At 59.6% G+C, this 135,492-nt stretch overlaps 8 protein-coding genes, 1 long non-coding RNA gene, 2 other non-coding genes and 1 pseudogene across 16 annotated transcripts; 10 read left to right on the forward strand and 2 right to left on the reverse strand.

Annotated features, from left to right (window-relative positions):
• Positions 1 to 8,028: 8,028 nt before the first annotated feature.
• LCN15 (lipocalin 15) lies at positions 8,029 to 12,384 on the forward strand. The gene is given in 6 exon segments (XM_060153663.1): positions 8,029 to 8,124; positions 8,517 to 8,656; positions 8,725 to 8,795; positions 9,108 to 9,161; positions 9,569 to 9,670; positions 12,245 to 12,384. Coding segments are annotated over 6 exon segments (603 nt in total).
• A 108-nt stretch (positions 12,385 to 12,492) lies between these two features.
• Positions 12,493 to 25,385, forward strand: LCN8 (lipocalin 8). Its single transcript, XM_060153664.1, is given in 7 exon segments — positions 12,493 to 12,602; positions 12,787 to 12,892; positions 13,854 to 13,984; positions 14,413 to 14,480; positions 24,526 to 24,633; positions 24,713 to 24,802; positions 25,267 to 25,385. Coding segments are annotated over 7 exon segments (720 nt in total). The 3' UTR covers positions 25,374 to 25,385.
• LOC132522701 (endogenous retrovirus group K member 13-1 Env polyprotein-like) lies at positions 21,340 to 23,036 on the forward strand. Its single transcript, XM_060153243.1, has 2 exons — positions 21,340 to 21,677; positions 22,222 to 23,036. Exons 1-2 carry the CDS (start codon positions 21,344 to 21,346, stop codon positions 23,034 to 23,036), a joined length of 1,149 nt encoding a protein of 382 aa, XP_060009226.1. The 5' UTR covers positions 21,340 to 21,343.
• An 8,735-nt stretch (positions 25,386 to 34,120) lies between the features above and the next one.
• LCN6 (lipocalin 6) lies at positions 34,121 to 39,172 on the forward strand. Its single transcript, XM_060153665.1, has 5 exons — positions 34,121 to 34,210; positions 34,389 to 34,528; positions 38,005 to 38,075; positions 38,586 to 38,696; positions 39,051 to 39,172. Exons 1-5 carry the CDS (start codon positions 34,121 to 34,123, stop codon positions 39,170 to 39,172), a joined length of 534 nt encoding a protein of 177 aa, XP_060009648.1.
• A 1,727-nt stretch (positions 39,173 to 40,899) lies between these two features.
• On the forward strand, positions 40,900 to 44,430 carry LCN10 (lipocalin 10). Its single transcript, XM_060153666.1, is given in 6 exon segments — positions 40,900 to 41,010; positions 41,766 to 41,905; positions 42,239 to 42,348; positions 42,634 to 42,741; positions 43,792 to 43,890; positions 44,198 to 44,430. Coding segments are annotated over 6 exon segments (597 nt in total). The 3' UTR covers positions 44,227 to 44,430.
• A 6,373-nt stretch (positions 44,431 to 50,803) lies between these two features.
• Positions 50,804 to 55,862, forward strand: LOC132523224 (uncharacterized). 2 transcript variants are annotated; one of them, XR_009541429.1, is made up of 4 exons: positions 50,804 to 50,942; positions 51,600 to 51,641; positions 51,993 to 52,080; positions 55,161 to 55,862. It is a non-coding gene; the product is annotated as an uncharacterized LOC132523224 (long non-coding RNA). The 2 variants fall into 2 exon arrangements; XR_009541430.1 differs by lacking the exon at positions 55,161 to 55,862 and adding an exon at positions 54,152 to 55,154.
• Positions 51,787 to 51,917, forward strand: LOC132523962 (small nucleolar RNA SNORA17). The gene has a single exon (XR_009541728.1). It is a non-coding gene; the product is annotated as a small nucleolar RNA SNORA17 (small nucleolar RNA).
• LOC132523960 (small nucleolar RNA SNORA43) lies at positions 53,168 to 53,301 on the forward strand. Its single transcript, XR_009541726.1, has one exon. It is a non-coding gene; the product is annotated as a small nucleolar RNA SNORA43 (small nucleolar RNA).
• Positions 55,863 to 56,283: 421 nt separating the features above from the next.
• DIPK1B (divergent protein kinase domain 1B) lies at positions 56,284 to 64,425 on the reverse strand. Of its 2 annotated transcripts, XM_060153856.1 has the most exons (6): positions 60,961 to 62,799; positions 60,696 to 60,830; positions 58,406 to 58,550; positions 58,093 to 58,200; positions 57,815 to 57,991; positions 56,284 to 57,414 (listed from the first exon to the last, which is right to left on the reverse strand). In XM_060153856.1, the coding sequence occupies exons 1-6, from the start codon at positions 61,005 to 61,007 to the stop codon at positions 56,602 to 56,604; spliced, it is 1,425 nt and encodes a 474-aa protein (XP_060009839.1). In that variant the 5' UTR covers positions 61,008 to 62,799; the 3' UTR covers positions 56,284 to 56,601. The 2 variants fall into 2 exon arrangements, with proteins under 2 accessions (XP_060009839.1, XP_060009840.1); XM_060153857.1 differs by lacking the exons at positions 58,406 to 58,550; positions 60,961 to 62,799 and adding an exon at positions 64,300 to 64,425.
• A 3,577-nt stretch (positions 64,426 to 68,002) lies between these two features.
• On the forward strand, positions 68,003 to 68,071 carry LOC132523955 (U4 spliceosomal RNA; annotated as a pseudogene).
• Positions 68,072 to 82,758: 14,687 nt separating this feature from the next.
• AGPAT2 (1-acylglycerol-3-phosphate O-acyltransferase 2) lies at positions 82,759 to 95,950 on the forward strand. Its single transcript, XM_060153892.1, has 6 exons — positions 82,759 to 83,101; positions 91,634 to 91,767; positions 92,193 to 92,368; positions 92,625 to 92,720; positions 94,368 to 94,440; positions 95,239 to 95,950. The coding sequence occupies exons 1-6, from the start codon at positions 82,920 to 82,922 to the stop codon at positions 95,412 to 95,414; spliced, it is 837 nt and encodes a 278-aa protein (XP_060009875.1). The 5' UTR covers positions 82,759 to 82,919; the 3' UTR covers positions 95,415 to 95,950.
• Positions 95,951 to 96,402: 452 nt separating this feature from the next.
• EGFL7 (EGF like domain multiple 7) lies at positions 96,403 to 105,983 on the reverse strand. Of its 4 annotated transcripts, XM_060153889.1 has the most exons (10): positions 105,922 to 105,983; positions 104,371 to 104,448; positions 100,404 to 100,525; positions 100,043 to 100,159; positions 98,957 to 99,072; positions 98,650 to 98,745; positions 98,352 to 98,516; positions 97,703 to 97,767; positions 96,967 to 97,129; positions 96,603 to 96,774 (listed from the first exon to the last, which is right to left on the reverse strand). In XM_060153889.1, exons 3-10 carry the CDS (start codon positions 100,481 to 100,483, stop codon positions 96,752 to 96,754), a joined length of 825 nt encoding a protein of 274 aa, XP_060009872.1. In that variant the 5' UTR covers positions 100,484 to 100,525; positions 104,371 to 104,448; positions 105,922 to 105,983; the 3' UTR covers positions 96,603 to 96,751. The 4 variants fall into 4 exon arrangements, with proteins under 4 accessions (XP_060009871.1, XP_060009870.1, XP_060009874.1 ...); XM_060153888.1 differs by lacking the exons at positions 96,967 to 97,129; positions 100,043 to 100,159 and having other exon boundaries at positions 96,403 to 96,774; XM_060153887.1 differs by lacking the exons at positions 96,967 to 97,129; positions 98,650 to 98,745 and having other exon boundaries at positions 96,403 to 96,774.
• Between the last annotated feature and the right edge of the window lie 29,509 nt (positions 105,984 to 135,492).

The following is a 135,492-nucleotide window of genomic DNA, read 5'->3' on the forward strand; positions in this document are numbered from 1 at the left end:
ATGTGTGAATTTGGAACCCAGTGGGGAGGTCAAGGTTGTAGTTAAAAATGCTTTCTCTAAAGAAAAATTTATTATTGCTTGTTAATGAAAATAGTGTATATTCCATATAAAAATGAAAGCTGTGCAGATGCTCCTAAAGTAAAATGCACGCCCCCCACCACCACCGTGGGCGCTGGCGGGGACGCTCCCGGTGCAAGTGGGTGATGGGGGGATGGGGGGTGATGAAGAGACACAGGGTGCAGCCGTTCCCAGCGCCTGCTCCTTCCCAGGGCTCTGGAGAGAAGTGCCCAGGGCGCCCTCAGGGCGGGCTGGAGGGGACAGGGCGACTTCACCAGGTGCAGTGTGATCCGAAGTCACCACTGCCTCTGTGACAAGGTGTGGCTGGTTCACTGCTACTCCAGTTAAACCCAAAGTCGCTACTTGTTAGTGGGTGTCTTTGGAAGTATCACCACGAAGTGAGTCAACAACTTACTGCTGAAGTCACTTGAGGAAACTGGCTTTCAAGCCTAAGCAGAGGGTGCAATGCTCTCTTAGTACAGAGTCATCAGGACTGACTGGCAGCCATTTCCCACCCTCGGCTGACGCTTTGATAATCTTAGTATTTAGTGTCTCAGACAAGCCACCTACAGACTCCTGTGGGTCAGCTTGGGAAGTCTAGAATACATGAACTCAGAGAGCCGTTTCATCTTCTCTTGTGTTGAAGAGACAGTGTGGAAATTCTACTGACATATGAAATATTCTTTTGCTTCAAAATCTATTGCCTTGGGACTTCCCTGGTGGGCAGTGGCAAGGAATCCACCTGCCAATGCAGGGGAAGTGGGTTCGAGCCCTGGTCGGGGAACTAAGATCCCACATGCCGCAGGACAACTAAGCCCCCGTGCCACAACTACAGAGCTCGCATGCCGCAAACTGCAGAGCCCATGGGCCACAACTAGAGAGAGAAAACCTGCACGCCACAGCTAGAGAGAAGCCCACGCGCCCCGACGAAGTGCCCACGCACCGCAACAAAAAAGATCCTGCATGCCTCAACAAAGATCCCGCGTGCCGCAACTAAGATCCCGCGTGCCGCAACTAAGATCCCGTGTGCCGCAACTAAGATCCCGCGTGCCGCAACTAAGACTCGACACAGCCAAAGAAACCAAAAACCAAAACACACACAAAAAACTATTGCCTTTCCCAAATTCCCTTTTTGTACCATTCATTTCTTCTTGGCTCCATAATCTGAAGATGGACTGAATTGTTGAAGTTTACCATTTTCTTCGAACAGCTCTTTTGACTTACAAATAGGTCAGCGGGCTGGGGCCTGGGCCTCTGCACTTCTCAGGGAAAGGGCACAACCGATACATTTCAGGCTGAACCTTGCAGAAGCGTTCCTGCCAAATGCTTCATCTTCAGGAAGAAGCCCCACCCAGGTATCGCTAACCTATCCATGTGCCACCAAGCTCCAAGGAACAGACACTTGGAGTCACGCGTCACATCTGAAAAAGCACCAACCCCTGACTGGAGCTGCATACCATCTGGTGACCTGAAAGTAAAGATTTCCAGGAATGAAAGCAGGTGACATCTGACCTGACAGCTTTCCCAAGATGTCTGGACCAGGCCTGTGCGCCCTTTTCTCACTGTTGCTGCTTCTCTCTCTCTTTCATGGGAAGACAACACCCTTGTCCACATTTCCCAAACCCTTGTGAAAGGGGGAGACCTCTTCTTTTGATTATGGCTTTTTGGAAACAGCCTTATCATGATCCCGTGACAAATTAATCTTTTACTTGCCTTTTGGGAAGCGTTAGACGGTTCAGGATTCAGTCTTTATTTCATCTGAACTATTAACGGACTCTGGTTCTTACCTACACTCTCTGAATTTGCAAACGTACAGGCTGTATTTTTCATAGTATAATTGGTTCCAAACAGTTCTTTTGAGATAACGATACTATTTTTAATAGATCTTTGAAGTTTTGCTCTTTTTGCAGAGCTCATCAGCTATTGCTTCACGTTTATTTCTGTGCTGTTTCTTCCCAACGTACTCAGGTAATTCTTTCAGTTTGAGTGTGCTCCTTCTGTATTTACTGTTCTGTATTTACTGTTCTATTTTCTCCTCATAACAAAACGGAAGCCTCCCATTGATCCACTTTACTAAACCTTCATGGATGCCTAAGTGGGAACTTCCAGGAGGCATATTTGACTCCAGATTTCCCTCCATGGGGAGAGCCTTTTTCCCTTGGGTCAGAGTAAGTACCAATGAAAAATGACCAGAAAAGTGGAAACTCGGGAATTCCCTGGTGGTCCAGTGGTTAGGATTCAGTGCTTTCACTGCCGGGGAGCCCAGGTTCAATCCCTAGTCAGGGAAATAAGATCCCACGAGACACGTGGCACGGCCAGAAAAAAAAAAAAAGTGGAAACTCAACTGCATAGAGTCAGGCATAGGTGCAAGTCTCACCTGCCTCTCTGTGGCCCTTTGATTTGTTCAGTTGGCCACCTTCAGGCATAAGGTCCATGTTTGGAACCATCACACAATTTAGAGTTGTCATGTTACTCTTAATTCTGTTTTGTATGAATATTTTAAATTCTGCATTTTGTTGCCTGTCAAACTTTTGTAAAAATGATGTGTCCTGGGACTTCCCTGGTGATCCAGTGGCTAAGACTTCACCTTCCAATGCAGGGGGTGCGGGTTCGATCTCTGGTCAGGGAGCTAAGATCCCACATGCCTCAGGGCCAAAAAACCAAAACATAAAACAGAAGTAATATTGTAACAAATTCAATAAAGACTTTAAAAATGGTTCATGTCGGGCTTCCCTGGTGGCGCAGTGGTTGAGAATCTGCCTGCCAGTGCAGGGGACACGGGTTCGAGCCTTGGTCTGGGAAGATCCCACATGCCGCGGAGCGACTAGGCCCGTGAGCCACAACTACTGAGCCTGCGTGTCTGGAGCCTGTGCTCCGCAACAAGAGAGGCCGCGATAGTGAGAGGCCCGCGCATTGCGATGAAGAGTGGCCCCCGCTTGCCACAACTAGAGAAAGCCCTCGCACAGAAACGAAGACCCAACACAGCCAAAAATAAAAAAAAAAAAATTTAAAAAAGAATAAACATTAGTTTAAATCATTACCAAAAATAATGGTTCATGTCAAAAAAAATTAAAAAAGAAAACAATGTAGCCAATAAAGTGATACTGGCTCAACATTTCAAAATAATCTCCCTTGGCCTTAATAAAACAGCAACATGGGTTTATTCGGGAACAGTAAAGAACTACAATTCAGGACAAGCAATCTAGGGCAAACCACAAGCAAGTGCAGAGAACAAAGAAGAGGAAACTGTTTTATAGAGGAGAAGGGGGAGTTGGGAGGGGCTGTTCTAAACAAAGTGTCCGTTGGAGGAAACTGGGAGTTCGCAGTGTGGTGACTTTTCATTGGCTGAACTGTGATGGTCTCTCATTGGCTGGGCTGTTGCTGGGCTGAGAGAAAATCTTCCTTCCTCCTGCTGGGCAGTAAGTAGTAACCTTCCCGTTGGGTCTGCAATTGAGGCTGCACGGTAGGGTGTGAGAGCCTCCCCCTTCTGGCCTCCTGACTGAGGGTTCCCTTTATTAATTTTCACATAAAGGAGAGGCCTGAGGGTCCAGAGGGAAACCACCCCATGCCTCCGAGAATGCTGCAGCTCCCTGGCTCCAGACCTGGACCTCCCACCCCCACCAAGGGACCCTGCTCACTAACGAGGTGCAGGGATGACCCCGCCCCTGCCTGGCTGGGCCTCCCATTCCTCACAGCTCAGCTTTTCTCCACAGAAATGGAACCCAAGTCATGTGCAAACACACCACTTCCCTGACCTTGGCTAGCTTCACTCATCTGTGCCCCTAGACCCTTCTCCAACAGGAGGGCAGGCACCTCGCCCGACCCCACCCAAGGTGCTTCCGAGAATCATGGGCAGCTGGACACATGCCCTGTGACAATTGGCCCAAATGGGCAGGACTTGAACGATAACGAACAATAATTTCTGTCCCCATCTTCAACTCAGGACCAACTGCAGAAAGACAAATATGCCCCCTGAACAACCACAGGGGATGCCCGCTTGTTCTCATTTGGGTGGTCTTCATTTATTTCCACTGTTGTAATCGGTCTTTTATGTTGTTCATCATTTTTGTTATTAAAAAAGAAATTCTAAATATGCCTATAGAAAACTGATTAATCTTTATCAGGTTTACCTTTTCTGGTTTTCGTAGACTTGGTCCATACCAAATTAAAAATTTTTTTCCTACAAGCACTGTTAAATTTCATTTTTATGTGGAAATCTGATCCGTCTGAAGTTTATTTTGATGTAAGGAGTGGGGTGGTGATCTAGCTTGTATGTATTTTCTAAATGGTCCCTAGTGGTGACAGTTTTGTTGACTGCGTATTCAAGTTTTCTCCACAGACGGAAACATGTCCTTCATCGTATGCTGAATTCCCCTGTCATTTGTGTCTCTTCCCATTGTTTCTAGATTCTTCTGTTATTCTATTTATAATCACGCTCTTACTGCTCATGATTTTATAACAGGTTTTCATGTCTTGTAGAACTAGTTGCCTGCGTTTATTTTTCCTTTGTAGGGGGGAGGGGAGGGGGAGGCGAGCGGCCGGGCAGCGGGGAGGCGCAGGGCAGCCAGGTCAATCCCAGCTCACCCCCTATGCCAGCACCAGGCTGACCATTGCCAGTGCCCTGAGTGCAGCTCCTGCCCTGAGGGGCCCTCCCTGGCCTGGCGTCCACCCTGTCAGTCCAACCTCCCCAGCGAAGAGTGCTGGGAGGGGCTCTGGTTCCTGCCTCCTAGGCAGTCGTCCTTCAGCCCCTGCCCTCTGGTGCCCTGGGCCTCTTCTATGGAGGGCGTGGGGAGCCACCCCTGCCCCTGGCGGGCTATCTGTGCCCGAGGCCCTGGCCCCTGGGTTTGTCCGCTTCGCGGGCCCTTGTGATCTGAGCTGGAACAGGGTGGGGTGGGGTGGAGGGCTTCATGTGTACTTTTTTTTTTTTTCCTGAAATTAAGTCTCTGGCACTGGCAGCATCACAACTTCTGTCCTTAATGAAAAGTGGAATAGTAGTTGGCAGTGGGCTTTATTTCCAGAAGCCTTATTGAGATTTAATTCAGGGACCGTATAGTTCACCCATATAAGTGTACAATTCAGTGGGTTTTAGTGCATTCATAGAGTTGTGCGACCATCACCACCATCAACTCTAGAACATTTCCCTGACCCCACAGGGAGAGCCTATGCCCATTAAACGGCTGCTCCCCACTGGCCCAGGACCTGGTAACCAGTAATCTCCTTTCTGTCTCCATGCACTTGCCTCTCTGCACGTTGCGTACAGGGGGGTTCCTACACCACGTGGCCTTTGGGGCCTGGTCTCTCACCCAGCACCCTGTCTTCACGGTTCATCCTGTTCCTTGTCATACGGACAACTTTCTGACGTGTGGATAGACCCTGTTTGTTTATCCATTCATTGGTAGCAGGTTTGAAGCTTGGAAACCCTGCAACGGACCCCACTTCAATATAAGGTGACCTTCCTGCTCGGGGACCCCTCCCCAGCCCCAGCGGGCGCGAAGCCCCACGTAAGCCCTCTGCCACCCCGGCAAGCAGGGTCCCTTTGCTGCCACCCTGTGGCCGTTGCTGGGACCACACCTGCTGTGCTTGGGTCCAGGGCCTTGCCAGCTCTGGCCTGCCCACTGCCCACACCTCTCCTGCCAGCGCCCCCGTCCACGTCCTGAGTGCCCGCAAGCCTCCTGTGCACTCTTCCTAGTCTCCTCCAGGGAGCTGAGGCCGGCAGGAAGCGATGGAGGCCCTGGCAGCGGCGCCCCTGCACTGCGGGGGGGGGCGGGGCCCCCACTGACCCGCTGCTATCTGGGCCTGCAGTGCCGGCTGCGCCCACGGACCGTGCAGGCCAGATGTGGCCACACAACCCTGCCCCGGCAGCAAATGTGTGCTGTGAAGATCCCAGTTTAGCAGACCTGCGGGTCAAAGCGGCTTGGCCCCTGTCCTTTATTCATTCACAAGCATTAACTAGCCCCTTCCACCGCCAGGCCCTGCGCTCCAGGCTGGGGAAACAGACACCAACAGGCTGCCAGCAGGCCGGTACAGCTCCTCTTGTCACGGGGTTTACAGTGTGTGCGGGAGAGCAGACAGAAAATAAACACAGCAGAGAATTCGGATGGTGCTAAAGCCGCCAGAAAACGACCGGCAGGTGCAGGCTGGGGTTTGAGGACGGCTGCTTGGAGGATGCAGAGGCTGAGAAGTAGCCTGGGGAGCAGGGGGCTCCGGTGAGGGGGCTGGAAGGGACCACCGGAGGGCCGCTGGGGGGGAGGGGGCAAGCAAGAGGCCTGGGGTGGGGCGGGGGCTGCTGGGCGGACCGCCGGGGAGCTGGGCTGGGCACAGGGGTGGGCTGGGTGCGGGTTTTGCGCTCAGGGCCACGATGACTCGGCAGCATCTCAAGCAGGGACGCGTCAGACGGATGCTTTACAAGCTTTGCTCCAACCACTCTGTGGAGAGGGAACTTGGGGGTGAGGGTGAATGGGGAGGCCAGGAGATGGCCGGGCATCGCAGACTCGCGACGGAGAGTCCCCAGACCACGGCTGGCGACACACCGGTGGCAGGTCCTCCACAGCTTGGCAGGCTGCCCTGCACCTCGGAGGCTCCGAGGGGTCCCCGGAGGGGTCTGCAGGTTGTTCATCTGGCCCCCCGCATGGCGCTTGGTCATTTCCACTTTCTAGGGATTGTCAGTAAAACCACATGACCAGCCGCCGGCAGATTCTGTGTGTGTCTCGTTTCTCTTGGGTAAATACAGCCGCCGGCAGATTCTGTGTGTGTCTCGTTTCTCTTGGGTAAACACCTAGGCGTGCGAGCGTCCTCGAACCGTGTGGTAATGAATGTTTACCTTCATAAGAATCTGCGAAACCATTTCCCAGGGTGTTGCTCCCTCTCGTTTTCTCCATCCCAGCGGTGACAGCCTTGATTTAGAAACAGAATCACCATCCTGCTGGTGTGTAGCTGCGTCTCCTTACGACAAGCGCCCGCGAGCCTCTCTGCGTGGGCTTGCTTTGCGTCTGGGAATCTTTTCAAACCTTTTGTCTGTTTTAAAAAAAAAAATTTATTTTTTAATTGAGTCTTGAGAGTTCCCTACAGGTTCAGGATTGAAGTCCTTTATCAGATAGATGTGTGTTTTTGTAAATATTTTCACGGGAAGGCTTTCACTGCATTCTGTCCAATGACTCTGGGACCTGACTGAGAGGCGTGGCCTGAAACCCAGTGGAGGCTGCGGGCGGAGCCCTCGGCTCTGCCCCTCCCTCCCTGCTGGCCGCTGGGTCTTTCTCTGACTCTGAACCCACTTCCACTCCAGAGCGCAGTGCTGGCTTTCCCTGGGCACCCCTGCCTCTGACCCGAGGCCTCGGGGTGGTGGGTCCCAGGTCACACGCTGTTCCTCGGAGTGTCTCTGGGGCCCTCTGAGTGGACGTCAGGTCGCCTGCAGAGGCCTCGGCAGCTCAAGCCCCCTCCAGCCCGCGGAGCCACCGGGAGACGCTCTGGTCCACACACTTATGCAACCAGGGATAAGGTGGCCGGACACCCTAACCCACCCTAAGTGGCAGCCCAGACCCACCCTCCTCTCGGGCTGCTGGAGGCCCAGCTGGGGGTCTGGAGTGAGGGGTGCCCAGGCTTCTGACGTCACCTCTGTCATCCCAAGACGAGGTCCGGGGGCCTGGCCAATGGTGGCTCCACTCCCGTGCGAGGAGTGGGGACTCTGGGGACTCGGAGGGGAGCTCACTGGTCGGGGCAACCCGACTGGCTGAGCCGCGGTCACGGAGGTGGCCGGGACACGAGCCAGGTGAGGGCCGGGCTCTCTGGAGCCTCCGGGAAACGACTCCCGGAGCAGGTGCGGACACTCGAGCGATTGTGCCAGACGGTGAGCAAAGAGGGCCTGGAGCTTCCGGAGCCGCTCATCGCCGAGCCCCGCTGCCGGGCCGGGCTGCAAAGCTGGGCCGGCGGCGCGCGGGCGGACTGGGCGCCAGGGGCCAGAGGACCGGCCTGGGGATGGAGGCCACCCTGCTGAGCTGCGTCCTGGCGCTGCTCTGAGCGTCCTCGGCGCAGGCTGAGGTTCTGGGGCAGCCAGATTTTGATGCCAAAGAGGTATCAGAGGCCTCTGAGCTATGCCACGCGGGTGGGGGTCTGGGCTGAGCCCTCGCTGGAAACAATAGCGACGACGTGATAACAGTACCTCCTGCCTTCCACCGAGCACTTGTTGGTGCCTTGGGCCGCGCACCCTTTACAGCCGCTCTCCACTTAATCCTGAAACAGCCACGTGTGTGGGTAATTACCGACCCACTTCACGGTTGGGAGAACTGAGGTTCACAGTGGCCATGAGGCCTGCCCCAGGTGAGTGGGACAGCAGGGACCCAGACCCAAGAGATGGACACTCCGGAGACCCCCGGCTGTGTGACTTCGGACAAACCTGTGGTCCTTGCGGCCCAGGGTCCCGGTGCCCGGAGGATCGGGCCTGAGGTCACTGAGCTGTCTTGCAGTTCTCAGGCCTCTGGTAGGGGGTGCCCATGGTCTCTGACTGCAAGGTCTTCAGGGACAAGAAGGGCCACCTGCTGACGTCCACCAGCAACATCAAGGCCGTGGCGGAGGGCAGCCTCTGCGTCCACATGCAGCTCCCCGGGTGAGCGCGGCGCTCGGGGAGCGGTCGGGTGGGCGGGGCCGAGAGTGAGCCCGGCTGTGCACCCCCAGGGCTGAAGGCTGTAACCAGATGGGTGCCGCGTAGCTGAGGGAGGGCTGCCAGGGGCACATCCGAGTCCCGAGTAGGTGTCCTCCCTCCCTTCTCCATGGGGTGACATGGGACCATCCTTCTACCCGGGACCCTCCCCCACGCCCCCCATCTCCTGCCCCTCCCCTCCCTCAGCCCCTCCCCTGCCTCGGCCCCCCCCTCCCCTCCCCACCTGGCTGCCTTTTCAGGCCCTGTCCCCATCTCTTCTCCTGCCCCCCTCCTCACACACTCCCAGGTCAAGGTGGGGGTGGTCGAACCCCACAGCACTTTGGTCGGGTAGGGGTCGACTGGAGGGGCCTCCGAGGGCTGGGCACTCAGGCCAAAGCTCATGCGTCCCTCCGGCTAGGGACCCGCGCTCGCCTGCTTGGCCCGCTGCCTCACACCCTGAGCGGGGGCCCAGGTACTATTTTGCTTTCATTTCTGGGGGGCTTGGTAGAGCGAACCGGGGGGGCTCCCCAAGGAGAGAGGCTGGGGTGAGGGCTGGAGGCTGGCATTGGGAGCTGCAGGTAAGGATGCCTGAAGGGGGCGGGCCCAGGGGAACCTGGTCCCGGAGGACAGCCAGGCCACCCCAACCTCCCAGGTGCGGCTGTGTGAATCAGGAAAGGGCGCTCCTCTGGGCAGCTGCCGTCCCCGCTGGTCCCTCGGCCAGGCAGGTACTTTCATGCAGTGCACAAGCGGCCCAGCCCCGGCTGGCGGCCCTGTTGTCAGCCTTCAAGAAAGTGCAGCGAGGCCAGGAGACCCTCATCTGCCCTTCTCTCACACCTCTGTGAGCCACAGGGGTTCACAGGGACCCCTGCTCTGCCCCAGGCCGGACCCAGGAAGTGAGCTCCCAGGCCTTGAAGGCCTTCCAGGACTTCTACCCGACGGTGGGGCTGCCGGAGGACACGGTGGTCACGCTGCGCAAGTCAGGTACCCGCCGAGCCCCGTCCTGTGGGAAACCCCGCCCACCAAGCCCAGCCCCGCCCCTTTCCGGAGTCCTGGGAGGCACAGGCAGGAGGTGGCCTTCTCTTCTAAGGATGGGTTGGCAGCCCCTCCAGCCACTCTTCTTCACACCCCGCCCTTCCCCTTAACACACATGAAGGAGATGTTTGGGACAGTCGGGGCCCAAGGGCCCCACGCTCTGTGGGGGGCTGTCCTGGGCAGGTCCCAGGAGCAAGTGGGCAGTCCCAGCCAACCCAGCCTCTCACAGACCCTCTGCCTTTCTACAGATGCGTACCCCTCGGGGGCAAGGAAGCACGCTGACAGCTCGGGAGACCCACCGTGGCCCTTCCTAGGTGGGGGCCAGGGTCACTCCCCCCTCCCGTCCTCCAGGGCCTGTGCGTGTGGGCTGCCCCTTCTCGCCATGCCTCCTGCCCGCTCACCTTCTGAGGGCTGCAGGTGCAGATCCCCGCCAACATCCATTGTTCTGCCTGGACACTCACCTGTGTGCTCCAGGCCTCAGCTTACACATCACCTCTTCCAGGGAGCCTCTCCTGATTACCTAGGGCTGCCATAACAAACTACCACAAACTGGGTGGCTTAAAACAACAGAAATTTACTCTCTCACAGTCTAGAGGCCAGAGGTCCAGAATCAAGTTGTGGGCAGGGCTGGTCCCGTCTGGAGGCTGTAGGGGAGAATCCCGGCCTCTTCCACCTTCTAGTGGTGCTGGTGAGCCTTGGTGTTCCTCGACCTGTAGACCATCACTCCCATCTCTGCGTCCGTTGTTGCCTGGCCAGATTTCCCTCTTCTTATAAGGACATCAGTCATTGGATGTAGGGCCCACCCTAAATCTAGGGTTATCTCATCTCGAGATCCTTAACTAATTACATCTGCAAAGACCTTATTTCCAAATAAGATCACTTTCAGAATTCCAAGTGGACTTGAATTTGGGGGGACACGGTCCAACCCAGTACATTCCGTGTCCCCGTAGCCCCTGGCTTACCCGTGGGACACTGGGTCCTGCCTTGGAATCCCCTGTCCTCGTTCGCTTCCTGAGGGTCCCACGAGGCAGTCTTCTGGGTTGCTGCCATCACAGGGCTGGGTCCACAGGAGCTCTTGGGACACGGATGCAGGTGGGCTCTTGGGGACACCTTCTCCCAAAGTGGACACCAGGAAACCATTGGGCCCCTCACCCGTGTTCATCGTGAAGAATTTGGGAACCTATGTAAAACGATAAATAATGGACACGACGTGACAGTCACCGGCATTGGGAGGTGCCCCTGCAGCCTCTCCTGGCAGGATTAGATGTCGCTCGGTGGGGGCTTCCTGAGTGGCCCGTGGGCAGTGTCCCTCCAGCCTTCACCGCATTCTGCTCTCCTGGCCGGGCTGGGTTTACCCAGTGCTGTGCTGGGGCCGCCGGGGCTGCCGAATCCTTCCATGGGTCTGAATGACACTGTCCAGGATCCCCGCCCTGTCTCCTGTCACGTGAGTGCTTGTTTCAGCAACGTTACTGGGTGGGAGAAGGGCGATCAGGGATCGCGTCACATCCCCCTCAGGAAGGTTCGAGCTGCGGAAAGTGTGAACCTGTCTTCCTGCTCTGTGCCCCACCCTCCAGGATTATCTTAGAAAAAAGCAGCTTTCGGAGTAAAGTGCCCCATGTGGACCCCCTCTCAGGTGCTGAGTCTGTGGGGTTCAGCATGGTTTAGTGGCCATTCTGGGGCTTTCTTGCCACGCCAGCCCCTCACTGCTAACCAGGGAGTGAGCGAGGCCCTGGGGAGAGTGGCTGGGTCCCCAGAAGCCCGGGGCAGGGGCGGCCTCCAGCCTGGGCCCCCGGGGGGTGGGGGCAGCACTGAGGGTGTGTTTCCACATTTGCAGAAGTTTGGGCGGCAGGATCCACTCGCACTGGCCTTTCTGGTGATGAGGAAATTGGGGGGCCCTGCTGCGTGAGGGGGGCAGCTTGGGGTGTTCCAGGAGTGACCAGATCTCTCCTGTCTATGCAGGGTGAGCCGGAACAGCAGGCCGTGTCACGCGGAGCCGTCTGGACCCAAGGCCCTCCTGGCCCCCGCACCTCCCCGTCCGCGGTGCTCTGCCGGCAGCTCCTTGGGCCTCCCCCTGGCACTCAATAAACAGATTCTGCAGTTTTGAGGCCCCTCGCCTCTCTGGAGAGACCATCAAGGAGGGCACAGCGGGCCAGGCCTTGACCCGGGCCCTGGGGCCACTGAGGCAGGGAGGCTCGGGGCTGAGGGCAGGAGGCGCCAGCCGAGGGTGGCACCTGTGGGGGCTGCCACCACAGGCAGTGTCCGGTGCCCCCTGCCCAGCCCCTGTGGGTTCATGGCACCTGTGGGGAAGCCGAGGTGCCCTGTGCCGCCCAGCCCTGTGGCTGGCTCTCCTCCAGGTGCACAGGTTCCCCTCCACAGGCCCGGAGGCAGAGCGGCTGCTGGCTCCCTGGCGTCTGTAGAGGCTCACGGGGCCTGGTGCGACCCCACTGCGCCCCACTGCCACCTCCCGTGGGCCCTCCCCTCCCACTGGGCCTCTGTGCCTTTCAGGCACTGCTCCCTCTGCAGGGAACGACCTTTCCCACGCAAGCTTCGCACCGCCCGCCGTCGTTTCCCCCACCCGGGGGAGGAACCCCCCACCCGGCTCTGCGGTCCAGGCCCGTGGAGCGTATGTCCACTTGTCCCAAGAGCCATCGGAAAGAGCCTGAAAACCACCGTGTGTCCTGGGAGGAGGGCCCGGGAGTGCGTGCGGAGCTCTGAGCCCCTGGGGGTCTGGGCTTGGTGTATCCATCCCATTAGTGCCCCCGGGGTGGGAGATGCCGTCCTGGGTCACCCCCATGCAGGTGGGGGGGGGCCTTGTCCTGCTCTCAGGCCCCCAGGCGGGCCCCGCCGCGGTGTCCACCATCATCCCCAGGCCAGGCAGCGGGTGGCGCCGGCATCTCTAGTCCAGGCCAGCCCCCCTCGGCCCCTCCCCAGGGCTGTGGGTGTCACGGGGCCCGGATGCACGCCCCGTGAGCATTTGGAGGCCAAGTTCGCCGAGGACACCCTTGGGTGATTGCGCCACCCGCCAGATCTCCCTCCCGATATAAACCCGGGTGCAGGGGGCACAGGTGCGGGGAGCACAGACCCTCCACGGAGGCCGGGCTGCTGAGCGCCGTCCTGGGCATTATCCTGGTGCAGGTGGAAATGACCACGCAGCACCTGGACCTGCAGAAGGTGGCTTTCTTTCTGGGCCCCGGGAGGAGGTGGGGTGGGGAGGGGCCTGCGTGTGCAGCTACTCCAGGCCCCGCCGCTGCCCCAGCTGGTGCTGGGCAGCTGCGTCGGGGACCCCAGGACTCACCCAGGCCAGCCCCATGAGGGCGGGTGGCGGAGTGTCTGAGCTCAGCCCTGCCTGGTCTCCCCTCTCCTAGTGAGTGGGTGTGAGGCAAGTGGCCAGGGCCGCGCAGGGGCGGCGCTCTCCCTCAGGGCCTCCTGTGGTCTCCAGGGCGTGGGGTCCCCGCTGTACCCTCTGACCCCGCACACTGTAGGAGCCAGAGGAGGAGGCTTTCCGGGTGTGGAGACCTGGGCTGCGGGCTCTGGTTTCCAGCCCGATGCTTCTTTGCCCGAGTTCCTTCTTCGCTGGCTCTGTGTCGGCTGTTGGGCCAGGAGCACATCAGCAGGCTCAGAAGTGACAGATGTCAGACACGGATGCGTTTCTCTTGCAAAAATGATCAGTTTTCAAAAGTTTCAGATGGAAGGTCTGGGCTCTGGGTGCCGTTTCTGTGGCAGGCGCTCGCTCCCCCAGCCTGGCTGGGCAGAGCCGGGCCTCTTCCGCGGGGGAGGGCTGCTGGCCACCGCTCCACAGCGGCTTTCACACTCGGCTGGCCCTCTCCAGCCCCCCTCTCTCAGGCTCTAACCACCTCCGCCCCTGGCGTCCCATCCCCAAGGACAGGCAGCAGCAAGGCTGGTTCTCCTTGGAGACAGATCCAGCCCTGTGGCAACTGCAGACAGGCCTGTGCGGGGAGGGCTCGCCCTGTCGCCCCCAAAGGGACCCCTCAGAAGGCCGACGGCTGCTGCTTCAGAGCCTGCCAGCTCCCTGCCTGGGAGTTCCGGGGAGAGGCGCCTGCCTCCTGGGGCCCAGGGGTGGGGTCTCTGTCCGTCTGCCCGAGACGGGCTTGGCCCCGGCCCCTTTCTCTAGATTGCAGGGTTCTGGCGGGAAGTTGGGGTGGCCTCCAGACAAAACCTGGCACTGCAGACCCCAAAGAGGCTGGCGGCCTTGTTCCTGACCTTGAGTGGGGAGGAGCTGACCGTCAAGGCTGCGTATAACAGGTAAGGGGCCTGGGCAGAGCCCGGCTGTACCGGCCGCAGCTGTGGATGTGGACTTTACCGTCACTTGGGTGGACCAGCCCTCCCTGCGTCTATCTTGACCCGCCCCTGAGACCAGACCCCCAGGCTCCTAGAGCTGCATCTTCTCCCAAATAAAAGCACAGGGTCTTAATGAAGCCGCATCAGTTTGCAAGAAAGGAAAATGGACTTAGGGGCAGGCGGCTCTCTGGAGGTCACAGAATCCTTGGGTGAGGCTGGCACCCCATCCCGTGCCTCTGCCGTCCTTGCCCTGCCCCAGGCTCGCCTGGGGGTGGACACACTGCCAGAGCCCTTCCTGAAGGCACGCACCCCCCCAACCCCCGCCCTGGGATGTGCCCAGCAGAAGGAATGCAGGCTGGCGTTTTCCTAATGAGTACTTTCCTGCCTCTCAGTTCAGGAAGCTGTGAGACTGAACAAATAGTGAGCTCAGAAATAAATGTTTCGGGGAAATTTGTTTTCCTGGTAAGAGCCGTTCCCTTGCTGCTGCAGACACAGCCCTCTGGCCCTGCGCACCAGCTCTGCTTGGCCTCGCTGTTCCCCGTCCTGCGCGCGCCCCAGACGCCCGTTCTCCCACCAAGACACTGGTCATCCTGCCAGGGCCGCTCTAGTCCTCCCCTACCCCACCCTGGCATCCCCAGAGGGTCCCGGCTGGGTGGGGAGAGGATGGAGTCAGGCCCTGCTGACCCTGGCCTCTGAGGTCCACCCACCCCTGCTGGGAGCCATATAGGAAGTGCCTTTGAGTCTCAGCACGGACGAGACCCATAGTGCCAAGCAAAGCTGGTACTGTCAGGTACAAATATGGAGAAGCAAAGCTCTCCTCTGCGTGGTTCCCTTGTTCTCCTCTACTCTTGCTTAAGGTGATTTTTATGGGATTGCTATTAGTATTGGGATATATTATTCATAATTTTGGTGGAGGGTTTAGGAAAAGACCCTGATTTAGGGTAAAACTAAAAAAGATTGTGATTACCCCGGCTCCCTTAAAGACTACACCTGAAATCCCCATTCCCAGGCCAGGGCATTGGGTTCAGGGAAATATATAGGAGCATTTGTGTGGTAAAAGCTTACTTTAGAAGACAAATTGAATGAGTTATGGCCCTCCGGGGGAGCTAGAGATATGTTAAAAAACACTTGGGTATGGTGGTGGGGAGGTTTTATGCTATAATGGGGTATAGCAAATTAGATAGAGTAGGCTATTTGGCAACCTTTAATAAGTTTAATTGTTTTTTGTATAAAAATAGATATAAAGCACAGATTATATTTTGTAAGTACTTTGCAAAGGAACTTGGTGACAGATTCAAGGTACAACGCCCTCCCCCAAGAGTTGTTAAAAGAATAATGTGCTTGAGTTTGTGCTTTGAATAACTGGCTGATTGAACAGAACATACAGGTACAAGAACATCTAATTTTTTTAAGAAAGATGATGAAACCGCAGACTGCGTTCCTGACATTTTTATGTGACCAAGAGATGTGTGACCAAGATGTACCTAACCACAGGGGACGAAAAAGACTATAAGCGATAAGAAGATTACTTAACCTGTTTAACCTGCTGATGTAATCTGCTAATGTAAATTACTTTTGTTTTATGGCTTATGTAAGGGATTTTTTTGGTATGGGAATAAGGTTACTAAGATTGAAAATGAGATTACTTTATAGTATAAGTACTTCGGAATCATGAAAATAAATTTGTCAGATCCTTGCATCCTTTGAGGTGTCTTGTGCTCTGTCCACGCCGACTCCGTCTCCCCTTTGGGTAAAACCTGTCCAGCTGGGGCTGGTCCCCGGCAAGTGGCGCCCGAACAGGGACCTGAAGGGGTAAGTATTATTTTATTTTATTTTATTTTTTTTTCTTTCTCAGACGGATAGGAGTCTCACCGTAGGGTGCTGCAGACCCCCAGTCAAGAATACTGGTTAGGAAGGTGAGTAAGGCGGTGTCAAGATGGGACACGCTGAGTCCAAAGAGAGGCTCTTATTTATTGATATAGTTAAACATATGATAAATGGAAGAGGAATTAAAGTAACTAATAAGCAACTAACTCAATTTTTTCAGTTTGTACAGGAACAATGCCCATGGTTTCCAGAACAGGGAACTGTTAATATAGATACCTGGCAAAAGGTGGGGCAAACTTTGCAAGTATATTACAGTCATTTTGGACCTGAGAAGATTCCGGTAGATACTTTTACTTTATGGAACCTTATTAGAGAGAGCATTGCTCCCTTGCCTGAAGGTCAAAAGAACCCATATAAATCTCCTGCAGAAGTAAAAGATGAATGTACTTCGTTACCTTCCCCAAAAACATCTAAAGAAATTGAGGTTTTGGCTGCAGCCTTAAAAGACTGTAACCTTAATGACAATGACTCAGAGGAGGAAAATGAGTCACCTAATAATGCTAAGTCTAATTTGTTAAAAAACCCTCCTTTTGACGATGAATTGCCTCCTACAGATCAGGATGATATAGATGCTGCTGCATATGACTATGAAAGAAGGAAATATGAACCCCATGGTGCTTTTTCATTACAAGAAACTAAGAAAAAGAGGCCTAATTTACAGGATATGTGCCCTTTGGGTCGTCTGCCGACCGCCCCACCAGCACCTTTAAGTTCTTTACTTTCCCCTTTAAAAAGGTCAGGACATTCAACTTTACATAGGGGCCCACCACCTCCACCACCTTTTAATAAAGGTCAAGGCGAATATAAAAGACATAGGAGAATAAATGGTGATGATGATGATTATGCTTTTGCAGCCTGCTTTCCAGTCATTTTTGAGGATGGTTTTGATGATGATGATGATGTATATTGGGATCCCTTGCCTCTAAAACTTTTAAAAGAACTTAAAAAGGCCTGTGTAGATTACGGACCGTTGGCGCCATATACTATGACTCTTATAGATGCCTTGGCAAATAGATGGATGACTCCATATGACTGGATTCAGGTTACAAAGGCCTGTTTATCTGGAGGACAATATTTACTTTGGAAAACAGAATATGAAGAACTGGTGGCTAAGCAACATGTTTTAAATAAGAAAAGGGATAAATTTAATATTACTAAAGATATGTTATTAGGCCAGGGAGAATATGATACAGCCCAACAGCAAATGCATATGGGAAAGGAGGCCTTATGGCAGGTAACTATGTGTGCAGTGAATGCCTGGAAGTCTTTGCCTTTGACTCCAGGAAAAGCCTCCACTTTAACAGATTTAAGACAAAAGCCTGAGGAGCCATATGAAGATTTTGTTTCTCGCTTACTAACAGAGATAAAAAGGGTGATAACTGATGAAGATGCAGCTAACATGTTAGCTAAACAATTAGCCTTCGAAAATGCCAATCCTGTTTGTCAGAACTTGATTCGACCAATTAGAAAAACTGGCAGCATTTCAGATTTTATTAAGCAATGTTCTGACGTGGGTCCCTCTTATATGCAAGGGATTGCTTTGGCAGCCGCCCTAAAGGGAGAAACACTTCCTCAATGCATGATGAATATGGTTCAAAAAACAAAAAACCCTAAGGGACCAAAAGAAAACAATTGTTTTGCTTGTGGAGGCTCAGGTCATTTTAGTAGAGAATGTCCTAATAAAAATATACATCCAGCAGGTCCTGTTAGAATGATATCTCCCAATAATGTTGGGGTCCCAAAGACTCCTTGCCAAAGATGTGGAAAAGGAAATCATTGGACTAAATTGTGTAGGAGTAAATATCACAAGGACGGACACATTCTTCCCCCTAATAGGGTTTCTGCGGTGCCTCAGGCTGGAGCTCAGATGCCAATGTTTCCTGCACCTGTTTTTCCAGATACACCTGCTGGAACTAATTCGGGAAACTTACTTCGGGCCCAACCCCGGGCCCAACAAACAATAGGGGCAATTCACCAGACGCTCAATCCTTTTCTTCCCTCAGGGGAATCGATGAATTGTTTAGGGCCACCCCAGGCAGCGCAGGATTGGACCTCTGTGCCACCTCCGCAACAATACTAACTCCTGACTCTCCAGTCATAAAAATACCAACTGGGATTAAAGGCCCATTGCCCCCAGGAGTAATGGGTTTAATTATTGGTAGGAGTTCAACTTCTTTATCTGGCTTAACAGTTTTGCCTGGAGTAATTGATTCTGATTATACAGGAGAAATTCAAATAATGGTGGCTCCCTCTAACAGGACGCAACAAATATATGTGGGACAAAGAATAGCACAATTGTTATTGCTACCATATTATAAGACAGGAAAGAATATGATTCAAGAAGCTAGGAATGAGAAAGGATTTGGCTCCAGTGATATGGCATTTTGGATTCAAGAGATTACCAGAAATAGACCGTTGAAAACCTTAAAAATTAATGGAAAAAATATTCAAGGTTTATTAGACACAGGTGCAGATGCTTCCTGCATAGCAGGAAAAGATTGGCCTAACAGCTGGCCCACCCAGCATGCTGACAATATGTTAACAGGTCTGGGAACTGCTCCAGCAGTAGCTAAGAGTGCCCAGATTTTAACTTGGGAAAATACTACTAATAAACAAGCAGGCTCCTTTTGTCCTTATGTAATACCTGGCCTGCCAATTTCCCTTTGGGGAAGAGATATACTTATGCAGATGGGTATGCTCCTGTATAGTCCAGATGACTGGGTCTCTTCACAAATGTTAAAAATGGGATATGACCCTGATAAAGGTTTAGGAAAAAAACAGGAGGGAAGATTATATCCTGTGGTTGCTGAGCCCAAAAATAATAAACATGGAGTGGGCTATCCAAATTTATAAAGGGGGCCATTGTTCTAAAAGCAGCTGACCCTATAGTGTGGCTTTCAGAGGAACCTGTGTGGGTGGAACAATGGCCCCTGACTTCTGAGAAATTAGCAGCTGCAGAAGAATTAGTAAAACAGCAATTATTGGCAGGACATATTGAACCCTCTAATAGTCCTTGGAATACTCCTATATTTGTTATAAAGAAAAAATCAGGAAAATGGAGACTATTACAAGATCTTAGAGCAATAAATAAAACCATGGAAACAATGGGAGCTTTACAGCCTGGACTTCCCTCTCCAGTAGCTATACCTAAAAATTATGCTATTATAGTCATCGACTTGCAGGATTGCTTTTTCACGATCCCCTTACATAAGGAGGACAGAAAGAGGTTTGCATTTAGTGTGCCCTCTTCTAATTTTACCAGACCATATCAACGGTATCAATGGAAAGTTTTACCACAAGGCATGAAAAATAGCCCTACCTTATGTCAGAAATATGTAGATCAAGCCATATATTATATTAGACAGAAACATAAAGAGATATATTTAATACATTATATGGATGATATATTATTGGCCCATAAGGATAAGGCCTATTTACATCAGGCATTGCAGGATATGATGGAAGCTTTACAGGAGTATGGATTAAAAGTTGCTCCAGAGAAAATTCAAACTGAGCCTCCTTATAATTATTTGGGCAGATTAATACAGGAATTTTCCATTCAGCATATACCTTTTCAGCTAAGAACTGATCACTTGGTTACTTTAAATGATTTTCAAAAGTTTTTAGGAGATATAAATTGGATAAGGCCTTTGTTAAAAATTACTACTGTGGAATTAAAACCTTTGTTTTTGATACTACAAGGAGATTCTAACCCCCTATCCCCTAGAGAGTTAACAGCAGAAGGAAAACAAGCCATAGAAAAAATAGAAAAAGCTTTAAAAAACGTTTTTATTAAAAGACTAGATTATACCAAACCTTGGGATTTAATTATTTTAAGGACTCCAGTTATTCCTACAGGATTGTTATGGCAAAATGGACCATTAGAATGGATACATTTGGCTGCTAGTCCAAAAAAGATTGTTGCCTCGTACCCTTTTATGGTTAGTTTATTAATTATTAAAGGTAGAAAGAGAAGTAGAGAGTTATTTGGAAGAGATATGGATAACATAATTATACCTTATAATAAAGATCAATTAGAGGCCTTGCTGTTGTTAGAAGATTCATTAGGAATAGCCCTGACCTCATTTGGAGGTCAGATTTTATTTCATTTGCCTAAAAGTATATTGCTACAGTTTTTTAAGGAACATATGGTGGTTTTTCCTACATATTACAAGATGAAACCTTTGGAAGAGGCCATATTAGTATTTACTGATGGATCCTCCTCAGGGAGGGCAGCCTATATTATTAATAATGATAAGAAAGTATTAGATACAAAAAATTGCTCAGCACAGCAATCAGAAATTATGGCAGTTATAGAAGTGATGAATTTAACTAGGGATAAAAAGATTAATTTATATACTGATTCCTTATATATAGTTAAATTATTTCCAGCAATAGAAACAGCAGCCTTTCCTGAGAATAAGAGTACAATAATTAAGTTACTTAAAAGACTACAGAATAGTATATGGGAAAGAACACAGCCTTATTATATAGGCCACATTAGAGCTCATTCTGGATTGCCAGGGCCTTTAGCAGAAGGCAATGCCTCTGCTGATGCCCTGACTAAAATTTTTATAGTAGATGAAAATAAAGTACAAGAAGCAATAAAATCTCATCAGCTGCATCATCAAAATGCTAATGCCTTAAGATATCAATTTAACCTAACCAGAGAAGCGGCAAGGGAAATAGTAAAAAATTGCTTCGTATGCCCTACACAAACTAATGTACCTCAGCAAGGGGTAAATCCTCGAGGTTTGCGAGCTAATGACTTATGGCAAATGGATGTGACTCATGTACCTAGTTTTGGAAGGCTATCCCATGTACATGTTTGTGTGGATACCTTTTCACATGTAATTGTAGCCTCAGCTAGGACCGGAGAGGCCTTCAAGGATGTGTACCAGCACTTGATGTTCTGTTTTAGCTATTTGGGAATTCCCCGAAAGTTAAAAACTGATAATGGCCCTGCTTATGTCTCTAAATCTTTTCAGCAATTATGCCAACAGTTTGGCATAGCCCATAGTACAGGAATTCCTTATAATCCACAAGGACAAGCTATAATTGAAAGAACCAATCAGGTATTAAAAAACATGATTTATAAATTGCAATATGGAGATTTAAAATATTTTTCTCCTCATCATTTACTTAACCATTCTATGTTTGTATTAAATTATTTAAATATGAATGATAAAGAGAAAACTCCTATGATGAGACATTGGGAGATAAACGAAGAAAATATAAAACCAAAGGTATTATGGAAGGATGTTTTAACAGGAAAATGGAATGGGCCAGATACATTATTAACTAGTGGCAGAGGATACGCTTGTATTTTTCCCCAGAATTTTGATTCACCAATTTGGATTCCTGATCGATTAATCAGACACCCTGAAGTGGGGAACTTATTGAAGCGTCTTTCAGAAAAGAAATTTCACTACCGAGATGGCGGAACCACATCCACAGAAAGTGAAACCAGATAGTCTTGTGGCTGCGATGTTAGTTCCCCAGATGAAACAACTGTCACTTGTATCATCCTGCGATAAAGAGGTACAAGCTTCTCCAGAACTTTCGGAGAAAAAGCCTTCATTGCCTTCTCGTTCACGAAAGAGAAGGTACGCTGTCTCTACCACTGAAGCGGCTCCGATAACCTGGGGGGCAATTAAAAGGCTTTGCCTGAATGCTGAAAATGCTGTGAATGCTCAAGGATTGCCTTTGACAACTGCTAATTTTTTTGTGGCTATGCTTAGCTTGCTTTCAGTTCAGGTAAGTGCCAACGGTACGTATTGGGCTTACTTTCCAGATCCTCCTATTCTACATGCATGTACTTGGACAGATTCCATTATTCCAGTAACCTCCTCATTTCCTGAATTGACCGATGGCATTCGAGGAGTACAAGGCTATAAACAATTTGTAATCAATTTTAACTACTCATTTACAGGTCAGACCGACTTTCCTCCAATATGTTTTTTTTCTTGGTTCAGGGTTAATAGAAAATAGTCATACAAAGAATGGGTGTTTGTCAGTAGTTGATGCAGGATTCTTGACAGACTCCCCTAAAAAACCAGTAGGAAAAGATAAGACCACAAGATATCTATGGTCATTGTTAGGGAAAGTTGTAGGACAAAATCAAGTTTACGTTAATAAATATCCAGCTAAAGATGTTCATCCTCCTAGATATGATGATTGTGATGAGGCTGCAGGGAAAGCTACAGATAAATGGGTTTGGATAGATATTAAAACTGGATATCCTTCATGGATATATTGTATGTACAATAAAGAGAATAAAATAACCATTCCTGGAACCAAATATTATATTTCAGATTGGAGTATTAATTTTCCTGAGGGAGATTATAGAACATATTTAGATAAAGGCTTGATATACCCATGGAATGATTCCTATATTCCCCGTCCATTGAAGGTAAACAGATGGAATAGTCATGGATGGGTGGCTCCTATTTATACCTTTGTTCATGAAAATAAAACTTATTATCAATCTCAGTTATGGAGGTTGCCCTTAACCACTCATAAAATAATGTTAGTTAGAGCTACTACCCATGTGGAACAGTACTATGTTCAAACCTGTGTGTCTTCTCCGTATTCCTTATTGCTTTCTAATGATAGTGAAAAATTGCAAATTGTACAAAATAATATGAGGTTTTATATTACCTGCCAGCAATGTATACTGACCACTTGCATTGTTCCTGAAATGAATGTGTCAACCATAATAGTGTTAAAAAGACCAGCTTATATTATGCTGCCAGTAGCGCTTAATGAATCTTGGTATACAGATATAGGGGCAGAAATTGTAAGACAGGTTGGAGAGCTCATGCGACCAAAAAGATTTGTGGCTACTTTGATTTTGGGAATTTCTGCCTTGATAGGAATACTGAGTTCTTTTTCTGTTGCAACATATGCTTTAGTAAAAGAAGTACAAACAGCACAATATGCTAATGATTTATCAAAAAATATATCCTTGGCTTTAGCAACTCAGGAAGCAATAGATAGAAAGTTAGAAGCTAAAGTTGATGCCCTTGAAGAAGCAGTTTTACATATTGGACAAGAACTTACTGCTTTAAAAATTCGCCTATCTTTACATGCCATAAAAAATATTCTTGGATATGTGTTACTCCCTTAAAAGTAAATCATTCTGAATACTCCTGGGAAAAAATTCAAATGCACATTTTGAATGTATGGAATTCTAGTGATTTAGGAATTGATTTGGAACATTTACATAAACAAATTCATGATATTGCAGCCTCTCAATATGATATGAATCCCTCTAAGGCTGCTGCAGAATTTTTACAAAACTTACAAAGCTATTTTAAGGGTAATTCCTTTATGCATATTTTAATAAATTATGGGGCTGCCGGAGTGGTTATAATTTTGCTCCTTATTTCTTTTCCAGTCATCATCCGATTAATTCAAGCTGCCCTCCGGAGTGTATATAAAACCAAAGTGGAATTGCATACTGCCTTTTTAAAAAATAAAAAAGGGGGAAATGCCGGGAGCCATATAGGAAGTGCCTTTGAGTCTCAGCACGGACGAGACCCATAGTGCCAAGCAAAGCTGGTACTGTCAGGTACAAATATGGAGAAGCAAAGCTCTCCTCTGCGTGGTTCCCTTGTTCTCCTCTACTCTTGCTTAAGGTGATTTTTATGGGATTGCTATTAGTATTGGGATATATTATTCATAATTTTGGTGGAGGGTTTAGGAAAAGACCCTGATTTAGGGTAAAACTAAAAAAGATTGTGATTACCCCGGCTCCCTTAAAGACTACACCTGAAATCCCCATTCCCAGGCCAGGGCATTGGGTTCAGGGAAATATATAGGAGCATTTGTGTGGTAAAAGCTTACTTTAGAAGACAAATTGAATGAGTTATGGCCCTCCGGGGGAGCTAGAGATATGTTAAAAAACACTTGGGTATGGTGGTGGGGAGGTTTTATGCTATAATGGGGTATAGCAAATTAGATAGAGTAGGCTATTTGGCAACCTTTAATAAGTTTAATTGTTTTTTGTATAAAAATAGATATAAAGCACAGATTATATTTTGTAAGTACTTTGCAAAGGAACTTGGTGGCAGATTCAAGGTACAACGCCCTCCCCCAAGAGTTGTTAAAAGAATAATGTGCTTGAGTTTGTGCTTTGAATAACTGGCTGATTGAACAGAACATACAGGTACAAGAACATCTAATTTTTTTAAGAAAGATGATGAAACCGCAGACTGCGTTCCTGACATTTTTATGTGACCAAGAGATGTGTGACCAAGATGTACCTAACCACAGGGGACGAAAAAGACTATAAGCGATAAGAAGATTACTTAACCTGTTTAACCTGCTGATGTAATCTGCTAATGTAAATTACTTTTGTTTTATGGCTTATGTAAGGGATTTTTTTGGTATGGGAATAAGGTTACTAAGATTGAAAATGAGATTACTTTATAGTATAAGTACTTCGGAATCATGAAAATAAATTTGTCAGATCCTTGCATCCTTTGAGGTGTCTTGTGCTCTGTCCACGCCGACTCCGTCTCCCCTTTGGGTAAAACCTGTCCAGCTGGGGCTGGTCCCCGGCACACCCCGAGGGTGCCCGGTCTGCCCATGCCTGTCTCTCCCACCTGCTTGCACAGGCCACAGGGAGATCCAGGTGACAGACACAGACTACGAATAGTACGCCATCCTGAGGGTGTCCCTCCACTGGCGGGACAAGGAATTCCACGTGCTCAAGTATTTCAGTAAGCTGCCCCTGGGGTGGGGCGGGGCCGCTGTGGTCCTCCTGGGGACCACCCAGCCCAGGCCCCTGTGCTCCCACAGTTCGGAGCCTTGAGGGCGAGTATGAACCAGGCTTCTGGAAGTTCCGGGAGTTGACCACAGACACGGGACTGTACGTGGTGGCCCGGCACGGTGAGCCCCAGACCTTGGGGTGGGTGCTGGGCTAGGGACCCCCCCGGGTGGGGTCCGGGCGCCTGTCCCGCAGCCCCTCACACTGTCCCGTCCCACAGGGAGGTGTGCCAAGCTCCTGAAGGAGGCGAGCCTTTGCCTGAGGGGAGCCCGAGGGGAGCCCCTGGGCCTCCAGGGTGGTGACACCAGGCTGCCAGGAGGGGACACTGGAGGCTGGGAGGGGAGGGCAGGGCTGGGCGGGGAGGGGAGGAGGCTGGCCCTCGTCCCCCATTTCCATCCAGCAGGGTCCTGCCGGGGGCGGTGGGGTAGGCGCAGGCCCTGTGGGCCCCTTCTCCGGCTCCCCGGGTCCCCCACTGGGCTAACACGTCAGCTGCACGACCCCCTCTGTCTCAACGGCCCCGAGAGGTTGGGACAATTACCCCGCTTTGCAGGTAGAGAAACTGAGGCCCTGGCCTTCTGTGTCACAGGAGCTGATCGAGGGGAGCCCCCGCCCCCATCCGGGATGCTGGGAGCCCCGTCCACCCGGGCTCCCCTGGCCGCCCAGCCCTGGGGGGCCCGCCTGCACCTGCTCTGAATAAACTTTACTGCCAAGCCCGCTGCCCGAGTCTTTCCTGGGGCCGAGGGGTGACAGTGGGGGTGGCGGGGTCAACAGAGGAGCTTCTGCCATGAGGAGGTGGGGTGAGTTGAGCACCTTGAGGCCCTGCTCCATCTGCAGGGGCACAACCGCTCAGCTCTCCTTGGAGCCGGGACCCCAAGAGTCGTTTCCGCATTCCGTGTGCCTCTCTCCCACCCTGCCCCCTTGTATTCTCTCTCGGTCTCTCTGTCTCGGCCTCTCTGTGTCTATCTCTCTCTCTGTCTCTCCCCCACCCCTCTGACTTGGCTGCTGTCTGCTGTGTGCTGGGAAGCCCTCACCCGGCCGGTCTACCTGTGAGGACGGCTGTGGCACTTGGAGGTGGGGTGGGGTCAAGGGCAAAGGAGGGCCGCGGCGTGTCTGCTGCGTGGACTCGGACAAGTGCCTTCCGCCCGCTGCTCAGGAAGCTCTTCACCCGTAAGATGGGGGACGCTGTCCCCGCCTGGGGGAACGATGCTGTGGGTGAAAAGCGAGTACCAGCAGGCGGGGCTGCCTCTGGCCGCCGTCTGGACGGCAGGATGCTGCTGGTTGGCCAATCGCTGAGCGTGGGGCTCCTTCAAAGGACTCAGTCGGCCAGCAGGGCTGGAGGCGTCAGGACGTCCCGGCCCGCTCCTCGCTGCCCGCAGCCCGGGGGGGCTGGGCTACACAGAGTCAACGTCGCGTGGGCACCCATGTCCCTGGTGCTGCCCCACTGAGCGGGCCCACGCCTACTCAGCTGGCAGGCCCCGGGGGGCACGCGCCCACGTCCTGAGCATGCCTGGGGCTCCCGGGTGGGCCGTGTACTGGGAGCTGCTCCGGGCTCCTGCTGGGGCCTTCCGGGCAGCTGCCGGGTCCTGGTGCTGTGAGGGGCCCTGCCCGCCGAACTCCCTCAGCACACATTCCCAAAGTGCTTCCCAGAGCACCTCGTGCCCTTTCATGTCCCCATCCCCTCACCCTGGAGCCTGGGGGCCCTGGAGGCCCCTCTGGCCACGGGACATGGTCTGAGCACCTGGGCGGCCTGGGGCCCAGCCTGCAGGCGAGCGGATCAGGCAAATGAACACAGGAGGGAACCTGGGCGACACCCGCGCCCCACGGGTGGGTCCCCCTCGGGTCTGGCCCCGCCGGCTGGTGGGCAGGCAGCCGCATGAGCTGCCGGACTGCATAATGAAGCCAGCCTGTGCCTTCCCCGATGCCCACAGGGAAGGGTATAAGCCTGGACTGGTGCCGAGGCCCGTGTCCTGCGGCTTTGGGGAGCTGGCCCCAGCCCCTGCCTGCCAGACATGAGGGGCGAGGTGATCGCAGCCCTGCTGGGGCTGTTTTTGGCGCTGGCGGACGGTGAGGAGGACTTGAGCTTGGAGGACTTCGACTTTGCCCAGGTGGCCGGGTCAGGGCGCCTGCCGTTGGGGACAGGCCCGTCCCGGCAAGCCTGGGAGACCCTGCAGGACCTGCTGCCCCTGGAGCCCCCTGCTAGCTCCACAGCGTGCGGGGCCCTGGAATTTCCCAGACCACTGCCCTGCTCTGTGGTCGGGGGGGTGGCCCTTGATCCCGGTTGCGGCTTCCCCGGGGCAGCCCCCCTCCAGCTCTCCATCCCCCCAGTTTTCAGGTATCTGGTACGAGATTGCCTTCGCTCCAACCTGGAGCCCCAGGGCTCGCCCCGGATGAAGAAGATGGGGGCCGTAATGGTGCAGCAGGAGGGGCCCCACCTGGCCCTGACCTCCGTGTCTGACCAGTGAGTGGCGCCTCTCTCCCCGTGCCACGCGGTCACCCTGCTGGGATGAGGGTGGGTTTTGGGCCGAAGGACACTGGGGGTACCACCCTTTCCAGATGAGGGGTCCGCAGAGCAGAGCAGGAGTGCGGGGGGCCGTCATTCTCTAAGACGGCGGAGGAGGTGACCCTCAGCCTCAGGGCCATTGCGGGCTGGGGCTCGGCCTCTGGCCCCACCGCCCGGGACCCCTCCCTGCTGGGTGTCGGGGCCTCCCTGCGAGGCTGCCCCAGCCCAGGCACTGTGGATGAGCCCATGCTGTCTGCAGGCTCGCACGCCCACGGCCTGGCCACCGCCCCTAGAACGTGTATGGGCTGGGGAGGTGTCTCTGGCCCCTCCGAGGACCCCGAGTCTGATCCTCAGAGGTGGGCACACTTTCACTGCAGGAGAAGTTTGCTCCCAGAGGGCGGTCTCCTCCTGCCTGGCCGGGAGGCTGGGGGCTCCTGGGTGGTCTCGGGGCTGCCCCTGGTCCAGAGCAATGGCGTGGCGGGGCTGGAGGCTGCTGGGCTGACAGGCGTCTGCTCCTTGCGGCACGAGCCGCTGTGTGGAGGAGAAGAGCCAGGCTGTGAAGGGCTCGCCCCCGGGAAGTTCAAGCTTCCTATGGAGTCTGGTAAGAGCCGCCTGCGGGGGCCCTGCGCTCCGCTCAGCCTGGAGGCCAACGTGGTGCCCGGTAGGCTGGGGCCCTCTAGCCATGCCTTCCCTGCGGACTGGACCAGGTGGGGACGCTGTGTCCCGCCACATGCGGCCCTTGCTCAGTCACACCGGGCACCGAGGGTCTTCCCGTGGGGACCCGGCCTCAGTGGGGTGCTACTGGTCACCCGGCCCAGAGCCCTCGGCGTGAGTCTCAGTGCAAAGCCCGTGCAGAAGCCCCCCAGCCACCGTCTCCAGCCCCCAGGCTCTGGCCTCAGCTGCCAGGACTTCCTCTCTGAAATCCTTGACAATGTCGATCAGACGTCTTCCTGTCCTGGTCAGCCGGGTTCCCTGCCCACCGTGTGTGTGTGTGTGTGTGTGTGTGTGTGTGTGTGTGTGTGTGTGTGTGTGTCCTTTACAAGGCGGGGGTGGGCCCAGGGGCGTGGCCTGGGGGAGGTCCCCACCCAGAGCCTGGGAGGCCTGTGTTTGGTTCATTTCCCAGGAGGCAAAGAGGTCACTGTGGTGGCCACGGACTACGAGACGTCCAGCATCATGAACGCTGTCTTCCACAAAGGAGGGAAGGCCCACAGTATCCTGAAACTTCACAGTGAGCCCACGGGGGAGTCTCTACTCTGCCTCTGCCCTGTCCCAGCCCAGAGAGGGGGCAGGAGAGGGCTAGGAGGTGGATGGGGTGGGCGGGACAGGCAGGGGAAGGGACAGGACGGGGAGGGGGCGGGGTAGGGCAGAAAGGGGCACAGGACAGGGCAGGGAGTGTGTCTGTGGCCCCAGTCTCCGCCTGTGCCCCCCAGCCAGCGGCAACCCTTCCTCGCAGGCCGGATGGTGGAACACGACGACAGAGCCGTGGACAGGTTCCTCGTAAAGGCGTGGAGCACGGGCTGCCAGCAGGGGATGTGCAGCTGCTCTCCAGGGACCGTGAGTGTCCGGGCCCCCGGGGCAGGCCTCTCTCCGGGCACCCATCTCCCCGCGTCACCGTCTTCTCTTCTCCACAGTGACCTACGTGAACTTGCTGTGCTAGGTGGTGAGCTCCTGCCCCCACTCTGAGGCTGGGGCTCCGTCCACCAGGCCTTCCCATCACACCTGGAAGAGGAGTCTGGGGTCCGAGGGGCGGTGGGACTGTCTGGGGCAGACAGAGCAGAGGCAGACAGTGGGCCGAGCCGTGAGGGGCTGCCTGAGGGTCGAGGCCGTCAGCGGTCTGCTCTGGGCCAGCTCCTCCTCTGGTCACAGAGGCTGCGCTGAGAGTGCGGTCCGGGCACCTGTCCTGCAGCCCCTCACGCTGTCCCGTCCTACCGGGAGGTAAGCCTTTTCCCCGGTCTGAGCCCCACCCGAGTCCTGGCCTGAGGGGAGCCCCGGCTTGCTCTAGTTCCTGGGCCTCCAGGGTGGTGACACCAGGCTGCCAGGAGGGGACCCTGGAGGCTGGGAGGGGAGGGCAGGGCTGGGCGGGGAGGGGAGGAGGCTGGCCCTCGTCCCCCATTTCCATCCAGCAGGGTCCGGCCGGGGTGGGGTGGTGTAGGCGCAGGCCCTGTGGGCTCCTTCTTGGGCTCCCCGGGTCCCCCACTGTGCTAGCATGTCAGCTGCACGACCCCCTCTGTCTCAACGGCCCCGAGAGGTTGGGACAATTACCCTGCTTTGCAGGTAGAGAAACTGAGGCCCAGGCCTTCTGTGTCACAGGAGCTGAACTAGGGGAGACCCCGCCCCCATCCGGGATGCTGGGAGCCCCGCCCACCCGGGCTCCCCTGGCCGCCCAGCCCTGGGGGGCCCACCTGCACCTGCTCTGAATAAACTCTACTGCCAAACCCGCTGCCCCAAGTCTTTCCTGGGGCCGAGGGGTGACAGGTGGGGGTGGCGGGGTGTGTTTTCTGTGACTGCCCTAAAAAGGACAGCAAACCCAGCTCTCAGGTGGCCTGGGTTTACTGTGACCACGTCTGGTCCACCCCTGGCTGGACCTCCCCCTGCAGGGGGCTGAGTCGGCCGCAGGCCAGGCTGCCCTGGGGGTGGTGCGGGGGTAGGGGGACGGGGGTGCCATCTGCCACACTCCTAGGGTCTTCTCTGGTCCCTGAGAGCCAGAAGCAGCCCCAGGCCAGGCTCCCTGAGCAGAGCTCCTCTCAAATGAAAGGTGACCACAGCCGGCGCCTGTCTACCTTCGCCCATGGCTCCCTACTGCCCCGAACTCAAATCCACGGGCACTGGGTCCAAGGCCCTCAACCACGGCTTCCCTCCGGCCCCCCCTGGCTCTCACCCGCAGGTCAGCCCAGCCTCGTCAGTGCCTGGGGTCACCCTGCATTCTTTCACCCCAGGACCTGCACTGTGATGTGTGATTCCCCCTCTCCTTCCATCGGCTGGGGCAGGGTAGAGAATGTGGGCGGGTGTCAGCCCCCTACCCACGTGCAGAGCAGCGTGACCAGGCTTCCAAGCACGGCTGGGGGGCTGGGGTGCTGGTCCAGCCAGAGAGGAGAAACCCTGCTGACCCTCAGGCGTCCAGCCAGCCACCAGTAAGCCCTGCAGGAGTAAAGACCAGCCCTGAGGGAAGACCTACCTGGGACTCGCCTTAGCAAATCCTGAACCGTCCCAACAGACCCACAGGGGAGATGCTCGGAGACCGAATTCTGACACATTCGAGGTGCTTGGGGAACATTTGGACTTTTCCCCAGATCTGTCAGGCCAGAGCTCGAGGGAGCATGGTCGTCTGCCTCAGGGGAATTCCCCATAGAAGATTCTAGGGTGTCTGCTTGGTTCCGTAACACAGAACCCTGCTGGGCGTGGTGCAGAAACAACAGTTCACTTTCTCAGGTTCCTGGAGGCTGGAAGCCTGAGATCAGGGTGCTGAGAGGGCTGGAGTCTGGTGAGACCCCCTTGTTGGCTTGTGGACGGTGGCCTTCCCGCTGCGTCCCCCGCTGGCCTCTTCTCTGCACACACACGGAGATAGATCTCTGGTGTCCTTCCCTCTTCTGAGGGCGCTGGCCCTACCGGATCAGGGTCATACCCTTATGACCTCACTTAAACTTATCACCCCCTAAAAGGCCCTAATGCCCAATACGGCCACATCGGGCCCTGCGGGCTTTAGCACGGGAACTGGGTTGGGGGGGGACACAAATCAGAGGGTGATAATGGAGACCAGGGCTTCCACCTGCGTCATCAGTAACGTCGAGCACAGAAGTTACTACACATACAAAGAAACAGGAAAATACGACCTCTGGTTAAAAAAAAAGAAGTTAATAAAAAGTGATCCTGAGAAGGGCCAGAGCTGGATTTGGAAGGTGAAGGTCTAACTAAAGCAGCCTTTGCATTCTGAACTTGTACTCTGCTCCACTGTCCCGTCTATTCACACGTGGATACCATTCTGCCATCCATTAGTCTAGTCCTTCCTCATAGCTTCTGTTTTATCTCTATCATCTATCTATCTATCTATCTATCTATCTATCTATCTATCTATCTATCTATCTATCATCTATCATCTATCTACTATCTATCTATAGATCTAGCTCTTTGTCTAATAGGGTAAATTTTGGCAAACTGAATTTTCCTGTAACATTATCCATGTCATTGAGGACTTCCAAGTGATTTGCTTAGAGGTCAGCAAAGTACTTTCTGTTGATGAAGCATCTTTTTCTTCTGTCCCAAAGGTCACTTCCCCCTTTTGTCACTTCTTATTTCATGTATTTATGGTCTCTCCATCTTTTCTTCTTCATGTTAGTTAATTCTGTTATTTTTAAAAAGAATACTAATGATTTTGTTAATAATTCTGCAAATTAACAGAAAAATTCTGTTTATTTTTCCAAGGATGAGGACTTTGGTTCATTAATTATATCTGCTGTTCTCTATACTCTATTATTTCCCTCTTTTATCATTATTATTTCCTTCCTCGTGACATTCTACGGTTTATTTTGTTCTTTGTCTAGCTCTTAGAGTTGGGAATTTAATGCATTTAGTTTCATTCTTTTATTTTTTTTTATTTTATGTTGTTGTTGTTTGTTTTTTGCGGTACGTGGGCCTCTCACCGTTGTGGCCTCTCCCGTTGCGGAGCGCAGGCTCCGGACGCGCAGGCTCAGCGGCCATGGCTCACGGGCGCAGCCGCTCCGTGGCACGTGGGATCCTCCCGGACCGGGGCACGAACCCGTGTCCCCTGCATCGGCAGGCGGACTCTCAACCACTGCGCCACCAGGGAAGCCCCTCATTCTTTTATTTTTAATGGTGTGTTTAAGGTTATGATGTTTCCTCTGACCCTGAATTACATGGTATTTTTATGATATTTATTTTAAATAAATTCTGTAATTTCAGTTTGTATTTTTCCTTTCATCCAATAGTATTTTTGAAAATAGAAAGTTAAAAAAATCTAGTTTTATTGTATTTTGTTTTGTTTTGGGGGTTTTTTTGGCCGTGCTGCACGGCATGTGGGATCTTAGTTCCCCGACCAGGGATCGAACCCGCATGCCCTGCATTGGAAGCACAGAGTCTTAACCCCGGGACTGCCCGGGAAGTCCCAGTTTTATTGTATTTTGGCCAGAGAACGTTGTTTGTAACATTTCTACGTTGTGGAACTCATCGATGCTTTCTCTGTGACCAATGAATTTTGTGCATGTTTTGCTCTGTGTTATCAAGAGTACAGTTTAGGGCTTCCCTGGTGGCGCAGTGGTTGGGGGTCCGCCTGCCGATGCAGGGGACGCGGGTTCGTGCCCCAGTCTGCAAGGATCCCACATACGCAGAGCGGCTGGGCCCGTGAGCCATGGCCGCTGAGCCCGCGCGTCCGGAGCCTGTGCTCCGCAACGGGAGAGGCCATAATGGTGAGAGGCCTGCGTAGCGCAAAAAAAAAAAAAAAAAAAAATTAGAACTATGAGAAATAAATGTCTGTTGCTTACAAGCCGCCGGCCTATGGTTTTCTGTTATTTCAGCCCCAATGGACTAAACAGCCTGCCTTTAATTCCCGCGTAGGAAGCATCGCCCATGGGTCTCTTCTGGCGTCTGTTTTTCCTGCTGCTTCTCACTCACATTGTCTTCGTCTCCCAAGTGTTTTTTTAGGAAACTGAACTTGAAAAAATAACGAACGAGGTTAATGTCAAGGTCGGGATGATGTTTCTGTCTTCTATTGTCATTTTCTTCCGTCAGGCATCTGGGAGGCCGGTGGCCAGGGACCACCCCCATCCAAGCTCAGGCTTGAGGCTCTCTGGGCCCTGAGGCAGGGCAAGGCTTAGCTGCAAGTCTGTGTGCAGCGGGCTTACTTTCATCCCCTTTCCTGCAGGGCTCATCTCCCAAGCAGGGCTGGGGTGCTGGCTTGGCCGAGGTCCCTCCTGGGAAGGCCCGGCAGGACAGATGGCTTCATCTGTCCTCACCCTCCAAACCCTGCCTGTTCTGTGTCCACAGCACCCCTGGAAGCCAACCAGCAGAGGGGTCTGGGAGCTGTGGCGTGCAGGGTCCCCCGCCCCGGCAAGGCATCTTCCCAGTTACTTCCGCCTGGGTTTCGGGGGCTCAGACAGATCCTGCCGAGGCCCCTGCCCTTCACTCCCAGGCAGGGTCTCCGATGACCCAGGGCGGGCAGCCCAGGCCCAGGGAGAGCTCCCGTGCGGCCTTGGGGGCCTGGCCAGGGTGAGCAGGGGTAGGAGGCAGCAGGGTGAGGCTGCCAGAGAGTGGGCAGGTCCAGACGGGCGAGCGGCAGGCGGAAGGAACAGGGCGTTCTGCTGGGTGTTGCCGTGATGGGGCAGGAGGCTGCAGCCCGCAGAGCAGGAGGGTTGCTGGGCCGGGAGGAGGTGGGAGCTTTCCAAAGAGCTGCGCGGGGACTTTTCATACTTTTAAGGATGAAAACAAAAGCTATGCACAGCTGCAGCTTCTGGAGGGGCGGCTTGTTCTTGACGCTCTCCTCAGACATGACCTTGGCCTGGGTTCAAGGGCAGGGTCCCTGGCCCGCCCAGGCTGAGCCAGAGACTGTTGGCTCCCCGTAGAGGAGGGGAGGGGAGGGGAGGGGATGGTGCGGCTGAGGCCTGGATGCTCCTTCCGGAACCTTCCAAGTGAGAGAAGCGGGGGATGGCACGAATGTATCTACGTAGGAGGGGCTTCGCACACGCTCCCCAGGGCCCAGGGCCCCCTCTCCGGCACGTCCGGAGGATTACTTCCCCCGCCTCCCCCCCCCCCCGCCTCCCCCCCCCCCACCGCCCTGGTACTTTCGCCACCTCGCGAGGAGAGGCCAGGATGGTGCCCGGCGGTTAGCGGCCGCCCACAGCAGTGCATCCCGAGCCTTTAAAGAGGCTTCCAGGGGCTGAGGGCTCGCTCACCCCCGCGCAGGTGTGCTGGTGTGCAGACCTCTGCGAGGATGAGGGCTGTGCAGCTGGCCGCCCTTCTGGCTTTGGTCTTGGTGCCCAGGGCCCGGGCCGTGTGGCTGGGGAGGCTGGACCCTCGGCAGGTGACAGCCCTCTTCTGCCAGCACGCGCCTCGGGGCCGCGCGGCCTCTGGGCTCCCCCAGTGCCAGCCCAGACCACGGGGGCTGTGGGTGGAGGGGCTAGCCTGCGCCAGGGCCCCAGATCAAGAGGATGGGCCGGGGCTGGAGGGACAGGCCCCCTCACCCGTTCCTCCTCCGTCAGCTCCTGGGGTCCTGGTACATTCTCGCCGTGGCCTCGGGCGAGAAGGACTTTGTGGTGGACAAGGCCACGAAGAACATCGAGGGGGTCATGCTGACCCTCACGCCAGAGAACACTCTGAAGGTGCTGTCCTCCCGGAGCCGGTGCGTGGGGCTGGGGTCTGGACGGCGGGCCCCGCCCTCCCCTCCCCTCCCCTCCCCTCCCCCTCCCCTCCCCCTCCCCCCTCCCCCTCCCCCCCTCCCCCCCTCCCCCTCCCCTCCCCCTCCCCCCTCCCCCTCCCCCCTCCCCCCCCCTCCCGCGCTGGGCTCTGCTCTGAGAGCCACCCTCTGCCTGGCGTCTGGGCTCTGCATCCCTGGACTCCTGGCTGGGGCGCCCCTGGGTGGGACTCACGCCTTCTCCACCAGGGCCGGGCACAGCTTCTGACCTCCCCGCCTGCTGTTCCAGGCCCTTGGGTAGCTTGGCGGGGTCTCTGGTCAGCAGGAGAGGCCTCTCCTTTGCTTAAGGCCCTCCTGAGCTGCTACTTAAAGTGGGTCCGTGCGTCTGTGGCTGGGAGCCCCTGGTTCTCTCGGAAAATGAATCCCCCAGAAGACGTGGTCACTGAGGCCATTTACCAGACAGGACTTGTGGAGTCAGGCTGAGCCTTGGCTGCTTTTGGCCAGTGGAGCAGACCCCATGCACGCCTTGGGGCAAGGGATGCTGGAAGGAGGGGTCGTGCTTCTGGGGGACCTTGCTGCCTGGGACACCTGGGGGGAGCCAGGCAGGGGGCGGGGGGCATGGCGTGCTGGGGGAGGTGTCGTTCTAGCGTCCCCGTCTTTCACGTGGGGAAGGCCAGGCAGTCACCAGCTGGTGGTGCACCACGGGCATTTCCACCCTGAATCCGGAGCCCCTGCGCGGCCTGAACAGCCACGCAGACCCCGGCCTGAGAGGGGAACTTTCTCCCCTGCTCCCCGCGGCGTGCTCACTGCCTTCAGGAGATGGTGGGGCTGCCGTCCACCTGGGCCAGCCAGGCTGAGGATGCGCAAGGACCGAGGAGGTCTGTGCTGGGGCGGGGGCCCCTCTGAGTTGGGTGAACACGGGGTCACATGCGGCGTGGGTGGCAGCCCCAAAGCCACATGGCTCGGTGAGTCCTGATGAGGCTGGTGGGAAAACAATCTGCATATGGAAACCTGGCCTCTGGAGAGCCCTGGGCTGTGGAACAGCCGTGGACGGGGAGAGGACCACGGCAATCGCAGGGAAGGGGGGTCTCCGACGCTCTTGCTGGAACCTGCTTGCGGTTGGGGCTGGTGAGTGGCCTTGCTCTGAGTCCCGTCAAGGTGCCTCTGTCTGAGGACCTCGGCCAGCCCGTCTGCAGGACTCACACTCAGACCAGGGCTTACAGGACAGGCAAGCAGCTGTTTCATTTTGTTATGTAATGTGAACTTCATTTGCCGGATTTTGAATAGGAAACACATTTGCGTGTTTCAAAAAATCAGAGTGCCCTGGGAATTCCCTGGCGGTCCAGGGGTTGGCACTCAGCGCTTTCACTGCCGAGGGCATGGGTTCGATCCCTGGTTGGGGAACTAAGATTTTGTAAGCCACGTGGCACAGCCAAAAGAAAAATCAGAATCCCCAGGGGTGGAAAGCAGGGGTCTTCCCCCCCCACCTCAGCCAGTGGCCCCCTCCCCACAGGTGGCCCACGGTTTTGATCTGCTGCAGCTCCGCAGGGACGTTCAGGCACACGCAAGCACACGCGCGTCATTTAAACACCAGGGCCAAATACCGTTCCGTGTCAGTCCCTGGGGTCTCTGCCCTCTTTTTTTAAAAAATAAATTTATTTATTTTATTTTTGGCTGCGTTGGGTCTTCGTCGCCGTGCACGGGCTTCTCATTGTGGTGGCTTCTCTAGTTGCAGAGCACGGGCTCCAGGCGCACAGGCTTCAGTACTTGCGGTTCGCAGGCTCTGTAGTTGTGGCTCACGGGCTTAGTTGCTCCGCGGCATATGGGATCTTCCCGGATCAGGGCACAAATCCGTGTCCTCTGCATTGGCAGGCAGATTCTTAACCACTGCGCCACCAGGGAATCTGCCCTCTTTTGAAACATTTAAAATTTTTTCTCTTTTGTCTTTATAGGCGACAAACTTGCCCACGTTAGTTTTTGCTTCTTTCTCTGATCACGAGGGAGTGAGACGTCTCGGTACCTGTTCCTTCTGGGTTTCCTTCCCAGCCCAGCGTCTGTTCATATCTTTTGCATACTTTTCCCTCGGGCGGGTTATTATTGACTTGCAAGAACCCTTAAGTGTTAGGGCTTTTTAGCCACTGTCTGCGATAAAGTTAGATGCGAATATATTTCCCATTTTGTCGTTTTTCTTATACCACCGAGGAGCTGTCGATAGGAAGGGCTCTTTTAGTTTCTGTGCAGGTGTAAACACCTGGCTTCTCTCAGGGCTTCTGGGTTTTGTGTTCAGAAGCCTTTCTGTCTCCCTGGAGCTAAGAGGGCCTCTGACCTCTGACCGGCTCAGGGCTGAGCCTGGGGATGCACGAGCTGGGACCGTCGCTGAAGGGGCCAGTCGCCCAGCCCCACTCACCCAGTGGTTCCTCTTCCTCCACTGACTGAGATGCTACCTTGTCTTGCGCGAACCTCCTCTGCTTTTTGCTTTATTTTCGGGCTTTCTATTCTGTTCCCTTGATTTGTCAATTTCTGTGCCAAGTCCCCTTGTTTTCCCTCTTGGGTCCCCACAATACACCTTGTCAGTTTACTGGCTTGTTTTTGCTGGTTACACTTCCTTTTAGGCTGTTCCTTGCTATTCCTGTGTCTTGCACGGAACTGGGCCGGGAGCTGGTCTCGCTGCACTTACAGAAGTGGGTCTGCTCATTTTGCGGACTGGAGGCTTAGGGAATTTGGCCCCTTTTGGTGTTGAGTCTCTTTATTCAAAACTGCAGACCTGGGGCTTCCCTGGTGGCACAGTGGTAAGGATCCGCCTGCCGATGCAGGGGACATGGGTTCGAGTCCTGGTCCAGGAAGAGCCCATGTGCCGTGGAGCAACTAAGCCCGTGGGCCACAACTACTGAGCCTGCGCTCTAGAGCCTGCGAGCCACAACTACTGAGCCCGCGAGCCACAACTACTGAAGCCCGCACGCCTAGAGCCCGTGCTCGGCAACAAGAGAAGCCACTGCAGTGAGAAGCCTGCGCGCCACAACAAAGAGTAGCCCCCACTTGACGCAACTAGAGAAAGCCCGTGTGCAGCAACGAAGACCCAGCGCAGCCAAAAATTAAAAAAAAAAAAATTAATTAATTAACAACGACAACAAAACACAACTGCAGACGCCCTGTTTGTCTCACGCTCCTTTGCTGCCCTGAGCAGCAAGAAAAAACTTCTAAGTTTTCTCCGTGTGGTTCTCGCAGAGCGGGTCTCTGGGGAGGTGACGGAGCAGATTCGCATTCTGCAGGTGCCGAGCTGGCCCATTTCCCTGACGGGTTCGCTTTGGTCAAGAGCAGGGTTTCTGGCTAACTTGGGCCACCGAGGGGGAGGCGGAATCCCCTCTGCAGCGACGCTGGCCCCTGGCCGGGTCTGGGTGGCCAAACCTGTCTTCTCTCGTCCTGCATACGGACCTTGGGTGATGACAGATCCTCTTCTTTTCCAGGCGGGAGAGATGCCACCTGCATGCTGTGGAACTGACGAAACAAAATTCCAGATGGGTGTTCAGGAATCCCTGTAAGGGTGCCGGCCACGGTGGTCCGGATTCCGGGCAGGCTCCATTTCCCTGACCGTGATCAGGGCCGGGTCCTGCCCCTGGCAGCCCTGGGCCCCCTGCGCCTGCAGGCAGGGTCAGCGCGCAGGAGGGGAAGGGGAGGGGGCGACTCCACCCCAGGCTTCAGTGGCGTTCTCGCCCGGGAAGTGAAAGGTCCTCATTTTGTCAGAGGTTTGGCGCCAGTCCTGAGGACAGAGGACTCGACTGGGTCGGGCAGGCTCAGCTGGGACCCCAGGCCTCCCGCTGTACTGTGTGGGGGCGGGGCGGCTGGCACTCTTACCCCGTGGGGACAGGATCGCGGGAGGGTGCCCCAGGATGAGCTGGGACTCACCTGCTGTCCATCAGCCACCGCAAGCCTCTGTGTGCCGGAGCCGGGTGGGGGTCAGGGACCAGGGGGACAGAGCTGGGAGGCTCTCGGCCAGGGGGGGCCCCCCACGGGGTCTGACCCCACCCCGGCGGCACCTGTCTCCTAGCCCTGGGTGTGCTGGAGTACCGGGTGCTGGCCACCAACTTCAGGGACTATGCCATAGTGCTCACGCAGCTGGAGCTCCAGGACGAGGCCTTCAGCACCGTGGAGCTGTACAGTGAGTGCGGCCGCGGGCGCGGAGGCCTCCCTGCCGTGCTGGGCCTCCGTCCTCCCGGGGTCCCAGCCTTGAAAGAGCCCAGCGGGCTGGCGGCCGCTCCGCTCCATCACTCATCCCTGCATGAAATCCCCACCGGGGCCCCAAGCCTTCCTTCCCTGTCGCCCCCTCCCCGCACTTGTCCTCTGTGGGAGACGTGACCCTGCCTGGAGGGAGGGACGGGGTGGGAGCTACATGTGGTGAAGGGCCTTGGGGTCAGAAGAGCGCAGGGTCCCAGGTGTCTGTCTGGTTCCTGCTGCGGACCCCCTGCTCGCCCCCGTCCCCCAGCCCAGCTCTCAGGGGGCACCTCCCCTGCAGGCCGGACGGAGCTGGCCAGCCAGAAGGCCATGGGCCTCTTCAGCAAGTGGAGCAAGGGCCTGGGCTTCTCGTCCCAGCAGCAGGCCACGCTGCAGAAGGACCGTGAGTGTCACCGAGCCTGACGCCACCGTGTGCTGAGGGGCACGGACCGTGGGGCCATTTGCTGGCTTCGGCTGCGCTCGGGGACCCTCCAGGCCTCAGGGCTGGCAGGGCTCGGGGGTCTTCAAGGAGTCACCTAGTCCCCGCCCAAAGTCAGACCTGTGGGGACTGGGGGGGGGCGGGGGGGGGCTGTGTGCAGGGGCCGGCAGGGCCCCAGGTGCTCTGCGGTCACGGTCTGTCTCAGGCACCCGGCTGGGCAGGGAGACCCGCCCCGTCCTCACTGCCGTCGCGCTTTCCTCCCCCAGTCACCTGTGCACGCAAGGCCTTCCAGGTAAGCGGCCTTCCCGAGCGTCCCTGAGTTCCTGTGTGGTGGGTGGAGTCTGGGGGCCCTGGGGCCCCTCCATCCCAGTGGCTGTACCGCCGCCATGCAGGGCTGGGGGCTTGGGGGAGCCGATGCCTCTCCGGGCGAGCCCAGGGTCCCCCAATGTTCCTCATGGTTTTCAGTGAATGCTGCAGCCCCCAGGGGACCGGAGGAGGCTGGCCAGACGCTACCCTCCCTGCTCAGCCTCCCAGTGCTGGGCTTTGGGCCGGCTGCTCCCAGGGGCTCTCGACGCAGATTCCAATAAAGCGGCTCCACAAACCTGTGCCACGCCTCTCGCCTGTGTGCGCGCAGGGCCTGGGCTGGGGGCAGCCGGAGGAGCCCTCAGGGAGCTGCCTGTGTGCGCGCGGGGCCTGGGCTGGGGGCAGCCGGAGGAGCCCACAGGGAGCTGCCTCCTCGGGCCGGTGGCTGCAGGGAGAGGCGGATGGGCAGGGTGGGCTTGTCAAGGGCTGGGCACAGAGCACAGAGGCAGCCTGGCACGAGAGTGCGGGCCTGCAGCCCCGTCCCTCCCCAGCGGCCCTCTGGCCCGGAGGTGGAAACTGGGCTGCAGGCGGCTGCTCCTCCCACAGGGCTCACGGCAGGCGGGGCTCCGGGCAGGCAGGAGGCTGGTCCGCTCAGTTTGGAGGACGACCCTGTGATCTGGATGAAGAGTGGGCAGGGCGCTGGGCTGGGATGCCCAGGGTGTGAAAGATTGGCTTTTCCTGGCTGGAGCTCTTGGATGGGGGGTGGGGGCAGGGACCCCAGAGGGCTCGAGCTTGTCGGTCCTCCTGTGTCCTGAAGTCCTGGCAGAGCACAAGCCGTCAGGGGAGGTGGGCTGGGAGCAGGGTGGGGACTGCCTCTCACTTGAGGTGAGGTCAGGTGCACACAGGCTGCCACCCTCTTCACACACACGCATGTGCACACGTGCGAACACGTCAGTACCTTCTAAGGGCATCGAGAAGGCAGCCCCCGCGTCAGCGCCGGCACCATCTGAGACCCGTCTTCACGTCCTTCACTTTCGTCCCTGTTAGGTGACTCAATGACACGTTCCGACCTTTGCCTCTCTCCCTGGGAGGCTAGGACAGGAGGCCCAGGAGCCTCCCTGCCAGGTGCAATGGCTCTAGGGGACATATGGTGACCGGAGGCCCAGGAGTTGACCTGGGGAACATCATGGTCTCCATCTTTGGGGCATCCCGGGACAGCAGCTGTGCCGCTCCGAGGGCCAAGGGTAGGGCTGGCCCTCTGTGTGGGGAGGGAGGGCCCCAAGCTCCCTCCCCGCCATTGGCCCACCAGGCTGGCTTGCGGCTGCAGGCTGGCCGGACACCCACGCAGGGCTGGTGGGCTGGGACATTTAAGCGTGGCGTCCAGCAGGCAGCTGGGAGGAGGGCCAGCATGGGGCCAGGCTGGCTGTTGCCCATGCTGGTCCTGGTGCTGGAGCTGCCTGGGGGGTCCCTGGCGCAGAAGCAGCTCCCCAGGGAGCCCCACAACCTCAACTGGGACAAGGTGAGTCTCGTGCCCCCAGCCCACTGGCCGGGCGCTGGGGCCAGGGTGGGCAGGGGCAGCAGGAAGAGGGGTCCCTGGAAGTCTTCGCAGAGCCACCGGAATCCGCTGGACGGGCTTTCAGAGGGCTCCGGCACAGGCTTCTGTTGGCCCTGTGGGGCAGCCCACGGCCTCTTTTGGGGACAGGCTGGGGCTTCAAAACTCAGCTGACGGCCGTGGGCCACATGCCAGGAGCCCCGAGGAGGGGCCGTAGCAGAGGCCCCCAGACAGGCACAGCCTGAGGTGGCCTGGAGGTGCCAGGTGGGCAGAGCGGAGGCAGCACGAGCAGGACACGTCCTGGAATAATGAGGCCTCTGGCTGGGTGGAAGTTTCCTGTGGGGGCGGCCATGGGCACAGGCCGAGGAGACTGGAGGGCATCTGGGAGGGGCTCTGCTGCAGGGAGAGCAGTGGGACGGGGTGCGGGGGCCAGCTGGGAGGGAAGGGGCCCCCACGAGGCCCGTGTGGGCAGGAAGCTCTGACACCCGGTGCCCAGGGCCCTGCCTGGTGCCGCCCCGGGCCCTGGAGCAGCCGGGCATCTGCATCCTCAGCCTGGGGTGGCAGCGGGGGCCCCGAGGCAGGGGCCGTGCCACCCTGTGGGTGTTGGACGTGCTCTGGGCCTCAGGCTAGGGTCCCCTGTCCTGTGGGTTCTCTGGGACCTGGGGTGGGGGCCGAACCCGTGTGGCAGCCCAGACCCTGTGCCCCCAGCACCCTCTCTACAGTTTTCAGGGTTCTGGTACATTGTTGCCATCGCCTCTGACACCCAGGGGTTGTTGCCGGCCAGAGACAAGAGGAAGCTGGGGGCATCTTTAGTGAAGGTTCACAAAATGGACCAGCTGAGGGTGGTCCTTGTCTTTAACCGGTGAGTGGACCAGGGCAGGGGTCCCAGCACATCCTCTGCAGACCCCTGAGCCCAGGGAGGGGAAAGGGAGCCGGGGGGTGGGGGCGGGGACCAGGCCCGAGCGTCAGTCTGGAAATCTCACAAGGACTGTCCCCGAAACCCCAATACCCATCGCTCTCTGCCCCTAAAACTCAAACGGCTGCTTTTGGGAGAGGCTCCCACAGTCCACCAGGGGCTCAGCGGGCACAGGGTGTTCGGAGTGTTTCCCCTGAGCTGTGGGACCGGTCCGGGTCCACGCTGGAAAGTCCCAGGGTGGCAGAGCCCAGAAGGGGCTCACAGCCCGCCTCCCCCCAGGTCACAGGGGTGCAAGGCACACTCGCTGATCCTGCGGAAAGACAGGAAGAGGGCTGTGTTCAGGAACACCTGTGCGTAACCGCTGGGCCCTCGGGAGAGCAAGGGGAAGGGTGTCCAGGGCTTCCTGGCCACCAGGACCCAGGTTTGGGCTACCGACCGCACTGGCCCCAGCTGTCCTCCTCTGAGAACATGGGCCGGTGGGGATGAACGCCCAGGACACGCAGTCAGGCCACCGTGGCCCAGAGCCGACGTGGCAGGCGTGTGCCCGGGGGCCTGGGTGGAGGGGACTCTGTGGCCCTTCCAGACACCCCCGCCGTGCAGGCGGAAGGGGTCAGGGGGTCGGGGCCCACCGTCCAGGCGCGAGCAGGCGACTCTGTGCTTCTCTTCCCGTCCAGTGAAGGGGGTGGCGGGCTTCCACGTTCTGACCTCTGACTACAAGGACAGCGTGGTCTACCTGCGCCTGGGCCGGGCGGGCCAGGCCACCAAGACCCTGCTTCTCCTCAGTGAGTCCAGTGGCCGGGTGTGCGGGGCAGAGAGTGGGGGCCGAGCGGGCATCGTGCTGGACACCCAGACCAGCGGCCACACGATGGGCACTCATCCCTCAATCCAGGGCGCCAGCCTGTGGGGTCTGGTGGTTTGCAGACGGCCGCCTTCTCGCGGTGTCCTTGCACAGGGCTTGGGGCGGTGCTCTGGTCTCGTCCTCTTCCCGTAAGGGCACCAACTCCATCGTGAGGGCCCCACGCTCACGACCTCAGCTACCCCGATCACCTCCCAAGGCCTCCTATGACCACCCAGTTGGGGACTCAACACGTGAATTTGGGGGACACACACACGTAGCCCACAGTGGCCGGTCATGGCCCGTGGGGTGCGGCCTGGCAGGAGGGGTGACGTGGGGAGGTAGGGCTGGCCGAGGATGTGAGCAGAGGGAGGGAGGGAGGGAAGGAAGGAGGGAGGGAGGGAAGGAGGGAGGGAGGGAGGGAAGGAAGGAGGGAGGGAGGAGGGAGGGAGGGAGGAGGGAGGGAGGGCAGAGCGTGGGACCCTTTGCTTGGAGACCATGCGGGAGGGTCTGGGAGGGGCCCCCAGGGGCGAGTGGGGAGGCCATTGCAGAGGGGGGTCAGAAAGGCAGAGGCCGGGAGGGGCGGGCTGTCCATGTGGAGGCAGAGGCCCCCAGGCTGACAGCAGGATTGGGGGGCAGGAGGTGAACCAGGAAGAGGTTCTGCCCCGGATTGGGTGGGTGGTACAGAGAGGGCGGGAGGGGGTGCTGGGGCGTCTCCGTCAGGGTGGACCCGTCCAGGGATGCAGCGGGAGGGGCAGCGGCCAGACTGGCCAGAAGGAACTGGAGGGCCCTGCGTGGTGACCCTGCATGGTGACCCCACCTCCCAAGGCTCTCTGGGGACCTGCCCTGGCTGACGCTTCCTGTCACCCACCAGTAGCTGCCTGCCCCTGAGCGCATGCACCTTGCTTGTCTGTCCCAAAGCCTGCGGGCGTTCCGGGGCTGAGGGGCAGGTGCCACATCGCACGGCTGATGACGCGGCTCTGCTTCCCCACTGCAGGCAGGCAGAGCACGGCCAGCTTCCTGAGTATGAGAAGGTTCATAGACGTGTGTGAGGCTTTGGAGCTCGCCCGCAGTGTGACAGTTCTCCCGAAAGATGGTAAAGTGCGGCCGCGAGCGCTCGGGCAGCACATCTCCCGGCCCCGTGCCCATCCCGCTGGGGTGCTGACTCCTGTGGGGGACAGAGAGGTGGAGCGGTGACAAGGGCACTTGTTAAAGATCTAAAGCCACCGTGAATGCACGGCCACGTGTGCGAGCCCACGGCACCCAGAACACAAATGCTGCCTTGGCCAGGTCTCTGCCGTGTGGCTGGGGGCCGGGGCTGCATGGCTTTGCCCTCTGCGGTGCCCGAGGCCCCCGGGAGAGCCAGTCCCCCACCCCCTCACTGCCTCTTTCCTCTCCCGCAGCTTCCTGTGCACACACCATCCTGCCGTGAGAGTGAGCTGCCACCCACCTGCTCTTCCCTTTGAGGCTCGACTTGTGGTCCACCTAGACCGCAGGAGTGTTGTTCCAAATTGCAGGCTTTCACATCCAACTGGTTGTTGAGTGGTGTTTGGGGACCCCAGGCCTCTGAGGATGTGGAACCTGGGGCCCGTGGCTGTAACCCAGCAGGGTCCTTTACGATCACTGAGGGATGGGGTGAGGGGCACATGCTGACCGGGCGGGGGATGCGAAGCCAGGCCCCTTTGGCCTGTGTCCTCTGGATTACGCGGCAAAAAGGTGCGACTGGGCCTTTTCTGCTGCAAAATAGACCACGGGTCCCATGTAATGTGCCACGTGCTTTCTCTGCAGTGAGTCTCTGCCACCGTCCTCCGCATCGCGTGACACCCTACACTGTCTCAGGAAGCCGTACGCTTATATGCACCACATGCATGTCGCGGACATCGTGCTGGCTGCTGGGGAGAGAGCAGTGGGCACACAGGCAGCCACGGTTCTCTCTTTAGGAGAGGCGGACGCTGACTCAGTCATCCAAGCACACAGTCATAGACCCTCAGAATACGTCCAGAGGTGCCAAGTGCGCACCACAGCAGGCCTGGCTCATTCCAGGTCGGGAGGAAGGGTCAGGGAGAGCTTCTTGGAGGAAGTGACGTTTGAGCTGAGAAATGAAAGGCAGTGCGGGTTGAGAAAGTTATGGTGAGGCTGGGAGGGAGCAGGCCCTCCCTGGAAGATGAAACAGTCTGAAAAAGCCCAGAGTGGTGGAGATGGAGGGGAGGGCGTGGGTGCAGGGCGGGGGCTGAGCTCGGAGCAGCTCAGGGATGTCCGGATGCAGGTGTCCTGAGGGAGTGCGAGTCTAGAGCAGAGGTCAAGGTGGGAGACAGATATTTTGCAGTGACTGATATTTATTTGGTGACGGAGGCTGCACACGGATGAGATCACCTAAGGAGAAAACGGATTGAATCAGTCAGCCCCTGCTGTTTAACAAACAGCCACACAGATGTATTTTTATTTTATTTTATTTTTTTGGCCACGCCACGTGGCTTGTGGGCTCTTAGTTCCCCAACCAGGGACTGAACCCAGAATTCACCTGGGCAGTGAGAGTGCCGAGTCCTAACCACTGGACCACCAGGGAATTCCCCCCTACGAATGTGTTTAGCTTCCCTGCCTGGGGCTCAGCTTGGGATTGGCTGATGTAGGCTGGGCTCGGCTTGGGATTGGCTGATGTAGGCTGGGCTCAGCTTGGGATTGGCTGATGTAGGCTGGCCTCAGCTTGGGATTGGCTGATGTAGGCTGGGCTCGGCTGTGGAGCTCGGCTGCATTTGTTCTGACAGTTATGTGTCGGCGGGAGGTGGGTTGATCTGGGCCGGCTCTGCTCCGCTTGTGCTTCAGCTGTGGCGCTTGTCTCGTGGCCGTGAAGAAGGAAGAGGGGCCCTTTGAAGGCTCAGAACGGGCACAGCGTCACTTTGCCGCATCCTCTGACTCACTGCCTGGTCCTCACTCGCAGCCACAACAGCTCACGTCAGGGGTCTTCGTCCCACCTTGCGTCTCAGGTCCTCTGAGTCTCCTGTAACCGGGGTGCTGGAAAGTGGACCCTGTGGTCTGTGTCCTGCAGGGGCTCCGCTACATCACACACCTTCCAGCTAAACGAGAAGTGGCCCCAGCCCAGGGGTCAGCATCCCCAGTGGACCAAGGGCGGATGACGGCCTGGGAGCTCCCGGAGAGGAGCAGGGCGGCCCCCTCTGGGGATGGGTGTCCCTGAAGCACTGGCTCTGCGGCTGCAGTGTGCTGTCCTCTTGTCTCTGTCCTCTGAGACGCTTCCGTTTCACATGTTCACTTGCTCCGGTCACATCTGAAGGAGGCGTCGGGACACGCGCCATGTGTGCAAGGCGCTCAGCCCATCTGACTGGAGAAGTCGCCCCGCGGCAGCCGTACACCCATCTCAGCCACGCAGGGCTTCTGACACTTGGAGGGTTTTCTGTACATTTGATTCCAATGTACTCCAGGTGCCCAGGGCCACCTCAGGGTCCTTTAAGAAACGTGCCTCTTTCTCCAGGTTTGAGGACTAGAATTTGGGGGCTCTCAGCCTCGAGGACCTCCCTGGCAACTTAATTCTTCCACAGGTCCAGCAAAAACATCGCACCCCAGTCTTGATTTGGTCTGTACCCTGAGGACGTGTCTCGCCGCGGCGCCGGGATTGAGTTTTGTTGCCTGTCTGCATTTTAACAGCCATGTCCTAGATTTGACCCCTGGCCAGCCTCAACCCTCCCATGGGGTTTACTCTGAGATGAGAGTCCCTCAGATCCCGGAGGACCCCTGCCCACCCTTCCCATGCGGAGCCCATCCCTCTGGGCCTCCCCACAAGGGCACAGGTGTGCACACACACACACACACACACACACACACACTCACACACACACTCACCCACTGACTGCCCTGCTGGGGGTCAGAGGGGAGTGCATATGGGGGAGGTGAGAGGGTTGAGAAGGAGGTTGGGGGCAGCTCTGCCATGGGGCAGGGATATTGACCCCCTAGCAACATGCCTGGTCCCATAGCACGGGGAGGGGAGAGATGCCAGGCTGATGGCAGGGGGTCCCCAGGGTCCGGGGCCCTGTGTCCACCACTCTGGGCACCGGGCACTAGGATGAGACCTACCCCTACTGTGGAGGAGCTATAGGAGAGGAGGCCTCAGCCTACTTCTCTGTAAAGTGGGTGCACAGACGGGGTGATCCCTAGGGTTCCATAAGCTTGCAGAGGAGTCTGCGGGCCTTGGTTCTCCATCCCTGACCCACTCTGCTCTGAGTCCTTGGAAAATGCTTTCTACCCCCCGAGGCCCTTCTGAGCAGGGGACAGACTTGGGGGACTGGGGACCTGGGGTGCAGAAGGTGGCAGAGACTGGACCACTCGTCGGGGACTAGGGACAAGACCCTCCTTGTTGGCGCCTGGGGGTCCGCATTTGGAAGTGGGTGGAGTCACTGCCCTGGTTGGGATGAGGAGGCCTCTGGAGTGAACTGGACATGAGGACAGTGGAGGGAAGGAGGGGAGCAAGAGAGGCTCTGAGGTCCCTCTCATCCCCCGGGAGCCGGTAGGTCCTGCTCGTTTGCCCCCTCGGCCCCGGTGGAACCACTGCCTTGAGGACCCCCAACAAGTTCTGTGGTTAGTTTTCTGGTCTCCTGCCTGGGGCTGCAGTTCCTGGAATGACCACCAGGGGGAAGGCTGTGCGCACTCTACTGGATGGAGCAACTGGGGCAGGGAAGGGACACCCGGGATCATTCTCATTCTGGGCGTCTCCCTGCCGCGGACCCACAGGCACCTTTTATTGTTAGCCTCCAGGCCCACAGTGAGAGCTGCTCAGAGGCGGGAGGGGGCTCTGAGACCCTCTATAGATCCTTCAGCTACCGTCCCCCCTGCACTCACCCTGAGCAGGGGCCCTGTTAGCCCTGGGGGCGGTGCTGACATGACAGATGGTCCCTGCCCTGCAGGAGCTCACAGCCTGGAGGGGCAGATGGACAAGAGCAGGAAAGCAAATCCACGTGGGAGAGAAGAGCAAGTGCTCTAGGGAATGAGTCAGGGTCCTGGAAGGAGGGCCAGGAGCCCCTGGGGGTCTAAAAGGCTCCCTGGTGACATTGATGCCGGGACCAGAGAGACAAGAGCAGCCAGCCCTGCACACTCCGTGACAGTGAGCTGCGGGGGGGGGGGGGAGCTCAAAGGTGCAGAGACTCGGAGGCAGAAGAGAATCTGGCCGGAGAGCAGGCGAGACAGGAGCCAGTGTGGCTGGAGAGAGCTGGGAGGAGAGGAGGTGGGGGGATGCGGGAGGCAGGGCCAGACCCGGGGCCGGAAGGACGTCCTGGTGTTTGTGCCCGGCGACAGCATCCCCTAACGTAGCGCGTACAAGGACAAACACTGACCCTCTCGGTGTCTGTGACCAGGAGGCAGGCTCAGCTCAGCTGGGAGCCTCTGCCCCGAGGTCCCCCAGGAGGCTGGGCTGTGATCTCAGCTGAGGCTCACTCAGGGTGGGGTCTGTCTCTGAGATCATTCTCGGGTTATTGGCGGGATTCAGTTTGGACGGGGGCTCGGGTCTTTCCTGTCTGTGGGCCGGGACCCAGTGTCGGTTCTTTGCACTGGAGCCTCTCAGGGCAGCTCGTTAATACCTGATCTTGCTTCTCTAGAACATTGGACCAGAGACAGAGAGACAGAGACAGGGTGAGAGAATGAACACAGGAGGGAGGGAACCAGGCAGAAAGTCACAGACTTTTCATAAACCAGTCTTGGAAACAACTGCCCATCCCTTTTGCCCAATTCTATTCATTTGAACCCAGTCCCAAAACCCATCCACTCTCAGGGGAGGGATGACACAGGCATGTGTGGCAGAGGCAGGGACGCTGGGAGCCGTCGTGGGGCGGCCCACCCACAGGCCGAGGTGAGACAGGACAGGAGGACCTGGAGGGTTGTATGTTATCTAGCACTCATCTATGGAATAAAGTACATTATTTCATTTTTATCTTTTAAAGGTTTTTACTCCAAGGACAATAAATGTAAAATAATGAATTCTAAAGGATTTAAGAATTAACTAAAGAACAAAGTCCTCCCACTCTAGCAGGTGGTGCCCCATTTCCCGCCCTCCCCCTCTGTGTATGCCTGTGCCTTTGCGGGAATCGGGCAGGGAGGATTCTGGGGCATGTGCTCTTCCAGAGCCCGGTTTCCCCTGGTGGACACTGCTCAGTCCACCCTCTTCCTCTTTTGCATTTCCTGGGGCCCCGAATCACAGCTTCCGAAGAGCCCCTACTGTGCATGTTGGGTCCATTTCCTATTTTTCCCCCCCATCACTGTGCTGAAGGGAACGTCCGCGTCCATACGTCTTTGTTTATAACAGATCCCTGGAAGTGGAGAGTCTCGGTCGAATGCAAACGTGATTTTAACGTTGGTCACAGTTTCCAACGTCTGAGATCTCCTTGACCACTCTGAGCCTTGTTTGGGAAAGCAGGGGTTCACACTCTGGGGCTGAGACCCCTGGGAGGGCGGCAGAGGCGGGGCTGTGTGTGGGGTGGGCGTGAGCGTATGAGACAAGGTTTGTGCTGGACACACAGGGCGCAGTCCCCAGAGGCTGAGGTTAGGCCGGGAGCAAAGACGGTCGCCCCCTACGTCCCCAGCTTCCAGAGCTCCAGCTCCGACCAGTGACCCTGCCTGGGCCTGGGGAGGACTGTGGGTGTTGAGCTGCAGTGCGGCAGAGCCGGAAGCCCCTCCCCCTGCCCCCAGGAGCTGTTCAAGAAAGCGGTGCCCTACCACTGCCTGGGCTCCATCTGGTCCCAGAGGGACAAGAAGGGCAGGGAGCACCTGGCTTTCACCGTTGTGCCACTGTCACTCAGTTCAACAGTGTGACCAACTGCGTCATCACCACCTGCCTCGGGGACCGGAGCGTGACGGCCCGCGCCAGGGCCGGGGCGGTGGAGCAGTCGATCCGGGGGTGGCCGAGGGATGCTGTGAAAGGGGCGGGGAAGTCCCTCTCCAGTTTTGGAAACTTCTTGTTCTTGGAGAGTTGGGTCTCTGGCTTGCCAGCTGCTCCCTCTGGCTGGGACTTAGCTTCCTCCAGGCTGTTGGGTGGGTGGGAAGGGACGGGTCCTTCCTTCCCCAAACCAGCTCAGCCTGTGCCTGCAAAACCGGGCCCCATTGCTCCTTCTGTCTGCGCTGTGCTTCAGGGGAGGGCGCCCCGCCCGCCCAGGGGCAGGGTGCAGCTGGGAATGCTCTTGGCTGAGGGGCCAGAGGGGCTGCCCAGGGGCAGGTCTGGGCCTCCCCACTCTGCCCCGAGGACAGGTGCTGCTAACCACAGAGGATCCTGTAGGATTGTTGCCTTACACTGGGGAGCAGCCCACGTCAGCAATAACTTGTTAGCGTGCGAGAAATCTCAGAGGACTAATGAATTCACGGCGGGTCCTTCCTGACCCCACTTCAGAGGGCTCCCTGTCAAAGGGGGCAAAGTGTCGCTCCCCGGCGCCCCCTGGCAGCCCCTACCCCGTGTCAGAGGTGGGACCCAGGAGATCCCTCCTGAGAGCGCGAAGGCGGAGCTCCCTACGCTGTAGGAAACGCGAAGCTTTAGCAGGGCCTCAGACCCAGCCTGAGGGGCAGGGGCTCCAGGGGAGGGAGAGCGGCAGGGAGAGCAGCTCAGCCGAGGCTCCCCAGAAAGCGGGAGGCCCTTCTGCAGGGAACAAAGAGGTTGCCCCAGCTGCAGGGACGCTCGTGGGGTCGCGGCAGTAACTACGGGAGACGTTATCAGGTGCCTCTGTGCCTGGCCCTGTTCTAAGCGCTTCGCAGAAGCGGCCTCGTGCTGTCCCGCCGGCCACTGGTCCGGGCCGTACGCGCGGGCGGGAAGGCGGGACTTCCTGACAGCTGGGAGGCGCTGGCTCGGGAAGGGCCCGTGGACGCCATAGGTGAGCCCAGGAGGCCCGGCCGGGGAGCTCGGCCGAGGTACGGAGGCGCCACATGCGCGGTGCCGCCTGGAGGGTCCGCTAGAGGGCGCTGCGACTGCGGCGAACTCGGGGAGGGCGCGGGTTGGGCCTCGCGGGCCGCCGTCCGCGCTATAAAAGGCGCGCCGCGCGATCGCGCGGCCTTTCCGGGCTACGGGGATGGCGGGGTTCCGGACTCGGGTCCCCGCCCGCCCCAGCGCCCGCCGCCGGCCGAACGCCGACCCCGCGTCTCCATCGTGGGTCGCGATGGTCGAATGTGCGCCCGGGTCCGCGGGACAGGCGGGCGCAGAGGTCCCTTGTGTTGGCGGGGGTGGGTGCGGCGAGGTTCCGGCGCCTCCGCGTAGCATCGTGGGGCCGGGGCTGGGGGCGCCGCGGATGGCTATGCTTTCCGCACCTTCCCGGCTCTGAAGCCTCGAGAACACGGCTATAGGCAGCAGTAGTTTAGTGGGTGAGTCGGGACATTTCATTCGGAAGTTGCTCCCTCCCGCCTTCAGCGCCACTGCTTTCCCTGCTTGCGACCTTGAGGGAGTCACGTTATGCTCTTGGCTATCTGTTGTTTTGTCTTTAAACGGACTGGTTGTCACTGCTTACTGAGCTCTAAGAGTGAGGCGATTTCCGTATTATAGTGTGTGTGTGCAGTACAGTGGGTGAGTGCGGTGGCCTCCTTGTGGAAGGGGTGGCTGCATTCATAGCCTGGTCCCTTGATCACCTGCGGTCTGCACTACTGTACTGTAACCTCCAGTTTCCACACACCCCCAAATTAAACAGGGAGTAAAACACGGAGGGTACCTGGGTTTGGTGTGCAGACACGTGTAGGCCTGGAGATGAAATGCAGCAAAATAAAGCTTGGGTGAAGGGCCTTTTTGTGGGCTTGTAAGGTTGTTATAATGCGTGAGTTTCTTTTTTTCTCTAGGGAGTTTGCCTGCTGGGAACTAGGGGCCTGCTGGGGTCTCAGGTGAGTTGACACGTGTGCTGGGACAGGTTTGCGCTGAAGAATAATTTTTGGGCTAGTTGAATGCCTTTTTTGTTACATTCTAAGCACGGGGCCAGGGCACCCATGTGGTCAGGGAATAAAAGCTTGAGTTATTTAATCTGTAGGCGCTGCCCCTAGAGGCGTTGCAGGTGTGGCTGCTGTGTCACGTCTGTGTCGTTAGGTGGCGGAGAGAAGAGAGGCCTGACTCTGCCCAGCGTCCTGGCCCGTGGACGTGTGGATGATTGATAGTCTGACACCTGACTGTGCTGACTGGGGGTGTGTCTACTGGCAGCCTGAAGCCTGTCGTGTAAAAGCACTTTCATTCCCTCCTAGTTCTTGGCTGGCCCTGGAACACGAGGTTGCCAGGTGTGTGACGGCAGCAGGTAGGAGTGACCCGCTGGTGCAGTGATGAGCGGGAAAGGTGAGTGGGTTTCGGTAAGGCTGACTTGCTGCAGATTTGTCACATTGGATTAAAAAAGGGTGGCACTAAAATTTTCCTTTCTAGCGTGAGCTCGATAATACCACCTAACGATCTGGAATAATCTGACTTATTTAGGTGGATCCACGGGTAGTTACTCTCTCTTAAAAGAAATTTTATGATGGGTTGTGCAGCCAGAAACGCTAGAAATAAAGTCGCCAGGTTTAAACGTTACAGAGACGATTCCGAAGGCCGGCTGTGCTGCCTTACGTGAGGTTTTTCTGAATTCTAGAGGACTGTTTCCTGTGTTGCTTTGTATAGCGTACTTTGATCCGTTGAGCTCTCTAGGACCTCACTAGTAGCTCCCTGGGAGAGGGTGCAGAGATTTCTGAGGAGGGTCCTCCTGGCTGCACTGCGGTCCCCTGGGTTCATCAAACACCAGCCCGTTGCCAGGTGCCGGCATAGGCAGCCCTTTTCAGTTTTTGCCTCGGGCTGCTGCCCATTGCGGGTCTGAAAGGTGACGGTGGAAAGATGAAGGGTTCATGTGTTAGTAGCAGTTACCACTACTTTTTTGTATATAAATTTGTTTATTTTATTTATTTTTGGCTGCGTTGGGTCTTCGTCGCTGCACATGGGCTTTCTCTAGGTGCGGCGAGCGGGGGCTCCTCTTCACTGGAGCCACGGCCTCTAAGCGCTCGGGCTTCAATAGTTGTGGCTCGTGGGCTCTAGAGCGCAGGCTCAGTAGTTGTGGCTCACGGGCTCAGTTGCTCCGCAGCATGTGGGATCTTCCCGGACCAGGCCTCGAACCCGTGTCCCATGCATCGGCAGGCGGGTTCTTAACCACTGCACCAGCAGGGAAGCCCAGCCTCCACTAGTTTTAAGTACTGGCAGCAGTAATAACGGCAGCCAACTTTTCCTGCGCTGATTCTGGGCCGACCACTTTTGTTGTTCAGCACAGGAAGGACAGCGGCTGTTGGCCTGTGAACCTAGGCAAGAATGACCAGCCGACACGGTCCAGACCAAGGTGAGAGGCGGTGCTTTTCTGAGCTCCTCCTGGAGGCCTGCTGGGCGGGCGGGACACTGCCCTGCAGATGCCGGACTTGCTGGCACCACGGGTGCGGCAGCCCTGCTGCACCTGTGACATCGGGGCGGAGAGGAAGCGGCTATTTCTACGCTCAGTGCTCAGAACAGTGGGCGCTAAGAATGGTTTGTAGCCGGACATCACCAGAAGCTGCAGGAGGGAGCACCTTGTTTCCACATGCGCTTGCAGTGGGAGCTGTGCGCAGGCCCTTGAAGACTTTGATGTTCTTTTCCTTTATAAAATGAAGCTCGTTGTGAGAATTAAATGAGATATGTGTACAGGCATATGGCAAGCTTTGGGACAATGGGATTGACCAGGAGAGTCTCCTTAGTGGAAATGAATGTTCTGTTGGTCTGCCTGGCGAGGAGTTTTTAGGAATCCTTGGGCAGGTTTGACCTGCATCCCTGGCTGAGGGCCGCTGAGGGGGTATCAAGGTCCTGTGGGGCTTCCAGGCCATGTTCAGAGTAGGTCCCTAGGTGGGGATGAGGGGGGCCCAGCGCCACCGGTCCACGAGCGCTCGTACTCTGAGGACCTTGAGACGAGTCACTGGAAGGAAGGCCAGAGGTTCGCTCCTGGCCTTTGTCCTGTTGGTGAGGCAGAAGTCGGGCCCCTTTGTGGAGCCCCTCGACGGGCCGACCGTAACCCTATAAAGAATGATCCTCCAGGCCAGGGGTGTCGTGGTCTCCTTGCAGATGGAGAGTGCATTTTGCTGTTTCCCGAAATGTTTAAGTTGGAGGGTTGGACAAAAGCTGTAGGTTAGTGGCTCTTCGACTAGGGGCAGTTTGTCCCCCTCCCAGGGCACGTGGCAACTCGCAGGGCAGGAAAGGGACGGGTGCTGCTGGCATCTAGTTGGTGGGGTCCAGGGCTGTGGCTGCATGTCCTGTGGTGCCCGGGACGGCCCCACAGTAAAGCTACAGGGTCCCAAATGCTGATGGGGCCAAGGCTGTAGAAGATAATTTGGGAGGGGTTCACGGACTGGATTCCGTTTCTCAGGTCCGTGGGCCCAGCTTGGTCCTCTGCGGCCGGTCAGTGGGACAGACCTGCAGGCGTGGCTCCTGTCACTCTAGGACTGGCTTCAGGACAGGTAAGTTGGGAGCGGGGTGCCTGGCTGGGGGTCTGACAGAACTTTTGGACCCTTTAATACAAGCACATGGTATCAATTGTGGGTGTGCTTTGAGGAGAGGTGAGAATGTCCAAGTAGCTGACAGTGAAGGCCACAGTGGGCAGAACTGGTGGTGAGGCAGGACAGTGGCCTGACCTCAGCCACCGCCCCCGTTAGACAGCGTGTTGGCGGCAAATGGCCAGGCCTGTGGCTCAGGGCGGCCTGGCCGGGCGGCTCTGGCTGCAGCATCTGAAGGCTTGATCGGGCCAGAAAGAAGCACTTCCAAGATGGCATGCCCGAGGCTCCTCACGACGGGACAGCTGGCTTCCTCCAGAGCTGCTGTGCCCCAGTCTCAGAGCCAGCGCCGGTGCCCTTGGGGGGGGCCGTAGGGTGGGCGGGGGCGGCCTGCACAGCACGTGTCTGGTTGGTTCCTCATCCACACTTTGGAAGTGTGCTTTTCATTTTGTTGTGATTTTTTGGCTGCTACTAAGCAGCTACCAGGGTTTTTGCCCACTTCCTCGTGTCGTGCGCTGTGGCTTGTCGACTGGAGTGGGGTTGGGGTGACTGTAACTGCCGGAAGCAAGCCGACTTGAGCAGAGAGGGTGGCAGGTGGCGGTACATCCGGTCGGTCCACCTTTGAGCCCGGCGGCAGCTGGGTTTCCTGTCGCATCCTACTTGGTAGAACCTCCCTGGCTGAATTCCACTGGAAACTGGGTGGAATGGTCAGAAGGAGAGGGCAGCAGGGCTTGGCGTGTCTGGCAGGAGAGGCTGAAGAGGCTTGAGCAGCTGTGTCCTTGCGTTCCAGAAGCCAGGTGCTCTGCTAAGGAGGCTCGACTGGGGTCCAGCCCACCCAGCGCTGGGAGGCGTGGCGAGTGGGTCACCTCTGTTTTCTGTCTGCAGATCCGGCCGGAAGAGCCCAGGGCACCGCCCTCGGTTCTCCAGGAGAGCGCGCCGGAGTGGAGCCAGGAGGGGTGTGCGCGACTCAGCACGGGGGCCGTGCGCCTCCAGTCTGCCGCAAGGGCAGTGGGGAACCGGGGGAAGTCACGGCCTTGCGAATGTCCTCTGTGAAAAGGAACCTGCGGGCTTAATAAAATAGCTTGTGTGTGGAACGTCGGTGTGCTGCAAAGCAGTTGCGTGTGCTTTCCCCCTTGGTGTGGCTCAGCGGTGCCGAGGCAGCAGGCGCGATACAGAACTGTGAGCAGAGACCTGGAATCCCCAGACTCCAGGGAAACTAGGCGACGCCAGCCTAGCGAGGAGGACGGGACGCGGGGGCGGGGCGGCAGCCCAGCAGGCGCCCCTCGTCTCGGGGCCCTAATCCCGGCTCCAGCCCGCTGGTCAGGGGAGCTGCACGGTCTCCTGGGTGAGCAGAGCCCACAGTCCTGAGCCGTTCTTCGCTGTGTTGGGTCATCTCCCCCCATCCAAGGGGAGAAATCTAGATGAGGTTTAAGAACTAGTGCTTTAAGAATGTGGATCTCATAGTTAAAACCTCGGAACACGTGTCTTCAGCACGAGGTGTTAAAGGGAACGGAAGGATTCAGCCCCTTTTCCAGGAGGGTGTCTCCTTGTGGGCAGAACCAGAGAATAAATGGGTCTTGAATAAACTGTCTTGACTTGCGTTTCTCTGTCTTATCAGCTGAGGGCCCAGCAGGAGTTGAGGGTGTGGGAGGGTCAGGCTCCTGGGCTCACAGCTTTCTGTTTCAGGGGCAGGAGGGAACAGGGGACCCTGGCTTTCTCCCGGACAGTGGATGTTACACCTAGCGGCTCGTAGGCATCAGTGGAGCAGCCTTCGTGGGCTGGGCCGCACTGTTCTGTGCAGGAAGCAGTACAGGGAGAAGTTGGTGTAGAAGGTCCCTACGGGAGAAAAATTCTGTCGGCCCACCCTCCCATCCCCATCGGAACCACACCGGATTCGGGTTGCCCTTGGCTCCAGTCATAACCCCAGCCAACCAACAGCCAGAATGTGGCTGCCCTCCAGCAGACCGTCCAGGCTGGGGTCTGGAGCGGGCTGAGGGGACTCGGGTGCTCACGGAAAATCCATTTATTTACACGCATGTTCTCCAAAGTAACAAAACCTTGGTCTAGGCAGGTCCCTTGGCCAGCCCTCGGTGCTCGGGCTCTAGGTCCTTCCCGCTCCTCCCAGCCTCTCCCGTTCCAGCTGCACAGTCGCGTCTGGGCGCCTAGAAAACCCTGGGGGTGGTGGGTGTCCTGCCCCACGGCTGCCTGAGCTCTGGAGACCCATAGGGTCGACACTGGAGCAGCCCCGTCCTTCGGTGGGGGAAGCGGGGAGAGGGCCAAGGGCAGGAGTGGTTCTCGGGGCAGGGCGGGAGCGCCCGGCTGGCCGTCAGGTGTACTTGGTGTTGGAGATCTCCTTCCAGAGCAGGGTCTTGAGGTGGCTGAGCACCAGCGAATGGTGCGCCTCCACCTGGCTGGCCAGCCCGCTCAGCGTGGTGCATGTGCGCAGCTGCTTGCCCAGCGCGCCGCGCAGGCCGGCGGGGGCGCCGGGCAGCAGGTAGTCCTGCAGCAGCTCGCACACCTTGGCCAGGTTGGGCTGCACCAGGTCGCCCTTGCACTGCCGCAGGAGCGTGTCGCAGGGCGCCCTGCAGTCGCGCCCGTAGGTGCAGTCCGAGCTGTGCTCGCAGTGGCGGCCCCGCAGGAAGCGGCGCACGGTGGCCTCGGGCGCCACCTGCTGCAGGTCAGCCATCCTGAAGTCGTACTTGGCTGTGTAGCCCACGTTGGCTAGCGTGGTCTCGCACATGTAGAAGGTTCCATAGGCGCCGTGGAACAGCTCCTCCACGAACTCCAGCAGGCCGATGGCAATCTTGGCGCGCCAGGGCCACGCGGGCCCCAGCCACTGCTGCAGGGCGCCGTGCAGGGCGGGTGGCAGCAGCGGGCGCAGCAGGGGCGGGAGCACGGCCCCGGGCCAGGAGCTGTGCGGGACCCCCTCGGTGAGGTACAGGTCCCCGCAGTAGCCCAGCAGCCGGGAGGCGTGCTCCTTCTCCTGCAGGGACAGCAGCAGCAAGAACTCGTTCCGCTGCAGCAGGGCCCACACTGACTTGGCCTCGGCCAGGGACACCCTGTGGTCCTTGTTGAAGTCGGCCATGAGCAGGACCTGTCCGGCCAGCGCGGGCAGAGAGGGCAGGTCTCCCAGGTTTGCCTGCGGTTTGGGGGCAGGAGAGAGGAGGGCAGGGCGTCGTCCAGCCGGCCAGCAGTCTGCGCTCCGGACCCCGCATGTCCGCCAGGCAGGGGGAGCCCCGCCTCCAGCCGACAGGATGGAGGGGACAGCCAGGGACCTGCAAGGCCCCCTCGCCACTCCTGGAAGCCCAGCTGCGGAGCCTGGGGCCCCCTCACTGCTCATCTGCCCCTCCCGCTCTCCCCGAAGATGCCCCTGGGGCGGGGCCTCAAGCCTCTGGCTGCTCCCTGAGGGAGGGTCTGCTTGGAGCTGGGGGGCTAGCCAGGCACCTGGCTGGCCCGCGTGGCCTCCACCCAGCCTGCCTCCTGCCCTGTCACACGTCCCTGGGCGTGAACTTGACTGGCCCCCAGGAGGGCCAGCTGACCTTGAGAAAGCTGAGGGTCATCTCCTGGAACTCCTTAATCGAGGTGCCGCGGGTGGGCTTGTCAAAGAGGACCAGCTCCCGCCGGGGGGCCGCGTCTGCCCCCGCCTTCGAGTCCAGGCTCTGCTCGATGCCACACTTGATGGTCACCTCCTTGCCCTGCCAGAGCCCGCTGTACACCTGCACAGGACCACAGGGACCCTCCGTGCAGATGTCCCCCTCTGGCTGCACCGAGGGCGTCAGCCCTGGGGCTGACCCTGGCCCGACCCTGCTGGGCTTACCTGCTGGCCCGGGACAGAGGAGAGGCAGGTCCTCCACTCCACCTGGTGCAGATGGCACAGGTCCTGGCAGATGGAGCCTGAGATGATGCCCTTGCGGTACTGGTCACACTGCGGAGAGGAAGATGCAGGGAGTGGCCTGGGGAGGCGGGGGCTTGTCCTGCCCGCCCTCCGGCCCCTTCTTTAGCCAGATGCACAGGGAGAAGCTTTCTGCAGTGATTAGGTCAGGCTCTGGAGTAGCTGCCGCCCCCACTGGCCCCTTCTCGGCTCTAGATGAGGCCTTGCAGCCCCCTGAGTCCTGGGGGTCTGGGCTGACCTGAGCAGGTGAGGCCGGAGGGGATGGAGTCAGGCCCGTCCCTGCGGGGGGTGGGGGGGAGTCGTGGCATCTGGATCGAGTGGGGGGGTGAATTCCTGGATGCGCATCACGTAGCCATGGTGCCCAGGCCCTTGGTGGAGAGGGCCTGGAGGAAGGAGAGGGAAGGGAGGTGCAGAGACAGTGCTGAGGGGCGGGAGGCGCCAGAGGCCCTGGACTCACCTATGGGGACCAGGGAGGCCACGACAGCCGTTCAGCCAGAGGAAAACGAAGAGACCACACGCTGTCATTCTGCCACCTTGGAGGGAGGCCCTCCACCACGGGGGTCTGTTCTGACCCACGAAAAGCCCCAGGGCCACAGGGCCCTTGTGGGGGGGTCTGCCAGGGAGCCTGGGCGGCAGGGCTGGGCCAGGGCGGGGGAAGGGACCTGTCAGCCACACTGCCCACCAGTGTGGGGAGGGGCTTCCACGGAAGCTGAGGTGGGCAGTGTGTCCATCAGCCTCAGGGCTCCTGCGACCCATCAGACATCTCCCCTCCCAGCCTGTTTACTGGTGGGGACCCGGCCGAGCACCCAGAGGTCCATGGGCACCAGGTCCGCGGCCCCTGGTCCTGCCTTCCCCACACACACACTGGGTGGCCTTGGACAAGCTGTGGAATATCTTGGAGACGGCTGATACCCCCATGAGGCGGGCAGGTCTCCCCTGGAAAGGAGAGGGTGTCCCCATGGCCCCAGGGACAGGCCTCAGGAGAGCTGGGCCCAGCAGCCAGGGCACTCTGGGAAAACGGAAGCTGCAGTTCCTCTGGCTGGGAGGGGCGGGCGCCTCCTCTGCTCCCCCAGGGCCCCTCAGTCCTCTGCATGTTGGGGCGCTGCTGGGGGCACACAGGAGGTACTCAGAAAACACCCGCCAGCCCTGAGCAGTCTGCTCCCTGCATGCCACTGGCCAGACCCCATCGCATGCCACCTTCCAGGTCTTGCTGCCCGCAAAGGCCCCTCCACCCCTGCCAGCACCAGGCGGCCCGGGCTCATCCCAGACCTCCCGCCCCGCTCCCTGGCCCGAGGGGTCCCCAGAGCAGGGCCTTTTCCCGCCCGCACCCAGAGGCCGGGCTCCATCCCCGCACACGCCTGCCCCTGGGTCTCCCCAGCTCCCCCCCCCCCGCCCCCGACTGTGAAGGCAGAGCCATGTGTCCAGCACCCAGCTCGGGCCAGGCCCCTGGAGGCCCCCAGTGAGCCTTTCTGGAATAAATGAGCTTGCCTGAGAATGGCCGGCAGGCCCGAGGCCTTCTCCTCTGAGCTGGGCCTGCGCCCTCGGTGCCTGGTGGCAGCCCCGCCCCCGGGAGGCCTGAGCCAACCGTCGGCGGGCCTGTGCAAGTCCCCACGCACGGGCTCGCCCGCTCTGGAGCCCCGTGCCGCTCCCACCGCCGCCTCTGGGCTTTCCCAAGCGTGGCCCCCCGGGACCTTGCCCAGAACAGGCCTGCTGAGCCCTTCCGGGGCGCCACACAGCCCCCCAGGAGGAGTGCTCTCACCCTGCAGAGGAGCAACTCCAGGCCCCTGGCTGGTGCGAGGCAAGGCTCCCCCTTCGAGACCCCAGGAGCTCTGCTGGGGCAGGGCAGGTCTGTCCCCAAGTGGCATGGAGGCCTCAGAACCCTGGTCGGCTCGCCAAGGGCTCCAACCTGCCCGGGGAGGCCAGGCAGGGCGGCCGGGGGTGGGGGTGGGGGATCAGAGTCTGAGGTTTGCCAAAGCCCCTTCGGCCGGCCTCACCCCGCCCTCCAGCCAGTCACTGCATCAGCAGGAGCAGTAAGCCACCCTGTGTGCACGCTCGTGGGTGCACAAGCGCTGGCGTGGACAAGCACACGCAGGCTCACGTGCCCTCACATGCACGTGCACGGCCTTGCTGTAGACGCCACGGTGGCGACTCAGCGCTGGTTCCCGTCTGAGGCCCCGAAGACCATGCCCTGCAGCCTCCTTTGCTGGACTCCTGGCTCCAGGAGGGGCCCTCAAGGCCACCAGTGCCTGCCTGTCCCCGTCTGGGCTAAAATGTCTCCCTCATGGACACCTCTACATCTGGCTCTGTCCATCTGCCCGTCCCCAGCCGCCCGCATCTGCGCAGCCTGCCCTTGGCCTCCGCATTCCTCTCTGGCCTCCCCCGTGGCCCGCCAGGGGCAGCTCTGCAGTCGGCACGGTCAGATGTGTCTTAAAACCCACTGAGCCGGCGCCTCTGAGCCACGTCTCTAAGCTGCCACGGCAGGAGCGCTGGCCCAGGAGCCCACAGGCCTGGCCCGAGGTGACACTTACGATGACCACCTGGCAGATATGCCCGCGGCAGAGCTCAGCGTAGGACGAGTAGTGAACGTAGGCCAGCCAGCTGCCCGCGAAGACGCCCAGCCAGACCAGGAAGACGTACTTGACCCTGAGGCCCGGGAGCCGGCCCTGCGGGGGAGGGGGCCATGAGGGAGCGCCGCATTTGGGGTGCTGACCCCAGCCTTCCCGAGGGGTGCCCCTCCCTCCGGCGGCCAGCACCTGCCCAGCCCAACGTCTCCCTCCCCCTCCACCTACTCACTGTGGGTGGGGCCGGGGCCTGGTGTCTCCCAGACCTTTAAATCTCATGGGCAGGTAAAAATAAATTCCAAAATGAGGGAGATCTGGGGTAGACGCTCGTTATTTTGCTGAATAAAGAGATTTCGAACAATTTTCTCTCCTGTCCTGCCCGCATTTCATAGTGACATGTAACCTCTGCACAAGGTCAGGCTGGAAGAGCACCCACACCCCCGCGCACTGTCCCCCTGGGTGGTGGAGATTTCGGGCTGGACCCGGGCCAGCAGGGGCCGCGGGGCTGGAGGCACGGTCACCCTGAGAGCCTTTAAGAGACACGGCCTCACCCACCCACGATCACAGAAGCCAAAGGGTGGATACAGCCCGCTTGTCCATTGACAGATGAGTAGATAAACCAAATGTGGTCCGTCCACACCACAGAATATTATACAGCCACGAAAAGGCAGAGAAATCCCGACCCAGGCTACAGCAGTCCCTGCCCTGGCCCCTGTGGGTCCTGTCACCCATGGGCGAGTGAGCCCCTAGGACAGGAGAACATCACGTCCAGTGAAATGAGCCAGACACGAGACAGATCCTGTGATTCCACCCATGCGAGGGCCTCGAGTCAGACCCACAGAGACAGGAAGGGCTGGGGGCCAGGGGCTGGGGAGGATGGGGAGTGAGTGTCTAAAGGGGATGGAGTTTGTTTGGGAAGATGATGAGACGGGTTCTAGAGACGACGGATGGTGACGGCCGCACAACAATGTGACTGTGCTTAATGTCCCTGAACCGTGCACTTAAAAAGGGTTAAGATGCTCAATTTATGTGATGTGTAATTTACCACGATAAAGAACAGGTAACCAAGACATGCAGCCCCGGCCCTGCTGCCACAGGCTCTGTCCCGGAAGTCTGGGCTGGGCCGGGAACTGCCTCTACGGAGGACTCAGCCCCTCTGCCACGTTCCGCCAGCTGACGGGTAGAATCTTAGGGTGGGAGAGTCCCAGAGCCCTGCAGGAGCTGGGGGCGCTGTCTCCCATCCAGCCCCCAAGCCGGGATTGCAGGGGCCTCAACTTCCTTCCCCACCCCCACCCTGGTAAATCACAGGCCTCGCTGGCTGCTGTCCAGGGGCGGCCAGCTGGTGGGATGGGGTTACCATGTGCTGACCCATGCAAGAGCTCAGACACCTTGACCAGGCAGCTGAGCCCCAGAGAACAGGGCCCGGGCCCAGGGCCCAGGAGGGCAGGAGGGCCTGGGGCTTCAGGCCAGCCTGCCCTAGAGGGGAACCACTGCCAGCACTGGTCATGCACCCTACCACCCGCGGGCCAGGGAGCGGCTCCAGTCCTGGTTAGTCCTGGGTCCTAGTCACCTGGGGGCTGGGGCCGAGAAATGGGGCCAACGGGTCCCCACTGAGGACAGGGCAGGGCCCTGCAGGCCCAGCCCAGGCATCTGCGCTCATTTTTACGGTTCTTCCAGGGGAGGCGGGGTCCTCACCTCCTGCTTCCCTAGCACCGACTCACGCGGAGGTGCCGCAGCAGGAGGGCCTCTGAGAGCTCCAGGGGCAGGCTCGGAGCCTCAGAGGCCGGGGGTGGCCCTGGGGCCGAGTGAGCGGGTCGGGTCTCAGGCCCACTAGTCCCTGCCACTGCATCTGTTTCCGCCAGTTTTGTTCAAAGGGAAAAACAGGAAAGCACAGGGACAGTGGGTGGGGGGCCGGGGAGCTGGGGGTGTTGTCTGGAAGGATGAGGTCAGAGGACTTCCAGCCGCTGGTGACCCACGCCCCGAGGTGGAGGTGGGCAGGGCCTCTGGGGGGCCGGCGCTGGGAGTCCTGGGGGGATGGCCAGGACGAGGGCAGGCTGTAGCCTGCACTGGACCCAGGCTTCCCAGACTGACTGCAGGGCCCACCCTGGACACTGCGCAGTGTCCCGCCAGACGCCCTCCAGCTCGGGCCTTCAGGTGGCGGCCCAGCTCCCAGGACACCGTCCGCACTTGCCTAGCTGTGACCGACCCCCGGGCCCTTATCTCAGGCGGGCACCTCCTCCAGAAGTAGTCCCCGCCCTGGCTCTCGTGGGTCCTGTCACCCATGAGCGAGTGAGCCCCTAGGACAGGGAGTGCGCTGCTCCTCAGGGGGTCCTGTGCAGCTGCTCCCCCACCGTGGCCTGCCCGGCTCCTCGTGGAGCCGCTTGGGGGGGTCACTCGGGGGACAGTAACAGCACAGCGATCGGCAGCCTTGGGGCCAGTGACCCACATGCGCCACGACCTCCAACCCTCGCTACCAACCCAGGAGTGTGCTTCACAGGCAGGGAAACTGAGGCTCAGGGTGTGTCCTGACATTAACGGGGTCCTGGGCTCAAACCACTGGGAACCCCCCAGAACCCCTCTCCTGTCCATGCCCATCTGCCGTTCCCGGGCTGAGCTCAGAGGCCTGACACCCAGGGTCCGGGACCCGTGGCTCTGGCCTCCCCTGCGGCAGCCCCATCGAGGCCTCTCCGCAGGACGGGGGCTGCTGCAACCCCTGCCTCCCAGCCTGGGGGTGGACACAGACCCTCAGCTCTCACCTTGCCCAGCGCGGGGTGGGGACCGCCACGAACCCAAGGCCCCAGGCGGGCAGGAAGGGCTTCTGGCAGACAAGCACGGTTACCTGGCTCCCACCCTTCTCCACAGGGGGACACGGTGGCCTGGGCTCTGCTCAGGGCTGTCTCCTTCCGCCCAGGGGCTGCGGTCCTGCAGGGCACTGAGGTCGTAGGTGTGGCCTGGGTGATTTGAGACCCTGGTGTGGGCCTGGCTCAGATCACCCAAAGCAGAGGTGGCAGGGGTCCTGGCAGCTGGTACCCGAGGCAGCCTGGGCCTCCCCTGCAGACGGCAGGGCCCTGAGAGGGACAGTGATCCGCCCAAGGTCACTGTGGGGTCAGGGCACGCTCCTAATCTCGGGCTGGCTGGGGGATGGCCCGGGGGAGGGTAGTCCTTAGGGTGGTTCTATGGGCCCCAAGTTTTCCATCACAGAAAAACAAACCTGGTCTTTTTAGTAGAGGGAAGCGGAGCGGACTTGCTGTGGCTTCTGGGCCTGCGGGAGCAGGTCCAGCCCGCGGCGGGGTGGGGCCTCCTGCAGCCCCAGAGGCAGGGGGGCCACCCTGCAGCATCCGCGGGGCCCTGCCGCTCCGCTCACCGCGTGGACAGCCCTCAGCCCAGTCCCCAGTCCCCTCCCTGCCCCCAGCCTCCCCGGGAGCCACGCACCGCAGCGCTCATCGGCCTTGAGTCCCGAACCCGCCCCGGGCCCCAGGCTGGACGCCGCGCGCCCCCGCCGAGGCCCGGGCCCCACAGCGGGCGGGGCGGGGGCGGGCGCCGGCCGGGGCCGGGGCGGGGGCGCGCCTACCTGCAGGCCCTTGGAGAAGGGGCAGAAGAGCACCAGGTGCGCCAGGCGCCGCAGCCTCCGCATGGTGGGCGCGGGCCGTGCACCGGCCCGGCTCGGCTCGGTTCGGCTCGGCCTCAGCCCCGCGGGCCGGCCCGCAACGGCCGCCGCGCCTCCTCCCCGCCCCGCGTCCGCGCCGGAGCGCTCGCCTCTGACGGCCGGGCGGGCGCGCGCGGAGGGGAGGCGCGGGGAGGGGGCGCGGCGGGGACGCGCGCGGGGTGGGGGCAGGGAGCAGAGGCGGGAGAGGGCGCGTGGCCGCGAGGGTGGCGGTGCGGGGGCGCGCGGCGGGGAGGGAGGGAGGGGGAGGAGGGGGAGGGGGGAGGGGGGAGGGAGGGCCGGGGGCGCGGCGGCGAGCCGCGGTGCTGGTGGGAGGTGACTGCGGCCCCGCCTCCACCCCACCGCCCCCGCCTCCACCCCACCGCCCCCCTCCCCGCGCCCCGCCCTGGAGAGAAAGGGGAGGGCGCCGAGGCCCCGCCCGCCCGCGCCCCCAGCCCGCACCCTTGAGCGGCGGGGTTGTCACAGGCGGGGCCGTCGTCACGGGAGGGGACTGTCACGGGCGGGGCTGTCGCGCGGGCCCCTGCAGAGAAGAGACGGGTGTTGGAGCCGGGCGGCCTGAGGAGGTCCCACGGGGCAGGGCCGGTCGCGCGGGGCGCGGGAGGGGCTGTGAGCCCAGGGACCGGGGCGTGTCGCGGCTAGGTCCCTAGTGGGGTCCCGCGCCAACCACCCGGCCTGGAGGGGCCGTGGACACTGCGGCAGCGTTTGCCTCTTTCTCCCACTGTTTAAAGAAATACAGGCAAATGCGCCCTTTCACTGTGCATCTCTGCCGGTGTTTACACAGACAGCCCTGTGGGCACCACCGCTTTCAGGCTACAGAACAGTTCCACCCCCGACAGACCCCGGGGCCCCTCTTCCTTCCAGCCCTCCCGTAGCCCAGCCCTGGGGAGCTCGGGCTCTTCCCCTGCACGTCACATAAATGGAATAAAAGCAGCCACAGCCTTCAGGTCTGGCCTCTGTCATTAGGCAGAGGGCCCTGGGGATTCAGCACCCCCTCTCTGCCAGGGGGACTCCCGGCACCAGGCACCGGCTTGAGCCAATCGCCACCTGAAGGCCCTCGGAGTTGCTTCTGGCTTTGGGAGAGCAAGAGCAGAGCTGCCATCAAGTCTGCATTCGAGGTTCTGTGTGAAGGAAATCCATTTTCCCTGGGGTGATACAGAGCAGGGACGCTGAGCGGTGCGGCCAGGGTAGGTTTAACTTCCTCCAGAGCTGCCAGGACGCTTTCGGGCTGCGCGTTTACATCCCACTGCAGGGTGTGGGAGTTCTGGTTGCACCACATCCTCAGCAGCGCTTGGTATTGTCCGTTTTTAAATTCTGGCCATGCGGGACTTCCCTGGTGGTCCTGTGGTTAAGACTTCGCCTTCCAATGTAGGGGGTGCGGGTTTGATCCCTGGTCGGGGAGATAAGATCCCACATGCCTCGCAGTGAAAAAACCAAAGCATAAAACAGAAGCAATGTTGTAACAAGTTCAATAAAGACTTTAAAAACGGTCCACATCAAAAAGAAAAAAATTCTGGTCATTCTACTGAGTGTGCAATGCTGTTTCTTTGTGGTTGTTATTTGCATTTCCTCAACAACTAATGATGTTGAATATTTTTTATGTACTTAGTTGCGACCTGTATATAATCTTTGGCAAAGAGTCTATTCAAAAATTTTGCACATTTTTAAAAATTGTTTCCTTGCTGTTGAGTTTTGACAATTCTTTTATATCTTCTGGAAACCAGTACATTATCAAATATGTGATTCGCGGGCTTCCCTGGTGGTGCAGTGGTTGAGAGTCCGCCTGCCGATGCAGGGGACACGGGTTCGTGCCCCGGTCCGGGAAGATCCCACATGCCGCGGAGTGGCTGGGGCCGTGAGTCATGGCTGCTGAGCCTGCGCGTCCGGAGCCTATGCTCCGCAACAGGAGAGGCCACAACAGTGAGAAGCCCGCGTACTGGGAAAGAAAAAAAAGATTCGCAAAGATTTTCTCCCAGTCTATGGCTTGCCTTTTCATTTTCTTAACAGTGCTTTTCAAAGAGCACAAGTTCTTAATTTTGGTGAGGTCCAATTTGTCCATTTTTTCCTTTTTTTCATTTGTACCTGTCAAGTCTAAGAAACCTTATCTTTGCTTAACCCAACCCAGGGGCACAAAGATTTCCTTCTGTGTTTTTCTTCTAGAAGTTTTACAGTATTAGGTTTTACACTTGGGTCAGTGATTCAATTTGAGCTAATTTTTGTACATGGTGCAAGGTATGGGTCAAGGCAGTGTTTTGGTTTGGGGTTTGGGGGTTTCTGTTTGTGGGTTTTTTGCATGGACATCCAGTCATTCCAGCACATTTGTTGAAAAGATGAGCCCTGGGACAGTTCTGTAGCAGAGTGCCTCCGACGAGACACTGCCCTGCAAGCAGTTTCCCCAGCTCCCAGATAGTGGTTTTCCAGCAAGTTCCGGAGGGCAGATTTCCTGCAATTCTGCCAACACCACAGTGACTTCCCTGCTGTCCCGAGAGCCACAGCTGAGCTCTGCCGACAAGATCTCAGCCTGGGTGCTGGGGTTCCAGCTCAGCCCTACAGGTTACTTCTTTTTTTTTGGCTGTGCTGCGCGGCTTGTGGGATCTTAATTCCCTGACCAGGGATCCAACCCAGGCCCTCGGCAGGAAAAGCGTGGAGTCCTAACCCCTGGACCACCAGGGAATTCCCTACAGGTTACTTCTTGTGTCTGGTCTTCACTCCAATCCTCCGTTACAGTTAGTAATTCTTGTAGCAAACTTTCCCGGTTGAGATTGCCATGTGGCTTCTGTCTCCTGATGGGACCCCAACTGACACAGGTCCAGTGCAAAAGGGACATGGGCATTTTTATTTATTTTTTTGGCCACACCGCACGGCTTGCGGGATCCTAATTCCCCAACCAGGGCTTGAACCCGGGCCCTTGGCAGTGAAAGCGCAGAGTCCTAACCACTTGACTACCAGGGAATTCCTAACATGGTCATTTTTATAAAACTTATGCAGACCCATTACACCCCGCACCGCGGGCACCCAAGGTCCTCAACCAAATGATTGTCATACTCGGATTGATGGCCAGGATGGTCCCATAAGAGAGTCCAGGTGGCTGGACCAGGATTAAGTCTGCACCCCCTCGATCCCCTTGTGGACCCTCCAGGCTGGCCAGAGGGTCCCCTTAGGAGAAGGGAGAAGCATCTGCACAGGAGGGTTGGGGTAGAATCCTGGTTATCTCCAGAGGATCTCCATAACCGCACCCCCACCCTTTCATGCTGGTCATTGCCAAGGTGACCAAACAGAGGTGCCCCTCTCTGGGGACAGCCACATTCGGTGACCAAGCTGCCTGGCTAAGGTGTGTGGGCCAGGAGGAAGGGATGGAGGTAGAGTCAGAAATCTCCTAAGCGAACTTTGGAGAGGCCATTCCAATGCTCCGTGACACCAGCGGCTGTGGGCACTGGGAAGCGGGGAAGGGCCTCAGGCACCTTGACTGCCAGCCCACCGTGGGGCGGCTTTTGTGATGAAGAAGCACCACATCAGGCTGCTCAGAGCCATGTCGTGCCTTCTCCGTCTGTGTCCTCACATGACCTTCAGAGACGCTATTTCCAAATAGGCCACATGCTGAAGTTCTGGGTGTAGCTTTGCGCAGTGGCAGCATCCTAGCCAGTGAGGTTTATCCGAGGTGTGATTATTGCTAACTGAAGTTCTGGGTGACCATGAACCCGGGCGGGGTGGCGGGGGGTGGGGCACTATCCAACCCAATACACAGACCAAACAGATACGTCATTGGAAATGGCCCAAGAGTCAGTGAAAGTATAACACGTTTTATCAAGGGACCCCAAAATAGAAATGGCTGAATCAGGAGAGAAGTGTATTTCTCTCTCATGTAGCACTCTGAGTGTAAGCGTCCAAGGGCTGGTACGGAGACTGCACTTTCTCAGGGACCTCCTCAACACCTGGTTTCCGTCAGTCTGGCAGTCCAGAATGGCTGCTCCAGCTCCAAACATCACCTCCACACGCCAGCAAGGAGGAAGAGCAAAAGGGACGTGAATAGCAAAAAAAAAAAAAAAAAGGGGACGTGAAGAGCATGACTTTCCCTTTAAAGACAAGACCTAGAAAAGCATACCTCTTCTGCTCACATCCCATTGGCCAGAGATTAGTCATATGACCTTTCTTGCTGCAAAGCCTGCAGGGAAATGTAGTCTTTTTTTTCCTGGGCAGCCGCATGTTCAACTAAACTCTAGGTTTTTCTGGTGCCCCTCAGCCTCAGGCACAAGTATGTCACGGGGAAATTGGAGAAATGGAGACTTGGGCCCTGGGCACGTTGCCCTTCCAGACATAGCTCATCCCACTGCCGCAGGCCCCGCTGACCTAGGACTGAGGTCAGGGGTCACGCAGTTCCCTTCAGACAGGTGTTTTGGGAGGTGTGGATGCCTTCAGGCTCAGGCCAGGCCTGGGGAATGTGATGTCTGCATTAAGACCCAGAGGATGGGGGCAGGGGGAGGGAAGGGGAGGATGGAGTCCAGGCAGAGGAACAGAACCTGCAGAGGCCCAGAGGCACTGGACCGTGGGCAGACGTGGAACCTGCACTTTGCACGATGGACGTGCAGGGCTGTGAGTCCCTCGTGCCTCTCTCTGCACTTACACTTCGCTGTTCCGACTAGGCGGGTGTCTGAGGGTCCTGGGGGTCTCAATCCGACGTGTGTTGCCCCGTTCTCTCACTCGCGCTGCGTCTCCACCACGTGCTTGTCAGTCTGATCTTGAACTCATGTCTACTTGACCTTAACCCATGGGAATCCCATAGCTCTAAATCCAGGGTGCTGGGAGGGATTGCGCCTGTGCGGGTGGGGGCCCCGCAGAGCTGGAGGTGCAGGGCTCAGGGCACAGCCGCGGGCATCTGCCCTCGGGGCCGGGGTCTTCCTGCCTGCTCACCGCTCACCTGCTCCACAGAGGTCAGAGGTCTTGGGAGACTTCCGCTTCTCAGACCCCAGAATCCAAGTTTTGTTTTTGCAGTGGGAGGGTCCCTTGGGTGTCTAGTGCACTGCCTGCAGTGAGCTGAATAGTTGCCCCCAAAAGAGATGTGTTCACATCCTCACCCCTGGACCCTGTGAATGGGGCCTTATTCGGAAAAAGGATCTTTGCAGATGTCATTAAGTTAAGATCTTGAGAAAAGGAGACCACCCTGGATTACCTTGGGGTGGGGGGCAAATCCAATGACCAGTGTCCTTATCGGAGACTCACAGAGCAGAGACAGACACAGGGGAGAAGACGGGGCAGAGGCAGGAGCCGTGCTGCCCAGGCTGAGGAACAGCTGGCCAGCAGGAGCTGGGAGAGGGAACAGCCTCCCCTGGAGCCTCCAAAGGAAGTGTGGCTCTCCACACCGGGATTTTGGACTTCTGGGCTCCAGAACGGGGAGACTAAATTTCTGTCATTTTAAGTCACGCTTCGTGGTAATTTGTTACGGGCGGTGCTTTCAAGAACCAAAAAGTTCCGTGTCTGGAACGTGGCTTGCAGCAGGGGCCCTGGACAGATGGGGCTGGTGGGCCTGGTCCTGTGAGGCTTCCAGCTCCTGCCCCGGAGTCTGGACTGATCCTATTTTCCAGACGCTAAGGGATTCTTTTCAAAATGCCTTTTGGACTCCTCCTGGCACTTCTTCTTCCCAGAATATTCTCCCTATGGATTCTTTTTTTTTTTTTTGGGTTCTTTTCCACGCATCCAGTTGCAAAAGCGTCTCGTATCGGTGATCCACTGCGGTATAACAAAGCACCTCAAACCCAGCGGCTCAGAACCGCAAGCAGTGCTGTGTGTCAGGAACCCGGAGCACCTCAGCCATGCGATCCTGGCCCAGGATCTCTGTGACATTGATGTCAAAACGTCAGCTGGGCCTCTCGGTCCTTTGAAGGCTTACGTGGGACTGGAGGACCGCGTGCTGGCAGGTTGGTGCTGGCTGGAGGTCAGCCTGGCCATGCTGACCTTTCAGCGGGGCTGCGTGAGCACCCTCACAACATGGTGGCCAGCGACCTGAGCTCCAGGCCAGAGCCTCGGTCCCTGGAAGTTGCACACCAGCACTCCCCCCTACGCCGGGAGTGAGGGTCCCCGGGGTTTCCTGGGGGCCTGCACTACACATCCCCAAGGACGAGTCAGGTCTACACAGGGAGGCTACAAGGGGATTAAACCACAGCAGGAGACCCTGAGGTTAGACCCAGCGCAGAACTTTCTTAGCGTGACACCGAACAATGCAGGATATCTCCCGGAGCGTGCTCACAGGAGCCCTGAGATGGAGGACGGTTCCTCCACGCTCTACAGATGGCCACCCGGGTCCAGAAGAAGAGCAGCCCCTCCAAGCCACGCGCTGCGGTGATGGGGCTGGGGTTGGAGCCCATCTGCTGACTCTGGCCCAGCCTTCCCCTCCCCCCTGACACCCCTGCTGTCTTGGCCTAGCGCCACGGGCCTGTTTTCCGGGTGAGGCCCCCTGACACCCTTAGTCAGATTGTGTGGTCCCCTCGCCCTCCCTCCTGTGTCCTCTCTCCCCTCTCTGTCGCTCCCTCCCTCTATCCCCCCTCCCCCCACCTCCTCCATCCCCACCCTGACCCGCTTGCTGTCTCTGGAGGGAGGCAGAGGTCACTGTCCTGCAAGGTCTTGGTCCAGGCCGAGGTCCAGCCGGCCTCGGGGAGACAGAGGACACCATGGACTCGGCAGCACAAGGGCCTCAGGCTCAGTGGCCCGAGCCTGTACCCTCCTGACAAGCATTCCCAGGGCCACGCGTTCCGTCAGCCAGCCCTGGGCCGGGCCCTGCTGTGTGTGTGTGTGAGTGTGTGTGAGTGTGTGTGTGTGTGTGTGTGTGTGTGCAGGCTCACGGGTGCCTGCATGCCCAGCCCTGGCCTGGGATGAGGAATCCAGCAGTGACAGGGGCCGGACAGAGACAGACTCAGCCCCGGCTGCGGGGGCCTCAATGGAGAGCCTGACACTGCCGGGCAAATGGAATGGGGGTCCCACGGGGAAGCCCAGCACTAAGGGGGCCTCTGTGAGAGGGTCTTTTGGGCTGGGACGCACCCAAAGGGGCCTGCTGTGGAGGGGAGGGGGCATGCGTGGAACTCCCGGCAGAGGGAGCAGCATTGGAAAAGGCTCTGAGGCAGGAAGGGGCAGATGCGTTCCGGGGTTGAAAGAAGAATGTGAGGGGGTGCTGAGGGTGGGATCACCGGGAAAGACAGTCTGCTGCCCAGAAGGGAGCGAGGGAAGCAGGTAGGAGGCTGAATCCCCCGGGACTGCGGCCCGCGTTCTCACGGTTCCCAGGGCCTGCCCCCTCCCCCATCAGCAGCCCAGGGACAGGGGACGGCGGCATCTCTTCCTCAGCCACCCCGGGGTGGGGGGTCCATGCAGTGTTACTGTGGAAAGCAGCAGGTTAAAAGCCTTTGACCCAGAAATGTCACCTGCTGGAACCCGTCCCAAGTTAATCATTAAGGAAGGGGGCACAGATTTCGCGGGTCACTCAAGCAGCCTTGTTAAGAGAAAGTTCAGAACACCCTAAACGCCCCCGCTGAGAGGTGACTGGTTACATAAATGAAGGACTGTTCAGGCAGCACAGTATCCTGCAAACCTTAAAACAGAGCTGCAGCCCTGGGCCCTCAAACGCCGGACGCTTCTCAAGAGATGCACGCTCTCCAGGGCCCGGGGACCTGCCCCACACCCGCAGGGAGGCCACAGCCTGCTTCGATGCCTTCAAAAGTCCACGATGTGGGGGAGAAACAAGTCTTTCTGATGCCGAAAGGAAGCTTATTTTCATGATGACGTTTAGACAAGTTCTTTTACGTGTCATCCAAATGAAAAAACAACATTTAAAAACTTCCCTTGTAATTTGCGGATCCCCAAGGATATAGCCGAGGACTCTAATTCTGATGAGAAAAGCAGAGCAAAGAAAAGTAGGGGGAGCGTTACCCCATTTGTGGGAACTCACACAGGTATGCAGGTGTACATTGATGGGTGCGTATAACAAAAAATCCTAAAATCTGGAAAGCCACACACTTAGATGCCACAGTGATGCACTGGTTCGGTGTTGAGGGTACAGGTGACTTGTTTATTCTTGCCCACCTGTATCTTTTTCACTGAGGTGAGAGTCATGTAACATAAAAGTGACCATTTTAAGTTGCAGAATTCAGCGGCCTTTACCACGTTCACAGTGTTGTGCGATCAGCACCTCTGTCTAATCCCAGAACATTTTCATCCCCCCGAAAGGAAATCCCCGGACCTCATAAGCAGTCACCCCCCCATGCACCCTCCCTCCAGCCCCTGGCACCCACCAATCTGAGTTCTGCCTCTAAAGATTTTTCTAGATATTTCATATAAGTGGAATCGTACTATATACGCCTTTCTGTGTCTGGCTTCTTTCACTTAAAATTAGCTTTCGATGTTCATCTGTGTGGTAGCACGTGTCAGAGCTTCATCCCTGCTCATGGCTGGACGGTATCCCATTGTATGCACGGGCCACGTACGATGGACTATTATTTCATTCGTGAACAGAAATGTACGTTCATCGGTGGGCGCACGTTTACCTGTATCTTTTACAGCGATCGTCTAAGCCCTCCCGTGGGAAGGGATGAGTCAGCCTCAGGGGCCATTTCCCCGCGTTCTCTCCCAGTTCCTTCCCCTCTCCTGTCCTGCTGCCCTTTCTCTTCCACCCCCACCTGCTTTGGAGCTTCAACCCACCTGACATCAGGATCTGCAAGAGGTAAAGTTAGGACTGTTATCAACACAGATCATGAAAACGGCTCGTGTTCCACTCTGGGCTCTTTCAGATCTACGGTACCTGAAGACACCCAGCAGTGCCACTCCAGTCGCAGAAGGACAAATGTCGTGGCCCTAAGACAGGGGAGCTGTGCACGTGTGTAGGTGCGTGTGCAAACATGCAGGGACTGTTCACGCACGTCGAGGGTCTGGAGAAGGCGTCAGCCAGCCCCGCCGTGGGACGCCAGCTCCATCCGGTCTCCAAAGGGCAAAGAGGACTGGGGTGGACTCCCCGTGCGGGCGTCTTGGGCTCGCTGTGTGCAGTGATCCTCTAAGAGAAACACGGAGGGGAAGCTTGCCCAACTTCTTCTCTGTGGGACAGGGCCCGGTGGGCACAGGAAGGGGAAAGTTTACCTAGAGGCAGCTCTGCGGGACGACCACAGCAGATCAGAACCCAGAAGCCATGCCCTGGGGGGCGAGGCCTCTCCCTCGAGGCTGCCCTGCAGGGCTCAGTCTTCTGAAGGCAGGTTCTCCCCAGAGGGGGGCCGTGTGTGGGCAGCACACTGCGGGACCCCTGTGGCCTTCAAGACGGGCTCCTGTGCTGCCCTGGTGTCACTGGGCCAGTCGCCGAGCGCCTGCCAGGCCTCTTTACGCTTTGTCTCACCAGCCAGGCCATTTTCCCTGGGCGGGCCTGAGCTTCTGCCCAGGCACTGAGAGGGTGGTGTGAAAACAGATCCACCTTCAGTGCTGCCTGGGCTGCCGCGGGGCAGGGACCGAGCTCTCATGGACGCTCGGGGTCAGACAGAGCCCGTGATCTGGCCCCGCACCGCGGGGCTTGGCTGCGGTGGGAGGATTCCGCGTGTGCCCTGGGGAGGCCCTGGCCAGGGTGGACCCCGCACACGTCTCTCCCGTCTGGGGCGGCGGTGCCCCACTGACCCCACGTGGGCCGTGCCCTGGGAGCCCGTGGCGCTAGGAGCGAGCCAGCCAGCCCTCCACAGCGGCCACTGCCTCCGGTGGGGATTCTATTCAGATGGCCGGGCCATCAGCCCCAACAGAGCAGGCAGGGCCTCCCCAGATGCTGGCCTTGGAGGGATTTTGGGGGCTGAGGCGGGGGTGGGGCAGGGCCAGGCAGAGGTGAGCAGATCTGCCTGGGAGCCCCTGCCCCCTCGTGGTGCCCATCCGCGTAGGGGTCGTGGCTGCCGCATTGCTGAGTCCACCTGGAAGCAGAGCTGGTGACCAGGCCCGGGGTCTCCCATGGGTCAGGACCCCCAAGGGTAACTAGGAAAAGCCACCTGCCGGCTAGGACAGCCCAGGGCGCGGAGAGGCTGCAGGACGTCCGGGGCCACACATCTGCTCATGGCTGCTGTGACCCCCCAGGACCCCAACACGGAGCCCGAGCAGGGCCATTGCCTGCCAGGCCCATAGCTCAGGACCCTGGGCCCACAGGATTTTAGGGGTCCACAGAAGTGCTTTCACCTTTTTTTCAGCTCAGAAAGGAAACAGAAGGAAAAAAGTGAACTCCTAGGGTTCCTTTTATACCAACACAAGCATAAAATAAATCTTCAATATTTTCACAGAGGAAGGAGCCCACGGAGGCCGAGTGTCGAGGACCCACCCCGGCCCCAGCGGGGAGGACCAGAGGCGCTGGACCGAGAGGAAGGCCTGTCAGTGCAGAGCTAGGGAGGAAAGCAGGGAGGCGAAGGTGAGAAGGGTTAGGGAGAGAGAGGGAGGGAGAGGGAGGGAGAGATGGGGGAGGACAGTCACGGAGCCGGAGCTGGGAGCCCACAGCCTTGGTGGCGGGTGGCAAGCTCTGCTGCCCCCAGCCTCCAGGGGCGCGTGGCCAGGCGCTGCTTCTCCCGTCCTGTGCGCACCGAGGGGACAGGGAAAGACAGCCTGCACCGGGCTCCGACCCTGTGCCGGGTGCACAGATGGGCGGGGTTCGGAGGAAGGGAACGGAGCTCAAACGGAGCTCCAGCGGGTGGGAGGCGAGAAGTCCCCCCAAACTCTGCACAACCCCCGACACCATCTCGGCCATAGGGTGGGGGCCAACAAGAGCCCGAGAGTGCCGGCCGTCCAGGGCCAACCACTGTGTGCATCGCCGGGGCAGCCAGCCCTGGGCCAGGTTGATTCTCTGGGGGTTGTGCCCCGCCGGGGAGTGGAGGGGCCCGGGAAGCGGGAGGGGGGTTGGGGGGCGGACCCTGGAATCCGGAGCTCCTCCCTCTGTCCTCCGCCCTGCGGCCAGGGCTGCTTCCACTAGAAGGCAGTGCTGCTCAGCCGTCGGCAGAGGCCGGGCCAGCCCGGCAGGCGCAGCCAGAGTGAGAACTGGGGCTGCGGTGCAGGATGGGGCCCTGCTCTGGGGAGGGGGGTCACCGGATGCAATACAGGACACCTGGTGAGATGTCCATTTCAGATAAACAACGAATGACATTTTTTAGTATGGGACGTCCTTGTCCTAAAATAGTATTCCTTGTTTATCTGCCATTCAGATCTTACCCAGTGTCCTGTATTTTTTTTAATTAATTAATTTATATTTATTTTTGGCTGCGTTGGGTCTTTGTTGCTGTGTGCGGGCTTTCTCTAGTTGTGGCGAGTGGGGGTCACTCTTCGTTGCTGCGTGCGGGCCTCTCATTGCAGTGGCTTCTCTTGTTGCGGAGCATGGGTTCTAGGCACGCGGCCTTCAGTAGTTGTGCCGCACGGGCCTAGTTGCTTCGCGGCAGGTGGGATCTTCCCAGACCAGGGATTGAACCTGTGTCCCCTGCACTGGCAGGCGGATTCTTGAACACTGAGGCACCAGGGAAGCCCAGTGCCCTGTATTTTTAAAAAATATTTTACTACTGATATTTATTTTGTTAAAGTAATTTTACTTTATTTATTTATTTTTTGGCTTCATTGGGTCTTCGTTCCTCACACGAGCTTTCTCTCTAGCTGTGGCGAGCGGACGCTACTCTTCGTTGCGGTGCGCAGGCTTCTCGTTGCTGTGGCTTCTCTTGTTGCTGAGCACAGGTTCTAGACACGGGGGCTTCAATAGTTACGGTGGGACTTCCCTGGTAGCACAGTGGTTTAGAATCCGCCTGCCAATGCAGGGGACGTGGGTTTAAGCCCTGGTCCGGGAAGATCCCACGTGCCGCGGAGCAGCTAAGCCCGTGCGCCACAACTACTGAGCCTGCGCTCTAGAGCCCGAGAGCCACAACTACGGAGCCCGTGTGCTGCAACTACTGAAGTCCGTGTGCCTAGAGCCCGTGCTCCGCTACAAGAAAAGCCACCGCAATGAGAAGCCTGCACACCGCAACAAAGAGTAGCCCCTGCTCACTGCAACCAGAGAAAAGCCGTGCGCAGTAATGAAGACCCAACGCAGCCAAAAATAAATAAATAAATTTATTAAAAAAAAAAATTATGGTGTGCGGGCTTAGTTGCTCTGTGGCATGTGGGATCTTCCCGGACTAGGGTGCGAACCCGTGTCCCCTGCACTGGCAGGCAGATTCTTAACCACTGCGCCACCAGGGAAGTCAGAGTGTCCTATATTTTATTATTTTATTTGCTAGGTCTGCTGACCATTCCTGGGACAGCACAGGCAAGTGCAGGGAAGAAGTCCAGGGTGGGGCTGCAGCCCCGGCTCCAAGTTCATCAGCTCAGTGACTGATGTCCGGATGGGTCACCAGGAGGCCGCACCTGCCCTGCACGGTGACTCAGGTGAATGTTGGCAGTGGTGCTGGCTGACATCCAGGCAGCCCTGGGCGGGGTGGGGCAGGGCGGGGTGGCTTAGACCGAGCTCTGGAACCTTGCCTCTGACCTCTTACCCAGAGGTAGCAGGACCCACTGACTTTGACTCGGGACTCATTTATCTAGGCCTCTGAACGGTGAAGGGTGTGGTGAGGGTCAACGGCCAGAGAACTGGGTCTGCTCACTCTGAAAGGGCCGGCTGCTGTAGTTCCTGTTGTTGGAACTCTCTAGACTTGTGCGGTGCACAGCCTGCGTAACTGTGCCAGGTGGTCCTGGGCCGTGTCTCTGTTTCCCTCTTCACCCAGGGGCTCTCCCTCATCTCCACCTGCCAGGCTTCTGCTCCCACCACAGTCCCTGTGCTCCCACAGGAGTTTCCTTGGTTATATTTAGGTCATGAATTCACCTGGAGTTTCACTGGGTTTATGAACAAAGGTAGGGGCTCTGACTCACTCTCCCATCCGCCGGGGCTGCTCTGCCCCAGTGCCACGTGGCCAGCACTCCACGGCTCGCTTGAGTGGGTGTGTGTGAGTGCCGCAGAGGGGCAGAAGCCAGAGCTCAGATACCCCGCTCCCTGGGACTGGGTCTCCACGGGGAAAGACAGACAGAAACGGCAGCGGCACCTGAGGCCTGTGTGCAGGTCAGTTCAACGACCAGTGCCTTCTTGTGTCTGCTTATCCGGAGGGCCATCGCTGGCGCAAAAGCAAGCCAGCCGTTCCCGCCAGTGGCTTTTCCCCGATGATCAAGTCCCTCGGTTCCTTTCTGTGGGCGGTGGGCCCAGCTCAGCAGTTCAGGGCCTCGTGTGTCCCCTGACAGCCCGGGAGCTGGCAGGCTCCAGGCAGCAGGCGTGCTCCTCTCTGGACTTGTAAGGGAGGAGTCCTTCACTCACTCACTCTCGCGCTCATTCATTCATTGACCAGTGAACTGTTCGGGCCCCGGCCATGGAGCAGGGAGCTGCGTGGAGAGGTCTCAGGGGCCGGACAGCGGGACTTGAGCCAACGGGCGGTGGCGAGGTGGGGCAGGAAGCCGCCTACCTCTGCCCACGGAGCCCCAGGGCCAGCAGGACCCAGGGACACCGGCTCCTTCCCATGCACACAGCACCCCACGGCCCAGGCCTGGCCTGGCTGCGGGGGGATTGGGGGCTCCCTGGAGGCCCTGGGTGGCAGCCATGGGTCACCCAGCGCAGCTCGGGGACAGAGAGGAAACGTGGCAGAAGGAACCCACGGGGAGGGCCTTGCCTCCCCCGGTCCCTTATTCCCACTGGACCAGGAGGGACGATGGCCCACACAGGGGAAGGCCACCGGCCAGCGATGGCGGGCGGAACACAGGCTCGGGTCTCTGCAGAGCGGAGCGCCCAGCCTCCCACCTTCCGCCTCCTCTGGTCAAGGGGCCGCCTGAGGAAGAGTGAAGAGCTGCTCCCTGAACTGGAGAGTCTGAGTCTCTGGGGTGAGTTTGCAGAGCTGCCACCAAAGGCCCTTCCCGACCACGTAACGGACCAGACAGACGTCCCACCTGACCTCAGTCAGGTCAGGGTGGCAGGGGTGAGGGGAGAAGGCCGATTTGGGATTTCGATTCAGCACATGCAGGGGAGGGTGAAGGAGGCCTGGTCAGCGGGGCAGAGCCCTGGCCCCTCCCCCTCCCTCCCCCTTCACAGTGGAGAGGACGCCCCCACCTGCCCCGGCGCAGGGGCTTCCCTAGTATCTGTGACCTCCTCCCTCTGCAGTGGTGAGGCAGGACGGAAGGGACCAGGGCACCTCCGAGGCCCCATGGCCCGAGAGGCAGCCCCTTGGGCAGCAGCTGAGGCCAGGACTGGGTGGCGTAAGGAAGTGGGCGACCTGTCTGGCCTCCAGACCTGTCCAGCACCACGGGCTGGCCAGCTGGGGCAGCTGACGGAGTCTAGATGCCAGCTGGGCCAGGGGTGAGGCGGCCGAGGGCAGCTGCCCAAGAATAGGCCTGGCACGCCACGCAGCCTGTCCCCTTCAGCTCACGGGCCCCACACACAGCTGAGGAAACTGAGGCCCAGAGAGGAAGGGCTGGGCCGAGGTTATCCAGGGGGCTGGACGGGGATGCCTGGGTCCGACCCTGGGCACCAAAGCCCATCTCCTGCTCCGTCTTGCTGGCCGGGGACCCTGGGGGGCCCTCTCGCCCTTCTGGGCCCCTGTCTGTCCAGTGCAGGGCTGAGTGAGGCCATCTCCGAGGACCCATCGGAGACCTGGGGTACGGCTGGTGTCGGAGGCAGGGAGGCCGGTGGGGCCCTTCGGGCGCCGGCTCCAGGGCCTCGGCTCCGCCTCTGCTCGGATGCTTTCTGCCTCCAGCCCCTCGGCCCTGCCGCCCCTCCCACCCAAGCCTGGCACTCAGACACGTGTGTCGTGGCCATGAGGGGCTGTGCGAGGGGGCTGCCACCTGGGACGGGGGGCCCAGCTCTCCAGCGATGGGAGGGGCTGCTGCGGAAAGGGCCTCACGCCGGGGCCTTCAGCTCTGGCTCCTCTTGGGGCTTTTGTCTCCCCTGCTCTGTCCAGCGGCATCTGCCCGACTCCGGCCCTCTGTGTCCCAGGCCAGACACCCTCTCTGGGAGGAGAAGAAGCTGCTCTGCCCGCCCGGCCCCTCCCCCCAGTCTTGTGACCCAGGAGCTCCTGACAGTACAGTCAGATGGCGATTTCCTGTTGACCCCGGAGCCCGGCTCCGTGTCCCTGGCTCCCCGTGCCCTGGCCAGCACCCCTGGAGCCCCGGCCGCACGGTCCTCTCCCCGCTCCCTGGGGAGTTTGTGGCCCCAGCACCGCCCCCTGCAGAGACCTGGGAATCAGGCCCAGAGGCCTCACCTCATCTATTTTTAAGCACAAGTCCATGAAAGATTCACAGGCCCCTTTATTTACTGGCGGTGGGATGGCCCTGGTGCCTGTGGCACACCCACCGGCAGGTCCCAGGTCCCTGCGAGCTCACCTGGTGCCCCGGGGCGCCCAGGCGCCTCCCTCCGCAGGGCCCCGCTCTGCTCTCCCGACCTGCCTTCCTCCCAAGGAGCTTCTCCCCAGGAGATGAGACTCCTGGAGACGCCTCGCCAGAGGGAGTGGGGCTCCTCCCTGCGCCCCGACCAGCTATGCAACTGGCTGCTCCCCATCTAAATGGTCCCTGATCTCCGGCGACCGCTGAGACTTTGTCTCCTCCCTGTCTTTCTCGTCCTGGCCTTTTACCTGGGCAGGTTTGAAGGGAGAGGAATCCACCTCCTGATGCCAGAGGCAAGGTCGGGAGGGGCCTTGCTTCCCGCTGGCCTCCTGGAAACAGGCCACAAGGAAACTGAGGCTCGGGGATACTGCAGCTTAGCCATTTCTCTGGAGTTCAAAGGCTGGGCAGCCCGCCCCTGCCCCTAAAGCCACATGGCGAGGAGGGGTGCTTTATCTGGGCCTCCAGAAATGCAGAGGCTCGGCCCTTCCTTCCAGATACCCCACCCAACCCCAGATAAACACAAGGACCTCAGGGCCCCTCCCCTTGGCTGCTGCGGGCTCCCGTGGCCTCAGGAGGTGGTGCCGGTTCAGCCCCGATTGTGTCACCTGGTGTCAGGTGCTGTCTGGCTGGGCAGGTCCCAGCTAATGCCCAGGAGGGCTCTCAGCTGTCCTCCAGCAGGAGATGGGACTGACTTAGCAGCAAACTCCCCCAGCACCTTCCCTGGGTGCTTGTGGGGACTCGGGGCACCCAAGAGGGTCAGGCAGGGCGCGGGTACATCCCTGCCCGTCAAAGTAGCATTCTCCACGTGGGAGGGGCCTGGAGGGAGCCCACGCCAGGCCCTGCTTCGTCATGAATCACTCATTTTAGAGGAAAATCTCATGCCTCGGTATCTCCACCAACCCAGAAGATTCTCTGGTGATTCACTTTCAAGAAACAAAAAGAGTTATTGTTAGCCTTCCAAATGGGGCATTACAGGAGAATATTGAATATTTGTTTCAGACCCAGCGGAGCCTGAGGCCCCTCCTCCTCTCCCTCCCTGTCAGGGGAAAAGTGGACATTTTCTTTCAACACTTCCCCAGAGGAGGAAGGAACTGGGAAAGAAGGCAAACTTGAGCAACAGCCTGTCTGTCTGTCTGAGGACAAAAGAGCGGCGTCCAGAACCCGCGCCCCTGGGAGCAGGAGGGCAGCGCACCAGGCGCACCAGGCGCGCCAGGCGCTAGCAGCCTTCCTGGCGCAGTGGGTGTGGGATAGGGGGCCGGGCCGGCTCTTCCCGTCACCTCTGTGAAACGGGGAGGCGTTTGCTCTGGGGAGTACTTGTGGAGCACCTACTGGGTGCCAGGCATTATCCTCTTGGGTGTCAGACGCCAGAGCAGGCACGGCTCAGTGGAGCAGCCCTGGGAGGCGGGGGAGAACGGCCACGAACACGAACACCCACGAACGCCCAACTGAGTCACGGGAAGGGAGGTGAGGGGTGGGTGGGGCTGCCTTGGTGAGGGTGGTGGGCTGGGAGCTAAAGGACCAGCAGGAGCCTTGGGTAAAGCAGCTCCGTCTGCCCGTGGTGGTTGTGAGCACGGGATTCCGCTTCTCTGTGAGGACCCTCTGGGGCCTCCAGCTCAACGTATTTCTACACCCCCTCCGAGAAGCCCTCCTGGGACCCGGCCTCCTGCCCCAGTGCCCAGCTCCCTGCAGCACTGCTGGCTGTCCTGCGCCCACCTGACCCACAAGCCTTTTCTGGAGTCTCGCTGGGGTCTGTCCAGGGAGCCCCAGATCCTGCAGCCAGCCCAGGCACAGCAGTGCCGGCACCCCCTCCCCGAGGGGCTCTCAGGCCTCCTCTAGAGGGGGCAGCTATATCCTGTTCCAAGAGCGGAAAAAGAGACAAGCTGTTCTGTGTGATGCAGAATGATGGCCAGATGGATTTGCAGCGAGACTGAACTAGAGAGTGCTCTCACCGGTCTTACTGTACATCGCCCACAGGTGTAACGCAGAGGAAATGACGCTCCTGCTGTGCAAAGCTAAGAACACCTGTGAAGGGGCTACTCCACCCACAGCAGGGAAACCGCTTCTCCCTTCGGGCCTGAGACCCCCATTCCTCCGTGATGGAAGCTTTTGTACTTGTCAGCCAAAGTAGCAGTTTGGGGAGGGGGGAGGCTTCAGGGAAGTATTTCAGTAACAGGTCACCTCAGCGTCTGAAAAAGGGAAGAGGCCCCTGGGGCTCCACACACGGGGCCATTGGTAAATTGCAGCAAACCCGGGACCCAGGCCACAGGCGGAGGGCACTTGTGCAGAAAGGAAACTTGGTTTTACAGCCGTGATCTGCTCTGAGGCCGGTTGGCTGAGCCCACAGGGGGTGACCTGGAGCACCGGGCAGGGTCCCTGCTCCTCCCCAAAGCCAGCGCAGGCCCATCCGCTGATGTGGTGAACATAGTCGCCTGATACCGGCCCTGGCCTGGCACCGGGAGCGCTGGAGATAACACGCGGAACCTGGCACCCAAAGCCGTTGCTCCCAGTCCCTACCAGGAACACGCCTCATGCCTACCCAGAGCCCCCTCCCCTCAGTCCTTGCGCCCACTGGGCCGCACAAGGCTGGGTCTCCCCTCAGTCGCTGGAGCGGACCCGAAGCGGCAGGCTACCCGTCGGTCACCGGGCGCGGTTCAAGGGCCCCTTGTGTGGCAACCGGGCTGGCAAGGGCAGCCGCGTCCTCGGCCGCCTTTGGAGCCGCGGTTTGGGGAGGGGAGCGGTGGGTTAGGGCTCGGAGGCGGTGCCCGCGGGCGGGGGAAGGCGGCCCGGCGGTGGGGACCTGCGCGGTGCCACGGCCCAGGCGACCCGCTGCGGGGATGCGGGGGCTGGGGAGGGGCGCAGGGCCAGAGGCCGGAGGCCTGGCGGCAGGGCACGGGCAGCGTCGCGAGCGGGGCGGGGCGGGGCGGGGCGGGGCGGGGCGGGGCGGGGGCGGCGCCGGGCCGGTGGCCGAGCGGCGGGTGTGGACGTCGCGGGCGGGGCGCACCTAGCCTCTTCCTCGCTCGAACTACGCTCGCCACCCCGGCCGCCCCGCCCCGCCGCCCTCGCAATAAGGGGCGCGGGCGGGTCAGGGCGAGGAGGAGGGTCGGCCGCCGCCAGCACGCGGCCGGAGCCCGGGCAGGGAGCCGGAGGCCCGCGCCGTCGGGGCTCGGGGCGCGGCCATGGAGCTCTGGCCGTGGCTGACCGCGGCGCTGCTGCTGCTGGTGCTGCTGCTGCAGCTGAGCCGCTCCGCCAGGTTCTACGCCAAGATCGGCCTGTACTGCGTGCTCTGCTTCACGGTGGCCGCGGTGGCCGCGGTCATCTGCCTGCTGCGCCACGGCGGCCGGACGGTGGAGAACATGAGGCAAGGGGGCCGGGCGGGGCGGGGAGAGACACCGAGGCGGGGGCAGCGCCGCGCGGCCGCCCGCTTCCGCTTCCCTAACTTTCCCGTGTCCTTTCCCTCCTTCCTGCCCTGCCCGCGCCTCTCCCGGGCTCTCGGACCGGCCGAGGGGAGAGAGCGGGTCGGAGAGCGCGGCTGGGGAGGCGGCCGAGGGTGGGCCGGGGTCCCCGGAGCCGGCGTCACAGTGTCCCCGCGCCCTGGCCCCGGGGCCCCGGCCAGGGGCAGGCACGGAGGGATTTAAACAGGTCTCGCCCTCGGCGCCGCGCGGGGAGTGCGGGGTGCGGGCGGCCCCGAGAGGAATGGGGCCGGGCCAAGCGGGCAGAGGCTCGGTCCTGCTTCCCCGCCGGGAGGGTGGGCCGCCCTCCGTGCACCGCCCCGCCCGGACCCGCCTCCGCTCGGGGCCTGGGGCGTCCCTCGTCTTCTCTCCGCCACCCCCTCGCGCCCACCTGCCGCGGGCGACGAGCGCACTTGTGCTCGGCACCAGGCCGGTTCCCCTTCCCTTTCCTTCCGCTTAGGAAGGTGTGGTGGCCCCGCGGGGGAGGGTGGGCGCGGAGTCCTTGGGGTCCAGCTTCGGGGCGGGAAGAACGGGTGGTGGCTGGGACGCCCCCCAGAGTTGGGGAGCTTGGAGTTGCTGGGGTGAGGGGTCAGGCTGGGCTGACCAGAAGAGGCGGGGGGCCTCTCTTGGGTCAGAGGCTGGACTGGTCACGGTGGCCTGAGAGGGGGCTCCTTGCCCTTTCTCCCAGTTTCCGACTGGGAGGGTCTGTTGTTGACGTTCCTCGCTGGCTTTTGCAATGATGACCCTTGGCTGTGCCTGGTGTGGGCATACTGTGGTCCCCGAGGCCCTTGCCATCCACATGCTCACAGGGCAGTGGGTGAGGGTTCCTGGCTCTCTGCCGTCCGTCCCTGTCCTTGTTCATCTGGGCGGGCTGAGCCTTCCGGGACTGGCCCACACTCAGCGGGTCCTCCGGGCCCCGTTTTCAGGAGTTCGTAGCTCCTGTGGCCCAGGAGTGGAGTGTGGCCTGAGCGTGGGGAGCCTGGTGGCTGGGCCGTGGGTCTCTAGCTCCCCGCCATGGCCCAGGCCAGCGTCCCAGGGAGTCCAGACCCCAGGGCCGGCCCACTTGTTGCCCTTCCAGCCGTCTTCTCAAGCAGCTGACCCTCTGGGGTGCGGAGGGCCTGGCCTGGGATTGGGGATCCCCTGCAGGCAGTGGGCTCACAGCCAGTCTCCATTCAGCACCCGCTGGGGACCGGCCTGGAGGGGCAGGGGGCGGGGGTGGCTGCAGGCAGCAAGGGCTGGTGGGCTCCCTGGAGGAGGTGCTGTCCTGGGTTCGGTGGGAAGCGAGGCTGGAGCAGGTTTTCAGCAGGTGACAGGCGTCCCTGGAGGCGGCCCTCCCCCTCCCTGGCTCAGTCTTATCAGGTGGCCTCTTCACAGGCGCTTCCTTGCCTTTCAAAGGCCCAACTCGCTCTTCCAGGCCTGGGCTTCAAAGCTGCTTCCTGGCGTCAGATCAGAAGTCACCAACTGCCCTTTCTGACGCGGTAGCGGGACGGGCAGGCCAGCCTGACCAGCACTTGGCGCTCCCTCCGGCCCCACCCTGCCCAGCCCGGCCCTCCAGCCTCTGCTGGCCGGCTTCCCTCAGCCCAGAGCCGGGCTTGGCCCCCAGCCTCCCCCAAGATTCCGGCCAACTGGGGCATCGTCTTCAGGACCCTGAATCGTGCTCAGGAGGAAGCTTCCTGCTGCCCTTCCCTCCCCAGGGCAGCCCCCGACTCAGGCTCTGCAGAGGGACCAGGCCAGGACATCACGGAGGTGCTGTGTCCTCCCCAGAGAGGGGCGGACCTGGGGGTCTGGGAGCCCACAGTCTCCTTCCCCTGCACCCCCAGGTCCCATGGGGCGGGTCACAGTGATGACCCCCAAGGCTCCCCAGTGATGGCAAAGAGAGGGGGTAGGGACGGGGTGCCTTGTGAACACGAGTTCCCCAAGGCGTGCATCTGTGGGGGGTGGAGAAATGCAGAGGAAGAGGAGTGCCCTGTGCCTCTAGGTAGCCAGTCCAGGGACGGGGCCCAGGAGGACGGAAGTGGAGGTTGGGGTGCTGTGTGGACAGGCTTCAGGCCCCACCTGGGACCCCTGAGCACCGTGGGTGCCTGGCTGCTCCCCCTCCAGTCCCACCCTAACTTCCAGAAGGACTCTGCCCACCATCCTCGACACCAGCCTCTGCTTCCATCTCCTGAGCCCACACCGTGCGCCGCGGATGCCTGAAGCTTGGGGACAGGGTCTATTACGTGTTCCATTTTACAGACGAGTCTGCAGAGAAGCAACGCAGGCCTCCGAGGCGGGGAGTGGGGAGATGACTGGCAGGGCCCCAGAGCTAGGACATGGGGCCCCGGGCTGCAGACCCACTGAGAGTGGCTCCACAGTGCACGCTTTTCATCTTTCCTCCGTCTCCCACGGCATCAGGGGCTGGGGGCAGCGCCATGGCTGCTTTGGGGCTGGAGACCAGGCTCGGGAGAATCCCTGAGTTCCAGGAGGGGCAGCCCCACTCCACCTGCCCCCTCACTCTCCCATGTTCCCCGTGATGGGGCTCCGGGTGGGCACCCAAGGAGGCCTTTGCCATTTAGTTGCGAGTTCTGAGTGTGCAGGGCAGTGCTGGGAGCTGAGAAGCAGAGGCAGGCTTTGTTCTGACCAGGCTGTGGGCTGAGGCCAGGGACCCCTCCCAGAGTGGCAGGGTCCCGCGTTCAGGGTGAGGCTGGCGTAGCAGGTCCTGTTTCCTTGTCCCAGGGGCACGTGCCCTTATTACACCCATTCGACAGAGAAGAGAGCGAGGCCCAGGGAAGCGGTGTGTGTTAGCATTGGGTTCCCTGCAGGATCAGGAAACCTAACAACAGTGGCCTAACCCGGGGAGTTTACTTTTTCATGCGTCACAGGCGACCAGGGCAGGCAGCCTGGGGCCACGGAAAGCTGCCGGCTCCTCTGGCCTGTGGCCCCCCCATTCTCGGGGTCCAGCATGTCACTGTTACGGCAGGACCTCTGGGGACTGAATTGCCCACTTCTGCGTCCATCCTAGTGGCCGGGACCTGGGGGACATAGCTAGGCTGTGGGGTGGGGTGGGGGACAGGGCAGATGGAGCCCCCCACCTGCTCGAAACATCGAGGACGGGCATCACTGCAGCCAGGGGCGGGGGGCTTGTCGATGCCGGTCAGGGTTTGAACCCAGCACTGCCAGCCACTGCGTGGCCCTGGGTGGGGGGGTGGTGCGTGGATGCAGACACAGCGCTGTCGGGGAGCCGCAGCACCTGGGGGCTGGCCTGGGGCCCTGGTCTCACAGGAAAGTCTGCCCTGGCTTTGCTCGGGGTGGGATAGTGAGGGGCAGAGCCTCCCCTCTGGGTGTACTTCTGCGGGCCCAGGAAGCAGAGCTGCCGAGAGCCCTGGACACTGCTCACGGCCCCGCCTCCTTCCAGGCCCCTGGCGTTCCGCCCACTCCCGCGCCCCTCTTAACACCTCTGGGCACCCGAACAGGCTGGAGCCCCCACCTCCTGGCCCCCTCTGTGCTCCAGCTCTCGTGACACTTGGAAAACACTGCTGCTCTGCCCGGTGGCCCTCCCAGGACCTCCTGTCCCCGGAGCAGATCAATGGCTCTGTGCTGCCCTCCTGGCAGGGCCGCTCTGAGCAAACCCCATCACGCCCCTCCCTTTCCGGGGGCAAAGCCCGTGGGGTCTGGCTGAGGTCCGGCGCCTCTCAGCCGAAGCAGCTGCCAGGTCTCCCCAGAGCCACCTAGTCCAGAGTCCAGGGTCTGAGGGCAGAGGTCAGCAGGTAGCTCAGACCTGACCTTGAACTGCTTCCCAGCCGCCCGGAGCAGGTGCTGTGGCCGGAGGAGGATCCTCTTGCTTTCATTTACTTTGGGTCCTTCTGTCCTGCCTGTGTCCTCGCCGCCGACACAGCTGCTGTTTGCGGAGGGCTCCCAGGGTCCCGCAGGTGTCACGGGTGTTCCAGCCTCATCTCGCTCAATCCCTCCGCACCCTTCCCCTTTCACGAGTGGAAATGGAAGTTTAGGGAGGTCAAGTCCGTTGCCCAAGGTCACAGCTGGTGAGAGGGAGTCAGGGTCTGTCTGACCCTGAGCTTGGGCCGGGCTCAGGTGTCCTCGGGCAAGCACAGGTGGTCCAGGGGGACTGGCTGCCAGGAGTTCGGCCTCAGGCCCCCCAGAATCTGCAGCATTTATGCTGCTCACTTCTAGGCTGGCGGCCCCGGTCAGGGTTAAGTGGAGGGCTTCTGAGAAAGACCCAGGAAGGGCCAGGAAGTCCCTCTGCTTAAGGGGACGGCTGCCCCTGCGGGCACTTGGAAGGAGCCGGTCCTGGGGGCCGCCTGCCTTGCTATGGAAAGCTGGTGCCAATCACCTGCCTGGCAGCTGTCCGCAGTGCTTCTGCAACCTTGTGCCGTGCACTCAGCCCAGCCCTGGGCCACCTGGGCTTCAGGCGACCTTAGCTCCACCCCCAGGGGAGGCAGGACATGGAGTTCAGGGCTGGAGGGTGTGGGACAGGCACCCGTGACCCCTGCTCTGCTCCCCGTAGGGGAGAGGAGGGAGCAGCTCCCAGACTCCGCGGCCGAGGGGCGGGGCGCTGGGGTCAGCTGGGTGTTGGGGCACAGAGGGTGTTGGCGCTCAGGATGAGGCCTGGGCTGGGCAGGCAGGGCAGCCTGGGTAGGGTGGCTGCTTTGAGCTTCCTGCTGGGAGAGGATGACAGAGCCACTTGCAGCCCTGCTGGGGGTGGGGTGGGGGCCATAGAGCCCCCCAGGGGAGGAGGGGGAGCGCTCAAAAGGAGCTCGAGACTCCACCTGACAACCCTGCAGCCGTCACCCCGCCTCCAGCAGGCCCTCTGCTCGACATTTTCCACACATTTTTCAAAAGCCAGGTTTAGAGGTGGGCTCGGCCCATCCTGGCCTCCCTGCTGTGTGACTTTGGGCAAGTCACTTAACTCTGCTGAGCCTGGACTCCCTCACCTGGGTGTAATGAGCGTATGACCTTGTGGGGTTATTGTCTGACCGAAACCAGACAGTTAACGTCCGTCTAGGTGCAGGCGTGGCACGTGGCGTTCAGGAGAGGCTGGGCGTGGCTGTGGGGTGTCTGTCCCTGTGGTTAGGAGCGTGCTGCACTCCAGGCAACGACAGACCGGCTCTCCCTGCCTGGGCACTGGAGGGGCCTCTGCAAAGCTCCATCTGCTTCCTTCTTCTTCAAGGAAGCACTATTAAAATGATAATAGAGGGCTTCCCTGGTGGCGCAGTGGTTGAGAGTCCGCCTGCCGATGCAGGGGACACGGGTTCGTGCCCCGGTCCGGGAAGATCCCACATGCTGCGGAGCGGCTGGGCCCGTGAGCCATGGCCGCTGAGCCTGCGCGTCCGGAGCCTGTGCTCCGCAACAGGTGAGGCCACAACAGTGAGAGGCCCGCGTACCGCAAAAAAAAAAAAAAAAAAAGGATAATAGATACTTTCTCACCACTTTTACAGAAAACCTTGAAAACATGGGACATTAGGAGAAGGAAAAGTGGGCATCCACGTGCACGCCGCCTGCAGGGAGTGACCGGTCCCCTCCCCTTGAGGAACATCCGTTGCCTCTTTCCTCTCCCAAGATGCCCCTTTCTTTCCCAGCTTCCTATACTCACCCCGCGGCTGTATCTTTTAGTTTGTCTGAGAGCAATTATTTGTAAATGTGTGGAGAGTTGCTCTCCCGCAGCATGTGGGGCAGCCCTGGGCCTGTCTGTCCGTCCTGGAGCCTTTGGTGCGGGGGCTCTGCCTTGGCCTGGGCTCCCAGCCGGAGTGGGAGAGGCGGGAGACAAGCAGCAGAGCCGCTGCAGAGGGCCCCTGTTCAGCTGAGTCTTATACGCAGCATCTTCCATAGTTCAGACAAAACAAAACAAAACACCTACCCGTATACAACCGATCCCTTAAATGAGATACAGAAAGAAAATCTAGGAAAGTTCTGGAGATGGATGGCTGGGGACGGCTGCATAGCAATGTGAATGTACCTGCGCCGCTGAACCGGACACTTATAAATGGTTTAAAATGCTACATTTGACGTGTATTTCACCCCAATTTTTAAAAAAGAAGAAAAACGGAGCCAGCAGATGCCACTACCAGAGAGAAGCACCGTCCTTTCCAGATGTGGCCTGGGAGGAAACGCAAACGCTATGTAGTTATTAGGAGTCAAGGGAGCAGGCCTGGCAGCAGATAAATACAGATCTTTGCTGTTTTCCTCTGCAACGGCCCTGTTTATATTACCTCTGCCCACGGGGCACGTGGAGGTGTTTTCGGATTTCCCTAATTCCGACCGCGCCTGTGCCTGCCTCACACCTGCTTTAGGGCCCATTGCGGAAGAGGGCTGCAAGCCCAAAGGGAGTAGGTCTGTTGAGGGCCTTTGCCACGTGCTGCTAAGCTGCCCTCCAGAAACCTCTGTGGCCTCTGACTTCTGCCAGCAGCCCTCGGGCCATTTCCTAACACCAGGCCAACACCTCCCGTTACCAGGCTTTCATCTGCCAATCTGAAGGAGGAAGACGGGGTTTCTTGTTTCAATCTGCATTTCTTTGACTGCCGGTGAGATTGCGTGTTCCCCGTGTTTATTGGACACACGCGCCCTCTCCCTGTGCCCTTCAACCCTCGAGATGACCCGAGAAGCTGTGTTTTGCAGCTGAGCTGCCCAAGGCTCCCCAGCTGAGACAGCCAGTCAGTTCTCCAGAGAGTGTCCAGCCTGGCAACCCCTGAGCCGGATGGGGACAAGCAGGAAGGTCTGGCTCGAGCTGGCCAAGGCTCACAAAGCTGAGGAAGAAGCCCTGGCTTCCAGATCGGGGAAGGCGGGCCGGCCTGACTGTGAGAGCAGCCCAGGCTCAGCTGCTTCCTGGAGCCTCAGTTTCCCCATCCGCACCACGCGGTAACGTGGGGAGCTAGGCTTTGTGAGCTAGATACGAGTCTGCCTTTCAGAGCAGAGAGGCAGATCCGACAGGGTCCACTCGTGAGGGCCTAGAGGAGACAGATCCACAGAGACGGAGAGTGGACAGTGGGGCCCGGGGCTGGGGAAGTGAGCGTTCAATGGGGACAGTGTCAGTCAGGGAAGATGAAAGAGTCCCAGTTGAGGGGGGACGGTTGCACGACAATGTGAGTACACTCGACGCCACTCAACTTAAAACGAGTTGAGATGGTACATTTTATGTTGTGTGTATTTACCACAGTTTTAAGGACCTGAGTGTGGCTTTGGGTCAAGGGCCCAGCTCTGAGTCTCTGCTCTATTGCGGGCCAGCTCTGAGCCCAGGCCCTTCCGGATACAGTGGGAAATCCCTCCCTTCCGGTCAGGACTGTGGGGAGATCAAATGACCCTGGTGTGTGCGTGCGCGCACACACATCTTCTGGGAGAAGTGGAACAGTTCTGGGTCAGGAACCCTTGGGTCACTTGGGCCCACCCTCAGCCCCCTGCCACCCACGGATGGGAAGGACGCAGGGGACCTTCCTGAGTTGCAGAGGAGTGACCTCAAGCCTCGGGCTCCGTCACCCCGAGCAAGCTGACCCCTCACGGGCACCTGTCTCTTGCTGAGTGTGTGCAGTGTTCCCACAGAGCAGGGGGCCGGGGCCTCCCTTCTCCCTGCCGGCCAGCCACCTGCAGACACTGTTCCCAGGGGCATGCCCAGTCGTGCCTGCCTGTCGAGTGTGAGAGCTGCTGGGCCGGGCCTCTCAAGGTCACGAGTGCCCAGGGCAGCCTGCTGCTGGGAGCGGGGCCCACACACATCCTGGCTCCACCGCCATCCTCATGTGACCTTGGGTGTGTCTGTGAAAGGCGCTGGGGCGCTGCGCTGTAGGATGCAGGGGAGGAGTGAAAGCCTGGCCGGGCCAGTCTCCCCAGCGGTGGAGACTGGAAGCAGCCTTCAGCTCCTCGACAAGGTCTCCGCTTGGTACCCATGCTTTCTTCCCGGTGTGGCTCTGCCTTGAGGGGACGTTCACTTCCCGTGAGTGGGGGCCCAGCCTCCTCTGCAGGGGCCTCTCCACGTCGGGTGCTTTGGTCGCTGACACGTCTGAGAAGGAAGCCAGCCCGGCCCTGGGGGCTCTCGGCCTTCAGCCCCGTCCAGCTGGGCGCCCCCCCGGCTTGTGGTGACGAGCAGGGGTGTGGGGTGAGGGCTGGGTGGCAGGTGCAGGCCTGGGAACGCAGACGTGGAAGGAGGCGCCCTCCCCACTGCCAGGCGTCCAGGCCCCCAAGGCCTTGCTCCTGTGTGACCCAACCCTCGCTGGCTGGGGTAGCAGGGGGGCAGGGAGGCACTCGCCATCCCGTTGAGGGGTTGAGGGACAGGACCTGAAGGTTCTCCGAGGGGAAGGCGAGCTCAGGGTCAGCGGCCAGCCTGCCAGGGCGGGCGTGGGGGGTCCCCGTGCTGTGTCTGTCTCTGGTCCTGCACTGGGATGACCCTGCCTAGGTCTGCAGGCGGAGCCTGAGTTACAAGGTGGGTGGTGGCCTCTGCTCACGGCCCGTCTCCCCCTCAGCATCATCAGTTGGTTCATCCGGTCCTTCAAGTACTTATACGGCCTTCGCTTTGAGGTAAAGGGCCGTCAGAAGCTGGAGGTGGACCGCCCCTGTGTCATCATTTCCAACCACCAGAGCATCCTGGACATGATGGGTAGGCCGGCTGCGGAGGGTTTGGCGGGAGGGCCGGCCCTTCCCAGTTGCCTGCGGGGAGGGGGAGGAGGGGGCATGCTGCTTCAGCTGGTGGAGGCTGGGCCCCGAAGAGCTGGCAGGTGAGGGGCAGATGCGGACCGTGGACCTGTGCCCCCCTCCAGACACAGGCCTCCAGCTGGTAACAGGAGACAAGGCTTCCTGTGCCTGGCGCCGGGCTCGGGAGCCCTGCTTCAGCACCTTCCCTCTGCAGGGGAAGCTGAGGCTGAGGCCAGGTGATGCCCAGATAGCCAGTGGGAAGGCGTGACTGGGCCCAGGCCTCTTGGTGTGCAAGGCCGAGGGCCAGCTCGCTCCTCCGCGGGGCGGTGGCCACCTGGCTCTGAGGCTGTGCTCTGTCTCTGTCTCCCCCGCCCCCCGCCCCGGGCTCAGGCCTCATGGAGGTCCTCCCCGATCGCTGCGTGCAGATTGCCAAGCGCGAGCTGCTCTTCCTGGGGCCCGTGGGCCTGATCATGTACCTGGGCGGCGTTCTCTTCATCGACCGGCAGCGCTCCAGGACGGCCATGACCGTGATCTCTGATGTGGGCAAGCGCATGGTCAGGGAGAAGGTGAGCGCCTGGGGCTCGGGGCCTGCTTGGCGGCGTGAACGCTTTTGTGCTGTCGGGACAGCCCGCGAGCGTGACTCCCTTTGGCAGAAGGAAACGCGGCACCGGTGCGCGTCTGTAAACCGCATACAGAGAAGCCAGGCGCGGTGCCTCGGCCGTCGGCGGTGGTAGCGGCGGTGTTCCCGGCTGAGCGGTGGGGCTCCTTGGGGGTGGGGGCCCCGGGGGCGGCCCCCCGACCCGCCTCCTGTCTCCCCAACAGCTCAAAGTATGGATCTACCCCGAGGGCACGCGGAACGACAGTGGGGATCTGCTGCCTTTCAAGAAAGGTGCCTTCCACCTGGCCATCCAGGCCCAGGTACGCCAGGGCCGCAGCCAGGGGTTGGCTTAAGGCTGAAGGTGACCTCCTGGCCAGGCGAGGCCACTGGCGCTCCTGGGCCACCTCCCGCTGGGCAGGCGGCAGGGCCTCGCCCCACCCAGCACCTGTCCCTGAGCGGCTAAGGAGGGCAGGGCCGCTTTACCCACTCTGAGCGTTAAGGCTGGCACCTGATCCGGCCCAGCGCCAGCTAGAATGATGCTCGTGGCCACCATCCCCGTGCCTGGAGCTCCAGCACCCCGCTTCCTAGCTGGCCAGGCGAGGGGCCTGCGGAAGGAGGCTGGGGTTGGCCTCAAAGGCGGAGGCAGGAGGGCTGCTGGCTGAGCTGTCTCCGGAAGGCTGTGCCAGGCGCAGGCCCCCAGCACCCCTAGCTGGGCGGGGGCGTGGGCAGTGGCTCCGGGGGGCGGGGCCCGCGGCGTGAGGCAGGGTCGGGCCGGAGCTGGCGATGGGCCAGGACAGGTGAGCTGGGAGCCCTCCACGGGGCTTGATGCTTTTCTGGTCCTTGACTTGTAGGGACGCAGTTTGTCCTAGAGGTGTCCTGGGGTCTGGGGTGATGGCAGGAGAGGCTGGGGCACATCTGTCCTTCGGGTGGGGTCTCCTGGTAGGTGAGGGGTGCCCTGTGCTGGGGGACTTGTGTAGGGGAAGGCAGCCGTCGTCTGGGGTCAGGGGAGGGGGCTTTCATCCTGCCCGATCGGAGTCAGCGGGGCAGCTGGGCAGGGGTTTGCTTTTTCTCCTGTCCTTCACCTGTGACAGGTGGCCTCTAGCACCCCCTGGTGGCCCTGAGCAAGGATGTGAGAGCCCTCCTTCCAGAAGCTGCCAGCCAGTGCCAGGCGGGTGTGGGAGCTGGAGCGTGGGGTGGAGGGGCCCCGAGCCGGCGGTGGGTGCGTGGGGATGGGGGCGTGAGCCTGGGCTCTGCCCAAGCAAGAGGAGGAGGACACCCCCGACACAGGCCTGGGACTGAGGTCACTTCCCTTCGCCGGGGTCGTGGAAGAGGAGACGGGAGATACCGAAGGAGCTTTGGGGGGCCGGGGGCAGCAAGTCTCAGCCAGGAGACCGGGCGTCGTTTGCTGTCACCCCTCTCCCCGGCCCCGGGTTGATGATTACCCCCAGGTGTCATTTCCGACATTGGCATCACCATTGGAGTCACCATTGGACTCAACGCTGGTGTCTTCCAGGAATAGCCTGCCGCCTCCCCTGGCTGGAGCTGCCCCGTCTTCCCTGGGATGGGGGAGAGGTTGGGAAGGGAGGGGTGGGCAGAAAGACCTGTTACCTCCTCTGGCTAAACCGGACAGGGCCCTGGTTAGTCTTAGGACCCCGTGAGGAATGCAGAAGTGCATTCTATGGATACGTGCCAACCCAGAAAGCCTTCCTGGAGAAGGGGATGCTTGAAAGAGGGTGTACAGGATGTGCACTCTGGGCCCAGGGCGGGAAGGGCGTCCGAGGCCCAGGGGTCAGTGTGTGGAAGCTCCCTGGCGCAGGATGTGGCCACAGGGACTCCTGGCACCAGCCCCAAGGTGGGGGCAGGCTGGCGGCCAGGCAGGCCTCTCCCCAGAGCTCATCCTTGGGGATCAGGCTGGGCTGGGTGAGGGCTCCGGTCCATCCTCAGGCTGCCACGTCTGCCGTCCCCAGGTGCCCATCATCCCCGTGGTTTACTCCAGCTTCTCCTCCTTCTACAACTACAAGACAAAGCTCTTCACCTCAGGTACCCCCAACCTGTGCACTCGCCGGCCCACCTGTTCTCAGTCACTGCGACACCCGTGCCCCTGAGAGAACAGTTCCCGTTTCTGGGGGGCCACTACAGACCCCTGCTACTCAGTGGCCGCGTGGGGAAGGACGAAGGGAGGGAGGGGAGGGTCTAGAGTCCCAGCCTTGGGCTGTGGGGAGACTGAGGTGCCCAGAAGGTGGGCTCCGTGCCCAAGTTCACACACACAGGCCCGGGCTGTGCACACGGCCCCGGGGGCCTTGAGGTGGCCCCTTCCTGTGCCATGGTGGGCTTCTGAGCCAGCGCATCCAGGCCTAACTCTCGGGGGCAGCAGCCTCCCGGGCACCCCCATGCCCCCCAGCCATGGAGCTTGGGACCTCCTCCTGCCCTTCCCTCCAGACCCTGCACAAGGGCACCTGGTGCCCAGGTGGGAAGTGGGGTCCAAGATCGAAGCTGCCTCTGCCCACCTCTGAGGCCCCGAGGCCGCCTGAACCACTGTGGAGGGTGGGGGTGGAAGGGAGGGTGGGTACCTTCTGGGGGAAGAAACGTCTGGCCCCTGGGTGGTCTTCACGGGGGAGCACACACTTGTCCACACCCACTGAGAACATGCTTGGGACTCGTGTGTGTGACCGTGTCGGTTATTCACTAAAAGCCAACCACCCGGGACCAGGGTGTCTGGGGAAGAGCCCGGCCCAGCCCCTCGGGAGGCTCTGCGGGGGAGGCTGGCGGGCAGCCGAGGAGAGGAGGGGCCCCCCCTGGAGAGCCCCTCAGGCTGCTGACGCCCCCCCACCCCACCAGGAACCATCAAGGTGGAGGTGCTGGACGCCATCCCCACCGCTGGCCTCACTATCGCCGACGTCCCCGAGCTCTTGGACACCTGCCAGCAGGCCATGAGGGCCACCTTCCTCCACGTATCCCAGCTACCCCGGGAGAATGGGGCCCCTGCAGGGCCTGACGCCCAGGCATCCCAGTAGCCGAGGCCCGGGGCGGGGCAGGACCTGGCTAGACAATGGACAGAGCGACCCCTGCCCACCAGATATCACTGTGTCCCCTCCCACGGCTCCCCCAACTTTCCTCGGGCCCTGGAAGCAAGGGACCCCTTCCTGTCACTGGCCTCAGGTCCAGGCCCCTGATGTCCCTGCAAAGGAGAGTCACCTGGAGCCCCCCAAGCTCTGAGGGCAGGGCCTCACCCACCCTTGTGCCTTCGGGGTCTGGTGTGGGAGTGGGCCTGGGCCCCGATGGGCTGATGGGGCGGGGCCGGTCTGCCCAGCCCCCACCCTCCTGCCTGGGCTTGGGGGGCACAGAGGCTGGATCTGGGGTCCCAGCCACGGCCTGCATCAGGCTCTCGGAGAGGCGGGGCTCTGGGGGGCCAGGACGCCTAGTCTTATGCCACCTGGGCCTCAGGGCGGCCAGAAAGCAGTGTCTGTGGCCCCCACCGGCCTTGGGGAGCAAGCCTGCTGAACTGGTACTGCGCTCATCATTGTTTTTTATAAACGAACTCTTGGAAGTACCTGGTGAGTTGTGGTGACTGGGGGCGGGCAGCGCTGCCCTCGCTCGTCCTCCCTGGGAGGAGTGTGGAGCGCCAGCCTCCGCCCTCGGTGGGGCTCCCTGCCAGGGCCTGGGCCCACGGTCATCCTGTGATACTTTCTTCCACTGGGGGTGGCAGGCGTGCCAGGGGTCAGGCAGGCACTTGGGAAGGAGGCTGAAGAGCTGCTCTTCGGCTGCTGGCTAGGGGTGGGGCCAGCTTGTGGGGGGGGGGCGGGGCGGGGCTGTCCCTGTGGCCAGCGTCACCTTCACGAAACCACCTGCTCCAGCTCCTTTTGAAGAGGGGGCACCACGACCCTGCCTAGGAGGGCCCAGGGGGCGCGCTGGCAGCCTCCTCCCTCCCAGCACGTGGTGGTCGGCCGGGGGAAGCCCGTCGGGTTCAGAATGTTCCTGCAATCCATCCACGGACACAGCGGCTCAAGTCTTATTTTATTCTGACGATCATCAGGGCTGCCTGGTGAGCAGCACAGGGGCCAGGCCCTGGGCAGGAAGCCCTCGTACCTTCCTCAGCCGTGGGCCCACCAGGCCCCCAGAGCCGGCTGCGGGGGCGCAGGGGTCTGGCCGGGCTCTGCTCACAAGGCCAGAGTGCTGGCTGGGCTGGGGCTGGATTCGCACAGGAGGGCCCGCACTGCCCTCTCCCCACGCGGGGCAGGGGGGGCCTTCCTGGTGGGAGAGGTGGCAGGGCAGGGCCCAGGGCAGGGCCGGGCAGGGTGGGGCCGGTGTCCTCGGACTCTTGGTGGCCAGAGCGGGGGCCTGGGTCGGACTGTCACACCTCCTTCTTGCAAGAACCTATGGGTGGAAGGGGTGGGGCTGGGGTCAGCAGTGTCCGTTCCCCACCAGCCTCCGGCCCACTCGGCCTGTGGCTGCCCCTCCCTGCACCCTCTGGCCTCTCTGGGCAGGAGATGGCCCCAGCCTCGGGGGTCCTAGGCTACCAGAGGGGGACTCTGTGGGTGGGGAGGTCACAGGGACCACGGCACTCACAGGAGCCCAGCTGCTCCTCCAGGAAGGAGATCTGCTCGCTCAGAGAGTCAATGCGGTCCAGCTGCCGGAGGGAGTGAGCCAGGAGGCTGCCCGGGTCCGGGAGCCCGTGCTCCAGGGCCCGCGAGGCCAGGCTGTGAAGCGGGGTCAGCACGAGCTGCAGCTTCTAGGGGGCAGGCGGAGGGCCCAGTGGAGGAGGGCCTGTGTGACCCTGGGCCAGCCCCTCACCCTCCCTGTTCCACAAGGATTTAAGGACAATAGGGTGGCCAGCAAGGGCACCGCCAACCCCCAGACTCAGTTCTAACTGCAGGGCCCTGGACGTCCACCAGAGTGAGCTTCTGCGCCAGGAGACCGGGGCAGGGGGCGGCACAGACGGATGTCACACAGGCCAGCCTGGCCAATGGTCCCTGAGGCCTGGGACCCCTGGTTGGAGGAGCTAGGAGGGGTGGGCAGGGGCTGCTGAGGGGTCTCGGGCCAAGGACCCTGCGGAAAGGCCGCAGGGGCACTCTGTCCCGGCAGGGACAAAGGCGGGGGTGGGCTGGGCCGAGTCCTCGCTCTCTGTGGGGCCCCGCCCCCACCTGTCCTGGCATCCCAGACACCGTCCGCTGCCCCTGCCCAGCATGGCGCCCAGGCCAAGGGCACCCTAGGCTGTCAGCAGCGGGGAAGCCTCCCATCCAGGGCTCCCCCACTGAGCCCTGCCCCCATGCCGAGGCCCCCGGGTACCCCGCCCAGCCCTCACCTGCTCCAGCACGTCCACCCTTGACTGAAGCCTCTGCATTTCCTCCTTCACCTCACTGCCCACTCCTGGGGAGAGCCGGGTGCCGAGTCAGGGGGGCCGGGCTCGCATCCCGACGCGGGGCCTCCAGCCTCTGCTCCAGGTGTGGGGCACAGCCCCGGGCACCGGGTTCCTGCCCCAGCTGTTGTGGCGAGTCCTCCCCCAACCTTGGGTCCTGGCCGTCCACCAAGGCCATCCTCCTGGTCCGGAAGGTGGCTCTGGGCAGACGCAGCCTCACCCCGCCCGCCCCTCGGTGCTGGGGTCCCCGTCATGCTGAGGGGCTCCGGGCTGAGGTCCATGCCGCACTCTCGCTCTCGGTGCCGGGCTGCCAACGGCGCATTATTACTCACGGTACGAGTTTGAAGTGTCACAGCGCGTACCAAAAGTAATAATGTCCCGTCACCAGCGGAGGGAGGTGCTGTGTCTCCAGGCTGCCCAGGCAGGGACACATGGGCGCCTTCTTCCACTCCGGGCTGAGTTGAGGCCCTCCCCGCGGTCCCCGTGGGAAGCCACCACCCATCCACCCTCCAGTGCGCCCGTCACCCCCACCACCTCGGGCCCTCCCTGCCCACCCCCCAGGCGCATCAGCAAGGGGGGCAAGCGGGGAGTTTACCTGTCGCGGGGCTCGGGGCCACCCTGGGGGCCCCTCTCCCGGGCAGGCAGAGTGCCCCGTCCACAGATGGGCTGTGCCCCTCCCGGCACTGACACCAGTAACTGCCCGCGGTATTGACACAGCGCTGGGGACAGCCGCCCCTTCCAGCCCTGCACTCATCCACGTCTGTGGGAAAGGGTTGTCAGGCAGGGGCGCCCACCCTGGGCCCCCTCGAGACCCACCCATCGGTGGGCTACCCAGGACACACAGGAGGCGCCCGGAGGCCCCCTCCCCTCTGGGAGGGTGGAACCAGCCTCACCTGTCTGGCAGGTGTCGCCCTGCCATCCTGCAGGGCAGTGGCAGCGGCCGGGCTGGACACAGCTCCCCCCATTCTGGCATGGCGGCTGGCAGGTCGCTGTGGGTGGGTGGGGGGGCCTGTCACCAACGCAGGAGGGTCCCCAGGGCCCCGCAGGGGTGGCAGCCAAGGAAGGGGTGCCGTGCCGGAGATGCTCATTCAGGTTTTGGGAGACAAGCAGCTGGTGCTTGGCCCCGGGTCTGGAGAGCGGGATGGACCGCTCCCTCGCTGGGTTCGACTTTAACTGACCCCAGACGCTAGGGGCCCGTACCTGCTGCACAGGACCCAGGCAGCCCGCTGGTCCTCTTCCAGCCGGGGCAGCAGGCATAGCGAGGCCGGGCGGGGGCCGGCCCAGGGCTGCGGCGGTAGGCAGTCCTGTAGAGGGTCCTGCGGGACGGGTGGGGGCAGCTCAGAGGGGCCCGGCCCTCACGGGGGGGCCTCAGTGGTGCCACTGGGTCTCCTGGGCCCCGGCCAGGGCTTTCCCAGCCGCTGGCCTTCCAGGCTGGCTCCGTCCCCATGCCCTCCAGAACCACAGGAGCCGTCTCCCCCAGCATGGACAAGGTCACCCAGGTGTGCCCCCAGAGGTCCTCTTCCCCAGGGATGGTACCTCTCACAGCACAGGCCACCTCCCCGGCCCAACCTGCCGTGCTGAGCGGGACCCCGAGGCTTGGGAGGAAGCCTGGCTGAGCCTGGCGTGGAGCAGAGGTGGCACCCCGGGGGGGAGCCTCCTATTCTAGGGGCGGGGATCTAGGCCCTGAGGGGAAGGGGCTTGCCACACCATCGCCCATCCCCGACCGGGGAGGTCTTCAAGCACCTCACAGAAAACAAAATCTTTCAAAGCCACGTTCCCACAGCGGAGAACCAGAGAGGCGCGCCCCTCAACCGGCACAGGCTGGGGCGTCCTAGGTGTTGGGGCGGTACGATCTCCATCTGTAACTGCCGGGGGCTGCCATGGGGAGAGGGGTGCCCACTGGAGCCCCAAGGGCAGGGCCAGGACGAGGAAGATTTCAGGGAGCCAAGCGGGTAGGAGATTGCAGCCAGCGATGCTGGGTGGGGGTGGGAGCGCCCCCAAAGTGGAGGGGAGCAGACAGGGTGGGTGAGCCCCCTAAAATGAGGGTGGGGAGAGGATGCGCCAGATGCCCTCGTAGCAGCTGATACTTGAGGTCACAGCGGTAGCTTCCTGAGTCGGGACTGCCCAGGTTACAACAGGTGTCAGTCTCCGCCACCCACTCAGACGTGGCCTCGGCGAGTCCCTTCACTGCTCTGGGCCTCAGTTTCCCTTCTGGGGCGCACTGCCCTCCCAGCCCCAGGGCTTGTGCGTGGCAGATGGGGCCCTGCGGCGGCAGGCGGCGCTCACCGGTAGGTGCTGCAGGCTCGGTACCCATCGCAGGTGGTGAGGAAGGGCTGGTACACACGCTGCACAAAGGACTCGGACACGGGGCCCCTGGGAGCCCCGATGACACACACCCTGCGGCTGTGGGGTGATGGGGGCCAGAAAGTCAGTGGGGGGGCTCCCAGGGCTGTGCCCCAGCCCCAGAACCCAAGGGAGCTGGAAAGTGGGGAAGGGGTTTCCCAGTGTCACCATGGGGAAGACCGTCGCCAGGAGCCACAGGGAAGCCTCGGCTCCGCAACCGCCGGGGGCTGCCCTGGGGAGGGGCCGAGGGCTCCCCGCCGCACACCCCACCTCCCAAGCGCCCAGAGGCCGTGCCCTGGCTCACCCAGGCCGGTAGACGTGCTCGGTGCCACCCGCCGCCAGCACCAGGAACCAGAGCAGGAGCAGCTCCTGGGAGCCCCACATGGCCTGTGTTTCCGGATGGAACGGCCTTCTCCTCAGGATGGCCTGAAGCGCAAAGCACAACCCTGGAAGTCCCTCTGCAGATCCCGCCTCGAGCCCGTGCCCCTCGTGGAGACTGTCTTCTTGGCTCCGTGACACCTGCCCAGCTCACCCACTTTGTTGGGACCTCTCACCGCAGCGGCAGAGCCTCCACGGGCGGTGTCAGCTCTCCCCACCCCCATCCCACCTGGACAGGGAGGCCGGCCCCTCACCAGCCACATACAGCCCGCCCAGGGGCCACAGAAGGGCCATGACATCCGGGGTCTGGGAACAGAAGCTGAAGCCCTCGCCTGGGGAGAGAGACACCTGCGCAGCGCTGGGCTTGGTCAAGTTCACTGGGGAAGGTGGGGGCCCAGGGCGGGCATCTGGACTACGTCTCCGTCCCCTGGCTGGATTGGTGCCCTTCCCACAGGGCAGGGCTTGTACTCCCCGCCTCAGTCTGCAATTGGGGTGTTAGTGGCGGGGCGGAACCCCCCCCAGCTGGCTGTGCCCTTGTGGCCTTCAGTGACCTCACGTGCCAGACGGGGAGCCAGCCGTGGTGGCTTGGGGGTCCACTGGGGTGCAGGTGCCCAGCAGGCAGGGGCCACTATGGTCCTCCTCAGGGTGGGGCCGGGGCCTGCACTTAAGAGGGGGTCACTCCCCTGCCGGTGACTAAACCGCTAGTGCAGACAGCCTCCAGGGCTCCCAAGACAGTGGGCACCCAGATGGTGGGGGGACTGGAGCAGCCCCCCCACACGCCAGTGGAGCCGATCACCGTTCCTGCCCTGGCTGTGGATGGGAGCCGGGGAGGCCCAGAGAGGGATTCCCGGGAGCCCCCAGCCGGGAACTGATGGTCTGCGGCAAGCCCAGGGGACGGGGGCGGGGCTGCTATCTGTGTGCACAGCCAAGGGTCTGGGGAGCTGGGAGCTCTCCGCTCCCGTGCTCCGGGCGCCCCATCTGAGGTTTTCCCCAGGTGGGCTGAGCCTGGCCCTGCAGGCCCCCCGCCGCCGCCCACGCGAAGGAAAGGGCACAGGAAGGAGATGAACTGGTGTGTGTGGTGGGGGCGGGGAGCAGAGGCTGGGTACAGGCACCTCCCTCTCTGGGACTCTGGGACTCACTTTCCTCAAAGACACCACTAGGGTCTTGGAGGCCCCTCCTCTGGCTCCTCTGCTTTATGGTCAGTCCCATAAACCACCATGAGCATCACTGAGCCCCAGATGCCCGCCCAGGCCGACCCAGAGGGAGGCGACGCCACGCCTGGGCCACGCGGGGGTTCAGCTGCGTGTTCGGGCCATGCTCTTCCCACGGCACCACGCGGCCCTGGGCTGAGCAGGAAGGCAGCTGCACGAAGGCTTTCCTGCACCTCCTGTTCTCTGTCACGGGCCTGAGAGGGGAGGGCCGGGTGGCCGAGCAGGCAGAGGCTGCAGCGGGCAGCTGAGGTGTTGGACTTAGTTTTGGGGTGGCGGGGGGGGTGCTTCTTAGCTGTTTCTGGGCAGGGACATGTCCTGCCAGTCAGAGTTGGCTCGGAAGATGAACTCTGGGGGGAGCGCACTGTTAGACAGCGGGCCTGGTGGCGGTCCAGGCAAGAATTGAAATGGTGGGGACAGGTGGTCCTGCAGAGTGGGCCCTGGGAAGGCAGAGGTGGGCCGGGGGGCTGGCAGGGCTGGGCAGGGGCCTCCGGGGTTCCGCACACCCTGAGCTCTCCCACACCGGCCACCTGGAGGGCGGTGCATCTCATGCAAATGTGACTGTCCTCCACAAACACCCACCCCAAGCACCTCCCCAACCTATCGGAAGCTGGTTAGAAAGGAAATCGTGCTTTTTAAAAGAAGAGAGTTGATTTTTGAAAGTCACGCTTTTCCCCTAGGCCAGAGGAAGCCGATGGCGCTGACCAGCCTGTGCTGGGCTGGCAGAATCTCATTTCCCTTTGGTGTCACAGCCCTGCTGGGGCGGGGAGCCCGGGCAGGGCGGTCTGTGGTACCTCCAGAACGATAAGCAATGATGTCCCATCCCCTCTGAGTGTCTGCACGAGCCCTGCCACCACCTTCCCTCCCACCTGCCCCGGGCTGCCGCCTCGCTGCCCCCACCCGGGGAGACAGTCGTTAGAGGGAGGGGCCTGACTCCACCGCAGGGCGATAGCCCTGGTTCCCCCTTCCACCGTGAGGGGTGCTTTGGACGTTTGGATGGGCGGGGGTGGATGCGGAGAGGCGGAGTGAGATTACAAGACTGATTCCCTGGGGGTGCGCCCTCTCCACCGCCCACCCCACGTCTCCCCTTCCCCCTGCACGGCCGGCTCCGTGGGAAGTGGGAGCGAGGGTGGAGTGACACGTCCCCCCGCTCCGCCACCGCAGGGTACCGCTGGCCTGGGCTGCGGGGTCCGGGGCCCGCGAGCCTCTGAGTCAGGCCCTGGGGGAGCCGCAGGGCCCGGATAGGGGGATGAGGGGCTGCGGCGCCCCACCCCTCCCCCGCCCGGGCCCCCCCGCGCGGCCCGGCCCGGATCACCTGTCACCAGCAGGGGGCGCCCTTTCCCAAGGCCGCTGGGCCCATTCTCCGGACCCAGCCGCGAGATCCGGGGCCGGGCTGGGGTTCGGGTGCCCGCGCGGCAGAGCCCGGCGCTCCCGGCCCGCTCACCTTTGGGCTCCCCGCGGTCGCCCTGCGTCGCCCCCCAGCTCCGCGCGCGGCGAGGCCCCCGCCCCCAGCCCGAACGTTGAACAGACCCCCGCCCGCGGCCGTCCCCGCGTCCCCAGCCGGGCGCCCCGCTCCCTCCGCACTCACCGCCCGATCCGGGGCGCGCACGCGCCGCTGTCGCCACCGCGCAGAGGGGCCCCGGCCCCGCCCGCCCGCCAACCCCGGCCCCGCCCCTCCCGGCCCGCCCCCGGCCCGCCCCCACCCTGGGTGGGCTCCGAACGCCCGCCCGCCCCCATTGCGCAGGTTGGGAAACTGAGGCCCCGCGGCGGACGGCGCCCCGGGGGCCGTGCAGTGAGTCAGCTGGAACCGGGTCTCCTGACGCACTACCCGCCTCCGAGCGCTACTGCCCCTCCCAGCCGGCTCCCGAGGACGCAGGGCTGAGCCGTCAGCCAGGTGCCCGGAGGCCGCATGGGGAGCCCGCGCTGGCCGCGGGTAGCTAGCTCTCGGCTCCCCTAGGCTGAGCGCCGACTCCCGGGGATGGCCATAGCCCCCGGGGGGCCAGCTCCCTAGGCACCAGGGGCTGGCTAAAGCTGACCGCTGCCCTGCAGCCACACGCGGGGTGGACGTCAGTGATCCCCCGGCTCATAGCCGGTACTTCCAGAGCTCATACAGGTGGGGGCGGGGCTCGGCAGAGGGCCGCCGGGTCCTAGGTGTAACACCGAGCCTCCCTCCCAGCCAGTGGGCCAGGTTAGGGGGTCTGCCGGGCTCCCACCTGGTGCCCCCTTTGTTCAGGACAGTTGGGACCACCCCTGAGTGCTCTTCCAGCCTCCAAGGAGTCCCTCAAGTGCATGGGCACCACTGGGGGCTCCTGGGCCAGTCACCTCTCCTCTCCTCTCCAGGCTCCCTCTCCACATTTGCAGCATGGCCTAAAGAGCCCCATGTGGTGGCGTGGCCAGCAGTGCCCAAGAGACAGCAGCCGGCACAGCTGGAGCCAGGTGCCCCAGCCCCTCCTGCCCCGGGGAGCCCTCACGTCTGCACCAGCGTGCTACAGCCGTTAGTGCGCGTGACACCCTGGGCCTGCGCCTCTCGGCACTTTCTGCCCTGGAACTGGAGCCCAGGCCCTGTTCGCCTAAGTGCGTGTGTGTGCGTGTGTGTGTGTGTGTGTGCGCGCACACACGTGTAAACCGTGCCCAGGCCCAGCCAGGCCCCCTGCTGCTGCCCAGAGCATCGCCTGTGGCACTCACCTGGAGAAGCAGTCTCCCTCATGCCCCGGACACTGGTGGCAGCGGTGGGGGCTGCCCTTTCCCCTCCTGTGCCGGGGTCTGCGGATCAGAGACACGGTGTGGGTTAGCGCACAGCCTTGGTCACCGTGACATCCAGGGGCTGGGGAGGGGGACGGGGCCGGCCTCCATGTGGCTGTGGGAGCTTGGCCTGCACTTGGCCTATAGACCCCCCACCCCTCTGATGGCCAGAGACGAACGGTCCTCTCAGGCCTGCCCACACCCTGTTGCCCGGGGGTCCTGAGTCCCGGGATGGAAAGCTCTGCAAAGCCCGGGGTGCTGGGAGGGCATCCTGCAGGTTCATGGGGAGGGGGGCCTTCAGCTCGGGGGGCATCCGGATCAGGCCTACTTAGGTGCACAGGAGGTAAAGGAAGGGAGGGGACACAGGAGGCTGGACAGGAGCCCCTTCCTGGACCAGGGGCCCCTGGAAGCCCCTGGAAGATGACCTGAGGGTGGCTGGGTGGCGGGGGCTGGGATGCCTGTGACTGTGAAGTGGGGGGTGGTCCCTGGCGTGGCGGTGTCTCTCCCCCCACCCCCAACCCAAGCAGGCAGCCCCAGGCAGTAGAGAGTTAAGGGCCAGGCCCAGGGGGACTGGAGGGAGAGTTGCCCTGCCCTGTTCCCTGCCCCCATCCAGTCCCTGAAGCTGGTCACTTGACCCTTTGACCTCAGGCCTGGGCAGAAAGGGGCCTGGCGAGCTGCGTGGCTGGTCCTCACTCCGCTGCTAAGCTGGGCGGACCGTCAGCACCTGCTTTCTCATCTGGAAAGTGGGTGTTTGTCACACAGACTGCTGGGGTGGACGTGACAACAAGACTGTCAGAGGCCAGGAAGGGCCCTGCCGCTCGGGGACCTGGGCTGCTCTGGGTGGGGGGCTCCCCTAGGCTGCAAGGGGAGCCAAGAGAGCGCCCACACGGCGCCGCACCAAGCTGTCCGTCTGCCCGGGACAGCTGTCCCCCCGCCCGCCCCCGGCCAGCGCAGCCGAAGAGGGGCTCCTCCTGGGGCTGTGCTCAGTGCCCCCCACTGGCGTGGCTCCTCCTGGCTCTAGATTTGGCTTTGGGGTTCCCACCCCTCCCCGGCGCCCCTCCCCGACACCCTCGGGGTGCTCTCCCACCCTTGGGGGACGATGCCCTCGGGACACGCAGGTCACAGAGAAGAGGGGCCTTACTGCCAACCCCGGGGGCTTCCCTGGGAAATCAGAGCAGGCGCGGGAGGGCGTGCGAGGCGCAGCGAGGCCGCCGCACTGGCTTCTCCGTTCAGGGGTCACAGCAGCTGCTGGGCTGCCCAGCGTAAGCGTCAGTGTTGGGCAGGCCAGACTGGCATCCAGACTGTGCCACCCCCAGCGGGTGCCCTTGGCCAAGGTGAGGATGGCACTGATGGGGGCATGATGCGGTGGCCCCGGCTAGCGGAGCGCAGACCCTCGGAGCTCAGCCCGCAGGTGCCCGCGGTCCACAGAGCCCGCAGAGGGGCGCTCGCCCTGCTCTCCCCCCTCCCTGCCCTCCAAGGCCGCCCCTGCCCTACCTGGTGCCGCCCCGGGGCTGGCTCGGCCATGGCCACCACTGCTGCCCCCTCAGGCCAGGGCTGGGCCCTACCCCTCGCCGGCCGCCTTGAGGCAACTCCCGAGGCCGCCTGCCTGTCCTGTCGGAGGCCTCCGTCTTGGCCATGGGGACGGTGGACTCGGGGCAGGGAGGCTCCTCCCGGAGCGAGGAAGGGCGGCTTTTTATGCTCCGTCCCCGTGTAAATCGGGGTTGGGATGGGCCCTTCCCAGCCGGACTTCCTGTGTGTGCTGTCCGCTGATAACGGGGATCTGTCAGTGAACAAACAGGAGGCCGAGGGGCGGTGGGGGGCCGCCGAGGGAGGGCCTGGGCCCAGCGGCGGGGGCAGGGGTGGGGGAGCTCTCCCCGGGGACCAGGCTCTAATCCTGAAGCAGCCAGAGACGGTGCTCGGGCCCAGCTGCAGCCTGGCTGGTGACGCTGGGGCCCAGCTGGGCCCAGTGTGTGACAGAGGACGCGGCTGACACACAGGGCCCTCCCAGGGCCGTGGGTCCACCAAGCTGGTGGGACCACATTAGTGCGGCTCCATGGAGGGGGCCGTTCTTCCTGTGACCCCCAGGGCGTGCACCTGCACCCCCGGGTGTGTGTGCCAGGGCCCGGGGGTGGGAGCGGCCAGAAGAGAGCTGGGGATGGGGCAGGAGGCTGGGTGGGCTGAGAACAGCCCGCTCTGTGAGTCCCTGGGGCCTAGAGTGGCCATGGTGGGGGGTGACGGAGAGGGGCAGACGTCAGCTCAGAGGCTCAGGCCTTCTCTAGGAATGGGGCGGTGGGCCCCCTACTCCTGGGCGTGTGCAAGCATGGGCGAAAGCCCCCAGTCCTACTTCCAGGCCCCTCTTCAGAGGAGGGCACAGCGCGTTCCCAGGCCCCCCTCCTCCCTTGGCTTCCAGAGGCTGAGGGGGGCCTCTAGGTGGCCAAAGGGGGTGCTCCTTCAGACCCTCCAGGTGGTCCAGCCCCCCAGCTCAGACCCGCAATTTCCTCATTTAGGCGGTGCTGGGGACCCGCAGGCTGAGCACCTGTTGCTGCGATGCTAGTTGGCTGGGTGCCCAAAGGGCAGCTACTGAGGACACACCTGGCTGAGGGCTCTGAGTGAGCAGTGCCCCCCAAACCCCATTGTCCTCGGGTCTGAGCCCTGCTCCGGGGTCAGCACTCGCCCACCCACAGGTGGGACCCTCTCCGACTCTCTGGCCTTGAGCATCTCTGCTCAGCCCTACCTCCCTCCGGCCCCACCCAAATGGATTTCCCGGCCAAGAGGGAGGCCGGAGCAGCTTGGGAAATTCCACACCCAACCCCCCACGCCCCCGAATGCCTCCGAGAGCAGGAGGGAAGTCTGCCCGCCCTTCTGGTGGGTCTCAGTGGTCAGCAGGGACTGCTCCCTTCCCCGCCCCCATAGGAGGGTCTCTTGCAGGCATGAGGCTGAGGTCAGCCAGGGCTTTCACTTCTCGGGGCCTCAGTTTCCCCATCTATCCCATGGGGCCAAGAGAGCTGCCAGCGAGTGAGGTGGCGGTGACGGCTGACAAGGCTCCGGGCTGTCAAGTGTTGCCGGATTGAGCGCAAGGAGGTCTGGGGGCGCTCATCCCCCATCTCTTCCGCTCCAACCCACGTGGCCCACTCTCGGCCCCATGGCTCTCCCACCTGAGGGTACATCTGTCCAGAAGGGTTAGGGTTCCCAAACCATACACTGAGTGTGTCCTGCTGAGTGTACTTTCGAGAGTGTAGGGGCCAGGTTAGGCTTTGCTCCCACCAAGGAGGTGACCCTCTGCCCACATCACAAAGACCCTAACTCTAACCCTAACCCTAACCCTAACCCTATCCCTAACCCTAACCCTAACCCTAACCCCTAACCCCTAACCCTAACCCTAACCCTAACCCTAACCCTAACCCTAACCCCTAACCCCTAACCCTAACCCTAACCCTAACCCCTAACCCCTAACCCCTAACCCCTAACCCTAACCCTAACCCTAACCCTACCCCTAACCCTATCCCTATCCCTAACCCTAACCCTAACCCTAACCCTAACCCTAACCCCAGGCCCAGGGATCTGCTCTGTGCCCCTGGGTGGAAGACACAGCAGACATCAGGGTTGGCTGGGCCCCGCCCCTTCTGTGTATGGATGCGGAGACTGAGGCCCAGGGAGGAAAGGGACTCACCTCAGGTGAGCAGGGACGGATCAGGACAGAAGCTGGCCCCTTTCTCTCTTTTCTCAGTGAGCCCCCAGTTCCTCCTGTGCCCCCACTCCAGGGGCAGACCTATCCCTGCCAGGGGACGGGCTGAGGTTGGGAGTAGCTAATTAGCCAACTTTGTGTAACGGTTAATGGGCCACCCCTCCCTCTAAAGCATGAGCCTGTTAGGGAACTTTCTGGAAGGATGCCCAGAGCACAGAGACAGAATGGTGGGTTGAATGGTGGAATTACAGGTATGGGGAAGGCAGATCCCGGGTGCTCCACATCCCAGCCTTCCCTGCCCTGGCTCCGCCGCTGCTGCCCACTGGTTCTGGGACCCCCACTGCTCTGTGACCCCCTCCCGACAAGCTCTGCCCTCCCACAGCCCCTCCTGGGCCGAGACCAGAACCAGGGCAAGGAAAGGAGGCTTTGCCTCCACACGCCAACCTGGCCTGGCCTGTCGCCTAAAACCCCACGGTGCCCTCCGCTCTCAGGTCCCGGAGCCTCAGAGCCCGACGCGGGAGACGTGCTAGGGTCCTGCTCTAACCCACCGCAGGTCCGGGGCCGGGAGGGTCTGCACAGGAGGGTGGGCTGGTGCTGGCTGGCACCCCCTCAGACTCCAGGAGGGTCTTGGGGGCCGGCAGAGGGGTCACGGGTGCTTCCTGCCCCATGGGCCCCCTTCCCAGGTGCTGGGGTGGGTGGAGCTCACTCTGTGGTCCAGGCTGGAGGGGGAGTCTACCTGGGGTGGGCCAGGACTACCCCCATCCTCAAGGAGGCCCCCCTGCCGCCCCCAGCCCGCCCGACCCTGGCGTCTGTTCGAGGTCGTCCAGCACGCCACCACAGCAGGCGTCAGTTTGGGAAGGAGTTGGCGCCTCCCCTGAGGGCAGGGCAGACCCCCCTCTGGCCGGCTACCCCTACCCCACAGGCCCGGCGTGGAGGCGGCCACCTGGTGGGATTGGTCAGCGACCTCCAGACCGTCCACACCTGGGTGGCTCAGAGACCCGAACCCGGAGCCTTGCTGGCCTTGGGTGTGGCGTCCAAGGCAGGGCCCCAGTGGGGTCGGGAAGCTGGTGTTCTGGTCCCAGCTTTGGCTCGCACGGCTGGAGCCTCTGGCCACAGCGGGCCTCAGTTTCCCCATCTGCCCCACCGTCAGTAGGTGAGATGGCGCTGCCTCCCAGCCTGCCTGCAGGCGTGCTGCGGTTGACTGAAGGTGAGTCGTGCTGCCTTACCTTCCCAGAGTGTGCTGGTCAGGCCGGGGGCATGGTGGGGGCGGCCAGGGTCTCCTGGTCCTCCTGGGACCTTCCTGGGAGCCCTCACCACCAGGCTTTTGGCCTCCACAGGCCCAGGAGTGGATGGACCAAGCCCCCAGCAGAGGCCAGCGTGGGCATCTGAGGCGGCCTGAGGGGTGCCGGGCGCGGCGTGTGAGCCGGGCTGCAGGAGGGAAGGCGCAGCGGACAGAGCAGGGGAGAGATGGGGCTTCCTGTTTATCCCCCGGAGTGGCCCGCTGGCCTCGGGGACAGGATGGCTCTGTCAGCCAGATTCACGCCAGATGCGGCTGACCCTTCATCAAGGGACGCGTGCGCTCGGTCCAGTGACCCGTCCCTAGTGGGGCTGGAAGGCAGCTCGCCTTCCCCTGGGGCCAGTGAGCTGTCTCCAGTGCTGGGCCAGGTCCCAAAGGGAGCCAGAGGTCCCACAGGGAGAATGGAGTCTGTCCAGCAGCTGGGGGTCTTCATCTCCCCCCCAACCCCCTGACTCCCGCCTTGCACATCTGTTAGAAGTGCCCATGGCCGTGCGGTGTGTGGCGTACGCACGTCTTACCCTTGAGCTGATGCAGCTGAGGCTCACGAGGGAAGATGGTCATCTAAGGTCGGCTGGCGGGAAATGGAAGCTCTGGTCGTGGAGCCCAGGGGTGCCTGGGCAGCAGGAGGCCCTCGGGGGACCCTTGGCCTCTTCTCCTTGCTGTTCCCCATGCTCCCTCCCTGGGGACCACCCATGCAGCCGTCACAACCTTTCTGCTGCTCAGGCGGAGGCCCAGAACACGTCCTTCACCGCCCCCCGGCCTCGGTTCCCCGAGGGTCTCCATGGGCTCTGCCACTGACCCATCCTGGTCACCACACTTCCTGGGAGAGTCATGAAACCAACCACTGCCCAACATTTCTCCGGGTCTCCCCCACCCACAGTGCGGGAGTGCACTGGACGCCCGGCAGCCTCGTCAGCACTTACTGCTCTCCGCTCTTTCATTTTAGCCACCCTGATGAGTTTTGTGTGTGTGTGTGTGTGTGTGTGTGTGGTACGCGGGCCTCTCACTGTTGTGGCCTCTCCCGTTGCGGAGCACAGGCTCCAGATGTGCAGGCCCAGTGGCCATGGCTCACGGGCCCAGCCGCTCCGCGGCACGTGGGATCTTCCCGGACCAGGGCACGAACCCGTGTCCCCTGCATCGGCAGGCGGACTCTCAGCCACTGCGCCACCAGGGAAGCACCCCCTCTGATGACTTTGCAGGGGTACTGCTGTGTTGTTCAGGGAAGCCCGCACTCTGATGACTTTGCAGGGGTATTGCTGTGTTGCTCAGGGAAGCCCCCCCTCTGATGACTTTGCAGGGTACTGCTGTGCTGTTATTTCTCTAATACAGGGAGATGGAGAAAATCTTATTTTTTGAACCACAGATTTCCTCCCTGGGGAAAGATTCATTTTATGGGGGAGATACCGGGGTGGGGGTGAGAGCTGGGCAGGGGGCACTTGGGGAGCAGGGCAGCTCTGAGGGGGCCGAGCTCCGAGCCTCTGCTTCGCTGAGCGGTCTGTAAAATGCAAGCACAGTGAACGTCCCAGGGCACCAGTGGTCTGGGCAGTGGAGAGAGGAGAGACCACCCCTGGGGAGTAAGCTTGGGGGGTCCCCTGGCGTAATTTCTGCTGTGGGTGTGCAGTGCATCCCCGGCTCCCAGGAGCCTCCATGAGATGTTTGTCTCTAGAGCTGTTGGCCAGGTCGGGGTCAAGGTCAAGGTCAAGGTGCTGACTATGGCCAGGAGCTGGGCACCGGGTCCCGCCTGGAAGCTGGCAGGTGGGCAGTGGTGGTCCGGGCTGACCCCTGCAGGAACCTCGCTGAGCAGGGAGAGCCCACGACAGAGCCTGACACCCTCCCTCCCGGGGCTGTGGCCGGGCCCTAATCCTCGGGTCCTCAGCCCCATGGCCCAGGCTTGTCCCAGTGCCCGGCTTTGCCTGGAGCCCACGCTGCCCCCAGCCCCTCAGAGCTCCCCCTGTCGTGGGGGGTGAGGGAGGGAGGCTTGCGCTCCCTGCCTGGCTCCCTGGACGGAAGCCCCACTCACGGTCAGGCTGCAATTTGCCAAGCCCGACGGATGGGGCGGCCATTAACGTGGAGGGGAAAAAACACTTTATCTCCCAGGAGGGAAAGGGAAGTTCCAGAGAACCGACGTGTGTGTGTGGAGGGGGGAGCAGGCTACTGGAGGTGGGCCACGGTTCAGCGCCCCCATCTTGGGCCATCCTGTCCCCTCCCCGCCCTGCCCACTCAGGGAGAGCCGGGAGCCAGGCCCTCCGAGGCCTGAGGGGAAGAAAAGAGCAAGCGGGGCGGCTGAAGCTCTGCTGCTGCTGAGCTGCGTGTGTGTGGCCCCCGCAGGCTCTCAGGCCCACCCTGAGGGGTTCACTCTGCCATCTGACCCTGTCTGCGGAGGACGGCTGACCTCTCAGGGTCACGAAGACCGTCACGGGCAGTCTGACCTCCAACCTCCAGCAGTCGGCAGGTCTCGGGCACTGCGTCCGGACCGCCCATCATCCCAGCCGTCTGGGGGGCCAGGGGGGCTGCTGGGAGCAGCGGGGGGTCCCCTCCGCAGGGAGACCGTGTGGCCAGGAGAGTCTGCCTCTCCGTGGGGCGGCCGTGGCCTCCGGACAGGTCAGGGAGGTTAGAGGCTGGAAGCTGCCCTGCCTCAGTTTCCCCACTCGTCAGATCAGACGGGGAGCCCTGTGGGTGATCTGGGGGTCTCTAAACACTGTCACGGTGGACAGCTTGTGCCCAAGCCCTTTTTGGGGGAGGGGGCGGAGGGGCTCACAGCTTCCACCAGGTTCTCAAAGGGGCCCATGCCCCCCGCTGCAGAGCTCCCCATGGGTGGCCCTGAGGTCCCCCTGGCCTCACAGTCCGTGCTGCTGAGCTCCCAAGCCGCCTGTGGTCATTACAGTTTAATACCTTTAAAAATGTAAAGAGACAGGCGGCGGGGGTGGTGGTGGGGTGGCTACCCGGCCAGAAATCTCTGTTTCCTCTCAGCCAGGAAACAGGAAGTGAGTGTGCGGGAGATTGGGAGCCAGGCTTCGAGAACAATAGAAAACCCCCTCCAGAGGGGAAAGGGAACTGCGTCAAGGGGCCGGGGTGGGGGCCTCCTGACCTCTCCCCGCTGTGCACGGGCCTGGGCGTAAATTTAGTCTGGGTTCTTTTCCCGGTGAAAAGCTCCAGTGCCCCGTGGCTGGGCGAGGGGGTGCAAGGCCCTCCTCCGTCCCTGGGTGCAGGGCTCCTGGGGTCTTAGGGACCACCTGGGTAAACTGAGGCCCAGAGAAGAGCAGAGCCTGGCCCAGGGGCTGTGGGGTGTGGGGCTGGAGCGCCGTGGCCATCCCGTTGGGGCTACGGGTCTCCAGAGAGGCCCACGTGTGCAGGGACAGAGACCCCCCCACCAGGCCCAGGAGAGGAGGAGAAAGGCTCCCCCGCCCCCACCTGCTCAGCCCCCTGCCCACGGCAGGCGACTCTGCTCCAAACAAGCAGTCTTGGCCCCGAGAGCTGTGTGACCTTAGCCAGAGCTCCGGGACGGCCGGCGCTCGGTGGGAACCCAGGGCCAGCCAGTGGTTTCTTTTTTTAATATAACAGCTCTGTTGAGATGTAATTGACATACCCCACAAGCCACCAGCTCAAAGTGTACAATTCGACGGCTTTTAGTACGGTCACTTGAGTAGCCATCATCATGGTCAATTTTAGAACATTTTCGTCACCTGAAAGAAACCTGCATCCTTATGCTGCCTCTTCCCCATAGCCCTTGGGGCCCGCACCTCCCAGCCCTAGGCAACCACCCATCTACTTTCTGTCTCTGTGGACTTGCCTGTTCTGGACGTTTCCTACAGCAGGAATCCTACGATGTGGGGGCCTGTGTGCGTGACTTCTTTCACTCAGCATCATGGGTTTTTTTAACATTTTATTTATTTATTTATATACAGCAGGTTCTTATTAGTTATCTGTTTATACGTATTAGTGTGTACATGTCAATCCCAATCTCCCAGTTCATGTTTTTGAGATTCACGCATATTGTAACGTGAGTCAGTGCTTCGTCCCTCTTTACGGCCGAATAACGTTCCACTGTGCGGATGGACGTGTGTCGTCCATTCCTCAGCTGATGTGCATCCAGGCTGCTCTGAACACACATGTGCAAGTCCTTGTGTGGACGCCTGTATTCCCTTTTCTTGGGAACATATCTGGAAGTGGGATTTCTGGGCCGAGAGGTCACTCCATGCTTTATCATCTGAGGAGCTGCCCAAGCTGGTGGTGTCTGGCCACACTCTCCCTGCTCACCCCGGGAGAGCTGGAGGGGCTGCTCTCTGATCCTGCCAGGACCCCCGGATGGAATAGGAAATGCACACGTGGGACCCAGAGTTTGTGGCCTTTTCTGGGCCGGGCTCAGAGCTGAACCAAGGCCCCTCGAGGCTCACGGGACGTCACGTGGCCCATGAACCATTCCCTCCTTGCAGACTGTGAGCCAGGGGTCACATTGGACCCCTCAGGAGCCTGTCCCTCCCCTGGATGTGCTGGACTCAGCCACTGGAGCCCCTGGGAGTTGCAGGGGGTCCCCGGCACTCACCCTGATACCTGGGAAGCACCTACAGGCCCAGCCCGACCCCGTCCTCGCCTCCCTGGCCCCCAATCTAGGGATGTGGGACCAGGATAAGGAAGGCTGGGCCCCCAGCAGCTTGCGGAGAGCAGCAGTCTGGGGTCTGATCTGGGCTGTGTGTTCAGGACCCCTGGGGTCCAGGGCGATCCTGGGCAGGTCCCATCTTCTCTGGGCCCCAGTGTCCTCTGTGGCAATGATTACTCAGGACCCCTTGGCTAAATCCTGGGTTTTCTCCTCGGCCGCCACTGCACCAGGACTGAACTGAGGCTCAGAGAGGCCGACTGCCCCTCCAGGCCACATGGCATGTGGCAGAGCCAGGATTAGAATCCAGGCCACCCAGCGCTTTCTCGAAGCCCCTTCATGCCCCACCCTCCCCCACCCTCCCCGCCCTGTGTCTAGGATTCCAGACGTCCCAGGTGAGCGGGGCTTGGAGTCTCCTGACTCCCTGCGAGCTCTCCACCAACCCCCTGCTCTGGGGATTGGCTCTGCATTCCCCACTTGCGCCAGTGTGCCCTGTGAAGGCGGCCCTGCGTCCTTTCCTGGGGAGGGAGGGGATGCGGGTCAGGCCCCTCCCCAGGCCCGGCAGGCACCCGGGTGTGGGAATCACCCCCACATCTAGGGTATTGGTGCTGCGGCCACGGGCTGCCATCCTGGCCCAGAGGACGCCAGCCGGACTCTCAGCCAGGATGTCCCCTCCCCCTCCCGCCTGGGGATCGCAGCTTCCTGAGCCAGGCCCCCCTCCACCCACCCCCACAATGGCCGGAAACCCCAGGCTCAGGCTGCGGGCCAGGCAGGCCAGCAGCGGCCCTGGGACAGGCGGGAAGGCTGCTCTGCACGGGCACCCCTGGGTGGAACTGGGAGCCCCGAGGGGCCGACCGTGGACAGCTGCCCACGGAGCCCCGGCTGGTGGAGGGCTCAGGAGGCGGGTACAGGTGGCTGTCATACCCGGGCCCCCCCGGCCGCCCCAGGGTTCCGAGACTGACGATCACCTACACCGCCACCGAGTCCCAGCTCCGGGCTCCGCCGCGTTAATGGGGCTCAGGAACGCGACCCTGGAGGAGCACGACTGTTTCACTGGGTCTGACTCGAGAGGCGCCCCATTCGGCTCCCCCACCATTTGAAGGGACAGCGTTCAGACGGGAAAGAGCCGCCTCCCCTCGCTGGGCTGGCTCCCTGGAGCTCGTGGGCTGTGCTTTGGAGGGACAGAGGGACACGGGCGAGGGGAGGAGTGCCCCCGCTCCCCCCACCAACCCCGGAGCCAGATAGGACGTGAGTCCTCCAGGGGCAAGGACACCAGGGGCCTGTGTCTGGGGCAGGACAGGAAGGGCCCTCTGGGCCCAAGTTTGCTTATTTATATTGTATTTTATGATTCCAAAATGAAAATCAATTTCTTTGTGTGTGCTGTTCAGCCCATGAAGTAACAAGTGCTCGTTTTGAAAGAGCCAGTTGGATTTGATGCCCAAAAGCATAAAAGAGAAACCACCATGACTCCATCACGTTGCCTGGGGTCCTGGGGGCCCCTGTGTTCCTGCAACACCCCGCCCGCCACTTACAGGCCGAGGGCGCCAGGATAAAAGCTACACTATTTTTAGCACAGCTTTGGGTTCATGGCAATATTGAGAGGAACGTAGGGAGAGTTCTCGCAGACCCCCGCGCCAACGTGCAGCCGCCCCTGCCGTCCACGTGCCTCCCAGCCGTGCGCTTGTTACAGGGGCGAAGCCACACAGACCACGCAGAGTCCACCGTGCAGCCTGGTGTCACTCTTGGTGTGGTGCGTTCCCGGGGTTTGGACAGGGGTGTGAAGATGCGTGTCCACCATATGGGCTTGTGGGCAGCCTGACTGCCCTAAACACCCTCTGAGATGCATGCATTCTACATGGATGGTTTCATGATTTTGGTAGAGGTAATCTCCCTGTAATCCCCACCACAACCGACCGAGGGGCCACCCATCCCCCGACGCACCCACATCCCCTGTGGTGACTATGCCCTCGGCTGGCCCCTGCCATCCTGGAACCACACAGCAGTGCCCTGCGCTCAGCTCCGGGCCTCAGAGGCAGTCTTGGCTGTGAGTGGGTCTGTGATGTTCCTGCCCGTGGCTGAGTGGGACCCCTCTGTGTGGGTGGACCACAGTTCATAGCAAATACATTTTATTTATTTACTTTTTAAAATCTATTTTATTTTTATTTATTTTTGGCTGCGTTGGGTTTTTGTTGCTGCGCGCGGGTTTTCTCTAGTTGCGGCGAGTGAGGGCTACTCTTCGTCGCGGTGCGCGGGCTTCTCATTGCGGTGGCTTCCCTTGTTGTGGAGCACGGGCTCTAGGCTCACGGGCTTCAGTAGTTGTGGCTCGCGGGCTCAGTAGTTGTGGCGCACAGGCTTAGTTGCTCCGCGGCATGTGGGATCTTCCTGGACCAGGGCTCGAACCTGTGTCCCCCGCATCGGCAGGCGGATTCTCAACCACTGCGCCACCAAGGAAGCCCCGCAAATACATTGTAAATGAAGGGGCCCGTCGTTTCTCAAAAAGTAAACATAGAACTACCTCCAGCCATTCCGCTCCTAGGTGTGGACACAGAGGACCTGAAAGCAGGGACAGCACAGCCCGTGACTATTATTACTCACAATAACCAAAAGAGGGGAACAGCCCGGATGTCCATCCACCGACGAATGGTGGATGAAGGACACACGTGGTCCAGCCAGGCAGCAGAATGAAGCTTATTATCCAGCCATAAGAAGGAACGAAGCAGTGACACATGCTACAACACGGATGAGCCTTGGGAACATGAAGCTGAGTGAAGGAGGCCAGGCTCAAAAAGGCGAATGTCGTATGATTTCACGTGTATGAAATGTCCCGCGTGGACAAATCCAGACAGACAGAAACCAGACCGATGGGGGCAGGGAATGGGGAGTTACTGTTTAACGGATGTAGAATTTCAGTTTGGGAAAATGAAAAAGTTCTGGGAAGAGATAGCAGTGGTGGTTGTACAAATGTGGATGTGATTAATTCTACTGAATGGTACACTTGAAAACGGTCACAATGGCAAATTTTATGTCATATATTGACATATGTTACCACAACGTAAAATAATTAATAATGCAATATATCCAAACTCACTGAATGGTGCACTTTGAATGGGTGAATTGCATGGTATGTGAACTACACCTCAAGAGCTGTTGTAAAAGAAAAAGAAATGCCCCAGAGTGCTTCCCGAGCAGGTAGCCCGAGTGTCTGCCCTGCTACCAACCCCATAAGGTATGGGGACATGTTTTGGGGGGACCAGGGAGCCAGTGGGGAGGCAGCACCCCAGGGGTCCCAGGCCCTCTCTCCCACTCTCTTGGGAGTTCCAGAAACAGACACCCAGCCCAGCCTTCCTGGGCTCTGCCTACAGCCCACCGCCCACCCTCAGACCTGGGCATGCTTTCCTCGGCCAAGCGCAGCTCCTGGAGTTCACTGGGTGGGAGCGATCCCTTTGGGGGCCAGTGGAGCCCACCTCAGCCCAGCCCACCAGAGCTACCGTGTGGCTGAGTCCTGTGGGCACGTGGGCAGTGGGGGTGGGGGGACAGCCCTCTCTCTGCTTCATGTCGGGCTCACGCGGACTGGGTCCTTTTAGGACAGATGAGCAGCCTAGGAGGTGGGTTCTGAGTCCGGCTGAGCTAGGTCCATGCTTCCCTGGGACCTCAGGCAGGGAAGGGGGCAGTGTCTGCTCCCGAGGGAGCCTGAGCCGGGCCTGAGCCCCTGGAGCCTCCCTGACCAAACGCTCCCCGCTTCCCCACTGCCCCGAACTGAGCCAGCAGACTGCTGGCCCTGGAGAGGACCCAGCAGGAAGGAAGCCTGGTCAGCTCGGTCCAGATTCCTGCCTGGTCCTGGGGCCCCTGCCACCTGGGGCCTCAGACTCCCCCAGACCCTGGACCTCAGAGCCCAGGGCAGAGAGGAGGCGGACGGGAGGAAGGCCACCGCCAGGAGCTCAGTCCTTCTGTCCTGGCAGGAAAGAATGACCGGAGCTGGGGACAAAAGGCGGACGTGCGGCTGGCCATGTGCGCCCTTATCAGGGTCTGCACTCGCTGGGCCCGGGGCCTCGGCGGAAACATTCCTCTCCGCCTGCCTTCCTGCCCATTGCCGGGCCACACCGCAGGCCAGGCACTGTGCAGGGCAGGGGAGCCGGGGGGAGGGGCAGCGGTGGAGGGGGCACCTGGCCTGGGTTTGGGGCTGTAATTTGAGTAAGGCATTAGCATTATTCACTCTGCTGCCGGAAAGTGGAAGCTAAAATTCTCCCCATCTGTCAGATGAGGAAACCGAGGCCCAGAGCAGCAGCGACCAGGGAAGTGGGGGGCAGGCGCCCCGGAGCTCTGCAGGGCCTGCTGGGAGTACCCTGGAAGGGGTGGGGACGACCGGGGGAGCACACGTGTCACAACCACACTGTACACTTAGGAGCCACTCGTGTTATTCCGTGTACAGAAAGTGCGGCTCGATGGACAGACACGAGGAGGTGGCCGCAGGCAGTGGGTGCGGGGGGCTCCGTGGGTTTCCTACAAGGGAACGGTCGGTCGTTGCGGTGGGGGTCCTGTCCCTTCCCACCACCCGGCCCCTGCCGTCCCGCCCCAGGCCCCGCCCTCTGGTGGGCGGGGCGGGGCTGCAGGCGGGGAGTCGCAGGACTGGGCTGGTGGGAGTGGCGGACCCAGACCAGCCAGGTCAGCGGCCCTTCGTGCTCACCTTCTGCCCATCGGTTGTGGCATGAGGTCCGCCTGAGGGCTGCCCCGCTGTGAGGAGGGGCGGCCCGGGGACCTCCAGCCCCTGGCCACATGAGCGGATTGGCCCAGGGTGGGCCCCGTGCGGGGCGACCTGGCCGGGCAGCTTGCCCAGCAGGGCTCCAACATTTGTTCCCTCCCAGCCCTGGGAGGACACAGGAGCAGGTGGGGACACTGGGGAACACAGCGAGCCCTCTGGGGGTTGTCAGTACTGTCCCCCCAGCATATTAAACCCCAGTGACCACCCCAGCACTAAGCCCAGGGTTGGGGGTGATGACGGCTCTGCCCCTCCCCCTGGCACACCAGCCTGGGCCACAGTGGCCCCGGGTCCCCGGCTCTGCCCTACAGACTTGGGACAGGTCTCTCTTGCCTCAGCCTTCCCCTCTGTAAAATGGGCAGAGGGGTCTCTCCTGGATGCCCCCGGCTGCCCGGGCTGAGGCCTGATCTTAAAGGGCCCTTAGGTGCTTATGGCCTCCACATCCACTGCCATTGCTTGATTATTCCCATTTCCCAAATGAACAGAACGAGGTACAGGGAAGGGGAATGGTTCTCAGTCCTGGTACCTGGGGAACCCTTACAAGTCCACTGTGTGGGCCCGTCCCGACCCTGGGGTCAGGGCCTGGGCAGTGGAGACTTTGAGAGCGTCCCCGGGGATGCTGGTGTGAGGTCAGTGTTCCACCCTTTCTTGGGTGGAACAGGGCACTGGGGCTGGGGGAGACCCTGACAAATTGCAGGACACAGAGGGGGGCAACGGTGTCCTGGTGCTCACCGCCCCCCCCGGGGCATCTGTGGTCACACAGTCTACCTTGATGACACCGGGTGCAGGAAGGCACCCAGGGTCCTCCGCAGGGCCCCCCTTTCTGCAGAGAGCAGGAAAGGCCATGGAAGAGGCCCCCAGATGCTTCGGCCCTATAACCCAAGGGCTCTCCTCTGGGTGGTCGGGTAGGCGAGTGGGGAGGGGCTGGTCAAATGTTCCTGTCTGCATCTCGGGGAAACATGGGGAGCCCAGTCTCCCAGCCCAGGGTTCAGGTCCTGAGTCCGCCGTGGGATGTGGCCTCCGCGTCCTTGCCTGAGAGCGGGTGGCGGCCGTGCCCCGTGGGCAGTGTTGGTACAGCATCTGGCTGTGACAGTCCTTCCCGTGGGTCCTGGCTGGGGCCTGTGGCTCACAGGACGAGAGGGCGAGGCCCCAGCCAGGATCCTGCTGCCGGCTCCATCGTCACGCTGGGCTTGGCCGTGCCTCAGTTGTCCCCGTCACAGGGGGCCAGGCTGGGAGCGTGAACAGTGCCTGACCCAGCCCTGGAGGCAGCCCTGCTGAGCTGTAGGACGGGACGTGCTCGGGGACACAGGAGGGCCAGCAGTCGTGTCCAGAGCACGTCCACACTCGGCCCTGGCCCAGCCTGGCCGGAGGCCCTGCCTCTGCTGACCAGAGAGGACGGAGGAAGTCCCTGGTGGCCTCTTTCCTCGCTGACCCGCCCACCTGGGCTGCTTCAGGAGCACCGGGGTGCACCGGGGCCCTGCAGCCAGCCCCCTGCTGCCTGTCACCTCTGAGGCCTGGTCCCCGATGCCTTGCTCTCCGTGACACCTGGCTCCCACCTCCAGGTTGGGGGGCTCCCTGGGGGCAGGGGTCATCTCTGTGTCCCATACCCCAGACACAGGGCCTAGCACTGGGGGGGGAACCAAGGCCTACTTGGCGAGAGGTCAGCGGCACATCTGTCGCCCATCCCTGTCCCCTCCAGGCCTGGAGGAAGAGGTGGGGCAGGGAGGCCTGGGGAAGCCTCTCAGGACGGAGGAGCCCCGAGGCCGGCCGAGGGTCCTCAGCCCCACCGGTTCCACCGCCCCTCCCTCCGGGCAGCAGTCTGGCTTGGAGTCGAGCAGGGCACCAGCCCCGTTCAGCTCACCCACTGGCCACCGGGCGGCAGTGTTCACCGCGTGGCCCGGCCCCAGTCGCCGGGGAAACCCTGGGCGGGGCTTTGGGCGGCGGGGCCCTGAGTGGACCGTTTGGGCGGGCACACTCCCCTGACCACGTGGGTAGATGTCCAGGGCGGCCCGCGTATAGTTTCCTCCCGAAGGGGCTTCAGGTGCACAGGGGTCAGTAGACCAAGCTGTGATGAAGCCGTTCCTTCCGTGCGTGAGAACTTTCCGGCCCCCAGGCTTCGACCCAGAGGCTTCACCCCCGAGCCGGTGCCAGACCCCGACCCTCTCTAGGTGTCTCTGACCCTCTAGGGTTCCACCGCCTGCAAGGGGCCAGCGGGGCCGGGGCGCAGCGTGGGCGGTGGGGGGCGGGGCCGGTCCCAGGGCCGCCGGCTCGCGCCCCGGGCCCCTCGGCGCTGGCCCCTCAGAGCTCCTCGCATCCTTCAGTCCGCTCGCTCTGTGGCGGCGCTCAGGGCGGTGAACCCCGCTGGCTCTGTGCCTGGCCTGGCCTCGGGGCACAGGTGGACCAGGAGGGGCAGGAAGCTGGACGGGCACCTGCATGCTTGGGTTCTTCTGGGCTCCCCCGAGGTGCCCGGTGCCCTGCGGGCTGAACGCTTGGTGAGGGAGCTGGTCTCCTGGCCTCCTGGCTCTGCCGCTGGAGAGGAGATGCGCACGCCGTTGTAGGGGCAGACTGGCTCTGGAATCTCTGGGACCCACAGGGGCGTTCCTGTGATGATGAGGTACCAGGATCACAGCTGAGCCACAGGCTTAAGGAGTGGCCGGTGGAGAGCGGACAGGGCACAGAGGGCTCCAGGGCACAGAGGGCTCCAGGAGGCAGGCATCTGAGAAAAAGGTGGACTCGAGCAAACCCCATGTTTTGTTTGTTTTTTAAAATTTATTTATTTATTTATATATTTTTTGTTGCATTGGGTCTTCGTTGCTGCACGCGGGCTTTTCTCTAGTTGCGGCGAGCGGGGGCCACTCTTCGTTGCAGTGCGTGGGCTTCTCATCGCAGTGGTTTCTCTTGTTGCAGAGCACGGGCTCTAGAGCGCAGGCTCAGTAGCTCTGGCGCATGGGCTTATTTGCTCCGCGGCACGTGGGATCTTCCCAGACCAGGGCTCGAACCCGTGTCCCCTGCGTTGGCAGGTGGATTCTTAACCACTGCGTCACCAGGGAAACCCAAACCCCATGTTCATAACCGCACTGAAAGACTGTGTTGCGGGACAGCTCGCAAATCTTGTTCAAGCTTCAGGAGGCCAGGCCATATCACGGCTACTGCTGGCGGGGAAGGCCACGGAGGCTCTCTTATCTCGGCTGCCGGCTTCAGGCGGGTCAACCGGCGCTGTGGCTGCGGTGGCAGTGACTTCCGGGTCCCCGGTGTGTGGCTGTGGCTCTGGGTGACACCCCTCCCTGCACAGAGCTGAGGCGTTCAGTTCAATGTTTGTCGTAAAATACACATGACAGAAAATTTGCCATCCTAACCTCATGTTTAAGTGCACAGCTCAGTGGCGTAAAGCATATTCCATTGTCGTGCCACGATCACCAACGACACCCACAGAGCTCCTGCCTTGTCCCAAACTGAACGGCTGTTCCCACTAGACATGCACTCCTTCTCCCCTCCCCCAGCCCCAGGCCCCCGCCAGCCACTTTCTGTCTCTACGGATTCGACTCCTCTAGGGCCCTCACTGTATTAGTCAGGGTTCTCCAGACAAACAGAACCAGTAGGGTGTGTGTGTGTGTATTTTAGAGAGATTTATTACAAGGAATTGACTCACGCGATCACGGAGGCTGACAGGTCCCAAGGTTAGCAGGAGGAGTCCACAGGCGCGGCAGGCAAGGGAACCAAGGCTTTATGTGGAGTCTGAAGGTAGAAAAAGATCAATGTCTCAGTTTGAAGGCCCTCAGGCAGGAAGAATTCTCTCTCATTGGGCGTGTGGGGAGGATCAGCCTTTTGTTCTTTTCAGGTCATCAGCTGATTGGATGAGGCCCGTCCACATTAGGGAGGGAAATATGCATTACTCGGGCTACTGATTTAAATGTTAATCTCAGAAACATGCAGAATAATGTTTGACCAAATACTGGGTACTCCTTGCCCCAGTCAAAGGGAGACATAAAATTAACCATCACACTTATATAAGCGGAATCCTACAGGATTTGTCCTTTGGTACCTGGCATATTTCACTCAGTATGATGTCCTCAAGATTCATCTATGTCATAGCCTGTGTCATCATTTCCTTCCTTTTTAAGGCTGAATAATATTCTGTTGAATGGATACAGCACATCTTGTTTACCCTTCATTGGTCCGTGGACACCTGGGCTGTTTCCACCTTTGGCTACCGTGAATGACGCAGCTGTGAACACCTCTGAGCAAATCTCTGTGTTCCTACTTTCAGTTTTCCAGGGTTATGCTCAGAGGGGGACCTGCCGGATCAAGTGAGTTCAATGAGTTTTGTCCATTGGATACACCTGTGTGGTCACCATCCAAAACCAGACTTAGGACATTTCCAGTAGGAACAACTTCCCCTTCCAGATGTGCTGGAGAATTTACCCTCCCACTAGAAACAACCAAAAACAACACAAAACCAGACAAAATGCATGAAACAATGGCTCTGAATGCACCGGATACCAGGCAAAATGGGACAATGATCCCTGAGAGATGGGGGCAAGTGAGGTGAGCCCTAGACTTCCCCCAGCTCACTGCCTTGAGGGAGTTTCCAGGCTGTGACAGGAGAAGTGGGACGAGATGGTCCCCGTGGATCCCCTGGGTGAGAGTCTCGGGAGGTCAGGCTGCTAGCAACATGACACAGAGTGTCAGAGAAGAGGGAGCTGCCCAGAGAACCCAGGTGAGCTGAGAGGGTCCGTGGAGTGTCCAGTGGAGGATTGGCCCATGCCTACCTTGGAAGGCGCATGTGAAGAGTCATCTGGAAAGACTAGAGGCTACAGTGCCCCATGGCACTGCTGCTCTCATCAGCCAGACCTCTGGACAGACTTGCCTCTGTGATGGAGAATAATTAGTCCTAGACCGAGTCCTGCTCTGGACCCACTTAACAAATCATAAAATCGAGGGTCAAAAGGATCCCACTGTTCCCAAGTAATGTAACTGCATTCTAGAACATAGTGCAAGAGGATTTGCAGGAATAAATATCCAGCACTCGGTGAGGTGAAACTCACAATGACTGGCATGCAAACAGAAATTACCAGACATGCAAGGAGGCACAGAAACGCAACCTATGATGAGAGCAACCAATCCCCCCAACCTCCCCAGTGTTGATAGAGATGGTATCACAAATCAGCAGAGGAAGACATTGAAACGGTTATTATAGCTGAATTCTGTACGTTCAAAAGTTAAGCAGAACCATGACGAGGTACCACTATCAGAAAAACAGAAAATACGTGTTGGTGAGGATGTGGAGAAATTGCAACCCTTGTGCATTGTTGGTGGGAATGTAAAATGGTGCAGCTGCTGTGGAAAATAGTATGAAGTTTTCTCAAAAAATTAAAAATAGGGACTTCCCTGGTGGTCCAGTGGTTAAGAATCTGCCTTCCAATGCAGGGGACGCGGGTTCGATCCCTGGTCGGGGAGCTAACATCCCACATGCCGCGGGGCAGCGAAGTCTGCGCGCTACAACTAGAGAAGCCTGTGCGCCCCAGTGAAGAGCCTCCGCCTCACAACAGAAGATCCTGAGTGCCACAACTAAGACCCTACGCGGCCCAATAAATAAATATTAAATAACTTTTAAACAATAGAATTACCATATGATCCAGCAATCTCACTCCTAGATGTATACCCAAAAGAACCGAAAGCAGGGTTTAGAAGAGATATTTGCACATCCACATTTACTCCAACATCTTTCACAGCAGCCAAGAGGTAGAAGCAACCCGGATGTCCACCGATGGATGAATGGTTAAAGAAAATGTCCTCTCTCCATACAATGGAATATTATTCAGCCTCAAAAAGGAAGGAATCCTGACATGCTACAACATGGGTGAACCTTGAGGGCATTATGTTGAGTGAAATAAGCCAGACAGAAAAGGACAAATATTGTATGATTCCGTTTACATGAGGGACCTAGAGGAGTCCAACCCCCAAAAGCAGAAAGGGGAGTTAGTGTTTAACGGTTGTAGAATTTTCTCCTTGCCACATGAAAAGTTCTGGGGATGGAGGATGATGATAGCTGCACAACCATGTGAATGTACTTAATGCCCCTGAAACTTACACTTAAAAATTGTTAAGGGGGCTTCCCTGGTGGCGCAGTGGTTGGGAGTCCGCCTGCCGATGCAGGGGACACGGGTTCGTGCCCCGGTCCGGGAAGATCCCACATGCCGCGGAGCGGCTGGGCCCGTGAGCCGTGGCTGCTGGGCCTGTACATCCGGAGCCTGTGCTCCGCAACAGGAGAGGCCACAACAGTGAGAGGCCCACGTACCACAAAAAAAAAAAAAAAAAAAAAAATTGTTAAGGGACTTCCCTGGCGGTCCAGTGGTTAAGACTCCACGCTTCCACTGCAGGGGGCACAGGCTCCAACCCTAGTCGGGAAGCTAAGATCCCGCAAGCCGTGGGGCATGGCCAAAGGGGGGGAAAATGGTTAAGATAGTAGATTTATTTTATGGGTATTTTACAATTAAAAAAAAAGTAGAGACAAGGAAGGCATTACACTAAAACGTTCCCTCAGGCCCCCTCCCACATCCCCTCCCTCCCCCCACCTCTGCCCCACAATCACTTTCTGATTCCTGTCGCCACAGACCAGCTGTGACAGCGCTTGGACTTTGGACATCGTGTAAATGGAATCAGACAGCCCGTTCTCGTCCTTATCTGGCTTCTTTAGCTTAGCATGATTTTTTAAAATTGAAAATCACATATTGAATGTTACTATCACAGCTTGTTTAACATACATGGACGTTTGGACTACTCTCAGGTGTTCCATTTCAAACTTTGAAAAAGGAGTTTTATACACGTAAGAGGTAGTTATACTTGAGAAAGCCGATAAACTTAGATAAATTAGTAGAGGGAAAGAAAGAACTGGGACAGAGATCGGACAGCAGGGTAGGTTCGTGGGAGGAGGTGGGTCCCCCCTGGACCAGATGACCACGTCCACACACCCGACAGCTTCTTGGGCCCCAGCAGGGATCAGATGGACGACAGTTTTTAAAAACAGATTGGAATCCTGTCCCGGGCATTTTTAGAAAGTGAGACCAGACCTTGGCATCCTCGGTGTTTCATTTCGATGTTTCTATCCACGGCATATGCTCTGAGTTACCAGGAATGGAGTTTGGATTTTACCAATCTGCCCCCTTCTCTGCCTGCCATGTGTCTGTAGCCCACATTTGAAGGGTTGTTAAGTCAACTTTTAATTGTAGGATAGATTCAGACTTACACAAAACATCAAAGAGAGCACGGAAAGTAGCCATACACCCCACACCCATTTCCGCATTAGTAACAACTTACTTCAGGGTAGTCACAACTGACGACCCAACATTGATACGATATTTATCATTAACTAGAGGTCCGAACCTTATTCAGATTTCCTCAGCTTTTCCCTAAGTCCCTTTCCTGTCCCAGGACCCACACGACGGTTGGTCACCGTGTCTCCTGGGGCTCCTCTGGGTGGTGACAGTTTCTCATACTTTCCTAGTTTTTGATCATCTTGATGGTTTTAAGGAGGACTGGCCGGGGATTTCATAGAATGTCCCTCTATTGGGATTGGTCTCATGTTTTCCTCAGGACTGGAGTGATGGGTTTGGGGGGAAGACCACAGAGGCGAGGTGCCCTTCTCATCACATCGTATCAGGGGCATTTGCTGTCCACATGACTCATCACCGAGGATGTGGACCTTGACCACCTGGCTGAGGTGTGCTTCCAGGTGTCCTTGGTAAAGCTACTCCCCACAGCTTTCCTGCTGTCGTCTGGAAGGACATCCCCATGCACAGCTGAAGAGAGGGGTCAGTGCTCCCCTCCAGGGGGTGTCTACATAAACCATCTGGAGTTCTTCTGCGTGAGACATTTGTCTACTACCCCCACTTACCGAGCCAATCATCTATTTGTATCATTATGGACTCCTGGCTATTTAGTTTACACCGTGGGTTAGAATCCAATAAGAAATTATTTTGTTGCTTAAATTTCTCCAGCTTTGGCCCACTGGGGGCTTTTGGGGGTTGGCTTTTGTGTCCCTTTGATATACACCCCACCATTGTGGGTTTGTTTCTTTCTGGGAAGGGGATTGAACAGTTCCTTACTTCCTGGCACCACAAGACGCTCCAGGCTCATCATCTGTACTTCCTGCCCCAGCCCTAGAATCAGTTATTTCTCCAAAGAGCCCTGGATCCTTTCATCGGAGGATGGTGTTAGAAACCAAGATCTGGGCGCTGGGCTGCTCCTTGCCCTCGGGGTGTCATAGCTTCTAAGCCCTCTCACAGTCAGAGCAAGGAAACATATGTGCACATTGGAACATATGTATACACACATATCCATAAATATGTCTCTATGTAACATCTGTATTTTTTTTTTTTTTTGCGGTACGCGGGCCTCTCACTGTTGTGGCCTCTCCCGCTGTGGAGCAGAGGCTCCGGATGCGCAGGCTCAGCGGCCATGGCTCACGGGCCCAGCCGCTCCGCAGCATGTGGGATCCTCCCGGACCGGGGCACGAACCCGTGTCCCCTGCCTCGGCAGGCGGACTCCCAACCACTGCGCCACCAGGGAAGCCCCTAACATCTGTATTTATATGAAGCTGATCATGGGTTCATATTGATGCCTCCAACTCGAATCCATCACCACAGGGACCATTCTAGCACCTCCCCTGCTTACCTGCAACGCCCACTCCAACAGTGACACCCTGGTTCCCACCATCCATTTACTTAAATGTGCCATTCCAAGATGCACGCACAGTGGGTTCAGAACTGCTACCCTGCGCTCCTGTGGAAACAATCTCATCACTGCAATGTTTTGATATCATCCATGTTATGTGCCTCTGTAGTTCCTTTCCAGTGCAGAGTATGTCCACCACGTGGGTACAGCACAGAGGCTGATTCACTCGCCTGCTGATGGACATCTGACTGGCTTCTGCGTTTTGGCTCTTACAAAGGAGGCTACCTGGAGCATCCCTATACAGGGTTTTTGGTGAATGAGGTAGGCAGATTCTAAGACTGCCCCTAATGACTACCCTTCCATTTCGAGCAAGTGGGACCTGTGAATATGGCCAGCTGTTACTCCTGAGATCAAGTTACGTTGTCTGGCAACAGGAGACCATGCGGTGAGAAGGACCTAATCACATGATCCTTTCAAAGCAAAGGGTTTGGGGGACTTCCTTGGTGGTCCAGTGGTTAAGACTCCAAGCTCCCAATGCAGGGGGCCCGGGTTTGATCCCTGGTCAGGGAACTAGATCCCATATGCCGCAACTAAGATCCCGCGAGCCACAACTAAGACCCGGCACAGCCAAATAAATAAATATTTAGAAAATAAAAATAAAATAAAATAAAAGCGAGGGTTTTCCCCAGTGGAGGTGGGGAGGGAGTCGGAGAAGAACACTGTGCTATTGCTTTAAAGATGGAGGGGGCATGAGGGTGACCTTTAGGAGTGGAGGGACAGCCAGCAGGAAGTGGGGACCAGATCTTACAACATGAAGAACTGGATTTGTCCCTGAGCCTCCAGACAAGCCCAGTCCGACTGACCTTTGATCTCAGCATCATGAGACCCACGTCACAAGAGACTTCTGACCTATGGACCCATGATTTAATCAGTGGGTGTTCTCTTAAGCCACCAAGCTTTTAGGGATTTGTTACGCAGCCACAGATGACTGATACAGTGATGTGTTTTCATTTCTCTCAGATAAATCCCTGAGAGTCAAATTGCTGGGGTTTAGGGAAGATGCATATTTAATTTAATAAGAAACTCCCCAAGAGTTCTCTGAACGGTTATATCGTTTTATATTCCCACTGGCAAAATAAGAGTTTCAGTTGTTAAATGTTCTTAATAACACTTGGTGTCATCAGTCTTTGGATTGTAGCCATTCCAATGGGTGTGTGCTGGTATCTCACTGTGATTTTAACTTGCATTTCCCCGATGTCTGCAGATGCTGGGTACCTCTCCAGGGTTGTTGGTCATTTGTCCATCTTCTTCTGTGAAATGTCTGTCCAAATATGTTGCCTATTTAAAAAATTGAGTTGTCTGTATTTTCATTGTTTGTTTGTTGGTGCTCTTTACATATTCTGAACACAAATCCTCATCAGAGATTGTACTGCGAATTTTTTCTCCAGCTTGTGGATTGCCTATTCATTTTCTTAATGGTGTCTTTTTTAAAAAAAATTGAAGTAGGACTTCCCTGGTGGTGCAGTGGTTAAGAATCCACCTGACAATGTAGGGGACGCAGGTTCGAGCCCTGGTCACGGAAGATCTCACATGCCTCGGAACCACTAAGCCCATGCACCATAACTACTGAAGCCTGCACACCTAGAGCCCGTGCTCTGCAACAAGAGAAGCCACCGCAATGAGAACCCCACACACCACAACAAAGAGTAGCCCCCACTTGCTGCAACTAGAGAAAGCCTGCGCGTAGCAACCAAGACCCAACACAGCCAAAAATAAATGAATAAATTTATTTAAAAAAATTGAAGTATAGTTGATTTACAATGTTGTGTTAGTTTCAGGTGTACAGCAAAGTGATTCAGTTATGTTAATGGTGTCTTTTCATGAGAAGAAAATTTTGATTTTGATGAAAGCCAACTTGGCAGTTTTTATCTTGTATGGCTGGGTGCTTTTGTGACCTGAAAGAAATCTTTGCCTACCCCAAGGTTATGAAGGTTTTGTCTTATGTTTTCTTCCAGAAGGTTCTGGGTTTTTGTTTTGTTTTTTTTTTTTTTGGCTGTATTGGGTCTTCATTGCTGCATGTGGGCTTTCTCTAGTTGCTGCGAGCAGGGGCTACTCTGCATTTCGGTGCGCGGGATTCTCATTGCGGTGGCTTCTCTTGTTGTGGAGCACGGGCTCTAGGCACACGGGCTTCAGGAGTTGTGGTGTGCGGGCTTCAGTAGTTGTGGCTCATGGGCTCTAGTGCGCAGGCTCAGTAGTTGCGGCACACGGCTTAGTTGCTCCACAGCATGTGGGGGTCTTCCCTGAGCAGGGCTCGAACGAGTGTTCCCTTCATTGTCAGACGGATTCTTAACCACTGCGCCACCAGGGAAGCCCAGTTCTGGGTTTTATGTTTAGGCCTCTGATCCATTCAGATTTCATTTTTGTGGGGAGAGTGAAATAAATGTTGAGGTTCAATTTTTTTCTCTCTGTGTATCCAGTTGTTTCAGCACCATCTATTAAAGATTTTTTTCCCTATTGAATTGATTTGGCATCTTGGTTGAAAATGAATTGACCATATGTTTGGGAGTCTATTCCTGGATTCCCTGTTCTGTTTTCCATTAACCCATTTGTCTATCCTTCTGCCAGTACCACACTGTCTTAATTACCACAGCTTCATAGTAAATCTTTAGAGTGTAGGCCCTTCAACTTTGTCAACTTTTCCAAAATTCTCTTGGCTATTCTAGATCCTTTGCAATTCAATTTCAAATTAAAATCATCTTTTTTTTTTTTTTGGCCTTGCTGCGCAGCATGCAGGATCTTAGTTCCTCTACCAGAGATCGAACCTGAGCCCCCTGCAGTGGAAGCATGGAGTCCTAATCACTGGACCACCAGGGAATTCCCTCAAATTAGAATCATCTAGTCAAAACCTTTTAAAAAGCCTCGTGGAATTTTGATAGAATTTGTAATGAACTTCTACATTATTTTGGAGAGAATGAGTGCCTTAGAAGTATTGAGTTTTCTAGTCTACAAATACAGTATGTCTCTCCCGTTATTTGGGCCTTCCCTAGTTACTCTCGGCAAAGTTTTCCAGTCTTTTTTTTGAAAGTCTTCTGTATTTTTTTTCATTATTTTGATTCCTTAATATTTTATTCATTATTTTGATTATTTGATATTTTTAATGCTATAGTAAATTTTTAAGAATTTTATTTTCTGGGAATTCCTTGGTGGTCCAGTGGTTAGGACTCTGGCATGGGCTGGATTCAATCCCTAGTTGGGGAACTAAGATCCCGCGAGCCACGCAGTGCGGCCAAAAAAAAATTTTTTTTTCTCCAATGCTTCAATACTAGCATATAGAAATATAGTTGATTTTTCTAAATTTACCCTTTATCCCTCAACTTTGCTAAATTTACTTATTAGTTCTAGAAGTTACTTTTGAAATTTTAAAAGGATTTTCTACCATAGGATCATGTTGCCCTTTTAAATCTGTATGTCTTCTATTTCTTGCCTCCCTGCTCTGGCCAGGACCTCCAGGACAAGGTTAAATGGAGGCAGCAAGACTGGACATCCTGGCCTTGTTCCTGCCATCGGGGGCAGCATTCAGTTTTTCCCCATTATGCACGACTTCAGCTATAGGTTTTGGATATAGATGCTCACGTCAAGTTAAGTTCCCTTCCATTCCCACTTTGCTGAGCATGTGTGTCATGAATGTGGTTGAATTTTGTCAAATGCTTCTGCCTCATCCATTTTTTCAAAACATATTGATTTGGGCTGTGCCGGGTCTCAGTTGCGGCAGGCATGCAGGATCTAGTTCCCCAGCCAGGGATTGAACCCGGGCCCCCTGCGTTGGGACTGTGGGGTCTTCCCCACTGCATCACCAGGGAAGTCCCCTTGCTTCTTCTATGGAGGTCATCACGTGGATTTTCTTGTTCACTCTGGTAATATGGTGCGTTATGCTGATCGACTTTAGAACGTTAAACCAGCCTTGCCTTCCTGGGATAAACTCCCTGTGGTCATAGTGTAGTCTCCTCTTACATTTTGCGCAATTGGATTTACTAAGATTTTGTTAAAAGATTTTTGTGTCACTGTTTATGAGGGATATTGGTCTATAATTTTCTTTTGTGATATCTTGCTTGATTTTGGTCTCAAGATAACGGTGGCCTCATAAAATCTTATTTTCTGGAAGAGTCTGTGTAGAATTGACATTTCTTCCCTGAATGTTTGGTTGCATTTGCCAGGGAAACTGTGTGGGCCAGGAACTTTCTTTGTGGCAAAATTTAAATTATAAATGGAATTTCTTTAATATTCTGAGTACATACTTCTTCTTGTGCCTATTTTGATCATTTGTGTCTTTCAAGGAATTTTTCCATTTCATCTAAATTGTCCAATTTTTTAAAATTAATTAATTTATTTTTGGCTGTGTTGGGTCTTCATTGCTGCATGCAGGCTTTCTCTAGTTGTGGTGAGAAGGGGCTACTTTTTGTTGCGGTGCGCAGGCTTACTGTGGTGGCTTCTCTTGTTGCAGAGCACGGGCTCTAGGCGTGCGGGCTTCAGTAGTTGTGGCACGTGGGCTCAGTAGTTGTGGCACACGGGCTTAGTTATTCTGCGGCAAGTGGGATCTTCCTGGACCAGGGCTCGAACCTGTGTCCCCTGCGTTGGCAGGCAGATTCTTAACCACTGCGCCACCAGGGAAGCCCTAAATTGTCCAATTTTGGGTCATCAATTGATAATACTGAAATATTATTCTTGTAATGTCTTTAGGGTGTGAAGTGATACCTTCTCTTTCACTCCTCGTATTGGCCGTTTGTCTCTTCCTTTGATTTTTCTTGATCAGACCAACTGGAAATTTATCCACTTTATTGATCTTTTCAAATAACCAGCTCTGGGTTTCACTGATGTTCTCCATTGTTTGTACATTTTCTATTTCATCTATATCTACTCTTATCTTTATTATTTCTTCTACTTCTTTGGGGTTTAATTTCCTCTTCCGCAGTCCTTGGCAGGGTCTGGCAGCTCTGCTTGGCTGCCCGGGCAGTCTGGGTCCCCGGGAAGGGCAGGGCTGTGCTGGGACATGTGTCCTAACTTTGGACCCGGCTCTCTAGGGAGAACGGTCCTGGAGCCCCTTCCTCCTGCACCAGGGACGGGGTGGGTGACTGTTAGGTCTGGAACCCAGGGCTTCAAGTACCAGACTCAGACTGTCCCTGGAGACTTGCGGGGCGGAGCAAGGGGTCCGTGGCTCACCAGGTTCTGCCCTCACCCAGGCCTCAGGGTCCCCCTACAACACGGGCTGAGGGACCAGCATTCCTGCCAGGGCCTCAGAGACCGGGTGGTTGAATGGGCTCCATGCAGGGCATCCTGCTGCCACAGGGGGGCAGTGCGGCCCCAGGAACGCCCACTGTGAACGAGAGAGAGAGAGAGAGAGAGAGAGAGAGAGAGAGAGAGAGAGAGAGAATGAGAATGTGTGTGTGTGCCCGCGCAACCCTCCTCAAGCCACCCAAGGTCTCACAGGACTTCTCTGACTCTCTCCATCTGAGCCCCCTCCGCACCTGAGCCACTCCCCATCTGAGTTCCCACCTGGGCCTCTGTGGTCGAGCCGGTGGAACACCGCAAGCGTCCACTTGGCCCAGCAGGTGGCGCCAGGAGCTTGGGGAACTGACCCGGGCGGGCAGGTGGCGGGGCGGTGGGGGGGGGGTGCGGGGCGGGGGCTCGCGGGGCTGCGGCTGAGCCCCAAGCGCTGGACTGGAGTGCGGGGGCACCGCCAGGCCTCACCGAGCTCAGTGTTCACCTCATTTATTAATCACCGCTGGGGCTGGGGGAGGCTGGGAGGGGCGGGGCCTGGGGGTGGGGATGCTGGGCGGTGAGCTGCGGTGGTCCCGCAGGTGGGGGCAGAGCACCAGGCCTTCCCCGAGGTCTCGCAGAGGGAAGCGGTGGAATCCCGCCCAACGGGGGATGGGGTGGGGGGTGGCGGGAGGCGTGGGGGAGGGACCTGGGAGGAGTGTGGGGCCTCGGGCTCAGGAGAGGCAGCGCACAGCAGACGGGGCCCCACTCTGCCGGCCCCTGTTGGGGAGCAGGACGGGCCTGGGGCTTCGGCACTGGGGAGGTGACCATTCCCCCACTACCTCCTGGTATGGAGCTGGGCAGGATCCTCTCAGGCCTCTGGTCTCTCCCAGCAAACCCCCAGTCCTCTCCCGCCCTCTGGGGACTGAGCTGTGATGCCCGTGCGTACCGCCACACGTGGGCAGCCTGCCCGGCCGGGGCAGCGGAGGCATCGGTCCCAGGGCTGTGGGGACGGAGTTGGGGGAGGGGGGGTGGGGGGCTGGGGGGACCCCTGATTAGGGAGGGGCCCGGCAGGCTAAGAGGCATTTCTGTGGTGCCAAGGTGGCTGGGTGGGGTGTGCCAGGCCCCCCGTTCCCCCCAGGCCCCCCCCAGCCCAAACAAATCAGAGCAGCAGCATATGGTCAGCAGGGCCTTTGTTTGCCGAGAGAGGGCTGGGGCGCTGTGGAGGCCCCGTCCCAGCGCCTGGCCCATCCCAGGGCCTGTCCCATCCCGGGGCCTGTCCCATCCCGGGGCCTGTCCCATCCCAGGGCCTGGCCCATCCCAGGGCCTGGCCCATCCCAGCGCCTGTCCCATCCCAGGGCCTGTCCCATCCCAGGGCCTGTCCCATCCCAGCGCCTGTCCCATCCCAGCGTCTGTCCCATCCCAGCGCCCGTCCCATCCCTGGTGCAGAGCCACAGGTCCAGGTGCTCCTGGGGAGCCTGAGCTGCAGGGCAGGACGCTGGTCAGGACAGTGCCAGGGGAGGACCCTGGTCTCTATCCCTGACACAGATGACGGCGGGGGTGGCTCTTCTGAGTGATGGGGGAGGCAGCTGAGGGGCTCCGTTCCTGGTTCCCCCTCCCCGTCCCCGCCTGTGCCCCTCTCCCCTCTCCAGTGCAAAGCTAAGGGGAGGGGGCCCCAGTTTTCTCACCTGTGGGATGGTGAGAAGGCTGTGCAGGGCCTTGCTCCTCCTGGCAGGTATTCTGGTCGGGGGCTCTCTTGGGGTTCACAGGACAGAGGGCTGCAGCCTTCAGGTCTGAGCAGTCCTGCCTCGGGGTCCTTGAGGGGCTGCTGGGTGCCTGGGCCCCCCTGAGCCCAGCGGAGGGAGGAGGGGACTGGAGAGCAGCAGGTGTGACTGCCCTGATCGATGGTAGTTTAGCCACCAGTGGAGGGACAGAGGGAGGGCAGGTGGGGACCACAAGGGCTGCTGGTCCCCAGGCAGGTGGTCCCAGGAGGGAAGTGGGGTAGACAATGGGCAGAGCTCTGTAGCTGGGAGGCCGCAGTGCAGGGGGTCAGAGGGAGCTGCCCCAGCCCCACCCCACCCTATTTCCCTCCTGGAGCGCTGGGTGAAGACCCCCCAACCTGTAGAATGCCCCCTTTCCCCCAGGCCTTCCGTTGGCCTTCAGGAACCTCCCTGGAGACCATTTAGCCCAACCCTTCATTGTGCACGTGGGGAAACGAGGCCCAGGGCCAACCAGCCTGATCGCTCCCTGCTGGGACCTCTTCAGGCTGGGATCGCTCCCTGCTGGGACTCCCCCGACACCTGCAGCAGCGTCTCCCCCACATTCCGGGCTGCAGCTCCAGCCCCTCCCCCCGCACCTTACCCCCCCACCCCCACTCGTGCGTAAACCTCCTGTGGTTCCTCTAGGTGCTCGGGACAAGCCCCAGCCCCAACGAGCCGGGTGCCCACCAGAGGCCCCGCCCACCCGCCTCCACGAGGCCCCGCCTCCACGCTTGGAGGCTGCTGGAACCCGGGCTCCATCAACCTCCAGGAGCCCCAGGCTCTTCCTGCCTCTTCCCCCGCCCCTCCTCTCTGTCTGGCTCCTCCTGTGTCCTGTTCCGGGCTCTGGTGTCACATTTTCTGAGTCGCATCCCGGACCCCAAGCCCAGGTTAGGCCCCTCCTCTGGGCTCCTGAATCCCCAGAGACCGACTCCCCTTTCAGGCCCAGAGACCAGGAACCAGGAGACTTCCAGAGGCTCAGGGAAGTATTTTAATGTCTTTTAAAATCAGGAGAAAAAACTGAATTTTTAAGAACAAGAAAATGCTTTC

This window comes from Lagenorhynchus albirostris, chromosome 7 (assembly GCF_949774975.1).
Source record: "Lagenorhynchus albirostris chromosome 7, mLagAlb1.1, whole genome shotgun sequence".
Lineage (NCBI taxonomy): Eukaryota > Metazoa > Chordata > Mammalia > Artiodactyla > Delphinidae > Lagenorhynchus > Lagenorhynchus albirostris.

Excerpts from the sequence above, each read along its gene's own strand:
- LOC132522701 (XM_060153243.1), top strand. The coding sequence starts at position 21,344 with ATGGCGGAACCACATCCACAGAAAGTGAAACCAGATAGTCTTGTGGCT. Across the intron at positions 21,678-22,221 it reads AGTTCAGGTAAGTGCCAACG|ATTGGAGTATTAATTTTCCT; the intron begins GTACGTATTGGG and ends ATTATATTTCAG.
- LCN6 (XM_060153665.1), top strand. The coding sequence starts at position 34,121 with ATGAGGGCTGTGCAGCTGGCCGCCCTTCTGGCTTTGGTCTTGGTGCCC. Across the intron at positions 34,529-38,004 it reads GTGCTGTCCTCCCGGAGCCG|GCGGGAGAGATGCCACCTGC; the intron begins GTGCGTGGGGCT and ends CTTCTTTTCCAG. Across the intron at positions 38,076-38,585 it reads ATGGGTGTTCAGGAATCCCT|CCCTGGGTGTGCTGGAGTAC; the intron begins GTAAGGGTGCCG and ends CCTGTCTCCTAG.
- DIPK1B (XM_060153856.1), bottom strand. The coding sequence starts at position 61,007 with ATGAGATTTAAAGGTCTGGGAGACACCAGGCCCCGGCCCCACCCACA. Across the intron at positions 58,551-60,695 it reads ATATCTGCCAGGTGGTCATC|GCCCTCTCCACCAAGGGCCT; the intron begins GTAAGTGTCACC and ends TCCTTCCTCCAG. Across the intron at positions 57,415-57,814 it reads TGACCCTCAGCTTTCTCAAG|GCAAACCTGGGAGACCTGCC; the intron begins GTCAGCTGGCCC and ends CCCAAACCGCAG.
- AGPAT2 (XM_060153892.1), top strand. The coding sequence starts at position 82,920 with ATGGAGCTCTGGCCGTGGCTGACCGCGGCGCTGCTGCTGCTGGTGCTG. Across the intron at positions 91,768-92,192 it reads GAGCATCCTGGACATGATGG|GCCTCATGGAGGTCCTCCCC; the intron begins GTAGGCCGGCTG and ends CCCCGGGCTCAG. Across the intron at positions 94,441-95,238 it reads GACAAAGCTCTTCACCTCAG|GAACCATCAAGGTGGAGGTG; the intron begins GTACCCCCAACC and ends CCACCCCACCAG.
- EGFL7 (XM_060153887.1), bottom strand. The coding sequence starts at position 100,483 with ATGTGGGGCTCCCAGGAGCTGCTCCTGCTCTGGTTCCTGGTGCTGGCG. Across the intron at positions 97,768-98,351 it reads GGCCCCGAGCCCCGCGACAG|GAGTGGGCAGTGAGGTGAAG; the intron begins GTAAACTCCCCG and ends GGCTCTCCCCAG. Across the intron at positions 96,775-97,702 it reads GGGTGGACGTGCTGGAGCAG|GTTCTTGCAAGAAGGAGGTG; the intron begins GTGAGGGCTGGG and ends TTCCACCCATAG.